General features: G+C 40.4%; 2 protein-coding genes across 13 annotated transcripts; one reads left to right on the forward strand and one right to left on the reverse strand.

The window, feature by feature from the left end:
- The first annotated feature begins 25,640 nt into the window (after window positions 1-25,640).
- On the forward strand, window positions 25,641-77,964 carry UBE3A (ubiquitin protein ligase E3A). Of its 11 annotated transcripts, none has more exons than XM_059839456.1 (16): window positions 25,641-26,022; window positions 29,628-29,835; window positions 30,631-30,743; window positions 35,350-35,417; window positions 42,901-43,047; window positions 43,654-43,772; window positions 47,160-47,204; window positions 56,870-57,180; window positions 60,273-61,528; window positions 69,472-69,616; window positions 73,177-73,382; window positions 75,530-75,694; window positions 76,072-76,227; window positions 76,322-76,395; window positions 76,865-77,008; window positions 77,227-77,964. In XM_059839456.1, the coding sequence occupies exons 6-16, from the start codon at window positions 43,753-43,755 to the stop codon at window positions 77,345-77,347; spliced, it is 2,643 nt and encodes an 880-aa protein (XP_059695439.1). In that variant the 5' UTR covers window positions 25,641-26,022; window positions 29,628-29,835; window positions 30,631-30,743; window positions 35,350-35,417; window positions 42,901-43,047; window positions 43,654-43,752; the 3' UTR covers window positions 77,348-77,964. The 11 variants fall into 11 exon arrangements, with proteins under 11 accessions (XP_059695439.1, XP_059695437.1, XP_059695436.1 ...); XM_059839454.1 differs by having other exon boundaries at window positions 30,644-30,743; XM_059839453.1 differs by having other exon boundaries at window positions 29,746-29,835.
- Window positions 77,965-86,648: 8,684 nt separating this feature from the next.
- CNGA3 (cyclic nucleotide gated channel subunit alpha 3) lies at window positions 86,649-115,994 on the reverse strand. 2 transcript variants are annotated; one of them, XM_059839462.1, is made up of 9 exons: window positions 115,879-115,994; window positions 107,686-107,817; window positions 103,957-104,073; window positions 102,353-102,532; window positions 100,730-100,783; window positions 96,950-97,069; window positions 94,784-94,891; window positions 93,768-93,874; window positions 86,649-90,559 (listed from the first exon to the last, which is right to left on the reverse strand). In XM_059839462.1, exons 2-9 carry the CDS (start codon window positions 107,784-107,786, stop codon window positions 89,154-89,156), a joined length of 2,193 nt encoding a protein of 730 aa, XP_059695445.1. In that variant the 5' UTR covers window positions 107,787-107,817; window positions 115,879-115,994; the 3' UTR covers window positions 86,649-89,153. The 2 variants fall into 2 exon arrangements, with proteins under 2 accessions (XP_059695445.1, XP_059695444.1); XM_059839461.1 differs by lacking the exons at window positions 96,950-97,069; window positions 100,730-100,783.
- Window positions 115,995-132,059: the final 16,065 nt, after the last annotated feature.

Raw genomic sequence — 132,059 nt, forward strand, 5'->3', positions numbered from 1 at the left:
CAGGGCACAATTCATCTCCCAGCAGTCACCCACTGGTTTGTCTGGACAGGGCTGTGCCCTGACACTGAGGACAAAAGGCAGAACTCAGCTCTCCCCTGAGTGTGGCAAACTCCTGTTCTCCCAAAATTAGGTTGACCGTGTTCAGAGTGCTTGGCAGGAAGGGTCTTTGGTGTATGCTGTTCTCTTCATGGTGCCCAGTATCTGCAGCTGGTAATCAGTACTCAAAACCCATGGCAGCAGCCAGGATAACCCAGCCAAGCAGTGTGGGAAACCACAGAGCAGTACTCAAACACCTGCCCTACCCTCATGAACCACAGATGTAGCTCAAACGCCCAGTTAATGGTCACAACCTGCAGAGTGCCCTGATCCAATTCCTGCCAGGGAGCCTCAGACACACTTTTTGACTTTATAAAATATACAAATCAAAAGCTGTCAGAAAGGCAGGGCTGCCTCTGGACCATTGGCCAGAAGTCTGAGCTTGTGAGCTGGTGGGAAACTAAGCAGATTTCCTCTGGAACTATGCTTTCCATCAGTTTAATAGTCCAGGAATTTCAAGCACTTGGCATTGCTAAAGTATATATCAAAAATAGCCAGGCATTGCCTATACCTCTCCACAGAACTGTATGTTCCAGTGGAGAGAGGGCTCCAGAAGGGAATGCAACAAGAAAGGAAATAATCTGACATCTCTGAGGGAAGAAAAATAGATTTGAATTTGAAGGTCCAGGGAGGTAAGGGAAGCAGAACAGAAAGTTTTCCAGATAACCTGAACTGACCACCTTAAATTGTTCAGACAAAGTGCTGTGACACTGCTCTAGATGTAAAATCTGCCAGCCTGTTCCTGTATCAGTACAGTGAAGGAGGCTCAGAGGGAACAGCTTGAGCCACCAGCAAAGAAAAGGTTGAACGTGCTACTTGTGAAAAGCACCAGGACTGACAGCTCCAAAAGTGAAAGGGCTTTACCTCTCTTTTCCACTACCTGGCACTGGTAACACTGGGAGATATGTTGCACAGCCCACCCACCCTCATAAATAAAGAGAACTCTGTGGGACCCATATATTATGAAAAGTCTGGAACCAAATAGCACTGAGGGTGAGAAAAAGATCTGAGAAAAAAACAATTCCTGCTGGTCTTTGAAGTTGCTCATTCCAACACGTGAGAATAATGAAGCTGGACACAAATTTTCCAAAACTGTTACATTCATCCCAAGCCTTTCAAAAGCCAAACTACTCTTAAACATCACCCTAGAAAATGTTATTCATGTTGACCCAAAAGAATGCCCCAAAAGTCAAACCAAACACCTATCTAGCTAAAGGGAAGCACATGGACCAATGCCATCTGTTGTCCAGTTACTCCAAGCTCCTCCATCAGTATTTTCATCTAAAAAGCCCAAATGTGATGTTTTCCTTCTCCCACTCTTCAATCTTATGTATGATATCAGCCAACAATACACATACATGTTAGTTTTAAAATAATGTGGTGTGTACCCATCCCAATATGATGCCACTATAACTGACACTGAATCATTTTTCTACAAACAGGTAAGCACAGGAAGAAGCAAAGGCTCAAATAGTCCTTGGTATCCCATGACTTTTAAAAGTCCTAAAGTCTGAGTCACTACTACATTATGGCTTACCAGAGGAGTAAAACTCGAATGTCCAAGAGATGTCTGCTTTACCTGACACACTCTTAAAGTATCTAGCATCATAGAACTTCAGCTAGAGACTGAAAAAAGCTATTGTTTAAATAGTGTTTAAAGGTTTTGTCTGGTCTCAAGAATTAACTCCAGAAGTAAGAATCAAGGTCTGCATCTTTTGTTAAAAGCTGGCAAGTTGTGAGCACCAGACAAAACCAGCTCCTGGCTAAGGCAGAGCAGAGCAATATCCTCATGGCCTCAGAGGGCAAATGAATGCTGGCACAAATTCTGTGCTGGAGGAATGTGGTTTTACAATGTAGAAAATAGAGCTGCTCCAACAAGAGGTGGTTATTTAATTATAGCACTTTAAAAGAGATGCTTTATCTTTAATAAACAAAGCATGTGCATGCAATTACATAATTTAAAATATCAACTACCTGTGCAGTGCAAAAATATTGCTCTCAATTGCTTTTTTCAAACACAACTCAGCTCCATGCATGTGGTTTGTCTGCTCTCCAGTGCATGAAACTACTCCCTGAAAACAAGATAAATATGCACAGGAGACAGGATCAAATTGCCTCCGGTCTTTCAGAGCAAAAGCTCCCAACAAGCTGTATTGTAACCAGCTGATATATGTACATAAATATACTGGCATCTCTCCAACACTGCTCCTGTGAAGTGTATGGACCTGGAAGTCATTGTATCAGAAGACCCTAAGTCTAAAGGGATTACTTTGGTTTTAAAACCTCCCATAATTTATTTACCACATTAAAACCCCACAGGTATTTGAAAAATTTAGCATCTAAAGTCAGGTAGATTTTTTCTTTTCCACAACTCAAAATCTTCTCTCTTTTGTCTCTTCAGCAAGGCACAGTGTGTGTTATGCTCTCTTGGATCTACACGTGCCTGAAACGTACACGTATTTTGACCAGACATCCCTCACTTCAAAGTATGACCAATAGTCCATTTATCTCCTGTACTATTTTTGCATTTTCTCCCCTTCCCTACTATAAAACAACAGACTGATTGACAAACAGACTTTTCCCTGGGAAATCAGATTAGAAAATATTCACCAACTCTGTGCAGTTTAAAACTCCAAAGTAACCTTGGAGATACCATGCAAAATTTCCTGAGTATCTCACAGCTGGGGCCAATCATAGCCCAAAATTAGGGAAAAGAACAGAAAATAGCAAGCTAAGAGCTGTCTTGGACACCCAAAGGGAAACACCAACTAGACACAGGCTGCCGAATCCTTATCCCAAAAGGTATTTGAACCACTCAGTCTGATCAGTGTTCCCAGCCATGATTTTCCTGCTGGAGTTATGCTTATAACCCAGGGCAGCCTTTCCCCATGAAAAAACATGTTTAGCAAATATACAATTAGCTACATGTTTAAAACATGTTTAGCTAATATACAATTGATTTTGTTTTGAGTCTCTGTCTTATTTGCACAACACAAAGGATGAAATCTATGAAATCTTCATCAGAAGAAGGGCTCAAAACTTGGCACAGCCCCAAAGTTTGCACTGCAATCCACAGGCAGAGGTAGACTGACTTCACTCACCTCCCTCTCTTCCTTCCTCCCTCACCTGGGAGCACAACAGAGGCAGAATTTATCCCATGTTAATCTGCTGGTTCTCACCAAAAGAATCAGCAGGCACGAGGATTTTGAATTAAGCAAATGAAGCAGAACACAGACTTGAAAACAAAGAAATGCCCTGACTGCTCATGGGTACAAGAGGGTACTTGGGTAAGTCAACTCTTGCCCTTTCACAGCTCTTTTTTTTTTCCTGTGAGAAATGATGTGGCAGATGTTGGGGAGACCCAGAAACTGGAGTGACTTGGTTTGCAGGAATGTCTACTCTGAGGATCCCCTGGGGCTTGCAGAGGGGTGGGAGCCTGATTAGCTCAGAAGACTCTCCATGCTGTACCTAATCCTGAAGTAGCTCCAGGCAATCCTGGGATATTATGGGCAGGTACAAACAAACCTGGTCTTGTTCTACAGGCCAGAGTGCTGGGACAGGAAGGACAGGAGCATGGTGTGGATGGCAGCTGGCTCAGTCATGCCAGATCACTGCATTAACCCAGCGTTGAACCCGAGCTCTGCTCCAAAAATACTTGGCTTTGCTCAGTACTAACACAGGTTTACAGCTTTCCAGAGCTAAGCCTGTAAATCCATATGGGGGGGACACTTCGTAGATTGACAAACTCAGCTCTCTGGCAGTTTGGGAATCCTTTTGCTGTCTTCTGTCTCACACTGCAGGTGCCTAGAAACTGAAACATGTTTTGCATAATGCCTCAATTGTGAAGGTAGCCCCAGAAAATTATCGGCTGAGCAACAACAGTACAGCACAACCAAGATCTCACTGGAGTGTTTGCAGGGAACAGAGGTTTTAAGGCAAGTCCAAAAGAGCAGCTGAGCTGTTTTCATCCTGTTACTGCTCAGCTGTGGGGCTGCTGAGCATTTTCTATAACATTATCTGAGCAGGGGCCAGGATATCCAGCAAGATTAATAATAGCTTGTTTCTTGGCTTTTCTGAGCCCCGGCTCAATGAAATAAATTGGAATAGATTGAACAGAGTTGGCTAAGTGCCCAACACAAGCCTCGTCACCACTTGGGGAAGAGTAACAGGCTTCAGTATGAGAGGCTACAGGTTTTTGCTGCCAAGGGTTTTTTATTATATCTCTTCTGATTTACAGGGTCAGGCTTGGGAGGTGCCTTACTCTGCAGCTCCATCTCTTGGCAAACATCAGGTACAAAACAGACTGCACAGGCTCTGCGTACTTCAGGCAGAGATGCATGATAAGTACTTTTCAATGCAAAATACTCCTCATTTCCTTAGCAATAATGGAGGGACATAACTCTCACCTAAAACAGAAGAGGCAATTCTCTCATGTACTTCCTTCAGTGTTTGTTATGTTGCCCTGGAAACAGTCCCCAAGTCAGAAAATGGCAATTGAGAAAGAAGAAACAGGCATTTCTGGGCAGGTTTTTTAGATTATTTTTTAAAATACGTAATTGCATTTTTTGAACCATTACTATTATACAGTAATGAGAAAATATTTATCAATTCCCAAGTAAGCATTTTTATTTTAAAAGAAAGTTTGTCATCTTCTTTTCTGACCCGCCAATATGCCTCTCTGATAGCTGATGTAATCATGAAGTGTCCAGCTACACTGTTCTCCTTGTCTGTAGGTCAGTATGTCTCAGGGAGAAAAACAAAAAGCCCACAAATTTGCCATTAATTATTACTCTTTGCTGTCCCATGGCCTTCTGCAGCCTGTTTGACTGATGAGCTGATGGGCACCTGTGCTTCTGAGTGAACTTGAGTGATTTATCCTAGTTGATGAAGTGGTTTTGCCCTAAGTACAGAATAGACAAGCCAAGCTTTTTTAGACCTGCTAATAAACCATAGTAATGCCTTGTTCTGGCCTGGATTAAAAGTATTTTAAATATGTACAATACTAAATGTAGAAGATTACTCACGTTATCTTGTTATAAACTCTGGCTCTGAGTATGGAGAGGAATAAAATGTGGATAAAAAACACTCTTGGACAGCCAAGCGCAAAAGATTTTTTGCTGAGAAAGTTTAAAAATGAGCAAAGAAATGGGAGAGTAAAGATGGTAGAAAGAAAAAAAGAATTAAGTAAATCAAAGAGGAACTTGGGTGAGATACCAGTAAAGCAAGATGCCATCACAGATGAATGCAGCATTTTCAAACAGAAGATGGGGCTTTTTGAGAGCAAGAATATAAACTACATCTTCTGGCTTCTAAATTTAACTGTGAAGAGTAAGAAAAGCACTTGGGTGTCACTGGCATTTTGTCAGAGATGTCTCATAGTGCTAAAAAGAGGAACAGTTAGGAAGGGAAAAGAATGGAACAGAGAAGAAATACTGAAAATACTTTTTATTACCCAAACTGAGCACATCATGATAAGTACTGGACTACTTGAAAATGACAAAAGAGACATGAAATTAGTTTAGAAATGAAAATGAAAACAATTAGAGGCACGAAAAACTTCTAGATGAATAATAAAATCAAACCTGTTCACATCAGAGAAGGAAAAAGATAAAGGTGTTCAAAATTAATATATGGTGCCAAAGAAAGTGGGTTCTGCTCATCATTTCCCATTATAAAGGAGCAGAAGGGCATCTGCTGAAAATGAAAGACAAAGGATGAAGAAAAATCCTTTCCCACAGCAACTGTCTGATGCTATTCCTCTCCACCAGAGACAACTGAGACCAGGAGTTAATTTTTACAGATTAAAAAGGAATGAACATTTTCATGGGGGAAAAAAAAAAAAAAGAATATGTCAAGTGTTAAAAGTTAAAATGTGATTTGATTTTAATGGAGGCTATCTTCCAGTGTAGGCTGCAGGACATAAAGTGATCTTTGAGGGTGGGCAAGAGCAAACTTTTTCCTCTCCAAGGAAAGTCTATTTAACTATCATGCTCTAGAATTTCTCAGACCTTCCACTGACAAACCTGGCACTTTCCACTGTCCCAGAGAGGATGCTGGAACAGATGCAGCAGTGGCTGATTATGGAGCAAGAGGTCCTGTTCTACTGTACCAGCAAACAGGAAAAATCTGGAAGAGACTAAATGCGGCCACAGGGAGACAAAAAGAGACAGAGCTTGCAGGAGTGCAAAAATTAAAACCAGACCCACAGTTCAGCTCAGTTCCCAAACATCCAGACTTTGAGAGAATAATGCTCCCACTTAGAAACCAGCAGAGGAAAACAGAGACAAGCTCTGGGCAAAATGATCTTCAGGAGTGTCTTGGTTTAGGGCAAATTGGGAGCAAACATCTGAATGGGGTTCCCCTAGAAAGAAAACTTAAGCTGTCATTTTCTTCATTGGTTTGGGAGATATAAACATTTTTTGAGAGAAATGGACAAAACTGTTTATTTAACAAGCAAAGTACTCACAAACAGAAAAAAAAACCCTAATAACATTAAATAATGGAAATTTTTCTTGTTCTGAAGAGACAGTAAATTCAGAGAGAGAATCCTTTTCATGGGCTGTAGCTTGGCTCACTCAATTTTTTGGGGCTCAGGTCTTTCTTTCCAGGGTTTGGGTTGGGTGCCCCTGCCGCAGTGCAGCCCAGGGGGCCCCCAGACCATCATCCTGGTGCTCCCAGACTGAACAATAGCTGAACAGTTCCAAAAACCTTCTGGCCTCAGCTAACTAGAAAAAAAAAAAAACTGACTAAGAGCAAAGGAGAGCTCTCTCCCACTGTCTGTGCTGCAGACACCACAGTCTGTGAGAAGGAAAGCAGGGGAGCCAAATGCAGTTTCTGCAAACAACCTGCGCGCTTCTTCTCCCCGCTTGCTCCCGGAACCACTCTTAAAGGTGCAGAACTTAACATCCAGCATAAACAGAACACACAATTTGGGATACAAGCATGATAAAGTCACCCTGGGACAAGGAGAGATTCATTAACTGACATAAGCTGCTGTGTCAAGTGAAGACTGGAGAGGGTGTCTATGCTCTAGAGAGGAACAAAGATACCCTGTGTTTTGCTAACTGGTCTTACTTTGACCCCTGGCACTCACACATACTAACTCATACTCAATTAATTGACAGCTTTCCTGTGGTTTTGCTATCGTTGAAGCACACTGTAAGAACAGATACATTAATTTCATTTTTTTTCTTAGTGACTTGGCTAAAACTAAATGTTTTTTGGGTTTTTCTAAAGATATGAAATAGAGAAATAGGACCAATTTTGGCATAGCTGCCGTATTCCACTTCTTTCAGGTCTGTGTTAAAATTTTCAGTAAGGCCCACTGTGCTGCTCTCAGGCATTACATGAACAAACAGGGATGTTTCACCACTTTTGGAGATTCCAGCCAGAAGTCACTCTCTCTCTGCTGCCTGTTCAGGAACTCAGGGTGGACCAAACAGCTAACCTACAAACAAAGATTTGTGAGCAGAAAGAGATGGTGTAACACATACACAATACTCAGCATTTAAGAAATGACCACCCTCTTCCTTGTTTCAGCATGTTTTCAGAGATGTTCTGTCTCTTCACGAGCAGCAGAGGTTCTGAAATGCAACTGCTACTACTTTGTGTATGTGGATGGCTGTTTCAAGCATCAGTTCCACTCCATGGTTTTTATTGTTGTGCTATTTTTACTTCACTTCTCTCACGTGATCTTCTAATGCAGCATCCTCCCCAGGTAGCACGGTGAATTATGCAGCCACCCTGCTTGAAGAGGTGAACATAACATAAGCTTATACACAACTCATGGGTAGCATTTTCCAAAAGTCCAGATGAAAAGATTCCCTTGACAACTCTATTCATGCATTATTCGTGTTTCTTTTTGCTTAGTGACTTGAAATTCCATGACATATAAAATCAGTTATTTGCAAGTAGTATTCCTTTCCCTTAAAGAAGGGAATAGAACATTACTTGCTAGAAGTTCTTTCTACTATAAAGGACAGGCTGATTTTTTTGAGGGTCATGCACTCGCTCTGAGATTTTCCCCATTTCTGCACAAGAGTTCATCCTCCATTCTCAGCCAGAGGGGAGAGCCAGGCAGAGCAGCAGGGAAAACAAGACAAGAACAGGCTGGGAAAATTCAGACGCCTCTTTCCTCCAGTCCCTAGACACACACTGACAGAAAGAAATATGACTGAGAACACCATCCATCTGATCTGCTCTTTGATTTTTAATTTTTGTATAGAGGGACTGTTCCACTACACAGATAATGATCAGAAAGATGATGAGGTTTTGCCATAATCAATATAAGCTTTGAACCAGTACTTAGAATGGTTAGCATTTTAATACAGACAGAAATATTTTGCTCTCCAGCATCAGGCCAGAATATTAACCAGTAGAAATACTTATTCACAGACATTTCACAATCAGGTTCTCAGTCTGCATAAGACTTCTCGAGTCAGAGATAGGTACAAGGATTTCAGTGGGGGGGAAAAAAAAAGTAAAGCCAAAAGACTTTAAGCAGCTTAGAATGTATAAAACTTTTTGAACAGATGAGGAACATCAATGAGACAGAAAAGACAACCTTGTCTTCACAATCATCTACACCTCAAACTCCTCTGAAGACAACAGCAGGGTAAAGTATAAACAGAAAACCAAAAAACTTAGAAAGTCTGACATCTTCAGTCTCTTCACTGGCATCAGGTGCTCTCATATCACCTGGTTCTGCACCCCTCTCCCTGTAAACTGATAATGTGCTTTCCTAGGTTTACTGAAGTCCAGTTGAGATGGGCAGCTTGAGCTAAAAACTTAACCCAGTGAAGACCAAAGTGATTGTGGCAGAGAATGAGCATGTGTATGAAACCTGAAACAAAAAGCAGAGGAAAGATTCCTTCTGCTGCTGCTCATCCTCAGGTTTGCCCTGCAGGCACTGCACCCAAAGACTTGGACCTGGCCTTGGATGTACAGATCACATAGTGCAGGGAGTGGGGGTGGGGGGGGAAGGGAAGAACTTCCCTTCCTACTCAAGTCTTTACAAGTAGCAATAACTTCAGCTGGACAACTTTGCATCTGTGTCAATTAATGCAGCTCAGCAGTTAGGGAACTGTGCACCCTGTGAACCAACACTTGAGTGAAACCCCTCTCATCTGAAGAAAAGTAAAATTTACTTTGTCAAGCCAACTCAATTTGAATTTTCTAAAATAGAAAAATAGGCCAGCTAAGCCAGAATGTAAATTTACAGAGTGATTTGGAGAAATTAAAAGCTTCTTTTGACAATCAGAAGGAAAATAAGAAGAGGGAAAATTATAATGTACCAAGGAAAACAGAATGTGAGCCATCCATGCTAATGCAGAATTTTTACTCATGTGTTTTCCAGGAGTGTCCTCAAAGATATTGAAATTTAGCCTCTACACCCCAGACTGGCAGCAAGAATGACAACAATAATAATAAATCCCCATATTTCAAAATCAAGAGAAAAACTAGGTCTTTCAAGTTTTATTCACTGTCTTAATAACTTGTACTTATTAAAACTGATAGAAATATCAGAGAGATCACAGTGAGATTCAGTGAATTTTTGAAGATCAGAAACCAGTCAAGTCCTGTGTCATGAAAAAGTTTGACAGAAATTTAAAAAATGTTCTTGCTTTTTTTTCAGTGTTAGTTGCTATCAATTCCACTTCTGAATCCAAACAAGCATGTGTGCACACATTCATGCATGGATATACAACTGACAACTTTTTCATAATGCTTTCCTTCCTCCCACCAAAAAAAAAAAAAAAAAAAAAAAAAAAAAGAGGTTGTATTGTTTTACCAAGGCAAAATATTAGTAAACTCTGAATTGGTTCATTCTTGGTAAAGTGAAAATCATGAAAATCCTGTGGGGCCTCACTTGCTCCTTCACCTTGCTGCCCTTTTCAGACCCACTGTAGCAAGCCAGCCCCCAGCAAAAGTTCAGAGCCTTATGACATCCCTGAACCAGGCAAAATCATCAGCCCTGTGGCTTTGAATGAGTGGGGCAGCCAGGGGAGATGGAGGGAACAGAGGAAAAAACTGCTGTATCACTGTGGAACACTTGGCACCCCATTGCATGAAATGAGACAGCAAAGTCAGCTACAGTCAAGCCTAATCCTCACTGGCAAGGGGGAGAGAAGCAAAGGGACAGATGAGGAGGAAACAGCAGGGATTTCCCCTTAGCAACAGTGATATTTGAAAGCACACAGATATGAAGTATTTTTGGGCTGCCTGGACACTTAGCAGGAGCTGGGGATTATGTGTGTGCAGGAGTTCACAAGAGGCTTCAAGAGCTTTGGGAAGATCCTAAACTGAGTGTAAAATGCCTAAATCTCTGGTCTGCTGTGAGAGGGAATCTGCAGTGGTTTATTTTAGCTGAAATGGCTAAACAGCTTCCTGGGACCTCTGCTTACCACAGTGACCATCACTGTGGCAATGTTCAAGGCACCTGCTGTCTTCACCTCCTGCTTCTCTCCAAAAAGGGCACTTTTATTGACAACGCTCGTGATTATTTTCCCTGTGAAGCTCAATGCAAGGGTACCTAAATAATCTTTTGTGAGCCTCTCAGCTCAAAAGAAATACAAATGATAGCAAAATACCCCCATTTAAGCTATCAGAAAGGCTTCTATCATTTCTATCTGTACTTTCTAGGGGTTCAAGGCACATTGGAGCAAATGTCTGTGATTGATAGGAGAGCCCAGCTCCGAAGTCTGTCAGCAAGCAGAACTGACAGACTCTAACAGAAGAACCTAGAGCAGCGACCCTAAAACATCCACATATCACCTATTACACTGCATAGATGTCTGCCACCAGCAGGAACTCAGCCCAGATTTGTTAAATAACTCCCTACTGATAAGGATTGCATCAGCTCTCCAGATACAGCTTAATCATGCCAGTGATTTTTTGCTGTCCTTGAAATTCTAAAATACACAGTGAAAGTGTTTTCCTTTTTTTTTTTTTTAAGCATTATTAAAAATCAGATTGCCCCATACGTTTTATATTTTCAGTTCATTTTCTGGGATAGAGAATACCTTTGGGTAAAGTCTTTGTTTCCTTAAACTTAACTCAGCTGTGCTGCCCATACAGATGAACAATTTTCAGAAGTAAGGTACAGATAAGTCCAGCAGTAAGTACAGACCTCTGTGGATTCTATGGAATCTGAGGATTCTTTGCCATGTGGATGGGTCTTGCGTTGCATCATTTTTCAGTTTCAGTATTTTGTCCTCAGTTTATGCACTATTTCCCCATTTCTCCTCCTTGAACCATCTCAAAATTGGGGTTAGGCAGCAGCTACACTGGAAAACTGCTCAGACCATCCCTGCACACCTTGCTGCAAATAATCTCCTCCGTTGAAAAATCTCTCCCCATTGTGGGGGCAGCTTCCCTCTAGCACCAGTTCATGCAACGGGATTTTGTGAAAAGGGTCAGAGTATCCTTTGCTCTTCCTCACAAAATCCTAGCCTGATCATGCCACTGTGCATCAAAAAAAAGAGCAGGGTCAAAAGAGTACCCACCTCATGCTGTCCTCCAGGCTGAGAGAGAAGGCAGCCCTGTGTGTGGAGCGTGCTGGTCAGACAGAGTGAAGAAGGCAGGGGCGGATCAGGCAGGGCCGCCAAGGGCTTCAGCCATGTCCAGCTGCCTCCCTTTAATATTACCTCTTGCTGCCTCAGAGGGCATGGGAAAAGCAAACCCCAAGAGGAGCTGGCAATAACAAGGCTGTCCAAAAGGGCACCTTGGAGGAATGGGGCAGTCTCCACCTCGGGCCCCTGCCCACCTCCCATGCCCTCTCCCACTACCCTTTGACCCCCACATCCTCCCCAGTCCTGCCAAAGGATCGTTTTACACATCTTGCTTCTACATGAGCGGCCTTTCTGATGTCCACAGCCCCTCTGGCCTCAGAAAAGACTCCTCAAAGTGACTGATAGTGTTCTGAAATCCTTGATCTGCTCCCTTGAGCCTGGAGCTGCACTTCCATGACTCCAGGACACTTCAGACTGAGCAGTGGCTGAAACTGAATAGCAACATTCCATCCAAGCACCATGTAAAAGACACCTGAATTCAGACCTGGAGTGGATGGGGATCATCAGTCTGCAGAGTTTGGGCGAGGCAGGGGACAGATGAGAACCAGCAGCTGGGAAGGAAAAAGAAAAGATGATCAAGAGGACAAAATAGGGAACACGGGTTTTGACGCTGTCAAGACAATGAGGAAAATAACATTCAGAGGAGTGGAACTGGAAAACTGGGACTGGCTGAGTAGTGAAAACATGAAAGGGCAAAGCATGGGCTGATGTTAGTAGAAAGACAGATGCACAAATAAAACATGGTACAAGAAGAATAGAAGGCTGGGGAGAACCAGGGATACAGAGAAAGGCGACCATGTGGCATCAGAAGAGAGAAAGGGGTACAAAGCAGCATGCAAAGAAAAAGTAGAAAGATTAAAGGAAAAGCTTTGGGAAGTGAGAGGCATTGAGTGTCTCTTTTTTTAAATTTTCTGTCCAGAAATGCCTATGAAAATTTCTGACAAAGCATCCCAGATCTCCCAAAAGCCCCCAGGCAACCCACAAAGGGCAGCTTGTAGCTGCTCTCTACCACCTTCTTCATTGCATACCTACCACAGGGCAATTGTTCCACAGGGAAATTGACATTTTTGTCCTGGCTGTTAGTGTGTGCACACAAATCAATAGTATGATCAATCCACATGTTTTCTTTGCTTTTTAGATACCCAGGCTTACAATCGTGTTTCCATCTGCTGCAGCACACAGCATCCTGTAACTCCTGTTCAGAGACTCTGCATTAGGAGACATAATCTGCCAAGGACTCTGCTCCACTGTCTGACTTCACTTTGTTTTAGGAGAAGGAGATTTCAAATGAAATATTTGGAGCCAGTGACACACAAATGTGTTCCTGTGAAATTCAAGCACATGGAAGGAAAATATTTTGATTTTATTCTTCTGGAAGAAAAAAAAAATCATCACATTTCCCAGAGTAGTTTCTAGCTAAAAACAAAACTCATCAAAGGACAACTTAATTTTCTTGAAATGGCACTTTTCCTCTGTAAATGAATAAACTTACTTCATTTTTTTACCTCAAGCTTTCTGTTGTTAATCTGTAAAGTACAGTAATGCTACCCCCTCAACATTTTGAGATGTTATGAAAATAAAGCCATGGGAAACACTCAGTTGCTATAGCAATTAGCATCACAGGAAAAGGCCAATAAGGAAACAAAGGACTTTGTCTCCAGAACAGGGTTTAAATCACACATGAACTGTGTGTTAACCATAAAATCCACATAAAACAATGAGGAGAAAATAAAAAATACTGAGGCAAAAAGCCTGCAAGAATAAATATAACATGCATTGGCATAATTAAAGGCTCTATGGCTCACGCATATACCTCCTTTCTGACATTTCCTGAGAGATTTTTAAGTGACTTGGCAACCAGAAGAATGTTTTTATTAGTTAATGGTTTGCGTGTCAAATTCTATTTATTTTGCTTTAAATGAGTAATTTAGTCTCTTGCCTGGATACTTGAAGAAAGTATGAAATTTTAAGTTCTTTTTCCATTACAGTAGGTACCTCATAAATATATCTAAACCGTACTATATACATATATTTTAAAAACACTTAGGATAAAGCCTTTCAATTTTTGTTCCAACCTTTGTTCACAATCTATTTCTTTTGCTCTGAAATGCTTTCTTTTTGCCACTTTTTTGTTCCACTCTATCTTCAATAAAGAAGAAATGCTTCCTAATTACAAGACATGATGGGTCTTGCTACGTTTCCAAACCGTCTTATGCTTGGGTGCTTAAGAGCATTTGGCTTTGTGCTTTGCATCTAACCAACAGCGTACCCAGGTGAGCTTCTATTGGGCAGGGACTTAATCCCTGTCATGTTTAATCACTACATTAAAAGATTTAAAGACTAATGTTAAAGGCCATTCAGTTTGGCCCCATAGACCTACAGGATGCAGTTGGGAAAAAACACTTGGTTTATCCTGACAAAACCTGTTATAAATCTTTGAGAACAAAAGCCAAGAGAGCTGAGGAGGAAACTCCTTTTCTGTGACACCCCCTCGGTGTGTCTCAGACATCCACCTAGACACCCTGGGACTTCCTGCAAGTTTCACACATGAGGTGTTACTTGCACCTTTTACTTAAATAGCTGCACTAAAAGGTTAGCTTTGGCCCACTTCTGTTCTGCATAACACCAATGAGAAAGTTATTAGGTCAGTACCAAAAAATTCCATCCCTAGTCAGTGCAAAACTCTGCAGAGAGGATGACTCATCTGTTACCCAGTACAGAAAATGTGAGGGGGCCATTTTGCACTCCCTCAGGAATCTGAGCCCCAAATGTAAAATCCCCTGCTTGGATCCCATATTGTTGCAATACAATTGCTAGCAGCAGTAGTCAGGGATGTTTCTTCCTGTCCAGTTGGCTGAGGTATTAGAAGCCCCTCTTGGAGGTGTGGACATTGCTACAATTCCCCAAATGCTGTTACTCTGTGCTTAACTCAGATCTTGGCAGCTGCACACCCAGGTTTGTCCCCTGGGGCCACACAACTCCAATGCTCAATAAACTCCACTGGCTTCCAAATCCAGTTCTCTGGTCCAAATCCAGTATAAGGCACTTTCAGCCTAGTAATTTGTCAGCTTGAAGACCCTGATGCTTACACATCAACAGAGGCTGTCCAAACCTCTCACATTATTTTCCCAAGTGGGTAAAAAATAGTATTGTGATAGCAGTACATACAGTACCTTTATAATTGCTTTATCTGCAGATAAAATTTAGTTCTTCATAGACAGCCCTACAGCAATCACCACCATTTTCAGCTACCAGAACCTGGCACCAATGTCCAGGGAACAACTCTCTTTCAATAATCAACTTCCGTCAGCACCCACAGAGCAAAGACATCCCTCCCTGATGCTTTCCCTGCTGCCCTTTTATCTATGCTGCCTTGACTGAAAACATTTTCACAGTCACAAAGCTAACAATATCACACATCTTTTCAAACACCAAGTCAACCCCAAATGGTGGAAAAAAAAAAAAAAGAAATTGTAAAACAGCAGACTAGATAGTGATAACCACTGATGTAGAATCTACATGATATAAGAGTCTTATCAGTCAGGTGATTCCTTATAAATATTAATTTAGATTGACAATGTCTCTATATAAACAACCAGCAATTTATTCCAGTTATCCCCATTTCACTTTAACAGTATATGGATTCATTCAGACTCTTTGTTTAAAAAGACAATTTAAAATAAGCATCAGGATAAAAATAAAAATTTTCTTTCCCATAGATGTATGAAATCCCAATACAGGTATGTTCTAATACTCCAAAGAAGCCTTTTCAAATGTTAGCCTTTATCATACATTTTCCTTCTTTTTTCCTGCATCAGTGTCCCCCCCCATCTCCCCCAGATACATAAATACAAACAGAAAAACTAGGGAAAACAAAAAACTTTCTAGACCAACCACTGCCAGCAAAAGACATTTGAATATGAGACAAGTAATTATCTCTGTACACAAGGGAATTATTTGCTCAAGTAGGGCAGGAAAGACTTTGTTTAATGTAAATGTAATACAAAAGACCTTGCAGTTCAAAACTTCATCATTCATATGACTTACATGCAGTCTGTAATATAAACACCATGAAAAGAGGTCTTCTCTTGAGCTAGATTTATATTTATTTATTTATAATTTAAGGGAGTGGAAACTGAAATATGAGCACAAAGGTATTGTTAATGGGTGTCAGTCTGGGAGGTGGCCTCTCCAGTTCTTACTCCAGTTCTTTACCATAAATGTGTGTTTGTGCAAGGAAGATAAGGCACACATGCCCTCTGTGTCTCTGCTGACATCTCATGATGTCCTCCGTAGGACAGCATGACAGGTCTTTTCTTCTTCTAAGGTGTCGTGGTTTAACCCCAGCCAGCAGCCAAACTCTACACAGCTACTTCTCACTCCCCCACCAGCAGGACTGGGGAGAGAATCAGAAGTGTAAAAGCCAGAAACCTCACAGGCTGAGATAAAGACAGTTTAATAGGGAAAGCAAAAGCCATGCATGAAAGAAAAACAAAAGGAGAAATTCGTTCACTGCTTCCCACAGGCAGGCAGGTGTTCAGCCATCTCCAGGACAGCAGGGGTCCATCATGCACAATGGTGACTTGGGAAGGCATATGCCATCAATCCAAATGTCTTTCTGTTCCTCCTTCTTCCCTCCACTTTACATACAGGGAAGGACGTTGTATGGTGTGGAATATACCTTTGGTCAGTTTGGGTCACAGCTATGTCTTTCCTAAATTTTCCATGGACTCACAGTCTTCACACCAGCCTGGCAGTAGGAAAAGCAGAAAAGACCTTGGCTCTGTGTAAGCTCTGCTCACCAATAACAAAAACATCTCTATGTTAATAACTCTGGGTTTAGCACAAATTGAAAATGTAGCCCAATATCAGCCACTGTGAAGAAAAGTAACTATACCCCAGATAAAACCAGTATATAAGGAAAGTTCAACATGAAGCAGAAAGCCATTGTTCCTTATGTGTCCCATATTTGATGTATCCCATGTATTATATTGTATTATAATGTCTCCCATTTGATCACAATAAAACTGTGGATCAGAACTTCACTTAGTGTTAAACTTCAGAGATCATGTCTAACATTGAGTGGTTTTACACTAATTTTTATATTATTTTCATCTATTTTTCGTCCACAGATTTGGCTTAATTTTTCTGAAAGATAATAAAAATAAAAAAGGAAAAAAGAGAAAGATTACTTAGACATGATAGATAGTTATATCTTAATTAGTTATGAAGCATATGACATGCTGCATGAAAATACTATTTCCAGCATTACAAGCATTATAGTATTAGAAATAACTCAACAACTTTAATTCCAGTTCATAAATTATTCCTAAATATAACTCTTAGCTGAGGACCCTACAAACAAGCTTTTGAAAAATCTTTTTGAAAGATTTGACAGGGAAATCAAGCTGCAGTATCCACTCTTAGGGAAAGACTTTCTCATGCAAATCTTGCTTTTGAGTTCAGTAGGAGTATTTTTATGGATAAGGAAAAAAAAAATAGTGGGGTGCTACTTACTACATTTAGGGGCTCATTAGTTTAGTTTAAGACTGAAGAGCTTAACAGTATTTGTAAGCATGGAATTAACCAAAATTGGAAACTGAAGGATATTCCTTCTGGAATGTAACCTGCAAGTCTTAGTAACATAAGTTCAGTGTGGGTATTTTAATAAAAGAAAACCTTCCCATCCTACACAATGCATCTTGCCACATTTCCATTTATTCCAAGGGACAGATTCTTCAGCAATTTTCAATTCTTCACTCCAAGCTGGAGAGGGTAATCTGTGCTTTGAAGGAAAATTTTGCATTCCAACACAGGAATTGTGACTGAGTTTCAAAGATGCAATTCTAAGTACTTTGGGTCCAACAGCAAACCAGTTGAAAATTAACTTTTCATTTTCACCTCCTTTATCGTCAGTACCGGTTAGAAGCCCTAAATAATAGCCAAACTTCCAGTCTTGTTCATGCAGCAAATGAAAGGAGCTGCAAACCAGTAGACCATGCTGTGACATCCACTGTTACAGAACATACTATGCCTTTAAGTCTACAATGACATCAATTTTGATCAATTTAGAAACATGAGATTATATAAATTTTCAATATTCTCTCTGGAATGGTGAGGGATACTTCTTAAATCAGATGTTACTTGTGAAGAATCATAGAAGCACTCCCCCATTGTTCCCTTCTGCAAAGTGGTGTCAGTTCAGCCTTTCAGGGCACAGAAGCACATCTGCTCTGTGGCTTTTAAAAATATTTCTTTCCGCAATTGCAAGGCTGTCAAGGAACTTTTAGGCTTACAAAGGAAAACATGACAAGAAGTCACAATTAACATTCATTGTATCTGTTTGAATCTGATTCCCTTGTGCATAAAAAGCTCTATATTTCTTCTTCAATGTCTCCAAACAAAGTGATGTAGCTAGTTTTAAGTACCTACAATAAATGACTATGGAAGGTTAGGAAAGAACTAGTACTAAAAAGCTTATCAGATCTTTAGCAACACAATAATTTACTCACAAGCTTGGTATTTCCCATGTAAATAAAATAAAATCAGCATTTCACAGTTTACATAGATTAAAAACCAGCCTAAAAAATCAGCGCCAAAAACTGTAACATACCTTTCTGAGAGACCAGAGAATAAGGATCCTGTTTTAAAAGATATTTATTTTTAGTTCAAATGAGTCCCACATCCAGACAGCTCCAGTCATCATTTTTGAAAGAGAAAAGCAGTGGGAGCAAGGATCTCTGAAGCACCTTGGTAAAACTCCAAGGTCTATGTCCATTCCAAGGGCAAAACATTTCAGTGCTTATTCAGGGAAAAACTCACACATATTTCAAGCCAATTTTCCTCTGTCACATAGGATTTCACCTTCTCCGTGAAAATAGCTGTAATTCTTTAGCATGCCAGACAGAAAGTTTTATTTTCTAATCTTACAAAATTCAAAATTAAGAAAGCAAAACTAAAAGCAAAAGAACAAATGCAAACAAGACCCATTACCACAGATCTATGTTTCAGCAGTAGTTGGATCAATATGAATGGGATAAAAGTTCAATGCTCTGCCAGATCAAACATTTACTGAATGCTTTTGCTGGGTACAAAATAGCCTGGGTGATCTCTTCTGCAATATGGGTATTACCAGTCTAGAATAAGTTCCAGTTCTGGGGTTAAGACACGTGACAGGGTCACATGCCAAGTTCACATGGGTCAGATTCAGCCTCCAACACACTCTAGTGGGGCCCCAAGCATAAAACTTTATCTGTATGATGTCTCTCAATCCTACACTTCTGTGGAGAGCTCAGCACTGGGGATAGTGGTTGCCTCAGGACACAAACTACACTGCTTTTAAGCTCTGGGTTCAAACACAGTTCATACCCTCTTTGACAATAAATTAACATTTTCATCCTCTTCTCTCCAGCTACATTCTTCAATGATCAATGCCTCCTAGATCCTTGTTCTTCTTCTTCCTCCTCCTCTGATGTTCCTTGGAAGTAAGACAGGCAGCAAGACACAAAGTACAGGAATTAAACTTCCACCTGATACTAAACGCACTGTGACAAGCCACATGAAGCAGCTTCAGTTCTCCATCTTCTTCCCCATTACTCTTTTTTCTGAAAGGGGCAGTCAGCCAAGCATCTGATGTTTATACACAGCTGAAGAAATGCTGTGAGTTGTACATTCTACCTTTAGAGTAAGGTCATACTGCAGGGTACAGGAGGTTGAACTTGGTGTGTGGCTGTAGCTGGTGTGATCTGCAGTGGCAACATCTACAGTAAAATGAGTACTGCTGCTGAAGAAAGGAGGGGAGATAGGCTTGTCTTCTAACATCCTCTTGCACCTAAGACAAGAGATGTTAGAGCTGTGGCTGATTCTTCTCAAGCTAAATAAGGTTTCATCTTCATGCAGATATCCCTTGTGAATGCCCTTTTCAAGTTAAAATCTCCCCAGACAACAGTAATAGTAAAGCTGCTTATAAAATACTGGGTGGAGAAAGCTGACTATTGATGCTAATCACCTGAGCCTTCAGCTTTTCAATTATATCATGATGACCTTTTAAAAATCATTTATAGACTGGAAAAAATATGACGAGCTGGTTGAACCTGATTCCACCAAGGTGCCACTGCAGTACTAATAACCAAACCATACTCAGTATTCAAGGAATGAGCTGTTTAAATAGGAAAGTAATAATGACATTAAAATTCCAAAGAAGAAAAAAAAAAGTCATAAGTTGAATTTGTCACTGTGTAGGATAATTCAAGGACAAAGTAAGCTTCTGGGTTGACACAAGTTCTCTTGGAAAAAGAGAGTATTTTGTCTCAAAAGCAACATTACAACTAGGCACTACTTGGTCCCTTTTTTAGAAAAACATGTATTTGCACTGGAATTGCTTGTCAAATTTTTGTATTTTTTTTTAGCCATGGCAGGTTTATAAATGCAGCTGCCTGCATCCTTCCAAGCATTATTAAGGACGTCACATTAATTGCACAAAGCCATTTTGCTCTGCTCAGCAAATCAGACTTCTATATATATCTTGGGGGAAAAAAAAGTAGGCAGGTGGTCAGAAAAACAGCTGTCAGTCAGGCTCCTCTTCTACAACCAAAACAATGGCTAGCCTAAACCTGCACAGCTATGTAATGTAAGGCAGCTTCAGCTGTGTTGAGTGCTGCAAAACATACCAAGGTGTCCCCACAAAATCTCTGAGTAAATAAAAGCGTTGCTCCTAAGCATCTTTCACAGCTACAACTTCTCAAGACTTCTTTCTGAAAACAGATATGTCAGGAACCAGGGCCAGGCTGTGAATGCAGAAAAATATGTAATACAGCACAGCAGCAAGTTTAAAGGCAAAAAACCCACCAAAAACCACAGAATGGTCAAAAAAGGAGCATTTCCAGTTCATGTGTGCAGGTGACCAATGGAAATTTGATGAAAACCTGCAGCAAACCACAAAGCTCTCACCCCCTGAGAAAGAACTGAAATTGCCTGTATTCTGCCCCATCTACAAGAAGACTGGGGAACCCAAGTGCCAGGCTTGCAGAAAGATGATAAATTGGACTTGGAGAAAAAGAGGTGCATGTGAGCTGCTTCTCCTTGCACCCTATTTCCTTCTAGAGGCCACTGGGCTGGGCAAAGCATTCAGGGAAATAAGACTCTCCCTGACAAGCTTTTTTCAGCAAATGGATTGTGAAACCTCCCTCAGCTTACAGGGAGGAACTGAAACAACCTCACTCGATTGAGATAAGTCTTCAGAAACGGGAGCCACTTCAAGATGACATGAACCTTCACATCACAGCTTAACCAAATCATCTATTTGTGTGGAGAAAAGGGAGAACAAGTATGCTTTTCAGGACTCAGAAGTATGCATAGCCCTTCAGAAATGCCTGCATAAAGGGGATTTCTTGAATCTTCCAGTTGCCCAGACTAAGCCCCAACTCAAAACTTCAGTATTTCACTCCATCACTGACGACCTTTTCCCATCCCTTATCTTTTTATCTGCAAAAGGATGCTGAAGCATTTGGCTTGACTCACAAGGTCTCTGTACGCTTCAGTGCACCCCTGTCTCCCAAGGGGTTTCACTTACAGAGCTACACTATCTAATTTTCACTTACATAACTGTTTGAAATGAATGCCAAAAAAAGTATTATCAAACCATTTATATTGGGGGTTTCAAATTAAATGAGAACAGAACACACATAGCATTCTGTGTGTATTTACAAAGACAGGAAACTCTTTGCTACAAAGTTCTGAAGTGAGATATCAACATTACTGAAATTAATATGCAGCAGACTTGGTTCACAATGGCATTTCTCCAGCATCAGAAGTAAATTGTGGATGAGGCTTGGGATTCTATTTTTAAAGCCTTTTTCCTCCTGCTGGGAACCACTGCCTATTCCATACAACTTGTCTATGCGACAAGTTATATTTGTTCCCTTCAGCAGTTAAAAAAACCTGTTTGTTTCCAAATATTCAGAGGTTAAAACTAGATTTTCTGCAGGACTTGGGCTCTATGAACAAGTTATTAGCCATAATAGTTGATTTTTACTTTTACTTTTTTACCAAGCTTTAATAATGTAATTACTTCAAGAATGTAATCGAAGCATCTCACCAGAGTCTGCTCTGTGAAGGGATCACTGCAAAAGGCAGTCAAACCATTTTTTCTCTTCAGCTGTAGTCCATACCCAGGCCCTAGAGTTGCAGGGATTAGCAAGGAAGCAGGGAAGGAGTGGTGGCCTTTCCACTGGGAGTTCCAGTCACATTTCTACAAATTCAAAGCCTGCTCAGCTGGGCAGATCCAGTTGCTTTCCAGCAGCTGGCTATACCAATGTAAAGTAGCTGAAAGCACTCATGGCAGCAAAAGCATTCCTGTACCCTAGTATCTCATAACTTCAGAATATGTAACACACTTAAACGAGGAAGGAAAGTACAATCATTCCCACTGTAACACAAGCAACGTAGGTACATCAATGGCCACAATTAGTCTACTGCCAGTCGCACTATCTCAAAGTAAAAAAAGAAGCCCCAAACACATGCTACAAAACCTAAAAGTGGTATAGTATTTCCCCCAAAATGGCAATTTGTCCCTGGCGGAATCAAAATTAAATTCGTCATGCAGCTTGGTCATCTGTGCAACACTGCTATACTGCAGTTAGTTTGGGGTATATTCCTTAATTTATCATTCTTCACCTGTTCACTGCCAGTGCGATTTGTCACACATCTCAAAACAGAAGGTGAGTCTTTGCACACCTGCATCCTTTTCAGAAGTCTCCTTCCCCTACCTCTGCATCTAGCCAGTGCAATAAATAACCACCAGCATCCACAGCAGCTTGTTCCATCCTGTACATTTCCTCCATCCAATATCATCTGCCCCTTCCTCATAACTGCATTGGTTTCTTCAGAAGAAAACGTGTGACACATCTACACTATATTACCTCAGAGCAGAGATGGGTTGTGAACTGCTCATTTCTAATATGGGACAAGATCTCAGGACTGCAATCCATGGAAAAAATTTATGGTCTCCAATGGCCAAAAAACCCAAACAAGTGTCAGCTACTATTTGGAAACACTGAGGGTTTAAGAACACCATCATCGTATAAATCAGTTGTGTCCTATCTTGGACACTGGTCTTTTCTGCTATAAGGAAACAAAGAGATGACCCAAGGTCCTGATAAAAGTTATGGAGACAGCTCCCATGCAATGATCGACTGCCATAAATTCCAGGAAGGTCGTCAGGACTATCACCTCAGTATGCAGGGATAAAATTGTGAAGGCCAGAGTTAAACTGGAGTTGAAACAGGTGAGGGATTTAAAGGACATCTAAGAGCATCTGTAGGTACATCAGCAGCAAAAAGAGGACTAAGGAAATTGTGGCACTTCTCCTAAATGGGACAAAGCACCAGTGGCAAGGTAGACAGAAAAGAGTTCATCAGTGCTATCACTGCTGGCATGGTGTAGTCTTGAAGCTCCCAGATCCTTATGGAGAGCAGCAAAGCTTCTTGGATGAGGAGCATGTAGTTAGAGACTGCTTAGGTTAAGTGGGTAAAGTGGACATATGTAAGCTCATGGGATCAGATGGCAAGTGATAACACAAACAGAGCTGGCCAATGTCACTGTGAGGCCACCTCCTGCCATCTCTCAATAATGACAGTGTCTGTAAGAGGTCCCCAAGGGCTGCAGGTAAGGAGATCTGAGGCACAGAGATCAAGGAAGATACAGCTGAGCAGCTTCACCTGAAAGTCTGGGAGATTATTTCCAGACACAGTAAGATCAAGAACTTCCAGACTGGGAACAGCCAGCATAGATATACCAAAAGCATATAATGCCTGACCAGCCTGAGCTGAGTAGAGACGGTTCTGTAGGTAAGAAGAAAGAAGAAGTTTACTTGGACTCAGCTTGTGACATGCTGCCCCATAGCATCCTTACAGTTAAGCAGGAAGTAAGGACTGGACATGTGGGCTCTGCAACTGAGCAAGGGAAAAGTAGCAAGACAGTGCATTTTCCAGATGCAGTTTTTTCAATATTACTGCTTCTAAGGTAACAGGAAAGATCATGGCACAATAAACTTTGGCCTGAATCTGAAATTTTAATACATGAAAGTTGGCAGGTTTTGCTACTATGTGGGAGAGAGACTCCAGATGCAGAAGGCTGTGTTCATGCCAGTGATTATTTTTAGATGATTACCAATGCCCATCTGAACACAGCAATCTACCCTGCTTTCAGACCACACTGAAGTATAAGAATGCTTCATTCAGTCTTAATATTTCACTGATACACCTGCCCACCATGTCCTCTCCAAGCACCAGGACCCTGTGCACTGGTTTGTAATAATGCCATTTGAGTCCGCTGGTCTTACCAGCTATTACCCTGCAACAAACACAATAAATCTTGCCAAATTGTGCCCAAGAAGACATGTTCTCCTAAACACCTATTTCCTAGAACCTTTCCTAGTATCATATTTTTGAGAATTTGTGTTTATGGTTTTAACAGCTTATTCTAACATTTAAGAACTATTCATATTTCTAGTCTATGCTTTTCAAAACAAAACAAAACAGCATAATCTCTACCTGGATAGAAGCACCTCTATTTAATTGACTTTTTTAAGGGATAATGTAGAAAAGAGTCTGATCTATTTTCCTTTTTTTTTACTACTTACTCCTTCCCCCCTTTATGCTTGTAGCACCACATATTTAAAGTTTAAAAAAGTTAACGTCCAAAAAAAGTAAAATTTTGCATGCATTGCCCAGTTTTAAAATTATTTAATCAAACTGCTTTTAAGCATTCACCTGCCAAAACACAACTTTTACTCCTGCTTTTAACATCACACAAAAAGTGTACTTGCGACGCATAGGCCTGGGTGTAGATAGGGGAAGGAACAGAACGACCGAAGAGGACAGGGAAAAATGATGCACGGGGCAGAGGGGAGAGCCAGGCGTCAGGCAGGTCTGCTCAGGACCAGAGGGTGTGTTGCCCATCCTTCGGGCTGCATCCCTGACCCTCCCAGTCCCACCAACCAGCTCCGCCCTCTGTGCCCCCCACGGTGCTAGGTTTGAATAACACCAGGCATTTGATGACCTAAATTTACACCGTGCTGGCTCTCTGCCCAGCGCGGCAGGCAGGGACAGCAAGGCTGTCCCCACGCTTTGCCACCTATGGGTCACCCAGCTCTCGGTCTCCCCCTCCTCTCCTCCCCTGCCTGGGAGGGGCCAGACACGGCAGGGCTGGCCAGGCCTGGCACTGTGTGGCACTGCGTGTCCTCTCAGGCCTTGGCTGCCTCATGGCTCCAGCCTAGGCTCCCCTCCAGAGGTCACCCACCGGCCACTCCCCTTCCACTGCTCCCTTCTGCCAGCCGGCCACGGCTCTCTGCCCAGATTAAACCCGATAAACCCTGGGCGGGCTGCCATGGGGCCTGCCGGACAGGCTGGACTCCGGTGGGGCTCGGTGGGGACCTGCCGAGGGACTCAGAGCTGGCGACGGCCACTCTCCTTGCCCACAGCAGCGATGGCACCTTGCTGTACCACCAGTCCCTGGACTGCCCGCCGGCCTCCCTGGCCACCTGTGTGTGTCTGTGCGTGGGTCAGTGCGTGTGGACCCGCGTGTATATATTTGCAGATGCTTATGTACGCGTATATGTACGCGCGTGTGTGTGTGCATATGCGTACGTATCTGCATATGTGCGTGTACGACCGCACCCGACAGGCACTCCTTCTTCCCTCACACCGCCCCACCCTGCGCGAGCGCACGCGCAGCCCCGAGCCCCGCCGCGCCCCGCCCCGCCCCGCGCGCCCGCCTGGCCGGCGGCCCCACCCCGCGGCCCCGCGCTGCCCTCTTCCAACATGGCGGCCCCCGCCTCGCGCGCGCGGGCGCGCAGGCGCTGCCGCGGCTCCGCTCTTCCGCCGGGCGCCGCCGCGAGTGCACACGGCCGGAAGGCGCGGCCCGGCAGCTCTCTATGGTTGCCCGCGGCGGGTAGCGCGCCGCCGCCGCCTCGCCTCGCCCCCGCCCGCGCTGCACGCCGGGACACGGCCGGTCCGGCCTCCTTCTCTCCCTCCCTCCTTCCCGCGCGCCCCCCCGCGCGCCCCGAGCCTGCGCCGCGCCGACATCCGCGTTGTCCCAAGATGGAGGTGCGGGGCTCGCGCTGAGCGCGGCCCGGCCGACACAGGAGCAGGAGGAGGAGACGCGCCCGCCCGGCCCGGCCCGTCGGCCCGCCTCGCCTTCCCCGCCCCGCCAGGCCGCGGCTCCGGCCGCACCGGCAGCAGCAGCGGCGTCGCCTCCTTCTCGCCCGCGGCCCGGCCCAGAGTGCGGCGCGGCCCCCGCATGAGCCCGGGCGGCAGTGGCGGCGGGAGCGCCCGGGAGCAGCAGCCAAGGTGGCCAGGTCGGTGTGAGCGCTGCGCAGGGCCGGGAGCGGGGATGGCGCCCGGCTCACGCTGGACCTGAAGGGGAGGGAGGCGGCCCTGCCAGCTCCCCTGCGCCGTGGAGGGGAAGGCGGCAGCCCCGGGGGTCCTCTCCTTCCGCGCCTTGAGACGCATGGGTGCGGGGCCGCCCCGGGAATGCCGGCCGGGTGGGTGGCTCCGAGCTTCTCCCGCCCCCTCGGGAGACCTGGCTCGCTGGGCGACCTTGGGTGAACCCAGCCTGCCCCTGCCTCAGTTTCCCGGTTCGGTGACTACTCTTCGGGGCTGCTGTGGGCGTGGGACGGCTCGTTGCTGTCGGCGCGGCCGGCTGGAATGGGAAGTACTGCGAGGGTCTCTTAACTAGTGGCCAAGGCCTGCTTGACAAAGTGGGTCTGATCACTTTGCTCGTGTTTGCTCTTCTGTCCAGTCTGAAGAGTTTGATCTGAACCTGTGAGCAGGATGCCTTGTTGATGCATGTGATCTGTCGCTCCTGACTGCAGGATTTTCTGGGCTTCAGTTTTTAAGCATACCTACAGTATTTCTGTAAGGATGGTTGTAAATCAGATGTCTAAGCTGATGTTTTGTGGTCATTCAGCAGTTACTACTGCTTAAGAAACAAAACATGTTTCGCAATTCTCCTTTAAGTGACAAGAACCTGTAATTTATAGACTTGTAGTTATTCCTTTTTTTTTTCTGCAGTTAATGGAAATACTTATTTATATTTTCTTCTCTCTAATGTGTTGGTCTAATTCTGGGACTAAGGTTGTGTTTTACACATCACTTCAGGGATGGTCCCTCTGTATGTGTGTAAACTTACCTGCTTCAGTAAGAATCTGCAAACCTGAAGCCCTGTAAGAAATCAGCTTCTCAGAGTGGTTTTACCATGCTTCTTGCATTTCTAGCAGAAAGTTTCTCAGTGGAAAATTGTACCCGATTTTAGCTTTGAATTCTTAACAAAGTAGGACCTGCTTGATTGTATTGTCAATTTATCTTCTTTCTCTTTTTCTTCCTTTTTTTTTTGACTAGCTGACTGGTTTGAAAGGGAGAGGTCTAAAAGATAAGATTAAGTTCCTAATTCATGCAAATAGCATCCAGTTAGAGAGATTACCTGCTAAGGAAGAAGCCACGCTCTGAGTTGTACTGTGTTGTTAGACACTTACTGTGGGGGGAGAGGAAAATGTTGGAGATGGAGAGAGGTGTACTACTTGATAAGAATGAAAATTGTTGGAAAATGGGCTTACAGTTCTCACAAACTGCTTAGTTTAGATGTAGGCTCTGAATAGCTGTGCCCTTTCATTGTGAAAATAGTTGAAGGTACTTTTTAGGAATTTGAAAATATGGCAAAACTCAGTTTAATTGAGTGTGTTGAATTGAAAGTATGAAATGTGTATCACTAAATTGATATGAATGTGCGGAGAAAACTATCACACGTGTTTGTCTTTTAAAACAGGTGCAGTTTGTAGTGCAGTATCATTCTGTCAACTCAGTAAAGAGAAGTAGTGAAAGAAAGCCTAGTCCACTAGTTACATTTACAGAGCTGATACTTTTAATTGAAATATTTCTGTACAATGTTACAGATGCTTCATGTCTCTTTTACCAATACCTTCCATTCCACTCTAAGTGTTTGCTATATAATGTAGCATCTTTCCTGCTGGAATTAAGAAGTTGGTTTTTTTTTTATTTATCAGAGGTGTTTGTTATTTCTCTTCGTTGGAGTGTCCTGAGCATCTCCCAAGAATATAAGAACAAAAGCACCAAGCTAGATACCAAAATAAGTATTTGATTTGTTCGGGTTTATTTCAGTGTATGATTCTGTGACTTGGTAAAAAAAGTCAGGCTTGAACAGCAGTGTGTTCTAAAGCCTAAATTTCTCAGTCCAAGTCCTCTTCAGAGCTCTAAAGTTTTGGGGGTTTGATCCTTTTTTTTAAATAACAAACAAGACTTCTGGTGTTTTCCTTTATTTTTTAATTGCTGCTGCTGTTTAAAAACATGGGAACGATGATTCTTTTTGTGAATGGAATTGAAAACTGTGTGTATATGTTGAATACATATAGGGATGTTCTCAGCCTGTTGGAGTCCCTGTTAGAGTGTCTGGAAATTGTCCCCAGTTGTTTTAATCAACTTGAGAAAATAAACTGGTTCTTTTTCATATAATTTAACTTCTCTTTTGAAAGTATAAAATGTCATGTGTACTACCAGGACCCAGCAAGACAGTATAAAATCGTATTTGTTTCACTATGATTATGTCCTTTGTTGATATATTTTTCACTAGTTCTCAGAATTCACAGGTTCTGCTTAACCAGAGTTGAGTTTTAAGTTAGAAACATGTTTAATTGAAAACACGTTCAAACATATAGCATTTTCAATAAACAGTAATTAGCATCGTACATGATATGAAACTTACCATGGAATAAATTCAGTTTTTATGCTTTTGTAAATATGCATCATCCTAATTTTTGCTGTGCAGGAATGATTTCCATTCCCCCCCCCCCCCCATTGCTTTTAGTTTTAGTTCACTTAGTGAATGTCCAGAGAGAATTCATCTTCTTTTAAATGCAGGAAATGTCTTTCTCCCTCCTCACACCAGTGTTCTCATACACCTGAAGATGAAAGCCACTAATTTTTAAAAATAGAACATGCAATTGAGGGAAAAAGGGATATAATTCATAAAGTTTCTAGGCATGGATCTCATTTCCAGCATCAATCTTCCTATCTGGTAGTATGGGCCAAGTCTTCACTCTAATTAATGAATTTATATTGACTTTTAAACAAAGGAGGTGTGTTTTACAAGTTTTCTGAAATATCCAGTGTATTTAAGGTAGCTGCAAATTTTTTAGAGAAGCAGTGTTAAAAGGTTTTCTGTCACTAATCAAATTCTGATTTGTACCTGGAAGGAGGGGAATAATACATTTGCTATCAGGGTCTGTAATGAAAAAAATCTAGAGTATGTTGTTTACTTTCAAAAAAAAAAAGTACCTCCTCCCAGAAGTTCTGTAAGCTATGCTATATATCTGGTTCCCAGAGACAACAGCAGTGAGCAAATCTCATGTTAGAAGTGAATTTTGTCACCTTAAATATTTTGACCTTAACATTTACTGCTGTAACTTCTTGTATTAGGTGGCGGTGCCTTATGGCCTCATAAAGTTGTGTTGCCCATGAATTAAAGTTTGAAAAAAAGCTGGTTCATAGGAATAGTAATGTGTGTAACATATCTGGTTGGTTAGCAGAAAGTCAGCAAATACAGTCTAAAGGTAACATTTTGCAATGAAGCAACACTTCAGTAACTACAGCAGCTGGTGACACATTTCTTCAGGAAAATAACCTCATAGGAAGAATATGAAAATCAAATAATGTTGAGATTCAGGATTCAGGTTTGGCAATGTAACATTGACTAAATAGCATTTTAAATTGCTATTTTTGAATAGCTGCACCTTCCTGTGGTTAGGAGGGATAGAGTTTATTGACAAAATAACTTGCTGGGTGCAAAATTACATTATGAATTAAATATTATCATAGTTCTGTCTAACAAATACTCTTATGAATGAGTCTCTTAAAGGAAGCATTAACTACTTCTTACTTACTTTAATAGGTTGAGCCTGCTTCCCTGTATAATGCAAACTGCTGAATGGAGGAAGGGGGTGGAAGTCAGTCTTTACCGATACTCTTTCCGTTACCGTCCTGCATGGTTCTTTACCCATGTTTTACAGAGTGGTGAAGAATTAGGAGAAGCTGCAGTTGTTCTGCTGAGTGGAGCTAAATGGGTGGCTTCCTTCTGGACCCTCACTTCACTGTCTTAGGTAAGAGGGGTGATCTGCCTCTTTTGAAGCTACTTGCATTTCCTTAGGACAGAAGTATATATGGGTTTTTTTAGAGAAACTTCTAGTTAGCGAAGCAGAGCTTTGAATTCTGGGGTTTTTTTTTTTATCTGGTGGCTTGAAAAGGGCATTCACAGTATGTAGCTTTTCCAGTACTTTTCATTGAAAAGCATTGCTGTTTGCATCCATTCAAATAACTTTAAAAACATGCTCTGTGTACTAACATAACTTGCTTCTGAGAATCACGTTTATCTTATGTAGTATGACAGAAGTGGGACTGTCACTCAGAGGTGGATTACAGTGGTGGTGGACATAGGACAACTTTAACTCGTTTACCACTGACTGCTTGATATGGAGCGCATTACTTTTTTTTTCCCACAGACTTGGAATAGTTTGGGTTGGAAGGGACCTTTAAATGTCATCTAGTCCAAATTCCTCTGCAATAAACAGGGACTTTTTCAAATAGATCAGGTTGCTCAGAGCCCTGTCCAGCTTAACTGTGTATATTTCCAGGGATGGAGCATCTCCTGTCCCTGGGCAATCTGTTCCAGTGTTTTACCACCCTCATTGTAAAAAATTACTTTCTGATATCATCTTAATCTACTCTCTTGTAGTTAAAAGCCATTACCTCTTATCCTGTCGTAGCAGGCCCTTGTAAAAAGTTTGTCTGTTCTGTTTGTCCTCCTCTGTGCAAGTTCCTCTTCAGTACTAAACAAAAGCAAATGGGTCTCTCCAGATCCTTCTCTTCTCCAGGCTGAACAATGCTAACTCTTTCAGCTTTTCTTCATAGGAGAGCTGCTCCAGCCCTCTGATCATTTTTGTGGCCCTCCTCTGGACTTGTCCATTGCTGTCATGTGCTGAGGACTCCAGACCTGGACGCAGCACTGCAGGTGGGATCTCAGAGGAGTAGAAGGGCAGACTGGTCTCCCTTGGCCTTCTGGCCTTGCTGCTCTTGATGTAGCCAAGGATACAATATGGACTGCAGGGATACATTCTGGACACATTGCTGGGACAAGGCTGGCCTTCCAACAGCCAGGATCTCCAAGTTCTTCTGTAATTACTTCTGCTGCCAATTCCCTCATCCCTGGCCTGTATTGATATCAGGTGTTGCCAGCCCAGGTTCAGGACTTTGAACTTGGACTCTTTGGGTGAGGTTCTCATAAGCCCGCTTTTCAGTGTTGTCTAGGTCCCTCTGGATGGCATTCCATTCCTCAGCCATATCAGCCACACCACACAGATTAGTATTGTTTGCAGGTTTCCTGAGGGTACATTAGGTTCCACTATCTGTCATTGATGAACTGGTCTCAGTATGGATCCCTGAGGGACACCTCTTGTCATTGATGTCCATCTAAACATTAAGCCGTTGAGCGCTTCCCTCTGTATGCAACCATCCAACCAATTCCTCATCCACCAAAGAGTCCATCTATTATCTCTCCAATTTAGGATGAAGGGTGTTGTGGGGGACCGTATCAGAGGCCTCAGAAGTCCAAATAGATGACATGAGTAGCTGTTCCCTTGTCCAATGATGCAGTCACTCTGTCACAGGAGTCCATTAGGTTGGTCCAGCCAGACTTGCCCTTGGTGAAGCCATGCTGGCTGTCTCAAATCTCCCTGTCCTCCATGTGCCTTCATGTTCCTTCCTTGTGTGACAGAATGTCAAAGCTGTGACCTAAAAACTAAAGACAAAATTTAAGTATCAAATACTGAAGGGTGGTTTGAAACCAAAAGGAAATTTGATCTTGGTGGCCTCTGGATCAGTAGGATCACAAGCAGAAAATTACAGAACCTCTGTTTGGGTTTGGTGGCTGTTGCATAATGGTCTAGCAATGATTAGTCCACATTGTTTGCATTTCTTTCTGGTGTTTGAGGACTGTGACAGGACTTCTGACTGAACTGGAGTTTTAGGTGTGAAGCTAGTTCATCTCTCCATAGAGAGGACCATGGTTTTTGCTTCCTTTAGCAGACTGCTTTTAGGACTTTTTAATACTTCCTTGATAATCATTACACCTAAGAAATCAATAAAATGAGGAGATCTGGATGACAGACACCCTCTCCCTTACCCTTAGGAGCCTTAGGCACAAGAGTGGTCTTTCTTGTGTTGCCAAGCTTGCACGGCACTGAGAGATGTCAGGCTTGTCCAGGCAGCCAGGCTCTGGCACTCCTTGTGTACTCCTGCTCTGGTATGCTCCCTGGAACCCAGGCTGGAGCAGCTGCAGTTCAGCAGGCTTGGGCTGTTAGCAGGTGGTGGAATGGCTCTTAAAGGAACTCAACTTCTCAAATGGGGCGCAGGTCAACATACTTCAAGAATGGCTATCATAGTTGTAGAAGAGTTTTGCTTTTGGTTTATGGTTAGTTGTATGTTTGAGCTAACTAATAGTTATAATATTTTTATTTTAAAATGTGGTATTTGCCTTTTTCTTAAAAGGAATCAAAAACTTCTGCAAAGCTAGATAATACTGAAGAGGTCTGCCACTACCTCAGAATTTCTGTTTCCAATACAATCTTTCATTTTTCTTATTTGTGTGGCTATACTCAGATAATGATTGCTTATTTTTTCATAGTGAAATCTCATGTCCAAAGTCTTGGTGATGAATGTTGTGTTTTACTATGTGTGTACACCCAGGTTTATTTTTAGGAAGTCCAAGGTATACTAGTGTACACTGGCTGAGTAGCAACACCTTGTGTTTCAGCTGGTGTAGCAAAAATTACTTATTGTAGCCAATAGAAATATGTAAGTAAGAGTCCACACAACCTGCAGATCCCATCAGATTTCAAGGACAAGGGAGCTCCTGAGAGAGTGTAACACTTCTGTGAAACTCTGGTATTTCTTTCTTGCAAAGATTGAGCCCTTTCCATAGTAAGGTTGTGAAAAATACTCCATTTGCATTATTCCTACAACCTGAATATCTAACTGAAAGAAGGATGTAAACATAAAACATAATTTAAGCACCTGATAGAGGTGATTTCTTTCTATTTTTTATCGGGCCAGACATGAGAATTGCAAAATATTTTTTGTATTTTTTTAATAAGTTCTCAAATATTTTGTAATCCTGTATGCAACATTGTGGTTAATTCAGTGCTTTACTGTCTGTGTTAATATAATTCAGTGTTCCTTGAAGTCTCCTTATTGAAAATGTATGACATAGTTGTAAACAAGCAGCTTTTTTGGCTCTGGTCACATGATCGATTGAGGGGTTTTTTGGTTGTTTTTTTGGTTTGTTTTTTTTTTTTTAATGTGTAGTGGAAGCAATAAGGTTGGCCAAGCTTTAAGTCATATTGTCATTTGCATTTTTTTAGGTAGATGTGGCTTAGTGCTAATTAAGTACACTGAGGGTGAATGTTGAAGTACATCTGACTTCATGAAATAATTTTCATTCCTTTTAGATAGGCATTACAGAGCTTTATTTCCTTTTGTGTTGTCATGTAGCCTTTGAGTGAATGTAGACTTTAGACTTAGTAGTCTGCTGAACTCTGTTCTGCCTTAGTGTTAGCTGCTGGGGAGAAACTGAAGGAAAAAAACTGGAAGTCCAGGAACTTCAGTTTTGTGTTGTTGGGTTTGCTCTTCTGTTGCTGTGTATTATTATGCAAATTACCTGTCTACATCTCCATTGTGGTCTTGTTTCCTCTATCAGTTGTACAGTCCTATCCTACTCCATAGCTTCAGTTCTTTTGGGAACCTTTCTTTTTTTTTTTTTTTTTTTTTTTTTTTTTGTCTCTGTTGCCGGGCAATAATCTTAAGAACCCTGGTAGATGTATTTGCAATACTTTTTCAAGCTGTACTTGGTGCTTTCCTCCTACTCTGTGAATACTGAAAATTTGTGATTCTGTATCTTAGAGGAGAATGAGAGAATTTTATACCGATGACACTCTCTGTGTCTGTAGAGGAACAAATGTGTACATTGAATCTGGAAGTCCTGCGACACAAGGTGTGAAAATATTGGTTGCGTTTGTCAGAATACTTCTGAGTTTGTCTAATGGCACCACAGTGAATGAAGCATTATTCTTTGGTAGAATATAAGGTATTTTGGATTTCTGCTGTGGATATGCAGTGGAAATGCTACTTGCAAATAGGAAAATTATCAGTTATTGTCTCATGTTGTTTAGATGAATTTTTCTTCTGTTTTTTTCTGAATGGTGGCAAAGTTTTATTGACACAGTTGCGTATCATTAACACAGTAATCCTAACTGTACAGAAAGCTACATAATTAGTAGAATTGCTTGTTGAAATAGCAATAGTCCTTTTCCACAAAACTTGTAGGCTGCTGTATATAACCAATTTTTTTAAAATACAAAAGTGTGCTCACATTGTTAGTGCTTGGAGCTTTAGTGGCAAAACTGGTCCAGCATCATCACTCCACTACAGTTCCCTGATAAAGAATTTGGCCCCTGACACCAAATGATTTCTCGCTGGTTTGACATCTTCTAAAATAAAACTGAATGTAATTAAGGTAACCAGATTGAGGTTTCCTATGTGGGAACCCTGATCTATATTGGAGATCAGCCTAAATCAGCTGCATTGGATTTGTTTGTTCTTAATGGAGTTTTAAGCCAAGAAATTATGTATTAATCTTCACAGTGCTGAAAACATGATATTCTGTGCCAAATTATTAACTTTTTTGGAAAGTAATTAGTAGATTTCATAGAATCAGGGAATGGTTTGGGTTGGTAGGGAACCTTAAAGAAAAAATCTAACTACAAGCCTTGTCCATGGGCAGGGACACCTTTCACTAGACCAGTTCACTGAGAGCCCCATCCAGCTTGGTTTTTAACACCTTCAGTGATGGGGAATCCACAACCCCTATCTTTCTTTAGTTATATGCATATGTGTCTGTTTCTGTCACCTTTTTCCTTGAGGCTGGTTGTGCCTTTAGGTGTTTGTTGAAAATATTTCAAGTATGTTTTAGTCCCTTGTTAATTATGACTTCTCTGAAAATGAATACATACAAAAGCACTGAACTCCAGCAGTCTTACGCACCCAGAACAAAGATTTGGTTCTATGACTTCTCCTGAGTGGTTTGTTGGTTTTTTTTTCTTATTATAAATTCCAGTTCTTAAAGAAAAGAAAAACAAAAAGGACAAAATAAGGGGTGGAAAGGAGAAAGGAAATTGATATTTGTAATGAACTGGATGAATGGAATTGTAAAACTATTGCATTACTACAGGGGAAAGAATAGGAAGTACTGTGTGTATGAACTTCATGCTTTTGTAGCTTAACTAACGTAATAATTATTTTCTGTTGTGCTTTTCTGTGAGAGGTATGATTTAGTTTTATATGGTTTAGTTTTAGGTAGTCCTGTGAGGAGTGGGGAGTTTGGTATGGTGGTCCTTGTAGGTCCCTTCTGACTAGATATATTCTATGATTCTGTGTTTCCTTTAGTTGCAGATTTGTGACTAGTCAGATAGGCACTTTTGAATGTATTGTCTTGAAGTTGTATGTAGCTTCAGAATAGTATGAAGCATAATGCAAGAACTGAATTGTAATATTTTGCGTTATAGGTACAAGAACTGTAGAAGTCCATTTTAGAATTTGAAAGAACAAGATTCTGCAGCTCTGGAAAGATATGGTATGTTTATGTTTCCACTTACATTTTTTGTATGCTAATAATTGTTGTGGCAAATAATTATACTTTTCTTCACTGAAATTTAAAAAAAGATTGAAAATTAATTGAGGAAGAAGCACACAATAAATTTTCCCTTTTTAACTATGATATTTATTACTTAATCATAATTCTCTAGAAAGCTGACTTATTTGATTTTTCTTGGGAAAATAAATACTGATGATATAACATTGGTGAATTCCCTTTTGACTTAACAAGCTCATCATCATGCTGCTACCATCCATTAATTTCTCCATGGATTGGATAAGAGCTGGTGTGTTTCTGAAAGCTGTATGTTTTTGGTTTTTTTTCGCTACTGAGCATATTTACAGTGAGGCTATGACTTGAAAAATAAGTTTAGAACTTGCAGAAAATTTTTGTAATCATCAGTGTAAGTCAAGTTTACAAATAGGAATGCTGGGAACTACATAAATACAATCTTTTTTAGCAGTGTTAACATAAACCCATGGTACACCATATCTCTTTTTTGTCTAGGCTCTTACATGTCCAGTCAGCTTAAAAGTATGTACGTGTATTGTGGCAGGACTGGGACTTGAACTTGCAGTTGTTTTAATTGCCATTCCTAAGTTAATTTTGGTGTAGTTCTCTAGTAATACGTGGTATTACTGCACTACTTTGTAGTGTCTTTTCAAGTTCTGTAGTTCTGCAACTTGGTACATTGAGAATTTTTGAAACTTTTAGCACCACTACGTTGAGAAAAACGACAATTAAGTTAATTTTTCTGCCATATTAAATGGGTCTGTTACTGCATATACAAGATTGTATGTAGTTATTTCAGTAACAGCTCCTAAGCCATGTGTGTACTTTTAACCACTTCAATTGCAGGGAAGCTGATTTGAGTTTTCTATGCCATGGGTTTATGTCTGGATTTTTTTTTTCAAGATAATTACCTTAGAAATAAAATTTAGAAATCTCAAATTTGCAGAACAGTTGTTTGATGTCTTTTTAAGTTCTGTTTTGTAGGAAGCGATAGACAGGCTCTAATAAAACTGTTAATTCTAAGCTGAAACTTTGGCTGTAGTATGTACTAATTAAAAATTGTAAGTCTCTCAAAAAGCTACAATGTTACATTGTCACAATCCTGATGTTCCTGAGAGAATTGTATAGATTGGTCCTTTACTCTAGCAGGCATCTGGCAGGTAGTGTATATTCATTTTTGCACCCACAGCACCACTGGGACCACCCACCTGCTTCTTGCTCTCCAGTGTCAATACCGGTTCTGTGTATGATGGCTCTTCTTCAAACCTAAGCCATTATTTCTTTATTGCCATTATGCCTGCTGGCTACTTTTCTTCTGGATGTTTAACTGCTTGCCACTGTATGTATGCATAGAGTCTTTGTAGTGGTATGTGCTTCATATTGAAGAATTCCCCTCTAATCCCCCACACATTGTGAGTTATAAATACTAATGGAACATCAGAAAAGCTGAATGTCGTACTACAGAATTGCATGGTTGCTTGGTTTTAATATCAATTGTATTTAAACAAACTGAAGAACTTGCAGCATTTAAACAAATGCTGAAGAACTTGGTGAACAGAAAGATGCTTTACATGGAAGGCAGCATGAAAGATGGGTGGCTAAAGAAATAAAAATAAGAGAATAAGCAAAAGGACAGACAGAATAAAGGTTTAAGTAGTAAAGCTGAAGTGGAGCTGTAAAACTTACCTGACTGCAAAATAAGTTGACGTGATGAGTAGTCAATAAAAGAGTTAGTGAATGACATTTAAATAGGTGATTGGATTTCACCTGCTGGTGTAGAAAGGACTTTTTGTTCATGGCTGTGTATCATTTTGGAGGGAGCCTGAAGTGACAGGTATAATGTAACTGAAATAGAAACAAATGGTTCTGCTGCAAAAAACAAAAAAAATCAGAGGTGTGTATGTAGTGGAAGAAAAAAAATTAGCTGTGATCTAAGTGTAAAACACGGAAGCTAAGGATAATTTTGGATCTTTCCTGTTTTTACAAAGCTGACCAAAATATGTATATGATCTCACTGAAATATTAAACCAAAACCAGATATTGAAGGCAAGATCTAGAGTCCAAAGTTGCAGGAGCAGCTGTAGAAAATGGGAATAACATGCAGGCGTCTAGCTTTTGGCCTGAGGGGAGGGAATGGAGCAAACATTAGATATTTTTCTTTTACTCTGTGATTTATAGATATCATAGTTTAACCCCAGCTGGCAACTAAACACCAAACAGCTACTCTCTCACCTACCCACACAGTGGGATGTGGAAGAGAATTGGAGGAGTAAAAGTGAGAAAACTCGTGGGTTGAGATAAAGATAATTTAATAGGTAAAGGAAAAGCTGTGCATGAAGCAATGCGAAATAAGGAATTCATTCACCTCTTTGCTTGGACAGGCACATGTTCTGTCCTCTCCAGAAAAGCAAGGCTCCATCCTATGTAACAGTGACTTGTGAAGACAAATGCCATAACTCCGAACATTCCCCCTTTTTCCTTCTTCCCCCAGCTTTATACACTGAGCATGATGCCTTATAATATGGAATGTCTCTATGGTCAGCTGGGGTCAGCTGTCCCAGCTGTGAACCCTCCTCACTCCCTGGGCACCCCAGCCTCCTACCTGGTGGGGTGAGGAGCAGAAAAGGCCTTGACTCTATGAAAGCTGTAACACAAACAGCAATAACAAAAACATCCCTGTGTTTACACAGATCCAAAACACAGCCCCACACTAGCTACTATGAAGAAAATTAACTCTATTCCAGCCAAAACCAATACAGTGGGGAGTATTGACATCAAGGCAAAGTAAGTGTACAGATATTATAGGATGGAGCTTTTATGTAAATCTATGTTTGATCTCTTTGTATTGAGATACACAAAATTTTACCTTTATGAAATTCAGTAACTTGTGATTGTACCGAAATGTAAATTCCAGAGTAACACTAACTTTAATTTGAAGATAGTAACAAATTCAGATTCCCATCCCAAATAATTTATTCAAGTGTTAATTGTTCTCATGTTTGTGTTCCTGCTCTTATTGAATTTGTGGCCTTCAGTTTCTATTAATGGGGATTTTATATGCATTCTTTCAGTTTGAAGATCTTTATGTATTCTTTTTGTGCTATGAGAAGACTTAGTTTCTTCCAGAATCTATATTGATAGGCTTGATTAACTTTGAACTCTTTTCATTGTCTAATCACAAGGCATTTTCTTCTATCTTCATGATGTCTTTGTGGCTCTTTTCTACTACTTCTGGAACACTTTTGAAGAATATTGAATAATTGGAGAACTGGGTTTAAGTTCGGAAGATGTGTGAAGTACGTTGTGCCAGGGACCCTTCATGAGCAATATCTGTCATTCTTTCTGTAATACTTGTGAGCATGTGTACATTTGTACATCAGTTGTGACTGCTTTAGTCACTTTAGGTTGGCATTTTCCAGGATAGAACCCAATTCTTTTGGTTTTCTAACTCATGTGATTTTGTATTTGTTGTTACTAGTTGAATTGCTTGGTTTACCAGGCAGTGGGGGGAAAAAAATCATATAGAGGCCTTATTAGTATTTGGTTAGAACTTTTTTTTAGCCCCATTAGGATTTATATGATCAGGTTGTATTAGTGGCTGTTTTATTTTACTGTAGAATCAGTAATAATTTTGCCTGCTAATTAGATGATGAAAACTTCTCTTTTTATGTTTTGTTCATTGGAAGCAGCATGCAGGGAAGAAAAGTAATTTGTACTTCCAACTTTATGAAGAAATATAGGCTCAAACATGCTTATTACATTACCTTTTTTATTTTTTTCTTCTGCATATGACAGTTAAGATTGAATTTAGGGGTTTGGTGAATATTGTCCAGGTCATTTGACTCAACCTCAAGTTATAAAAGGCCCACTCTCCTATTAGGTGTCAGTTTCTTACGGTATAGATGATGGTTTCGTTGCGGTACTCAAAGTCATTCTGGAAATATATAAGATTCATTCTTGGAGCATTCATAGGGACTCTTCAGAAGACCTTCAAAAGCTGTCTTTAGTGCTATATTCTTGAGAGAGATGGTTATATTTAATTAAGCAATTAAAATTCTGGTACTGAAAGGTAAGGTAGATCGTGGTACTTCATTGTATGGTGGATTACCCCTATATTTATCATAGATGAAAAAGAGAATATTAAATTTCGATCAAAGATTACTTGGGTAGATAAAATTCCTTTGTAAAGGAAGCTTAAATTCTTACAAGTGCCACTCTTTCGATAAGTCAATCAGAAGTTATAGTTTAAATATAGAAAGTGTTCATCCTCTAGGTGATCTTCCTAGGCCTCAGAAACTGTGTGTCAACTGCCAGATTGCATTGCTCTCACAGAAGGTGACCATCAAATAGTAGGATAGTAGCAGATTTAGGGAAACCATGTAGGTAACAATGTTCAAATAAGTGATTCCAACCTGGAAGTTACTTGCCTTTTTTTTTGGTTGCTGAAAAATAAGTATTTATAATCTCCAGGGTGTGGCTTTAGGTTCTGTATGTTGAAGTTGGGGACCTCTTCTTGCCTTATGCTTGTAGACTTTCAAGGTTTAAGGAAATGTGCTGAGACCTTTCATCACACTTGCTTTCAGCCCCTTTTGATGATTCTGAACTTGCTTTCTGACATCTTGTTCTTTCACTCATTGTTTAACTCCTTGAGTCGATAGGGACATTCTTTTAAGAGAATATTCACCTGCGCCATCTTGGAGAAATAGATGTTGCTCCAAATCACTGTGTAAAAATTATTTATCCTGTTCTTTTTTGAAAAGGACTTGTTCAAGTCTCAAATTTCTTCAGATACGTGGTTTGAAGACATGTCTTCATGTCTTGCTAACTGTAATAGGTGTAGTTGCAGCCCTAGTTGATTCTACTTCTAGTAAATAGTCACTTGGCAGACACGGATGTGCCAATCCCAAAGCGCCTGGCAGTCATCTTGGGTTTTTTGGGCATACTCCATAGGCACAAACTTCCTTTCATATCTTCATCTGCTCAGTGTGTCTGTAAAAGCCTAAGCTGTAAGCCATGCTGATCATAGCAGTTAGGACCAGAGAAATTTGTTTGAATAATGTGAATAAATATCTGCTCTGGGGCTGTTGTTCCTATCTTTTATAAGGTAAGTTACAAACAGAGGAGGTTTTTTGTAGAGAAAATTCCTGTGACAGAAAAGCCGTTGATTTAGACCAATTCACAATTCGTAATACCATTTTCCAGGATCTTAGTGTATTCATCAGTGTGGTTTTCCTTTCCTAATCAAGTAGTGTCTTTTGACTCTCTTAACCAGGTTGGAGGTTTTTGTTCCTTGTTTGTATCAAGCAGTCAAAATGTCCTTTGAAATATATTCAGAATAAATCTTTGATGGCAGTATCCTTCACCACTCGCTTTGTGTTCCAATGTGCTGGTCTCTTTGCCCGCAGACACTACTCTGCTGATGCATGAATGAGTAAGGTTTTAGAAAAAGTAATTCTTTCATCTGTGCTAGAGAATCCTTGCCAATCATATTCTGTCCCACAGGAGTGACAGCAAGGATAGGTGGAAAAGGTAGGATGAGAAGGAGATAAAAGAGAAAAATGAAGGTTTTTTGCTGAGAAGGAGCATGAGAATTTTAGACCACAGTACAGTATTTCTAGATTTAAGGTATTGTGCAACAAATCAGAAATGCTGGAACTACCTGACTCAAAGCTCTGACTGATGACAAATTCAGTTTGTAGGTCCAAGTTTCACAACAAAACTTAGGTGAGTTAACTTCAGCTCAGTGAGATTTGCAGCAGTTCAGACCCTGCCTCCCATCACAGAACTGGTGTTAGATACTATGTTTGGTGGTGTGGTAAATGAGACTGACAGAGTTGGATCTGGATCAGGCCTTGGCATAAGCTTGTCTTGACTATGGCTGTGGAGCTGCCAACTTAAAGTATATTTTTTAACATTCCAAAATCTAGTGATGTTTTAATCCAGCACCAGCACTTCATGTGCTCCTTCATTGTTGTCAGTTACATTCATGACTTTTCCCATATGAAACAGCCTCAGGAAAACTTTGTTTTAATAAGGTTGATGGCAGCGTGGTGTTCTAGCATACTTCCATTTGAATGGAAGACACTGTAACACATTTTTGTCAGTAGTCTGGGTGGTATAGGAACAAGTCTAGGTAGGGAGTCATTGGTCAGGCACACTCCAGAACCTGAGCTGATACTTCGAATAGTCAGAATGCAGGTTTCCCAACCAATGAGGCTTTAGAGATTATACCACTGTGCTCTGACCAGTATACTAAAAGTTACTTGGGCAAAGTGCTAGAAGCAGTTTTAGAATAGGTGTCTGTTTCCTCAAAACTAAGGATTACCTAAAAGTGGAAGTTTTCAGATCTTAATCAGAATGTCATAAGCACAGTAGTGTTTTACAGCTTCTTAGTTTTGCATCAGCATCTTGGGTTGTTGCCTTTTTGTACAGCTGATCATCACAAATGTTAAATGGAAAGTCTTTACCCTGTCCTGTAATGTTGACAGATGAGGAACCTTTCCAACTGACTTTTAATCATTGTTCTGGGTTCCTGGAATTAACTCAGTTAAACTTTGACAATTTACACCCATGAAACATAAGTACTCTGTTTTGTTTTGGAGATTTTTGGTCGCCTATTTCTTTTTTACTTTCCTTGTGTCAACTGCACTTGTGTTACAATGAGAACACTTAAATATTGCTGATGTTAAAATCCACAGATGGCACTTTACCTATCTCAATGAATGATAAAATTTATATGCATCATTTTGAAACTAAGACAAATATTGTTCTGGGCAGAGTTTGTGGCAGAATGGCAAATTGTAGTAGATTGGCAAAACTGGGCAGCTTTTCTGACAAACTTTAGAAAATCATGAGCCTTGCTGAGATCTTACTGTAATACTCATATAATACATTGGACTGAAGCACAAAAGAAGCTGCAGTAAAGAAATAAATTTTTTTTACTAAATATTTCAAGCTGTCTGATGTGCTCTCATAGTATTTGCACCAGATTGTTATGTCTGCAGGTGTTGCAGAGGGTTGTGGTTGTGTCATCAATAGCTTTGTGCACTTTCATTCTGTGTGGGGCTTTTGCTGCATGGCAACCTGCAAATGTGGGGTTTCATCTGGGTTACCACAGGAGTAAACTTCTCAGGATACTATACAGAGGTCTGTCTTCATAGCTACTGCTTTAAAGAGAAAGTAAGATGACTTTTTATTTACTAAATACAATATTAACATTGCAATTTTTATCAAAACTTTATATTAGCAGAAAGTGAATGCTGTTTGTCATCTGATTCTCCTTCAGAGACTTTTTCTTTTCTGGCTTTCTCCAGTGCACTTAGGAGCTTGTGGGGGAGAGAGAATGGGATGAATTGAGTGTTGAGGATTATGTTTGGAAATATTTTATCCATTAACTTTAGTTTAGAGTAGATAATAGCAGTAGGTAAGAGACTAACTGGTTCCTTTTCAGCCATGGAAGTAATCAGCTGGGGTGGTCCCAGGGCGCTCTGGGCACGAGTATTGCTGAGTGATCATTGGCTGCCACCTGCGTGACAAAGTAAAGGACCAACCCTTCAATTTATACCAGTGGAGCCAGATCACGGGAAACAATTGACAGGTAAAATATACTTTTGAAAATTTAAGGGAGAGGAGAAAGGACACATGATAAAAATGGAACAAAGAAGCTAAAAGATTTGCCATAGGTAGCAAAAGTTGCTCCTCTGAAACTTTTACATATCTATAGCTTACTTCTTTTTGGGGAGAGGCGTGCAACATAGTTCAGGTTACTTTGTTGCTCCCCTGGGAGCAGAGCCTTGCTTGCTAAGAAACAATGTTAACCAAGTTGTAGCAGCAACACATCTACCAGAATTTTATTGTAGTTAGAAATTACAGTTCATATTTATGCACACGCTTCCAGATCCTTGAATTCTTGTTGTCTTGACACTGGGTGTTTTGCACTGGTCCAAGAGATGGGTATGGCTTTTGGTTTTTTAGACTAAAAATAAGTTGCTGAATTTTCAAGTTTACCAGTTGATTGTACTGTAGCGAGTTACTCTAGAAGTTAAAATGCCATGCAAAAAATGAATGTAAGTAAGTCTTAATCTCACTGATAAAACAATGCTTAGCATCAACATTTTTCTTCTTATTATTATTTTTTTTATTTAGAGAATTGGCTGAAAATAATTTTTAAGAACTTTTAACTACATTATTTTTACCTGTTTAGAATTGTTAAGCTTATGCTTAGCCCAGCGTGATACAGGACTGGTGCAACAACTCAGTTTTGATCAGTGACTCAAAATTGTGATCACCCTGATGTCACCGAATGGCCACAGCTTGTAAAAGGTAAGCATGAAGCATATCAGATTGTTTCTCAGAAGTTTTTCTACTATAATATTTATTTTAAGGTATTTAATTTGTATGGCCTGAAGTTAGTTTTATAAATAATATTAAGTTACATTGTTTGTTTTAGATAAGTCAGCTGGCAAAGTTGACTTACACTCTTGCTGACAGTGATTTCAAAGCTCGCTTAGTTTGCCCTTGCCTGCTTTTAAAATACAAGCAAACGCTGTGGTGCTCCATGATATCCCTTTTAAGAACAATACTATCACTTAAAAGTCCCTGATAGTTTTTGCTGTCATACTGAATTTCTGTATAAACTGTTTAGCATACTTATCCAAGCACGTGTTCAGTTTTTGTTTTGAAGTATTTATCCGGATGGCTTGATGATGTTAAAGTGTGTGTAAGCTTGCATACCATTACTTTTCTCATCTAGAGAGGTACACTGGAAGTAAAAGGAGTGGCTTGTAGAATGGAGAAGTTGCTCCCTGTATTATTGGAAATGAGACACCATTTGAATTTGCGAGCTCATACTGCAGTATTCAGATTACTTGTTGTCTTGTGATTCAGTATCTACAATCTAATTGAAAGCTGAAATTTTTAAGAGCATTTGCTCTGAGATTTTCTCTGAACAGAACTCTTGTTTCAGATTTTAAGCATGATGAAAGGGCGTCTTGCCGTACTATATAGTTGTTTTTCAATACTGTTGCCCGCTCACAGGAAATAACAAGGTATCTTGTTTGTAAACAATTGGGTATTGCAAAATAAATAGCTTCTCAGCAAACAAGTACAATTCCTGTAATTAGATTGGTTTTCCACTTCATTTTACTGAGTATTGAAAGCTCATTTTATTAGGTGCTTATGTTGTCATTTGAAACCTTTTAAAATCGAGTTAATATGTCCATTCATAGTTCTGTAAATCATAGTTATAGTAGGCCTGTTCATGTTTTAGAAAACAATAACCTGAAAGAATTTTCACCCTGTGTTCTGCAGAACCACTTAGCTTAGAGGACTAAACCTTTTTTGACCCAGCTAGATGGTATTTTTTTCTTATATTGTTTATCTTATAGACACAACCTTATTTTTTTTAGTAACATGTACTGAACTGTATTTTTTCTTTACAGCCCTAATAATATTCTCACAAATAGTGAGGATAGGAAAAGATTTTGGATATTCTGCTAGCTGTTTTCATGTCTGTACTGCAGATCACCATGCTGCTTTTTCTACATGCAGAGTTTAGATGCCAGTCTGCTCTTTTTCTGTAATTCTTCACGATACTGTTTATTTTAAAGGCTGAAAGGCTTTAAGCATTCTTGATGTTTTTCTTTTAACACCACTATTTCCTTTATATTTTCATAGCAACTAAAAGCACTACTCTTTCCCAAAGCCTCAATGTGTTGTATGTCCCAATACTAGAATTAAGAGAGCAAAGCCGTAAATGTCCAGACATTTTGCTACCATTGTTTGAAGTCCTGGAAGTAGAGGAGCTAACCAGTATGAATATAAACATATGTCTACTATTCCAGCTTCTAACACTTAAATGCTTAGGTGAAGGAGTGGGGAAAAAAAATTGAGATTCTTTTCATTAAGCATTTAAAGGCTTGCTTTGGTCGCCAGAGTTAAAGGGAAATTCTTATTTGTTTTGCTGCTGAGCAGTATTTTTGTCAGCAACTGCCTTGTCAGTCCTGAATTTAGTGAATGAGGGAAACGTAATTTGGAGCTAATAAATAGTGGTTACATTTTGAGATTGGGCAGTTATGTTATTTTCCAGTTAAAGGGTATTTACATTTTAAGTATGAGTATAATGTTAGTGGGATAAGAAGTTCAGAATTCTGTCCCTAGGGTCCGTAAATTTTATAAGTTAGTGAAATACAAACAGATTTCCTGTGTTCTGCATCATCTGTCACCACACAGCATCCAGCTAACCTGGAAATTATAAGTTGTCTGTCAGAAATGCCTTCTAGGCACTGGGTCTGTTTAGTGGAATCCAAAAAGTTGTTAAGATCTGGTATTTCAGAAAAGGAACTAAAATTTTAGTAGAGCGTTTTTGATAGGAGAGACCATCCAGTAAAATAGCACAATGAAACAGGAAAAAATGAATGTATCAGGCTACATGTGGAGATAGCATTTCCAATAGCATTTAGAATTTTATAGATAGCAATATAATAAATAGAGAAATTTAGAAATTACATTCCTGTAAATACTGATTTTTTTTTTCCTGTAAAGCTGTGGGAAAGTCTGCTTAGCTGTCCTGACTGAAGTTTCCCAGCAGACTCTGGTGAAACCTAAAAAGTTAGTTCTGTTTGCAGATTTTAGCTCACTTCTGTTTTTAGAGAGCTGTCATAAAAGACATTTTTGTTCATCTAAGCTGCAGAGTTTTACTGTAATGGCTGTGCTTTGTTTCCACTCCTTGCACAGTATTTCCAGCATGGTAGTTCTGGTCAACTATACCAAAGGTTGTTCCCAAGCAAAGGTTCCATAAGGTCTGATTTCAAGGCATCCTAAGATGATGGGAATCAAAACTGCTGCATTTGTACTGCCTTGTCTTCTTGCTTGTCTGGCTACAAACTCACAGGCTAGGGAGAAGTTCTACCTCAAAGAGAGAAAAAAAATACTGCCTGAAAAAAAAAAATAACAGTAGAATCAGTGCTGTCTTAAGGAAGATGGGAATAAGGAGGAACTAAATAAGCATAATTTAGTCTACTTTAAGTTAGTATGGAGCTATACCCCTTGAATTCGTCTGTAAATTAAGTCAATGGGGTTGCCAAGCTAAACACAGGTGCTGCTTGTGCTAGGCAATAACACTTAATTCTGAATATTACTGTCTGATCTCTTGGCTGTATTGGAGAAAACAGAAATCTGAGATTAGCTCCATGAATTCAGGTGGAGAGATGTCAGGACCCAGGACGTCCCTCTGGCTGTCCTGACAGAGAGAATTAGGAGATTTGTTTTGATATCCTTTTGGACCCTGTTTCTGAGCTGCTACTTCTTAAGAGTCCAGCTCTGTAGAGGATTAGTTGGTTGCAGTTGATCACTGATAATCTTTGAGTACATACTTGGTTACAGAAGCGTTTATGAAGAATTAACCCAGACCTGGAGCACTATGCAGCCTGAATGAGGAAGTACTGCCAGCAGATCTCTCCCCTAGTGGCTCCTGTTGCGTAAGCGTGGGGAAAAAGTGCTCTCCTTCTTAGGGAAATATGGCTTAATTATACTATCATGTTTTGTGTGATAAACTGTATTCTAGAGTTTGATAAGTTAAATCTTCAAGTATCAAAAAGTTGATGCTTTTAGTGGCAATAATACACTCATCGCATTCCATCTTTCATACCTTCATATTGTAATGACTTAAAAGAACAAGCAGTGCTTAAGGTTTTCTATCTGGTTTTGCAGATCACCAGGAGAACCGCACTCTGAGAACATTGAAACTAGCCGAATGTAAGTAAATGAGTGGATGAGTTTGGTTTACCTTGATATGAATGTTCTGAGTATATATAACAGTCACTCTTGCATCTGCTTAATAAAAAGATGACAAAAGCTGAGTAGAACTGTGAAATTACCTTAGAAAATTTCTAATTAATATTTTGCAATTTTTAGCCTGTGTAGAAACTGATTTTTTTTTTGTTTTGTTTTGTTTTTGTTTGGAGGGTAAATGAGTTGGAGGGAAAGTTCAGAGGTTTAATTTAATGTGAACCAGTAGATGGTAGCATAATACAGTGTCAGAAATCTTACAGCCTATATTCAGACTTCACAGAAGGGATGTAATTTCTACCTGCCATTCACTAACATCTTGCATGGCTTTGAAGACACTTCAGTACTAAGGCACAATACCTGCTGGTATCTCTTGTGGCAGATGGATTGTTGAGCTAAGAAAAAGAAATTGTGACTTAATTTGGTGAATTTATATGCCAATTACTTCTAGAAACAGAAAACTAGCTGTCTTTCACTAAACAGTATTCACAGAACATCTTGCTGACAGGTCTGAACCTTTTTGTATGTCTTCATTAGGTTAGAAGCCAGGATGAACTAAAATCAAGATTGTGGTGGACTGAAACATTCATTTCAATTCAAAATTCAAAGGGGTTGCAGGAATTTAGAGGACTATTTAAAAACAAAAGGAGTATTTTGAGACTTTATTCTTCTGTGAGTTAGAAAACAAAATTCTTTTTTAGCTATTCAAACTGTTCTGTCATAGAACTCAAACAGGGAAACCACAAACTGGTCTTCTGGATAACAGCACAAGTTCCAAAATAATAGAGGGAATGTAGCCCAGTAGTTGGTGTGCTTTCTGAGGCTTCAAAGAATATGGGTTCATTTCTCTTCTGCCACGAACTTCTTCTCTGACCTTAAACTGTCTCCTTCATGCCTTCCCCCCAAGCAGTCTAGAATTGTACATGCCATGAGCTGGATGCCATTAGGATGTTTTGCAACCTAGTGACATAGTGTGAATTGCTCAAGAACTACTCTGCTGTAGCTGCCCAACTTAAGGAGGAGCAAAACTGCAGTGAGCCCCCCCTGTCCATTGGGCTGCATACCTAAAAAATGAGGAGGAGGGAAGAGTGAGGGCTTTTCTGCTGTGTTATTAACAATTCACTGCAGTGAAGCCTTTTCTTGCACTAGAAGAAGCAATTCTCCTGGTATGACAGATTTCTTTTCCCTGACTCATACCATCTGCTACAGAAGTGCTGTCCAGCTGCTTTCTTAGGAATGCAGTGAAGGTTGCAGGGACCCTGACCTGAAAGGTGACTCTGCCTGTTGGTGCGTGGACTCCGTGTGTTGCTGCGTTAGAGGTCGCAGGGCAAAAGCCCTGCCATGGTCTCTTATTCCTGCTCCAGTAGTGGCCCATGCTGCATTGTGGCTTATTGTTCCTGCAGCGAGTTGAGTTGTGTCCTTTAGTTTCCCTGGCCTATCCAAACAGAGGAAATAAGGCTGCAGGCTGGCTGTAGTCCACTCTGGATGTTACCAGTTGGATTACTGGTTTTTATGCATTTTAAGCAAAGATGTATCAGCAGCACTCACCTAGACTGATGTGAAACAAAGACTTAAACAACCTAGCATAAATTAGAAAGAAAAGGCAGTAAAGCTTTTTTCCTTTTAGAAGTTTGACAGTTCTTATGTGTATGTAAATTATCTTCCTTAAAACCAAACATAAAAAAAAATTTACAGTAGTAAGCTTTTCTGTTATAGCTGAATACTTTTTCTTTTTAATGTACACCACTGATCAGAGTGGCCTTGACGTCATAAATTTTAGCTGTCTAAAATAAATATTAGCCACTCAAGCTGAAGGAATTCACATATTTGACGAGTAGTTATACAATACATTTGCTAAACTAAATGTTTTTTGAACTGTATCACAATGTGATGTGTACTGCACCTGTTACAGAGAATGCAATCCTCCTGCATAGCTGCTCTTGCCACATAAGGTGGAATGGCAGGTTGAGTGGTAGAGTTGTGACCTGCAAGCCTGCTGTGTTGCTAAAATAGTTACTGTGTTATTTACATGCCTAAAATTCATTAGTAAATGCAGGGACTAAAACAAGTGGTTTTTTGTTTGCACAATGAATGGTTGGTTTTGCTCTGGTTGGCTAATGTAATTGCTTTACTTATTTCCATGTTTTGAATTGCAAAGCTTCATACCAAGAGCATAGTCATATATGTTTCACATGTTTGCATGAAAAGAAATTTAAAGAAAATATTCAGATTCTTACACAGCAAAATCTTCCATATCTAAGTCTTATTTATCCCAGGCTTTTCAAATTCTGGGTCTCCGTGTGATGAAAATCTTGGTGCTAGCTCAAATTTTACAAGTCTTTTATCTTAAAATTGTTAAGGTCAGTATTTTCTGACTGCTCCTGTCACACATCTCCATTGACTTTCCCCTTTGATTAGTATAACTTAAAACTTCTTTAGCACTAAATCACGTAATTTGATTGTTTAACAATAATTTCTTATGTGTTTTTACTCTTTGTTTTTTACCTTTTTTTATCAAGGCAAAGGTATGACTATCTTCATACGGCTTTCTGTGCATTCATCTTTCCTTCTCATATTGAGGATGGGATTCTTTGCAATTTTGAAACCCTTCTCTGTTTTTTAATATGACTGTAGAAAGTCAATTTTTCTGAGACAAGGTTGCGAGATAGATGCTGACTGTGTTCTTCGCTCCCTTTCTCTGTCTTCCTGCATTGCCAGGACAGACCTTCTGTTCTCAGGGTTGCCCTTTCTCAGGAAAAGCCATGCTTTTGTCACACATGATATTCCCAGAGGCACTCTGGATCTAGAATACACAGTGGGAAGGGAGGTCCCTTTCATTAAGCCAGTAGGTCCAGGCGGGGCTCAGAATCCACCCCTGCTATTGGGGTGCACCCCACTGGAAGGAACGGGGTTTGGAAAATGTGAGCTCCATGCACATGCACATTTGCCAGATCCACATTTGCTGTGATGCCAGAGGCTGAGGCAGGGAAAAGGTGTTACAGCACTGCTGGAACAAAGGGCTGGGCTCCAGCTGTGGGTGGACTGTTTGGCAGTTGGGTGTGCAGGGCTCTTCAAAAGGCTCTGTGTGGGCAGTGCTATTACTGGAAGCCTGTCTTTTCTAGCACTGCTCTTCTTATCTAACTAAATAGAATCAGGAAAATCATCATGCAAGGTTTGAAGCTGCAACTTGCACAAAGCAATATTTAACTTCACGAAGATGACCATTTCCAACACCTTCTTTAACAGTTTTTGGTATGCTGGTCATCTTCTTTCCAAAGTGTAGTATAACTGCTGCAGATGTGTCTCTTTATGCCTATGCAAACACATCTATTGAAAGTTGTTTTGCTGTTAGTACTAAAAAAACTGTTTCCTGGGTTTCTATGCATATTAATGTTTGGTTTTTTTTCTATTAAGAAAATTGCTTATGAACATTTTGGCACTTCTAAGTTCCTAACAGCCATTGTAAAACAGGCTGTTGTAGATTTCTGTTTAATAAAATTAGCCATCTTGGAGCAATCATAGAATCATCAAGACTGAAAAAGAACTTCAAGATCACAGAGTCCAACCCTTACCAATCACCACCTTATCAACCTGACCATCGCAGTACATTCCATGTCCAGTCGTTTCTTGAACAACTCCAGGAAGGAATGGTGACTCCACTACCTCTATGGGCTGCCCATTCCAAAGCTTGACAGCCCTTGCAGTGAAGAAATTTTTTCTGATGTCCAACCTGAACTTCCCCTGGTACAGCTTGAGGCTATTTTCCTCTTGTCCTGTCACTGGTTGCCTGAGAAAAGAGACCAACCCTCACCTGGCTACAGCCTCCTTTCAGGTGGTTGTCGAGAGTGATTAGGTCACTTTTCACCCTCCTTTTGTCCAGGCTAAACACTCCTAGCTCCCTCAGCTGGTGTTCCTAAGACTTGTGCTCCAGACTCTTCATTAGCTCCATTGCCCTATACTGGACACACTCCAGCACCTCAATGACCTCCTTGTAGTGAGTGGCCCAAAACTGGAGATGGGATTCAAGGTCTAAGAACAGGGAGATCACAGCCTCATCCTGCTGGCCACACTATTGCTGATACAGGCCAGGTCATCACTGGCCTTCTTGGCCACCTGGGAACACACTGGCTTATTTTCAGCTGCCGTGGACCAGCACCCCCAGGTACTTTTCCAATGGGCAGCTTTCCAGCCACTTTGCTCCAGCCTGTAGCACTGCACAGGGTGGTTGTAGCCCAGGTGGAGGACCTGACACTTCATCCTGTTAAACTTCATGCTATTGGCCTTGGCCCTGTCAGTCCATCCTGTCCAGATCCCTTCCTGCCCTCCAGCAGGTCAGCACTCCTGTCCAGTGTGAGATTTATTTGTAAAAATAATATAATAGTTATTGTATCCTAAGCAAAATCATTCAGAAGCGTGTTATTTCATGCTATTTCCAGACGAGTATGAAACATCTATGTGTATTTCTAAAATTTAGATAAACTTACAAGCAAAAATGATGCAATTATGCAGATGTTTTAAACTTCAGGCACATTTTGAATGTTACTGTAAACTTGAATGTAAATGCTTTGTATGTGAATTTTAAATTATTACACGCTTCAAATCTTTCAAAAATTCCTTTATGTTTAAACTTATGATTTTCTCTGTGGCAAGAGATTCCTTTACATGGTATTTCTTCTGTATTTAAGGTATTTGAGAAATGCAAGTTACATTTTGCTTCATAGGAACTTTTAACCAGTACACTCAATCCCTGTTTTTTACAGGTTTTAGACATTCAAAAATTACTACAGAAAATGCAGCCCAGTTCACCTTTGTCTTGGTCGTACATGTTTCTCGTGATACTCCGCAATTTTGGCACCATTTAAATTACAAATGCAAAGTACTTACTATCTGGCTTTTTATTAGCTAAAGAACATACGGAAAGCCTAAAAGCAATTCTTTTTTTCACTAACTACTACAAACTAATGACTGCTAATTTCATTTTAAACATAAAAGTGTGCTTGTGAAATTGTTGGACTTTAAGGAAGGAAGTCGGGTGTCTATTTTGGGTGCCTGTCCTCACTGAAGCATTGCTTGAGGAGGTTATACAAGGCCCACTGAGTGGGAAGTTATCTTTCAGTCATAAGAATATGTCTGTGAAATGTTTACAACTACAGCCACACCGGTGCAGTTTCATAGGTGGATGTGCAACAACGATGAGTATTTGGAAATGTGTATGCAAGTCAGTCACTACAGCCTGAGCTGCAGTAGTAACTGTGTGTGCTCATGGGCAGTAAACTAGGCCTTGGGTTTTCCAAGGGACCAGTTGCTCCTGACCAGATCCCTTTATAGGAACTTGAAGAGAGCTGCACTCTTCACGGGTGTAGCATGAGCTAAGAATAGAGAGTGGTTTTATGTTACTTTGCTTGATGAACCCATTTTAATGCCTCAGGCCAAGAACGTTCATTTTCAGCATACTAAATTAGCAGGGGAATGTAGAAAGAGATCAAGTTTTCACTCGTGGACAATAGAGAGACTATGCTACACAAGTTCTTTTGCTGAATAATGTTGAAATAGGAAATGTGGGCTTTTGGCAACGGACAGTGATACTAACATGTGAAGTATACCAGTGTGGTATACCAGGTATGGAATGTCTGAAGATCTCACACTGACTTACTCAGAGCTGCATTTTCTGTAAGTCCTTTCGTTTATGAACTTCAGTAAGGGTAGCTCTTGTGGAAGGATTGGTAAATTCTCTTCTACCTTCTGACGTCTGTATCCTCGCTGAAATTTATTTTATTTATATACCTAAATCATTTGTCTGAGGTAATGTGAAAAGTCTGTGGAGTAGCTGCCCAGGAGAGGAGGGGGAATCCTTTAAGTTTATGGGGACTTACAGAATTCTTACAAAAATACTCAAGGAGATGGCTGATGTTAGCACAAGGCCTCTCTCAAGGATTTTTAAATGATCTTGGTAATCTGGAGACATCTCAGTCAACTGGACACTGGCCAATGTTGGCCCAATATTCAAGAAGGGCAGGAAGATTGACCCTCCAAGCTACAGGACTGTCAGTCTGATGTCAGAGCTTGGTAAAATTATGGAGAATTATGCTGGGAGTTACTGAAAAACACCTAAAGGACACCAAAGACATCAGTCATAGCCAGTGTTGGTTCATGTCAAACCTAATTTCTTTTTATGACAAAGTAACCCATCTAGTTGAGCAAGGGAAGCCGGTTGATGTCATCTTTTTGGATTTCCATAAAGTGTTCAATACTGTCTCTCACACTACCCTTCTGGATAAATTGTCCAGAACGCAGCTGGATAAATACATCATGTGAGGGATGAGCAACTGGCTCACAGGTCAGGCACACAGGGTTTCAGTAAATGGGGTGACATCAAACTGGTGAGCTGTCACTAGTGGAGCTCCACAGGACTCCAGCCTTGCCCCTCCTCAACATCTTCATAAATGACTTGGACACAGGTCTTGAAGGTATACAGAGTAGGTTTGCCAGTGATACTAAATTGGGAGGTGCTGTTGACTCCTTGGAAGGCAGCCAGGTTGTGCAGAGAGACCTCATCAAATTAGAGGGTTGGGCAATCATCAACCACATGAAGTTCAACAAATACAAGTGCTCCTGGGACCTGCATCACAGAAAGGCCCCCTGGGCACACCGGTCCAGTGGCAAGTTGAACATGAGCCAGCAGTGCCCTGGCAGCCAGGATGGCCAGCCATGCCCTGGGGTGCATCAGGCACAGCATGGCCAGCTGGGCAAGGGAGGGGATTGTCCTACTCTGCTCTGCACTGGGGCAGCCTCACCTTGAATACTGTGTGGAGTTTTGGATATTGCAATATGAGAAAGATACAAAGCTGTTAGCATCTGAAGGAGGGCTACAGAGATGGCTTGAGGAGAAGCCATATGAGGAGTGGCTGAGTCCAGTTGGGCTGTTCAGCCTGGAGAGGGACACTGAGGGGGGACTTTATCATGTTCTACAGCGTCCTGATGAGGGGAAGCAGGGGGCAGACACTGGTCTCTTCTCTGTGGTGACAGGACCTGAGGGAATGGCATGAAACTGTGTCAGGGAAGGTTTGGGTTAGAAAAAGTTCTTCACTCAGAGGGTGGTTGGGCACTGCAACAGGCTCCCCAAGGACGTGGTCACAGTGCCAGGCCTAAGTTCAAGAAGTGTTAGGCACGTGGTGTGATTCTTGATGATGGTTCTGTGCAGGGCCAGAAGCTGAACACTGGTGATCCTTGTGGGTCACTTCCAACTAAGGATATTCTATGAAATTCTAATACTGCTGTATTCTAGTACTGTTGTACACCATATTGTTTGCTTCCATACTTGATTTAAAAAAGAAAAATTAAAAATACAACCTTCAGTCAGACCTTCTGTCTCTAATAGAGTTTCAGAGATCTTGAGTCAGTGAGTCATCAGCCACAAGTTAAAATAAAAGTGTTTGTACAAACAGACTTATTGTAGGCATGACAAAGTTTGAGAAGTAATCAGTAGCTAAAAACTAAAAGCAAAAAAATATTGAGTCCTTCAGAATTTAACTGTTAGAGACAAGTCTAAGCTTAGCTTTCTTTACTGGCATCTCAGACATGACCTGGTTAGAGTGAAGTGTTGTTTAACATGATAAAATATGTTGTTCATATATCAGTGTTTATACATTGCTATAACTTTATTCAAACTAGATGTGTGAGCTGGAAGGGTGTGCATGTTGGTAGCCACAGCTCAGGTGTAAAAATTCAGTTTTTCATATATAAATACCTAACCTGCTTGCAAATTATAATATTTCATACTCTAAATCTGGAGGTCTGGAATGATTGAAGTTCAGGAATGATGAAATCATGACATTTTGCATTCAGATACAGTTGTCTCTGAAATAATTGACTGTTCCAAGTTGTACTAAAGCACTGTTGCTTTGAGGGGATTTGGGCGGTTTTTCTTAAAGCCTCTATACTAATGGCTGAAGTATAAAAGACAAGATTTAAAAAACCCGCTTATTTTTAGATGTACATGGAGAGAGGCAGATTTTTGTAAGTTTAGATACAAAAATGTGAGACCAGAACATTTCCCTTAGATTAGAATATAGCTATTCCCTGTTACACAGTAATGGTTTTAATGATATTGCTCATGCTGCTTTTTCTTTCCACATCCATCTCAAAATGCCATGGAAACCTTTCTCCTCAGTTGTTTTTTTGTTTGTTTTCTTTTCCTTGGAATGTACTGGGGCGTTTGAAAGCTCAGGTAGGCATCAAAGTAATTGTTTTCCTTGTAAGATGCATTTTCTTCTGTGGGATTATGAGATCTTGAAGGGTGAAGAGAAAGAAGTGGAGGTCTGATTGCTGAGTAATCAGTAGTCACTCTCAGAACATTTTCCCTTTTGAAGTAACTGCATTGAAACTGCTATTTAACCAGTCATTATTAACAGCAAGGTGCAGCAAATGCTGAGTAGTGCCAGTGAGTCTGGCACTTCAGTTCAGAAGTACTTGTTCTATGCAGAATCTGTGCATACATCGACATCAGGAAAGGCAATTTTAAGTTAATATCACAATTTCTGGTGCTCAATCTTAGCAGTACTGTGTCATTGAAGTTCCAAAAAAGCCTGTATGTTAAACCTAGTCAGAATGTTTGAAATCTTTCATCGTTGGTAGTTTTCATTAATAACTTATTATTTTAAATGCAGTCAAGGTTTGGGGGTTTCTTTCTGAAACGTGGTCAAACCTGGTGCTCTTGGTGCTGCACGCAGCTGCTTCTGTCCTGGTTACCTGCAGCTTTCCAGTGATTACTATTTGCACGTTTCTGTAGAAGTCTGGGACCTTATTAATAAGGCAGTTACATTTTCTTTTGTGCATATATATATAGTACTGAGCACTAGACTTGTACAGAGATACAGCTGTGATTTTTTGGAATACATACTTGGCACCTATAATGGCAGAAGAAACAGAAGGATTTGACAGATAGCACTTTTTGGGGTGTTTCTTTTATTTTATTTAGGCAACCGTATAATTTATTTGGGCTGAGGAGAAATATATCCAGCCTTGAGCTCATCTGTAATTGTGTTTTTAGCATCAGTTTAATTAATCAAGGAATATTTTTTGTACAGATTTAAATAGACTAAATATGATAATTTAGTCATCTGGAGTCTTGTTAAAATGGGTAAAATAGTATAGTATTGATAGTATTGCTAAATAAATGTCTGAATTGTTTGTGTTTCATGCCTCTTTCATCTGTCAGTGGCAGCCATGCCTCAGTACTATATATTAGATTCAACACCTGTACAACTTTCAGTTTTGTTTCAGTTGAAGCCTTGTTTTGCATCTAAATTGCTCTGTTTTTAGCGACAGTTGAGATTGTTCAGAACTGTACAAGATTGTCTCCACTGTAGCACTGTCATGTAAAGCTGAAAACTGCATAAACAGGATTTATCTTTTACTTACATAGAACCCACAAATTAAATTGTGTGTTAAATATATTTGCATTTGTCAAGATGAGAATCCTGCATTTAAAAAAATCTTCTGATGTGTTCTCTCTGACAGAAATCTTGTGTTTCAGTGCCTGACTAATCTCTGCCTTGCTGATGCTATTGAATGAGCTTTGTATGTGAAAGCTCCACTAATCCTTGTACTTACTGTTTGAATGTTTGCTACAGGAAGCGAGCAGCTGCAAAGCATCTAATAGAGCGCTACTACCACCAGTTAACCGAGGGCTGTGGAAATGAAGCCTGCACGAATGAATTTTGTGCTTCCTGTCCAACTTTTCTCCGTATGGATAACAATGCAGCAGCCATTAAGGCCCTCGAGCTTTATAAGATTAATGCAAAACTCTGTGATCCTCATCCCTCCAAGAAAGGAACGAGCTCAGCTTACCTAGAAAACAATTCCAAAGGTGCCCATAACAATTCCTGCACTGACAGAAAAATGAACAAGAAGGAAATGCAAGGCCCAAGAGATGACTTTAAAGGTAAGATGTTTACAATTTTCATAAAATAAAACACATTTCATATGCACAAGTACAAGCCAACAGAATTCACTCTGGTGGTGTTCTGCTGACTTTAGTAAAATAGAGTATTAGACAATTGAGTATTTTACTATAGATTCAGAAAAATGGATGGATTAATGCTGAACACTGATTCCAAATCTGGATCTTGACCACATCTCTGTTAAAATAAACATGCATTTATTGTCTTACAAGAATAGTGATTTTTGCAAATATGGAAAAGTTTTAAGTGCTGTTGTATGACTCTTTTAGTTTTGCTAGTTTCGTTGTTATTCTGCAGTTAATTTATTATAAAAGTTATGCTTTAACTAATTTCAGATTCTATGTTGAGAAACCTAACAGATGAAATGAATGATACAGTAAGTGGTAGGCAATACATTCACCAAGCTAAAAAGTGTTTTAGGACAGTTATTTTTAGGCCAGTGTAGAATGAGGTACTATTCTGTGCATATGTTTTCTAACTTCTGTTTAACTTTTCAAACAATCTGTAATAGTAAATACATACTAATAGAATAATGTCAATTGTCACTTTAACCCATGATGCAAACATGTCCAGAAACCAGGCCAAATGGTTTTTAAAGCCATTAACCTTTGAGCAGACCACCTGTAAGTATTGTGGAAAAAGTGGTATAAACACAAGTCCTGATTCATCTATTTTAGCTAAAGAAGGTAAAATTGTTTACAGCAAAGATTTTAAAAACCCTACAGAATTAGCAGTAAAACACAGTACTGTGTTGCAAGCAACCCAAGATATCCCAGTACCAGTTTCTTCTTTATCTGATGCAAGGATAAATTTATACCCAAATTGCTTATGATCTGGATAAGCAGAGAGGCAAACACAAGGAAGGGGAAAGGGAAGGAAATGTAGCATTAGATGAGCAAGAGGCACATTAAGTCTTTTGTATTTTTTCTCTTGAATTTTTTTTTTTGTACTATTAATGGAGCTTTTCAGATACAGAATTTTCCTTATTCTGTCTAACCATCCCCTCTCCCCAAGGCAGGTACCTAAGAGTCTTCTGAATCTACTCCAACAGAGACAGTCTGTTGGCTACAGCAGTGACTCAGACTTCCTCTCTTGGAGCATCACAAGTATTGGCCTTTCTTTGTAGCTGTATACACAGAGGGCTTTTACAGTATTCTTAAAGTTCATCTGAGGCTTAGTTACCTTTGGAATTGGGTGATGTCTAAGGAATCAAGCACTCTGAAATTTTTTAAGGTCTGCTATAACAGTTACTGGAAAATCTGCAGCAAAGTTTAGTAAAGCTGAGGAAAAGGATGCGTAGCTTGCTTTTTTGCTTGACATAGGATTAAAAGTTCTAAATAAATTGGAAGAAATATGCTTCAGAAATAATTAAATTACTTTTCTAGAGTTCATTAAATACTAAAACCTTTAGAAGAGTGAATGAGGAAATTCCTGTTTAAGTATGGAAATCTGTAATTTATAATATTGTTGAATTGTCAATGTGTGCTGATAATTTTTATGCTATGAATAATGTCTGTGGTCCAGAGTCAATGAACTTGAGACTCTGCTCCTCATTTTGAGGAGCCATGTCATGGAATATCATCTGTATCAGCAGGTAAATTTGTCTTAGCACAAGAAAATGAAGACTTCTTTTAAGACAAGTTTTGCTTCCTGAGCATGCACTGCAGCAGATAAAAATAGATCTTGTGCTAAGCTAATTCTTTTAAAATGTTTTCAGTAGAGCTGTTTTTTTAACAGGACAGTTGTTAGTTTTGAGATTTGTCAATGTCCTCGGATTGGAAATCAGTCTAAGCTTAGGACATAAGCCTAACCTTTCCTGTGTTACATGTGCTCTGAGAGTGGCTTGGGGTTCTTTGAAAGTCATTAGGTTGTCTGTCTTTCCATCATCTAGTTTGTATTTTTAATTTTATGACTTCTTGGAATGAGTATCAGTGTACAACACCTTTATTAAACGTTTTTGTTAAAATGATGCACTTCTTTCTGCAGAGATAGGTAGTTCTAGCATGGTTTGTGAATACAATTTTGAGATGTTTTCTCTAGAGGTGCTATTAAACTGATTCTGTTTTAGTTCTAAATTATGTGTCAGTTCAGAAGAATCTGCTTAAACTAGAATATCTTTTCAGGGTCTGATCATGTTTACAGTAATTCTACTGTAAATCATATCCTGATGTGAAAGCATCTGTGGGTTCTGTTTGAGAAGTAACATAGAAAGCTATAAATAATGTTTTCTTTCTTTTTTCTAAAGAGAAAGGAAGATTTCAAATAACAAATGGACTCTTCGAATGACTTATTTTGTATCAGGAGTTTGGGGAGAGGGAGAACAGACAGGTATTTGGAGCAGCTGATGTGTGTAAACCATCTTGTTCCTCTGAATAACATGTTGATTAGTATACCCAAGCTGCTTATCTTAGTGAGGCCTAATGTACAAAGACATAATCTACATGCCACCCTGTATATGTAATTTAGAAGGCAGCATAAATTTCAGAGCATATATTGAGGGGTTTGGGAGGGTTTTCAGGCATCAGTTTAGTCTAAAAACAGTTGCAGAAAGCATTAAAAAGAGAAATAAGAAATCTTATATTCTCGTTAACATACAACAAAACAAGTGATTGAGTTTTTTGTTCAAGGTCTGCTTTAAAAAAAAGAGCTTGATACAGTCTAGTTTGTTTAGTTTAATGACTAACTATGCAGATTTACCAGAAGACTGTATTGTTGCAGCCTTATTCATTAACGCTTTTAAAGTTTAAATCTCTTACTGATTGCACTTGTTTAGACAATACAGTACTGTTAACTACCTAATGTAGCTAATTGGCTGCAAAACAGTTTCACTATTGTGCACATTCTCTGATTGACATCCATGAATAAAATATTTTACTAAGTCAGTGAATGAAGTAATGATTTTTCATGCTAATGAAATTATAAAGTATCTGTCTTGAATTTATTCAGCACTGACACTGTTTTTGCAGTTTTCGTGATGATATGACACACAGGTTTCTTAGGCAGGGCAAACCAGAAGTATATTATCTTTTTATATTTTTATATTAGTAAAACTAATATCTTTATCTTTTTATAGATGTGACCTTCCTAACAGAAGACAAGATATATGAAATTCTTGAACTATGTCGAGAAAAAGAGGATTATTCCCCTTTAATCCGGGTGATTGGGAGAGTGTTTTCTAGTGCTGAAGCACTGGTACAGAGTTTCCGAAAAACCAAGCAACACACCAAGGAGGAGCTCAAGTCTCTTCAAGGAAAGGATGAAGACAAAGATGAAGATGAAAAGGAAAAAGCTGCCTGTTCGGCTGCTGCTATGGAAGAGGATTCTGGTGCATCATCATCTTCATCATCAAGAATAGGTGATAGCACACAGGGAGATAATAACCTCCAAAAACTAGGCCCAGATGAAGTGTCTGTAGATATTGAAGCAGTCAGACGGGTCTATGATAGGTTACTTTCTAATGAAAAAATAGAAACTGCCTTTTTAAATGCACTTGTGTACTTGTCACCTAATGTGGAATGTGACTTGACTTACCATAATGTGTACTCTCGGGATCCTAACTATCTGAATTTGTTTATTATCGTTATGGAGAATGGCAATCTTCATAGCCCAGAATATCTGGAAATGGCTCTACCATTGTTTTGCAAAGCAATGAGCAAACTGCCCCTTGCAGCTCAAGCAAAACTGGTCAGATTGTGGTCTAAGTACAGAGCAGATCAAATTCGGAGAATGATGGAAACATTTCAGCAGCTTATTACTTACAAAGTCATAAGCAACGAGTTCAATAGTCGTAACCTAGTGAATGATGATGATGCTGTTGTTGCTGCTTCGAAGTGCTTGAAAATGGTTTACTATGCAAATGTAGTAGGAGGGGATGTGGATACAGATCATAACGAAGAAGAAGATGAAGAACCCATCCCAGAATCAAGTGAACTAACTCTTCAAGAGCTGTTGGGTGAGGAAAGAAGAAATAAAAAAGGTCCTCGAGTAGACCCACTGGAAACTGAACTTGGTGTTAAAACTATAGATTGCAGAAAACCACTTATCCCTTTTGAAGAATTTATTAATGAACCACTGAATGATGTTCTAGAAATGGACAAAGACTACACTTTCTTCAAAGTAGAAACAGAGAATAAATTCTCATTTATGACCTGTCCCTTCATATTGAATGCTGTTACCAAGAACCTGGGATTGTATTACGACAATAGGATCCGGATGTACAGTGAAAGACGCATAACTGTGCTCTACAGCTTAGTTCAGGGGCAGCAGCTCAACCCGTACTTGCGGCTGAAAGTGAGGCGTGATCACATCATCGATGACGCGCTTGTCCGGGTAAGTCCCGCAGCAACGTGCCCGTGGGTTTGTTGGCTCTGACTCTTGCAAACTACATGGGCTTGGAGCCACTGAAAAGGACTCTGTGTGAGTGCACATATACTAGATTTCCTCTAGAAGAATCTCAGATAGCTTTATTGTTTGAATTCTGAGCATGATGCTGAAGATTTCTATGTTCAGCAGAACTACTTCTGCTCAGAACTACTTCTGCAGATTTAGATGTTATAAAGTATCAAATGGCTCTTATTCCCCACTATCAGATCCTGCACAGATCTTGATGGTGAGAGTAACCAGCTTCTGGTTTTTTGTCCTCTGCACTGTCCTGAATGGTCTTCTGATGGTAGGGATTTTCAGATGGAAGTCAGAATTAAAACATTTTAGTTTTGTACTCTTCTTGTGGACTTAGAAATTTCTAGAAATAAAGCATTATTTTAATTTGGTGCAAATACTGATACAACTGAGAAAAGAAGACAGACCTGTTAATACCAAAGCAGTGCGAGAGCAACCTGTTTCTAAATCTGCTGACTTCTTTAATTAAAACTTAATCCCATTTTTTCATGCATTTTTAAAAGAGGGGACTCATACAGGATACAAACTATTTTACAGTAAATAGGTCCGTATAGGAACCTTAATAAGTTCTTAATTTCAGGACCCTTCCTTTTTTTTTTTTTTTTGTTAAAGCTGGTAATTTTCAAAAACTCATTTTCCTGCATTCTTCTATTAAAGCACAAGCTTTGCAATTTTTTTAATTTACCAATGGCTTTAAAAGTTGTTACTGAAGACCTAGAGAGGTGTTTAGAGAGGGTTTGGGCAAATTAACTCATTCTGCCTCTCAACCCAGCTGTTATTTGTACTTAAATTGGATGACTGTAATTGCCAGTGAAAGTCAATTTTGAGAACCCTAAATGACCTCCTACCTTGATTTTTTTTTGTATGCCTAGGAATTTCCAGCTGAGTTAGGTGCTTTATGGGAATTGCTGATATGATTTGTCAGGGAAAACATTTGTCTTCAGTACCAAAAGAAAAAATTAAATTGCAGTCCAGAAGTGGGTGCTGTCTGTAAACTCAACTTTATATTAGGCAAATAAATATAAAAATACTGTGTACCAGTTTTTTTTATTTAAGAATACTCTTTATAATTTGTCTGCCTATCAGACTTACAGTTGTGACCAGTTACATTTTGTCATATTACCGTAATAGAGTTGATTCCTTGAATGTTCAGCTTTGGACACATAAATACTCGAAAAAAGGGAGGGATAATTCTTTCTCTTTGGGAAATGAAGAGGTAAAAGCATAAAAGCTAGTTTTAGGATGTTCTTTTAATGTCAATTTCAGCAGAGCAAAAGCAAACCTTACTCTTTATCCAATAATAAGGAAAATCCTTAAATATGAGAAAAGGCATTCTTTTACATAGTACTTGTTGTAGAAGTTGAAATCTTTGAGGACAACAAAATATGTTTAGGTTAAAAAGCTTGTGGGCAACATCAAGTTGCAGCAGGGGCGTAGCAGTCACTGCTGTGCATATTCTTGGCCTGTAGGAAATTTAGGAAATTTAAATTAGGTTAAGCTCAAACATACTAATCTAAGTTATGATGCACTTGCAGCATCCCTTGCTCAGCCTAGCAGCCCGACTTACGTGCCTGGGCAGTTGCCATGGATCCTCCTATGGCTGTTAATTTAAGCTGTCAGAGAATGCTAAATTACGGTGACCTGGTTGTCAGAGCCACGAGGAAAGTAAGGATTTTATACTGTTTATTTGGGGACAGAAAATAAAGGGAAAAGATAAAATTGTTCTAAATTCAGGTAGTCTGAACTAAACTGTAGTGGTAGCCAAAAAGACCAAGTACAGCCCAGGCATTTCTCAGAAGTGGAAAATAGATTATATTCAGTAAAATGGAGATGAACACAGAGGTGCCATCCAGAGTGAAGGAAGAGAGTGTGTGCTGTTTCAAAGAGATGTTACAAAGTACCTGTTGTGTCATGATGTGGAAGTAGGGAAAATCTTATTGTATTGTATGAAGTGGGTACAGAATCCACCTTTTAACTACTGATGAGTTTTAACTGATGATACAAAGTATCATTGCTCAGTGAATATATTTTAAATATTCCCCCGGAAGTGTTAGTGAATGGAATGCTCTAATCATGCTGTTGGCCACAGTGTTCTATTCTCTTTCGTTTGTTTCTTCTCATTTTAATATCAGAAAAGATGCAGTAGAAATACATTTGGAAAGCTCAGAGTCTCTTCAAAGAAACTCAAAAGTCCCCTTAAGGGTAAAAACAATGATGGAGAGAACATAAAAGATGAAGGGAGAAGTTGAATGAGTAAAACTGTTTTTTACAACTGGTAGCCCCTAGTTTTATTATCGGGAATCAGGCTTAACATAAGCAAAATGGCATTTTGTTTTCCACACTGTGTACCTCAAGAGGGTGGGTGTCTTTGCCTGGGACCTGTAACTCTTTGTGAAAGAAAGATCCATCAAAAGCTAATGGACATTACGGGCATTTTGGTGTGAGCCACACACAAACCTCAGGAAATCTCTAAGCTGCAATTCTGCTGGTAGCTGGGAAGTTATTCTGGGGGAGGTGCTGCTCCACACTGTTGTCTTTTGTCAGAAAGTGCCTATCTGTTCAAGAATTGCATGCTGTTGTTACTGGGAGTCTTTGTAATTGGTTCAGAAGTGATTTTAGTAATTTCCACAATTACTTCCTAATTGTCTGAAATGGCTCTGGAGGACTCTCTTCAGTCTTATGTCCTAAGCCTTAAAACAGTTTGCTCTCTCTCTAATGGGAATCTAAGATGGGTACCATGAGCTTCTGTAGCAGTACTGACAGCATCAAATCTAAGTGAAAGCTGCACTGGATTACTTTGCATCAGGGATGGCTGCTGTTTTGGGTGTACAGTACTGAACTTAGGAAGAGTCTCACTGAAAAATACCAGAAAGATCTTTCAAAGATAATAGTATTCATTAGTGAAAGTTTGTTCTTATGTTTGTTCAGTGACAAAATGTTTCTGAACATGCTAATATACAGATAATTAATTATGAGTACCAACATATTTGCCCTCAAATTTCACATTTTTGAACTTCAGAGATTTGGATATTTACAGATTTTCCTCCTACCAATACTTAATATTTTAGTTTTTATAATTCAATATGTATGTATTCTCACTTCTTGGATTTCAGTAAGGCAAATATGAACACTGGTAAGTGATTTTTTTTTTGTTACTGTTAACAATGTAGGACTTTTTCCCTTTTACTAAGAATTTGAAGCAATACTTTTTAAATACCTTGAAGGTATTATCTTGTTTAAAGTTGCTTATTGAGAGAATCTTAGTTCCCTAAAACACATACATCTAAGGAAATATTTTATTTACAAATTCCTTGTTCAGTTTCTTTGCATATATGAAACTTGGCTCAGAAACTTATTTTTCCTTTTTTATTGGAAATTATTTAATGAAACATCTTTCTTTGTAGTATATACTTATTGTGTACTTACTTGTATGCATGTTAGTCTGAAAAGTCACCTGGGGACAAAGGTGGGATGTTAGAATTTTAAACACTTTAGTCCCCACTTTTTTTAAGGAAGTCTGGTATTTGGGACTTGGTAGCTCAGTTTGCAGTTCCTGAAGGTAGTTAGCATGCCTTTTACTGTCTAGCAGATTTAATAGGTAAGCTGCACTGCTGAGTCATGTGTGGTAGTAATGAAAGGAAATACCTCTTTAAATCCTCTCTTTTGCCTTTTCATTCCCCAAGAACTATTTCTTTCATCCCCTTCTTTGGAGTTTACTTTTCCCCCACCCCCTTGGCCCAGGTTAAATGTGGCATTCTTCTCAGGTAGCAGTAATTTAAAGGGTGTGAATTATGGCACACAACTTCTGCAAGTGAAAACGTGGTGGATTCCTTCAGCAGAATCAGGCTTGTACTTGGATTGCAAATTAGAAACTCACTCTGACAAATTCCACATGGAATGCAGACATCTACTGGGCAGCAACCCTTTCCTGCTTGTAAATGTCTCTGCTGAGTGCATTCATGACCAAAACTCTTCTGTGGCACCTGAACCCAGTAGGCAGATTGTCTCCTGTATTAGCAGCAAAGTACTTCAGGAGATTTGATGTTGTTTCAGACCACGTGTAAATTTGTGGGTTCAGGTGAAAATGTCAGTCCTGGTATGCATTGGTTGGGTGCAGAGCACGTGACTGTTGATGTGTGCAGCCTCCAAATGCATGAACTGTAAAAAAAAAACCAGCTGGAGCAAAGGCTGCTTCATCACTGTAACTTACTTTCCATGCCAGTTTTTTAGAAAAGTGTGTTAACCGATTTATGTCATGATGTGTCACTGGTACTTTCAAGGTTAAATTAGCTGTGTTCTGTCATTTTTCTGTCTAGTGTGGAAAGCATTCCTGTCTCCGCCTTAAAGAGAACCTTTATGTTATGATAAAACTTAAGGTGGTTTGTGATCATTTTTAACTGAATAGAAATTAGTTCAGTTGCTATCAATTTTAAGCAGGTTGCCAAACACTAGTGTTACATTAAGATTTGAAATATTGTCATATTTCGGTCATTCAGTGAACATTCCTGTCTTTCAGGAAAGCAGTGTTATTCTGTAAACAAAGTAAATCACACAATGTCTGAAGTTGTGGAAATCGTTGTTTTTCAGCAAACAAAATACAGATACTCTTTTTGATGTCATCTCTCAGCTTTCAGCATTTCAGTTCATACGTTCTTCTGCTGCTTTAGACATTTTTAGGAATTTTAGGAAGTCCCTGCTTTTTAGGAAGTCCTGGAAAACGTAATGATTATTTCAATGACATGGCCAGTCAAACTATCATGACAGAAAACAACTTCTAAAACTTCAGTAATTCATACAGATGGATTGTGTTTCCCTAGCAGCATCTGTGTTGACAATGTTGAGACAGCTGTGATTATTAAAAACAAACAAAGGCAGGCCCCAAAAAACCTAAGAACCAGACAGCAATAACTGAAGTTCATACTTTCCTCCTAAGGAAACACTGCTGCAGTTCTACTTAAATTCAGTGCCTCCTTACAGTTGTGTTTGCTGCTCTTGCCCACTGCATTTGATTTTTAGTGTGAAGCATCAGTGTTGACACAGATACTCAAAGGAGCAGCTAAACCCAGAACTTTGAGTTGAGCAGCTTAGCAGCATTTTCCTGCTTATAGAATCTACTTCAAGGAGCATCAGGCTTTGCTCAAAATACTGGATTTTTGATAATCCTTTTTCTGACTCCCTTGCAGACATCCAGTGCACTGTTCTAATCTGCCTAGCCAGTATTGCTCAACTATGACTGTTTCCTTCCTCTTTTTTTAGGCTTTTCTTTTTCAGCCAAAAAATAATTTTGAAATTTCTTTAACTGCTCTATATGTATAAGTACGAATTTATATAAATTTGAACCTTCCTTAGTGCATTTCCATGACACAATAGAATCTTCACGCTATAACATAGGGTTACTGTCCCAGAAGAAGTGCAGAGACAGCATATGCTTTCTCAGAACTCATGAAAATTCATAAATCATGCAATATATTAAATTACTGGTGGTAAAGACTACAAAGCCAACAAAGCCATGAGTGGGAAAAAAAAAAACCACAGCTTTATTGCTGTTGGTTGTAAGTGGAAGGGATCCAAATAAGAGAATTTCTGTCTGTCCAGCTTGAACATTTAAGCTGTATTTACAGTTTTAAATTAAATGCCAGTTCTGTTTTTCAACAGTTGCAGGTTTTACTTGGAACATGGATTAAGCTCTATTGTTGTCCTAGGAAAAGAATTTTTTATACAAATGGCTTAGGTGGTACATAACTAAGTGTTTCTGAAAATGTTATAGTTTGCTGATTGAAAAATAGATTAATCTCACTTACTGTCACTCTTGGGGTCTTCATAGCTTGCCTTTGTGGTTTTTTAACGGAGATTTATCTGCTATGAAGTTACACTCCCTCTCTTTCCAAATTTAGTTATCAGTATCAGGTAGTGGAATTTTTTCTCCACGTTTTCCTTTTGCATGGGGTGCCACAAAGTCTTCAAGCCCATTATGATAACCCCCCAAACTCTGTAGCATCCTGCCCTGCTGCGCTGCTTGGATCATGTCTGGCTGACTTGGCAGTTAGAAGGAGAAAATGTGTCTTGCTGGTGGTGTGACTTTGTGAGTCCATAGTGTCCTTGCTGCTACCTTCACCTTTTCTGTTCTGTTCCTTTTTTACTTTACACTTCTGTAGTAAAATTCTGGGCTGTGAAGAGCATTAACATGTGTGGATAAGGTAGGGGAGTGAAATAAAAAGTAAGGTTTGGCCTGTTAAGGACACCTGCTAGTAAGTACAATTTGTAGTAGCCCACATCAGAAGCAAATCTCACAGGTAATGTGATCTTGGCAGACGAGTATACATGTCCATCTGTGCCTTAATTTACTGCTGTTGAGTTTTCTTTGCCACATAGGTATGTTTAGGCTAATTGTGCTGCATATGTGTAACCAGTGTGGTTATGCTTTTAAGTAGCATATTTCTTATCAGCTGCAAAATATTCCTGCTTAACTTCTGATTTACTGGAAGGATACATTTTTGGTGTAAGCAAGTGAAGGACCTGGCAATGTGCACTCACAGCCTAGAAATCCAGCCATATCCTGGGCTGCATCAAAAGCAGCATGGCCAGCAGGTCAAGAGAGGTGACTGTTCCCTTCTACTCTATCCTTGTGAGACTCCCCTCTGGAGTGCTGCATCCAGCTCTGGGTCCCCAGCATAAGGAGGATGTGGACCTGTTGGTTTGAGTCCAGAGGAGGGATGCAAAAATGATCAGAGGGCTAGAGCATCTCTCCTATAAAGACAGGCTGGGAGAGTTGGGTTTGCTCAGCCAAAGAGAAGGCTCCTGGGAGACCATATAGAAACTTTCAGCACCTAAAGGGGGCTGCTGAGAACTTGAGAGGAAGTTTTTTACAAAGGCATGTAGTGATGGGACAATGGCAAATGACCTCATATGATAGAGGAGAGGTTTAGATTAGATATTCAGAAGAAATTCTTTGCTGTGTAAGTGGTGAGCACTGCAGCAGTTTGCCCAAGAAAGCTGGCAATGTCCCATCCCTGGAACTATTGAAAGCCATGCTAGATGGGCCTTTGAGCAAGCTGATTTTCTGGAATGTTTCCCAGCCCATGGCAGAAGGGTTTGGAACTAGATGATCTTTCCAGGTCCCTTCCAACCCAAACTATTTTGTGATTCTGTGGCCTCTAATGGCATTCAAATAGACTTGAAACCCTTGAAAAATGTCAGACTTTCTATTTGGTTTTAAATGAATTTTCACTTTCACAGCAGCAGTGCAGTCGATCTGTTTAAAGGCACTGAAGAAATAAGAGCAAGAGAGTTTTGAGACTTCATTAGGATCAAGAAGAGGGAATTGATTTGACTGTAATACTAGTGTCTTTTTTGTTCTTAGGTTTTTTCCCCCAGCTCTTTGTTTGAGAGATGCAAGTACTTATCAAAGCCTTGTTTTCTGTCTTCCCCTCTGAAAACACATCTGTGTAATCCCTTCACAAAGCTGTTTATTGTCAAACACGTAGATCATATTGCAGAATCTTCATTGTCAGATGAATTTAATTATCCCAGTAATACATCTTGTTTTCTTCCTTTTTCTGTGAATTGTTTGCAACACAATGATAACTTATTTTAAATAAGTGCTTAAAAGAATAGAAATAGAGAATGCTAACAGCCAGTGAGCTTTAATGGGCTGACAGATTAGTTCTGTGGCAAGTTTCTTGCTGTTTATCCCCAGATTGTAAAACATGTTTAGAGTAGTTTAGGGTTACTATTGATTTCTCTTATTTTACTGTTGTGATTTGTGCTCACTTTCTTCTTAAATTTGGAGAGTACTTTTGGTTTCATTATTTGTTACTAAACTATTGTAGTAAACAGATTTGCTAATGAAACATTTCTATCTCTTCACTCAATAGCTAGAGATGATTGCCATGGAAAATCCTGCAGACTTGAAGAAGCAATTGTATGTTGAATTTGAAGGAGAGCAAGGGGTAGATGAAGGAGGTGTTTCCAAAGAATTTTTTCAACTTGTTGTGGAAGAAATCTTCAATCCAGATATCGGTATGTGTTCTAATAATTTTCTGATTTAACAGATTTTTCTCACAAAATGTTGGCCTGGATGATCTTCTGAACTGGATTGTTCTATGTTTATGCTTTTTATATCTGCTGCTGCTTCTCTCTGAAGCTCTCCAGGTTCATTGATGGTCAGCAGAGTATTTGCCAGACATTGAGGCTCACTGTATTGCCAGCAGACATCCTCCTGGAGGAGAAATGATGGAAGGAGTAACTGTGTATAGTTAATGAAAACCATCATTACTTGTTTGGATACAGATCAGTAGTACAGGGTTTCTTTGCTGGGTTCCTTTGTTTGTTCTCTCGCTTTGCTTTGTAATTAGCTTCTAGAATTAGTAATCAGACCAAAGAGGAAGAGCTTCTGCAATAAAGCAAGAGTTGAACCATGGGAGTTTTTGAGTTACTTCCTCCACTTCCTCCAGCTTAATAAATCTGATAGTCTCAGTTCTGCAGATCCAAAGTGTCACAGCAGTGTCAAATTTGATTGTAGTTAAAGAACCAAGAGTAATTTGATATACTGGAGCCAAAATTTTACATTTGTGTTTCGGCAGTCATACTTCCATCATATTCTTTTTCCCCTTGCTCCCTGCACCAATCATTTATACAAGGACATGCTTCTTTTAGTGTGCAACTTGTCTGCTACACTGAAAAGATGAAAATGTTATAAAATTATAGTACTTCATGTTAAAATAGAAATGAGACCTGCCAGGTTCCTATACTAATTTTGCATTTTATGTAAAACATGATCTTACATTGTATTTCCTGTAATGGGTTCCATTAAAGAAGCCTAACAGCTCATGGCTGGTAATTTGGTTTCGCTGGACTATTTTAAAAGATAAAGCTGCTGTTCTTGGTTTTGTAGCTTAGAAAATTGATTAAAATACATAGATATCTATTTTGACTGGGTTAGAAAGGAGGTATCAGTATCAAGTACTGAATCAGTAGCAAAATTCTGAACCTTGGCACTTGCTCTTCACCATATGCAAGGCAGTTCTTATAACAAGTGGTACAGAATCATAGACAAGTCTTACTCTATCTGAAAAATATTAACTTAGAGATTTGTAATCTGAATTAGCTTACTTTGAAGTATGGCAAAATAAAGAACTTTCAGTACTTTGATGAAATTTTATTTTCAATGCAAAATAAATACATTTTCAACTTGAGTTTATCTAAACAGAAGTTGTGTGGGTGTATTGAAATACTCTTTTATTTAGTAGTGCTAAAGTGTGCTTAAGCTAAGATCCAAGTAGTGTATATATACTCCTTGCATTTAAAGGTAGGTGATATATCAAAATTGTACGCATGTGTTAAGTGTGACTTCTGTATTAAAAATGTAAAAAGGTATGCACATATTTTGTATTCATAGTAATTCTGGGGGAGGAAAAGCTTTTTAGTGGCTTTTGGCATAAATGTGTAAAAGCAGAAAATGTAGCTTGCATTCACTTTGTGTATGGATATATATATATATGTATATATATGCATTGCAGTATAGCTGTTCATGTATGCACCAGATACACCACGTATAACTTTTGTTGATTTATAAATGCCTTCTTTACCTGAGAAAACAGAGGAGATCCTTTAAGTGGAATTTAAAATGTCTGTCTTCAATAGGTATATTTGGAGAGATGTATATTGTTATTATAGTTTCTTTGACTTTTTGAGTATTTTGATATTAACCTACCTTAAAATTTTACTCAAAGGAGGCAAGAACTCAGAAAAATACTCGTAAAGATATTCCATGATAAAGGAATAAGTGATAACTTCATATAACTTAAAGGACAATTGGTTTTGCTTTCTTGCAGATTCCAGTTTCTTCTGGTGTTTCATTATGATTTTAATGTACTGTAGTCTTAATTTTGGTAAGGGATGTAAAATACTGTATTACACCTTAAAGTGTTTCCAGATGTGGATCTGAGTAAACTGTTGATGCTTCATTATTAGACATTTGCTGGAGTTGTTGGTTTTGACAGTTTAACTTTTCCATCATATTCCAAAAAGTTCAAATCATTGCTTTACATACCAGTAATCCTGAAGTTACTTCAGTCAGTTCAGAAAATGGCATACAGGATTCTAGATAATATTTGGCCTATATATGCCTGAGTTGGTCATCCATTTCTGTTTTGCAGTTGCCTTATCTGATGGGTTAGTCTGTTATTTGTGTGCTCCCCTAATGACTGACCCAGCCCATGTCACTTACTGAGATACATAATCCATTCTGAGGAATAGCCAGAGTCTTTGAATGAGCTTGCAGTTTATTGCCTTTCATGGAATGAGGAAAGAGTCTTTATCTCTTGGCTGAAGATAATATTTTCAGTCTTCAGAGTAATTTTGTGTTCATGTGGCTTTGTAATCAACTTGTACATCTGCATAGGTTGTAAACAAATATCTTTTAAGAGCTGACAAGATAAATCCTTGTGGCAAATGTAGTTGAAATTCTTCACGTGGATCTGACGGTGTGTTGAGAATAAGGACCCTGGGGCAGTTTTTCTTAGGCTCTGCTGGAAAATAGTGACAGCTGTACAAGCAACAGGTGATTTGGACTGTGCCTGTCCAGGGTGGTCTCTCTCTCACCCTAAGTCTATAGGGTTTGCATTTATTTTGTTTCAGTATCTAGTCAGGTAAGCAATGTATTTTATTGTGGACGTTGTTTATATATAAATAATATTTATGTAAATAATTTATAGCCTATGCACTCCAGTTTCATAAACAAGAGCTATCTCATGTCTTGCTACAGCCAAAAGGGTAAGGAACTCTGCCTGTGTCTTGTCTTCACATTTTCTCCCTGCAGCTTCTGGCATGTGCCAGTTCAACTGTTTGTTGAAGGCTTCAGTGCTCAGCTCATGAGCTGGGCAGGAAATTGGTCTCCTGAAATACTGAACTGAATGAGAGACGCAAAACCACTCTCTTTAGACAGTGACAAGCTGGTAAAATTGCAACCCTTTCTATGAGATCATGGTCCATTTTCCCCTCAAGATGTTTTTAATAGCTGCAGTAACAATGGTCCTTGAAACAAGCAAACAAATCTGTTGGGCATCTAACTCTAAAATCATGGGCGATGGTCAATCCCTGCTCCATCATCATAGATTCTAATTAAATAGTAGGGCTGCATCTAGTCCTGTTCCTTTGCTGGAACTGGCCTTTGAGGAAAGGCTGTCATTTCTTAATAATTAGAATCCTTTGGGATTGTTTCATCCACATGTTTTTGACTGTGTTCTTTTCTTGTACTGCTGTATTTATCAAAGTCAGAATCACTGTTATCAGTGTGCTGCTGGTTCCTCAGTAGAGGAGGGGATGAAAGCTTGTGTACATGCAGCTTCAGTGAGTGTTGCAGGATATTTTATCACAGGTCTCTTACACGCTTTTAGTGGTGATGTAACAGTGTTTTGAGCAGCTCCAGTTACCACAAGTAGTTTATCTTTGCCATTCAATTCAGTATAACGTTAAGTCAAATATTGCTTAAAGGCTAGTGCAAATGGGTTTATAATGGTATGTTTTATGTGCCATTCTTATTGAATTGTAACCATAATTGTTGGGGTTTTTTTTAACAGGGATGTTCACATATGATGAGTCTACAAAACTGTTTTGGTTTAATCCGTCCTCTTTTGAAACTGAGGGCCAGTTTACCCTGATTGGCATAGTACTGGGACTGGCTATTTACAACAACTGTATACTGGATGTACATTTCCCCATGGTTGTCTACAGGAAGCTAATGGGCAAAAAAGGAACTTTCCGTGATCTGGCAGACTCTCATCCTGTAAGTTTCTTATGTTCTTCAAGTTAAATAGTGCATTTTCCATGCAATAACTTAATCTATATTTCAATTAAACACAAGATCACTGTCAGAAGTGAAAGTGAAATAACTAGTGACTTGCATTACAAGTCTGTATTTGTTAAAATAAATTCATAAGCAAGAAAACTTGCTACATTTGGTTTGGAGGAGGCAAAATTGTAACATCAATGAATAGGGCTCAATATCAATAAAGCTTTATTTTTTTTGCTGTATAAACTCCCAAATGTTACTAAAAATTATTCAGCATAAACAAGCATGTCTCCTCCCAAAGAGACTTGTAAAATTTGGCTGTGTATAGCTACTTGTGTAAATAGTAAATTTCTACCCAAAAAAAGTGCAAGTAAGAATAAATATGCAAAGTTGTGATGTTCTTACTGGTTTTTGTCTAAAGCAAGAGACAAATGAGGCAGTTTATGAATATGCCTACAGTTAATGAATATCATATCAGAGGAGTGATCAGTGTCCATCTTTACACACCCATTCCCAGCCAGTGGCTGCACACAAGCACTGAGCTGTACATGTGCTTTATTAGATAGAGCACACAAGTGTGTGTGCAGGATGTCTTGACCCTGCTCCACCTGCAATCAGAGATCACCAGTGGCTTCCCCTCAGGTTGCTGGTAGGAGTTTTTAGCAAGCTTCATTTGGTTTTAAACAATGGGACACTTTCCTTTTATAAGCAGTTATACAAAGTCTTCATCTTTTCAAAAAAGATCAGTAAAATGATACTATCTAAAAAGAACTTGGCTTTCATGTTTGAAAATAAGTGTGTTTAATCAAAAAATATGTTACCTGGTCTGCTTTGGATGGCTACATACAATAACATGCCAGTTTTGACCAGTTTTTCTGTATAATGTTGAGAAATAGTGCCCTGAGTTTCCTCTAACTTTTATTACATACTCAGAACTTTTTGTGGCAAAAAAAAAGTGTATGTATGTCTATGGAACAGGACAGTCAGGGCATTTCCTAATTTTTCTCCCCTGTTCTTAGGTTTCTTCTCTAACACCTACGGTGATTTCTTTTAAAATAATCCTTTTTTAAGTCTTTCTATTCTCATATGACTTAAATTTTGGAGCTTCTGAAATCCAAAATGAAATTCACAGTAGTCAAGCCTCCCAGTGCTTTTTCTAATCCTGTAGAGCATGGAGAATAGGATGTTCACCAGCTCTCACCACTAATGGTCCCAGGTCCAGTGACTTTTCAGTGCAAGGTCCTTTTTAAAGGTCCTGTGGAAGAATCAAAAACACACAGTGAGAGGTTGAGGCTTACATATGAACTTGCATGTTTGAGTTAAAACATTGAGGGGAAGTTTATTTTTTCTACTTCACTATAAAAATACAGTTGCACACGGTTGTCACATCCACCTTCATTTTGTATTCTTTAGCCTCTATGCCTCTATTGCAGCCAGATAATTGTTCCTTTGCTGCATAGGCTTTGGTTTCCAAGAGAATCTTGGGCTTTTCCTAAGGTATAGCAGGAAGGAAAGCTGGTTGCTCCTTTGTATAGAGCAAACTTTTACAGGTAATTTCAGATTCCACTTGGTAAATTCTGATCAAACTTGTGATTTTTTATTTTTGGTTCATAAATGTCTTCTTAAAACTGCCCCATCTGTGTAGTTTTGGGATTACTTCCTAGTTGGTTTCAGTTTCAAATAAAAAGTGGAAGATAAAAGCCTGCTGTCTGAATTTTATCTGATATAAAATACTGGGGTTTCTTTGATTTTTAACTCATAAATGTTCCCCTTACTTGTGTAACATATTCTGGATGCCTAAAGTAAAAACATTCAAAAGACTTGAGATGTTATTAAAGGCTCTTAAACTGCAGGTTTGACCATTGCACTTTGGAAGATTGGTAGGTACCAAAAGGCTCTTTTAAGGAAGTCGCCAGTGATTATCATGTTTCTTTTTTACCTTAATATCTTCTGTTGTTTCTCTTTACAGATACTGAGCTTAATTAATAATTGTTTGGACTGCTGTGGGAGATTTTTAGGTGACTTTTGTCATAGAATATAACAACCCTTTTTTGAGGCGGGTGGTTTCATGTCTTCTTGTATTACTCAGTGGAATCTATCAAAGCTTATTTTTGACAGACATGTATTTCTTATTCTGTTAGGTTCTGTATCAGAGTTTGAGAGACTTACTGGAGTATGAAGGAAGTGTGGAAGATGATATGATGATAACGTTTCAAATATCTCACACGGATCTCTTTGGCAATCCAATGATGCATGATTTAAAGGAAAACGGTGATAAAATTCCTATTACAAATGAAAACAGAAAGGTACATTCAGCTTTTTAAACAGAATCTGGAGTTCTTTGATATACTGTATGTAGAGCTGTGTAGAACCCTACAAAGGTTTGGTTTCACTTATAATTTTTAAGTTTAAAAAGCTTTTAAAATTGCCATAGCACAGTGTGGTTGTAAACAGAAAAGGCTTCTATTAAAGAAAGCATTGATACATGGATACATAGCTTCTGGGTGGGATGTATGACCCCTATTTGAGACTTGTTATTTTGTGTTGCTGATTAAAAAATGAGCTCAGATAATTTGCATAGAATTACAGAATTATATGTATTTTGGGGTCTTGTATTTTTGGGAGGTACTTCAAGTGGCATGTGTTAAAACACTAAGGTTTTTTGGGGTGTATTTCCTTGCAGGAATTTGTCAATCTGTATGCTGACTATATACTCAATAAATCAGTAGAAAAGCAGTTCAAGGCCTTTCGGAGAGGATTCCACATGGTGACCAATGAATCTCCTTTGAAATATTTATTTAGACCAGAGGAAATTGAATTACTTATTTGCGGAAGTAGGGTAAGAATTTTAAATACACACTGGAGAGTGGAGCTTTTTTTTGATACTGAGTGTATAATTAGTGGTCATCTTTAAAAATATCATCTTCTTACAGAATTTAGATTTTCAAGCACTAGAAGAAACTACAGAATATGATGGTGGCTATACAAGAGACTCTCTTATTATTAGGTAATTTTTTCTAATTTTGTAAAGATAAAAAGCATTTCATCTGCTTGTTTCTTCATAATGATTTTAATACTGTAAGATTTAGTATTTTTGTAGTACTGGAGATGCAAATGTCTTATGTGTAATTTCACTTTTCTCAAGTATTGTCATTACAGAAGAGGAGATGGTATAAGCACTGTTGAATCAGTATAATTCCTTAGGAAACAGGAATAATAAAATAGCTGCAGGACACAGCCAAATTAATGTTTAAAGAGAGTTAAACTGTAGTGTTTAGTAATTTTTTTGATTTTTATTTCCAAATCTCATTTATTGGTAAATACATTCTGAGAGTTTTGTTTTATGAATGCAACTTGTAAACTTGATGTTGACTGATTAGAATTATTACACCTTCAAAGCTCAATTACTTTTGAAATTCTTATTTATACCAAAGAAAGTTTACAGTTTATTTACTTTTTAATTTCTTCTTTGATAGGGAATTCTGGGAAATAGTCCATTCATTTACAGATGAACAGAAAAGACTGTTCTTACAGTTTACAACAGGCACAGACAGAGCCCCTGTGGGAGGACTTGGAAAGTTAAAGATGATCATAGCCAAAAATGGCCCAGATACAGAGAGGTAAAAAAAAAAAAAAAAAAAAAATCTACATTTTGCTTGTTTTTTTATAAATGGAAGTGAATTATGTGCTTTTATATTATTAACCTATTTAAATCTGAAAGTTGAATCTATAAGAAAAGTTTATTTTCTTCAAATTCATTATTTTTCAACTTGTAAAATAGAGATGTATTTCTTTGGCATGTTCCAAGATCTGAATTCTTGTATTTTTTGTCCCACAGGTTACCTACATCTCACACATGCTTTAATGTACTTTTGCTTCCGGAGTACTCAAGCAAAGAAAAGCTTAAAGAAAGATTATTGAAGGCCATCACATATGCCAAAGGATTTGGCATGCTGTAATAAGTATAACAAAAGGGATTTAAAAATGATGGTGATGATGTCCCTGTCCAAAAAGGCCATAAGATAGTGAGCTACAGTAGTCACCTGTGTTTGTGCCTCCCTTCTTTACTGGGGACATTGGGCTGGAACAGCAGATTTCAGCTGCTTATATGAACAAAATCTTTATTTTTTCTTTTAGCGTGAAAGTGTTACATATTCTTTCACTTGTATGTACAGAGAGGTTTTCCTGAATATTTATTTTAAGGGTTAAATCACTTTTGCTTGTGTTTATTACTGCTTGAAGTTGAGCCTTTTTGAGTATTTACAAGAAAACAAACTGTACTCTCCCAAGGAAAATATTGCCATCATTTGTAGACCATGTAACCTTCAAGTATGTGCTATATTTTTGTCCCTGTATCTAATCAAATCAAGAACTGTACTTTTTGAAGAGTTTGCTTTTGAAACTTGAAGTCTTGAAAAACAGTGTGATGCAATTACTGCTGTTCTAGCCCCCAAAGAGTTTCTGTGCAAAATCTTAAGAATCAATAAAGATGGAAGGGAGAACTTGGAATGTTAAATTGCAGCCTTGAGAACTTTACTTTAGTCACAGCACAACAATTAAAATTCATTTCACTATATGTTGTCTTCACATGTCTTGTAATGAACTGTGGTTTTAATTAGGAAACATTTCTTAGCATATGAAAGGGTAGAAATTTTAGTTACTTTTTTTAAAAAAGAAGTTTACTGGGGAAAGTGCATTTTCAACTGAACAGCTTTAGAGTAGGGAGTGAAGTGTCTGGAAAAAAAGATAGGAAGTTTTTGCTATATTATAAACAAAGCATGTGGAAGTGCACTTAAAATGAAGTTCTATTCTTAATTGCCTATTATGTTGACATTTAAAATAGACAATCCAAAGTCTTCCCTACATGTTATGTCATCATTTATTTAATGAATCATTTTTCCTACCTATCAAGGCACATGATCAGTGTTGCACCATAGTCTAAAGGGATGGCTACTGTATTTTAATCTCATCTAACAATAAGCAAAATTGAACAATATTAAACGTGAGGCCTACTTCATGTTGTACACTTCCAACCATTAAATAAACTGTTAGAAAGTAAGTACTAAGGTTATGTTCATCTACTACATAAAGTATTCAGTAGGTTTTTAATTTAACTCTACAAATCATATCAGAAATAAATCCTTTACCTTTCTTAGTCTGTGTTTAATGTTAATTTCTCCTGTTGCAATATATGATGAAGGTATTCTGCATTTGTAAGTGCAGATGGAACTGGCATATCTCTTTTCCAATACAAGCTGCAGCGGGTGTGCAGAGCTGAGCTTGTGCCTTGACAATTGCTATAACTGGCTACTACCGATCCAACCCGTGACTGTGTGGAATTGGCATTGAAAGGCTTAGTTTTGAAATCATTGGAAAAAGAAAAGATGTCTTTCAGGACTATTTTAATAAATTCTTTCTAGTAATAGAAACAGACAACTGTTATGTAACTATGATGCTGAATAAAACAATGACCTTTTTTCACCATGGTTCAGTGAAAAAGAAAACAAGTTACTTTCTTACTTTGATAAATTAGATATTAAATGGTTTGATTAGACGTTGTTGTAGTACTGAATAATTTGAGGGTTGCAGGTACGGAAAGCTCTCCACAAGTGAACTGTAGTGATGTGGGGTCCAGCCATGTTCTCCTCTCAAATTCAAGCCAATGCCAGATGGCCCGGACACATGGGACTGAAACTTACTGGGGAGGGAAAGGTGCTGTCTTCTGGCCTGTGATCTCAGAGGTAGCCCTTAGGGCCTGCCCTCTTGTATGTCTACCTTGTTGTATGTCCCAGAGGAGGAAAACACAAGATACCCTACCTCACAGTGCAGAGTGGTTAACAACAGTGCCTGCTGAGTCCTTCGAGTTTGGAGCAACTCTTACTCATAGTGTGGGTGGTAAGAACATTTGCCAAGTGCCTTAAGGTTATTCACTGCAAGCATGAGCACATCATGATACTGCTGTGTGGTATGTACTGTGTTCACAGTCTGATGTGTTCAGCTCTATCCCTGTAACTCTTCTTACACTAATTTAGCTGTGGTTTGTGGTTGCACCCAGCTGACAGGTGTATGTGGTTCATGTTGGGAGTTTTTTTATATAGGTCTAAAAGCTGTGCAGACAGCATAACTGGATAGCAATACAAAATTCTCTTAATTGTTGACATTGTAAATATGCTCTTTCTGTTTTCCTTTAGCATTAAGATTAAAATAATACATAATGGTATTAGCCTTCAAAAGCATAAGTTGTTTTTCAAGGAATCATTTTCAGGTAAGATATAAGTACTTAATATTTGACTGATTTCTCATGTAAATATATACTGCCTCCCCCCAGATACCACTGTATTGGAACCTTATCTCCTTAGGTCTGGTGTAAGTGCACTAGTTGCTCAGCAGCACCAGCTGATAAGGTTTAAAATAAATAAATCTTGAAGTCTTATAGCTGCAGGCTGCATTCCTGTCCTACAGAAGTTTCAGCCAGTGTTCTGTTTGAAGGGCAAAATGTTATTTTAAGCTGGGCTTGATTTGAGGTTTTTTTTCCTGGCTCCTGGCACACCTGGAATGTCTTTCACAGTTTCTAGCAAAGTTTAGGTCTCCAAAACTTGGAGACTTAAGTGTACCTATGTGTCATGGAAATACCTCTCTTCAGTAAGACAGAAGATTCCTCTTCCAAGGCAATAGTCTGATGTCAGTGTGGTGGTGTTCTCTCCACAGGGTGCCTTCAATGTGTTGACAAGAAAATATTTCGGACATCTCAGCACTGCCTCATTTGACAAATGAAAAATACCTCTTCAAGTATCTCCTTCTGCATCCTAACAGACTGCCTGAATGTTTCCAACCTCAGTGCAAAGGGGCCATCAGGCTTCTGTGTATTGTACCATCACATGCTTCAAAAATATAGTAGTGCAAGAGAAGTAATGCCCTGAAAAGAGTCATCTTAATGTGGCACTGTTTCAGATTTAATTAGGAGTGAAGAAATGGTTTTGTTTAGTTCTGGAGGTATGTTAGCACATAATGCATAAACAGAGCATCACCTTTTGAAAGATCAAAGCTTTTGCTTCTTGCTAAAAAGATTTCGGGAACAGCTGTCAGCAGTGAGCATAGTTCAGTTAACTAAGGAATAGTGTTTTGTGAACTTCTCACTGGGCTTGTCTTGCATTTGGCAGGCAGCAGCCTGAGACAGGATGGTGGCAGCCAAAGGGACCACCTCCAACCCTGCATTCTGAGGAGAGCTGATGCTGAAAAGGGCCCAGGGCTCCAAGGATCTCCGTGTTAGTCAGTCCATGCCTCTCATCCAACAGTGGCTTCACTGCTGAAGCAGGAGCTTCCTGTCCCATCTGACGCCATACAGGTGTGATGGACCTAGTGGGCTCAGCCTCCAGGGAGCTGCAGTGTGAGCTGCCCACATGCCTGCTTGGGCTTCTGCTCTGTGAAGCAGGGAATTGGACACAGGTTTCCATGCTGCTGTATGTTTCCAGGACAAAGGTTTCCATGCTGATGTTCTGGAAGAGGACAATCCCCACATCATCAGCTTTAAGGTGTTTCCATCGTGTTGTTGTAGGCAGTTACCTCCAGGTAGATTTTTATTCTCACATGAGGATTAAGAATTTCCTGGTTGCCTCAAGAGTTTTTGTGTGAATATGAATTGGGTGGAATGTTTGAGCTATGCTTTATTTATTATGCAGAAAAACTCCATCATTTCAGCATGCAAGATGGAGCAGGAATTTCTTCCAAGTTAAGCTATTGAAAACCAAGCTTTTCCTAACAAGATCTGAGTTTATTATGCTTAGTCTGAGTCACAAGAGTTTGTGATTAGTTACAGTTCTTGTTCATAGCTGAAAGTTTAATTAAATTGTCATAAAATCTGTAAGACCAGTGGGGACTTAATAAAATTAATTTTTAAAAATTCAGATTTATACTGAATCATGGAAGGGATGCTGCTTTGGAAATAAGAGTTAATACTGGCATTAGTCTTTAGGTCATTTCTTACCCAGATGAATTCATTTGGAAAATCCATGCAATGTCAGTATTTTCTCTAGTGCTCCATCTGAAGATGTCTTCAGCTCTTGGTTCCTATTGTTCTTCATTAACCCCATTAAAAAGTGTATGGGAAGGTGATTTTAATTGTAGATATACAAGTATAGTTTTGTTCTGTTCTGCTGTATTTGTAGAATACATCAAGAGAGCAATTCTGATAAACAGCTGAAGTTTGCCTAGTGTGCTTTTGTTCATGGATGTCTTGCTCAGTATAGATCCTGTGTTGGGATTTCTGTGTGGGGAAATGTCACAGAGACAAAGACATTGGAGATGCAAGTGGAGGGTGGGAATCATTATTCTATTTTAGGACAATAAGATTGCATTAGGAACTCCTACATTATTTTGCCGGGTAGGTTTGTGCATAGTTTTGAGACCTAAAATTGAGACCAGAGCTGACTGTGAAAGTCAGACAGCCAATTGCTGGAGTTAGACTTCTGCCCTTTGAAGGACAGGCAGCACAGCTCAATGGCAAACAACTGCACATGCAGGGATCCTGCTGCTCCTGCAGCCTTGGCTCACAGCTTGGACTGACCAATGTCAAGTGAAGATAAAAACTGCAGAGATTTGTGGCTCAGCTGCTACATGCAAAGCTGACATGAAGCCTTTCTTAATATCACCAAAGGCTCTGGTGTATCTGCTGTGCCACTGGGGTCATGTACAAAGTCCTTTAAAACTGTCTTCCCACTGCAACCTTCTGCTTGCAGACCTGTGTAGGACAGCAGAGGGACTAACAGTGCTCAGGAGCAAGTGGCCATGAAATGGCAACTAGCTGAACTTCCCTGACCCAGGCTGAGCTGCCATACATCATGTGTTGCTGCCTTTGATTTAATATTTCCCTATTCAAGCACTCTGTGTTTGAGCAGCAAGGGATAAAGATCAGGTAAGCCAATATGTTACTATTGAAGGGGTTTTGTTTCCTAATATAACTGATTTTAATAAAAATTGGAAACTTGGCACAAGAATGTTTTATAGATGAAAGGATGTTTTCAAAAGAAAAATCTCCCTTGTGCCATGCACACTGATTTTTAATTTTTGTCATCTATGCACGGAGAATACAATGAATTTTGTAGCAAGGCACCTGAAATAAATGACATTTTGGTTTCTCCAATATGGGTATTTTCCTTTAAAAGCTCAACACAGATCTCTTTGTGAGCATTTGATAAGGGTTGCTCTTGCACTGGGTGAGAGCATTGCTGCTGTGCCAGGAGTTGTTCCAGACAACATCCTCAGGCCTTTCAGAAGCAATCTTGCTCCAGACCTGCAGTAGTTTGGACAAGAAGTTTTGTCATCCCAAACAGCTTTGATTTTGGAGGAGAGGATTTCTCATTGTTTAAGGCTTAGGAAATGTTTCCTGGGTTTGGGACCACCCCTGCCCTCTGTTGCCACCTTCAGAGGATAGATTAGTCCTTTCCTTTTTCTTTTGTGTTCTTGACTTCTCCAGAACAAGGGCTGGCCTGGAGCCAGTGCTTTTGGACACTATGTCCTGCTGCAGCCCTACAGTGACCCTTGGGGCAGTTGGTGGCAATGATTTGCCTGCTGCCTCCAAGCCAGTGCTGCAGGGCTGTGGGTGGTAAAAACAGGCTCTTCCAATTGGTCTCAGCACCTCCTGAGTTTGCTCTGAAATTTTCCCTTTGCCCTGCCCAACTGAGAGTGAAGCTGTGTAGGAGGACTGAACCCTGTATGGAGCAGGCAGCACTGCTGTGCTGCACAGCAGGTTTGCTCTCAGCACTGGCCGTGGCTGGGGAGGGGGAACATGCCCTTCTGGAGTCATTCCTGTCGCACATTGGTCTGGCTTGGGTCCCTTCTGGCCACCAAAGTGTAAATCAGTTTAGAAAACTCTACAGGGGCTCCCCTGTCTTTCTCTCTCTGGCTCCAGATTGCAGCATCACTTCTGTACCAACCTCCCTTCCCTGGTGACAGGAACCTGAGCAGCTTGGGGTGTCTCCCTTGCCCAGCACATCTGTCACCCCTGCTCCCGGGTGGCTGCGGTTTTGAACTGCCACCAGCTGCCCGGAGGTGCTGCATGGCTCTTTTCTTGCTCCTCTTCTTCCTCACCACACTTCCCCTTCTTGGGCTGCCAGTGCTCACAGCTGGTGCAGTCAGGTTATGGCAATGAAGCTGCCAGCCTTGAAGCCCTGAACTGAAAGTGTTCCTGCTTGGGACAGCTCCTTTGTCAATCTGCCTTGAGCCATGAGCCTTCCCTGTGCTGTCAGTGCTCAGGCTGAACCATGCACCAAGAAGCCTGGCTGTGGCTGACAGGCTAAATGAGCTGTGGAGGCAACCAGTGAGTTTGGAAAGGCATGAGGTGCTTTGCTAGAAAAGCTCTGCAGCTTTGTGCTGCTAGACATAAGCTTTTTTCCTGACCTTGATGCAAGTGTGGTCAGAGGCAGCTTTTATTGCTAGGAGATGAGGCATTGGGTTTTCAGTAGTGAGAACTTAAAATTCCCACCTCTGGATCATTACCTTCACTGATAGTACCCAAAGCTGCTGCTGTAAGAGAGGACTTCCTGTGCCAAGCATTGGACCTGTGAACAAGCACCCTGAGGACTTGCTTAAAACAGCCTAAATCTGAAAACAGTGGGAATCCCACTGCAGGAAGCTGGGTTAATTATCTGCATTATTCTGCAAGTGAAATATTTGTACTTTGAAGAGGAACTGGCAATTGGTTCTCCTAAAAAGAGCAGATCTTTACAGCACGGTTGGATTGATTCATCAGACCTGGTGGCAGGCTACACAAAAAAAAAAAAAAAGGTTTTGTGCTTCTCTCCTTCTCTGGAAAGGCAAGTAGTGCCCATGCTACTCACCTGAAGGGGCTGCTCGGGTGTAACCACCTGGAGATGGTTCCCCTTCCAGGGAAATGAGGGGATGTTACTGCTGGCTAGAAGAACACAAAGGTGTGAGGTTTTTTCCTTGTCAGAAAGCTAAAGAAATTACATATTAAAAAGCTGAGAAATTAATAGGTCTTTATCAAGCTGCCCATTGTTTTAAATACAGCCATGCTTTCCCTGATTTTCCACATTAGCGTTCTTCAGTTGCCCTCTTACAGAAAGGCTGGTACCAGGCACCACAAATGCTAAGGAAAGAAAATTGTAATAGCATCCATTAGTAAATTCCTTCCATATTTCTGCACTTCTGGTTTTAGTACTCTACCCCTGATTTACCTGTACAAATAAGAGAGGTCTCTGTTAGAGCTGGCTAGTGTCCTCAGCCTCTTGGGAAGACAGTCCATGGAAGCTGAGCCATTGGCACTGCAACCTGCACTCTCCTTGCAGTAGCCCAGGTGATCTCCCAGCTTCTGATGAAGGAAATCTGTGAGAACTGCTGCTGCTTCTGGAGTAAAGCTAATGTTTGTGTTCATCCTTAAATAACTGCTTAAAGAGTGCATGCCTTTCCTCCTCCCTTTGCTCCTAGGGCATGGAAGGGGGAGGATTGCCAACACAAAACAGCAGAACTGTATTTGCCGCAGTGAGGCTGCAAGAGCAGCTGGCAGCAGCAAGCCTCAGCCCTCGTGAGCTAGAAATGATTGCAAAATCTGAATTTCAGAAACAAAAGGCCTGACCATCTTCAGCCCTAGCGCTTGTTCCTCAGAGCTTGTGTGGTTTCCCCCATCAGGCACCCTTCTCATGCTCTGGGCTATGAATGGGATTGGGGAGGAGAGGGGAGTCCCAGATTGATGGCTTCCCTCAGGAAAGCTGCCACAACTGAAATCTTGTGCTTTAACTGCCTGTACAGTTGCCAGATCCATTTAGTGCATAATTAGTTTTGCTCAGGGATACATGAGATGTTTTTGCAAATGCTGAATTATGTAGACAAGGGTTTGATTCATTTTTTTTGTTCCAGGCTGGAAACATTAATAGAAGATCTGGGGGACCTTGAAGCCAAGTACAAATGCTGTCATCTTGCAAATCTTGAGGGTGAAGAGTAGCTCTCCTTTAGTCCACCTGTGTCACCTCACTGGACAGCCTGGCCTAGGTTTGGCCTGCAAATGTCTCTTCCTTGGTGCCAGCAGTAATAGACAAAAGTGTGTCTTCTAAAGCCACCAACACACGGACCAGCTCAGAGAAAGCACCAATGCTTTTGTGGGGGCAAGGACAATGAGCAGTTTGGTTTCTAATGTAAAGTAGAGCCCTTTTATTGTACATAAATATTTGGCAGGAATGAAACCCTAAAGCCAATGCCTTGGAGAAAAGAGTTTTAAAAGCACGATTGTACTTTCCCTGGGCTGTTTCTGAAGAAAGAACTGCACTGTAAAGAAAACCCCGATCCTTGGCTGTACAAATACATGAGCTGTTTTGCTGTTACTGCTGCTTCTGAAGTCCAGTTCATTGAATTTGCCAGGGCAGTTTTCTGCTGTAAAAACTGTAATGTAAAATAATAGGGGATGAGGGTAAAAGGATGAGGAAAGCCCTGAGAGAACTTCAGAGAAGAGCAAGGCTGAAATCATTTACTGTCAGGGTACGGGGTCCACAGCTTGAGGCCCTTTCCCTGGAAAAGCTGACTCCAAGCAGCAGCTGGAGCATGGTGTGCCACTCCACCACCTCTCCTCTCCTTTTGCATGTGGAGCAGATGTTCAGACCTCTCAGACTTTGCCCAGCTGGTGTCTCACTCAGCACAGGCAGTTTGGAGCAGCAGTGCCAGCCCATGGCTACCTGCTTAGGCCCATGTGAAGTGAGTGCTGTGACCACTAAACCTACGTCTAGATTCAAGCCTATGTTCAAATGCTCTGTAAGTGCTGCCCTGTGCCTTGCTTTCTCTCATGGCAGGGTTGAGGAACCAGCCCAGCCCAGTCTGTGCCAGGCAATTTTTGTAGGTGACCTGTGTGCGAGTAGCAGAAAGCTGCACACGCTTATTTCTGCTAGACAAGCCACTGTCCCTGCTGTGTCACCCTGCCTGGAGCTGGGAAGGGAAGACAGGAGATGGGGGGCAGCAGCCTGGCAGACTCTGTGCCCCATGGGACCTGGAACCCCTTGGGCAGTGGCATAATGGTCAGGCTCTTTTGCCTGTGTGGGACCTGCAAAAACAGGGATGGTGTCAAAACTGGGCCCAGGACCAAAGCTGTGTGCCAGCTGTCCTGTATTGAGGGGAGACACCATTCCCACACAGCTTTCTGTCACTTCAGATCTCTGTTCCAGCTAGCAATTTTCCAGGCCATGTAATGGTGACATGATCAACGTCTTTCTGAAACACTAAAATCTAGAGGGATATGGGTAAGAGAAAACACAGAGTTGCTTGAACATTACTCAAATATTTTAATGTACATGCTGTAGCCACATTAAAGAACAGGAAAAAACATCTTACAGAGATGAAAGATGCCAAAGGATGTGATTTCATCGTGCCAGAAGCTGTATGTTTCAAAGTGACTGAAGCCAACAGCATCAAAATGCTCTTTTTCTGGTGTATGAAAACCAGATCAAGAGGCACAGAAAGGGAAGAGCAAACATGTATTTAACTGATAGATTAGGCTGTTCTGATCCATCAGGTAAAGACAGAGTCCTGTGGTTTTAAGGGTTTTTTAACAGGTATAAATTTGGTATAAAGAGTACTTTAAACAGTTTTACTCATACATACCTAGTGGGCTGGAACAGCTGTGCTATGTTGGGTAGATAGGTATTTACAGAGAATGATGGAGAACATGTCAATATGCATGAAATCCCTACCACATACAATGGGTTTGAGTCACACACCAGTGAATGTCAGCCAAGGCGAGTGTGGTACCTGGCTCTGTCACAAGGTGGAAGTTTTAAGTTGAGCAGCCTGAGACAGCAGTCTGTGCTCACAGGCGTACCCTGCACGGAGCCCAGCTCCACCTCAGCCCTGCCTGCCTCTGGGTGGGACCAAGAGCACTACACCCCTGCCAAAACCAGCCTCTCAGAGCTCCCCCATTTCTCTCAAGCCCTTAAAGAAAATAAGGACAAGATTCAGCTGATGGACCAATACTCCTGAGTGCCACTGGCCACAAAGAGACATTGACTACTTCCCAAACTACTTATTACAATCAGTGGATATTTTGATACTAGAGGTTAAGCCCAATCTAGGGAAGATCTGTAAGCATAGCTGGCTTCTAGGCTAACACTAACAGGAGTTTAGACAAGGGCCATGTGTGGACATTACTACCCAGTTGTCCCTTGGCCAGTGTTGCTGGCAAAGCTCCATTCCTTAATCACTGACAGATTTGTCTCCCCCCTCACCAGGCTCAGAAGTGTCAATAGAAGGGAACAGCTGCTTGCCTGGAGACGAGGACTTTCTCTGAGCAGTTGTACTCAGTTTAGCAAAACTGTCTCTTTCCATTCCACTGTCACCCAGTTAAACCACCCTTTTCTCAGCGGGCTCCTCACCAATTTTCCAACAGGCCATTGATCCCAGATGCTGTCATAACTCAGGCCTGAGGACAACTAAAGTCAGAGCACTGCCCATAGTAATACCTGATGCCACTGGAGGATGCCATGCCATACATGCTCAACAGCCTCTGCTATTCCATACCTTCCAAAAGCCAGTGAGATACAGGAGGATGAAAGTAACATAGGGAAAGCTGCGTGACACCAAAATACCGTACAGCAAAAAATGAAATCTAGTATCTTCTGCATTCTCCCTAACTAATAACAACATAGTGTGACAACTACTTTGGAGAAAAGATGGCAGTAAACAGCAAAGGGAGATGGAGTAGACATCCTCAAGGAAGAAAACATAGGCCTAAGTGACCAGAATGACTTTGTACCACAGGGCTTATTATCCCTGCCTTGCAGAAAGCCTGTTGTGGGGGCAAGCTGCCTGGCAGGCAGTAACAGCCTGCCCTGCCAGCCCATGGGATTTCTCAGTAGCCTCCCTTGGGACTGCTCACTTGCCAGGGAGTTCACTCAGCACCCTACATAGGGGAGCTGCACACACCAGGGCTCTCTTTTCCCCTCCCAGGTTTGGTGAAACCGTATTACCCTTCCACCAGTGAGCTTTAGGGGGACTCCTTTCCAAGGGAGGATTTTACCAGTGCTGATGGAACTGGGCTAAAAAAAGCAGAAGAGAGAATCCCCCGCTCTCTCCCCTGGTGAAGCAGCTGCAGAGCAGCAAAGGCTGTCACAGACCCTGCCAGAAGGGACATGAATGAGCACTGCTACTCTGTCAGCATGGTCCTTTGTGCACAGCCCAGCTCATTAGAGAGAATCACACTAAAGCATTGAGCGCACGGCTGTTTCAGACACGTGCAGGGTGCACTGCAATGGCCAGGTACCTGACATTGCTTAGCTGTTGTCCAACTGTTTGCACAGACTGTGAAAGAAGAAAAATTTTGAGAAACCCAGACATCCATCCATGCATTTAATCAGCTACCAAAGTAGCAAGTTAGAGCAGGGTACCCTACAAACATTTTTTAAGCTCTTAAAAAGGAAAAATTTAATCTCTTCTACTTCAAGTACAATGCCTTCTTAACACACAATGTGCAGGAAGAGACAAAGTGTCAAGACCTACAGGTACCAAACACAACAGACATTCTGAGCATGAACTTGTAAGAAGCCCACTCTCAGTACAAAAAAGTACCAAGTGCTGGACCAAATCTCCCCCCAAGAAGAAGGTGACAGTGTTCTATTTACAAGAAAATACTGCTTCAGTTAAAAATGCTAAAAACCATTCTCTTGAGTTCATATAAAAATAATTATGTCTATGTATGCACACACATATTTACATACATTTATGGCTTTCAGTGCTTCAACTTTCTCCAATAAATGAGGAAATATAAATACTCCATTACTGCTTTTTCTCCTCAGGTTTTTCACCCTCTGCTTCTGCAATTGATAAGCTGCCACTACCATATTTTTTCACTCGGGTTTCTACTCTGGCAAGTCTCTGTTTCACCTTTTGTTGAGATGCAGTGTATTCTGCCATGAGCCTCGCAAACCTAGTCTGCAGCGTATCCAGAGCTACTTCGAGTCGTCCTATTTTTTCTTCCAAGTCTTTTGGGTCAGCTCCCGCTTTTGCTGCCTCCTCATCTATTAAATTGTCTTTCATAAGAATTTGACGTCCTTTCTCTTCCAGAGCCTTTTTGGCATCTGGATATTCTGTGAGGGCTTCCATTAAATCATCCTTAGACAAGCAGAACAAATCAGAATAACCAATACTCCTAATGTTGGCTGTCCTCCTGTTGCCAGATTTGCTACCTTTGATGTTTAGGATGCTGATTTCACCAAAGTAGCTGCCATCGCTTAGGACTACAAATTGGGTTATGCCATCATCTGCCACCACAGCCAATTTTCCCTCTTTAATAATGTACATTTCTCTTCCAATATCTCCTTTTTTGCAAATGTAGTCACCAGGACTGAAGACCGTAGGTTTCAGCTTCAGCACCAGCTCAATGAGAAGTCCAGCTTCACAATCCTGGAATATACGCACTTTCCTCAACGTGTCCAAATGGACGTTGATGGCAATTTCAGCCTTCAACTTGTCAGGCAGATTTTTGAGAACTTCCTTCTCATCTACTGTTTTCTTATTGGTCCAGAGGTAATCAAACCACTTAATAACCCTGGCTTCCAAATCCTTAGTCACCTTTCGGAATTGCATGTACTGTTTAATGGAATCCACTTTGGCCTGGAACTCTGCCCTGGAAGCATTCATGTTGGAAATCATGGAGCCGACGTTACCGACAATGGTGGCGAAGATGAGCACGCCCACCAGGAAGTCGATGACCACGAAGAGATACTCCTCGTCCTTCACCGGGGGCGGAGTCTCCCCGATGGTCGTCAGCGTGAGTGTCGACCAGTACAGACTGTAAATGTACTTCCTGGACAGGCGCGCGTACTCCGGGACGGACACGTTGGGATACACCCAGGTGTCGGTTCCGAACCCGATCACCTTCGATATCGCAAAGTATATGCAGGCGTTCCAGTGGATGATGATAAGAATGTATAACACCAGATTGCCAATACGGAACATGTTTGGATAATTTGTCCTGGTCTCGGTACGGTCAAAAAACTCAAAGAGCCGAGCGATCCTCAGCAAGCGGTTAAATCGGAGCTCGGGGTAGTTCAAACCAAGCTTGAAATATGCCAGGTCTGTTGGCACAAGAGACAGCACGTCCAGTTTGAACTGCACAGTTTTGGTATAATGTTCTCGTAATTTCTTCTCATCCTTAACTAGCAAGCCTTGTTCAAGGAAGCCTTCAGAGAATAAAAAGATTTTACGTTAGAGTAAAAATACCATCAACAGTAGTGAGTAACTTAACATTTCAGGCCTAAGAATGTTAAAATTTGTACTGTTATGCCTACAGATATTGAGGTCATTTAATTGCATATTTAAATATTTCAATCAAGTTTCAAAGCTGATATATAATGACGAAGAACAATGACTCTATTATCACCACAGTGCTCCCTCAGCCTTTCCACTCTCTCCTGCAACAGCTGTATCTTTTTCTTTAAAGTATCTCTGCCAAAAAAACAGGGATATTCAAATGTCTAATTTTTCATGAATCACTGGCATGAGTCATAACTAAAGTTAAGCAAGTGTTAAGCAATTGTGTATAAAATAGGAGTGGAATTTTTTAAAATAAAGACCAAGAATAAGTAGGTATAACAGATTGTTGGAAACTTTTTCCAAACAATATCGATATCCTTGAGATAAAGAAATGCATTTACCCCCCTCTCTAAGTCATGTTTTTCCTCTTGTGTCCGATGTTTTTCCTCTTGTGTCCGATGTTGATTTTCCTTGGTTTGAACTTTGTGTTTCTAGTGAGAGAGCTACTAAGGAGACTTTCACACATCAATATTTCCTCATTCCAAAGACTTTGAAAAGTATTAGATTTAAAAAATTTACAAACACATATAAACTGCAGTGGGAGACATTTACTGCAGACAGTACAGTCACAGCGCTCTTCTGTGCCTCTGAGGGCATTAAAAATGTTCCACAAGGAACAACCTATGCACGACAAAATACTTGCTGCAATTGCAATGGAGATATCCAACTGTCAGCCCATTGGGCCACTCAGGAGAAAAAGTCCACTGAGAAAACACCAAAACATTCCCAGTATATCCTGGATTATCACATCTTACTAACCCCTTAGCAATCTACAAGGCACCTAGAGCTTTCTCAGGGAAGCCTCTGCTGAGGAACACCAAGCTGCATTTCTTTGTGCCCTACACAGCAAGGTATTTCTGGGATGTGTGGTTCATCTGTAAATGCCACATCTAGTTGTGTGTATCTGGCTTTGGATCTGCAAACTGATGATGACTACAAACGGAAGTAGTTCCTGTGCCATGCATGTGCTGCCTCCCAGAACACAGCTGAAAAAGTTGGTCAAATATGCCCATTAGTTGTAAAATTAAACAGAAAAGCTGGGCAGACTGATCAATTTCTGATACACAGTTATGAAAAATAACTTTGAAAACACCTTCCTTCTGAAAGGAGATAAAATCTCTTGACTTTTTGTTCCCTTATGGAACTGAAGTCTTACAATAAAATCTTTTGAAATCATTAGAACACAGGGTATGCTAAACACAACCAGCTGCTGAGACATGAATCTTTCCTGTTTCACAGTGCACAGTCACCAAACAGGTAAAATGCAGTCCAACTGGCCCTGCAGCTAGACAGAAATGCACCATGGAGAAGCTGATGATCAGAGTAGTCGTGGGGCAACCTAGATCTCAGTTCCAAGGCAGACCTGCCCTCAGAAAGTCTCACTCTTCCCCAAAGGTTTCCAGGACCTCTGTCCCGAGGGCAGATGGACCTTGTGGACTCACACGAAAAGGCAGCAAGCAAAGGCAGAGCCAGGAGGAACTGTTAAGAGAGCTGACAAAGATTTTGCCACCTAAAAGAAGCAAATTCTTTCTTGGAGTGCCTGGAACTACAGCAGACACCTGCACTGAAGCATTTGGGAGACAGCTCCAGCAATTCTGCAGTTGCAAGCCAGGCCTGAAAATTCAAATTCCAGTCAGGCTTTAACAGCCATATAATCATTATCAGGACAGCTCATGGAAATTTATAACTTGCTTTGCCTAATTTCTGCTCTGTTCTTTCCCATTATATTAACAGATATAACTGCAGAAGGTAAATTAGTTGGCGCAGTTGACATTTTAACAACATAAAGAAGGTGAACACCCCTCCCCATCCTGCCCCAAAAAAAGCACTCTTGTGATTCTGGCTGGTACCTGAAACTGACTTTCCTGTTGAACAAGGTACTTGCTGAGTTTAAGAATTTGGCTTGCCATGGGTTGTGTGCTTCCCACATGACAGCATTTTTAGCCCATCTTGTAATTATGTTTACAACTTCTCACAGGCCATAATTAACATCAAGCTGTCAGCACAAAGTTAAATAAATAAATAGATAAAAATGGAAAAGATGTTAAAATTAAAGATATAAAATTACTCTCATTTTTAAATGATCAGTGTTGTTTTGGACCCTTTTAAGGGACATTTTGAAGCTATGCTTGTACCAGTGAAGAGAATGAGACAGCAGATGTTTTCTGGCCCAAGACCAGCTACCATGACAGCTTCTATTCACAGGTAAGTTCTTCTAGGTCCCTCCAAAAACACCACCATGAACAACACCCAACCTCTGCTGTCCTCCTAGCTGTCCCCAGACACTGGGTGCTCGATGGCATGGACCAAAGCACAAGCACCAAAGTGCATCAAGGACTATTCAGTAACCTGGTGACATGGATTACTGCATGTCATTGCTTAGGCCTATATTATGACCTTGCTCAGTTTAAAACAGATACCACTTTAAGGCTGGAATCTCAGTCTGCTGGATTACAGAAACAGGGACAAGAAGCTGAAGAGAAACACTTCACACACAGCATGGCACAGATCCTTTCCTCCAGAAAGGCAGGACCTAAGCAGAGGTTCCTGGGTTAACCCTATTCTATCACCAGGCAGTGGGAAACCCTGCCAGGACCTCGTAGAGCCTGCAGGAAGCACAGATGGTGGCAGATGGTGACAGAGGGGCCGCACTGCCTGTTCCAGGCACAGGACTGAAGGCTGAGACTGGTGCCAGGTCTTGCACTTGACCAACTCAATGACCACTTCTGACCTGGATGCTGCACAGCTGGGTTAAGAAAACAGCACTTGTGGGGTGCAGTTGGTTTCCTGCCCCAAGTTCCCTATTGTCCCTTCCCCACACAGCCTGTTGTAGTGGCTATGCACTCAGCATCTGGTACGCCTATTACTGACAGAACTGAATTTAGAGACAAGTGAAGAGCAAGTGTTGGAATGTATGGCCTTGAAAAATCCAAGCTGATCACACACTTCATCTTCCAAAAGCCTCTACTGTTGCACTCTGACAGGATATTACAGTGGTCATAACCCACAGGGGAACTTTTGTTTCCAGCCTTTAAACACATGCAGTATTAGAAAACAAATCCCTGAAAGGCTCACCTGTTCTGAACCTGACGAACATGTCAATGACATAGATAATATCAGAGAGATAATCCAGGAACAGCCACATTTTAACATGGTCCATCTGTAGCTCATCAAAGCAGGCTCTAAAGAAACAAGTATTAAAAAAAAAATAATAAAAAATAGACCAACTGCATAAGCAGAATACTTGCATTACATGTCCTAGCAGCATGTTAGTGCACATTTCTGTTCCCAAAATATTGCAGCATATCTCCATGTCCAGACCTCTGCACACTAGAGCCATGTCCAAACAGACACCAGGATCTTTCAGAATTCAGGTGTTCTGGACAGGAATAAAACTCAAACACATAAATGCCACACAAGTGCATTTAGGGAGGATTACGCCTATTCCTCCAATTAAAAGTGCATCAGATTTCACGGGATACATATCTCCATGAAGGTAATTCCCAAATAAAAGGTTTTCTTCTCAGTGGCAAGCCATCCTCATCTCTCCCTACCATCTTACACAGTGTAAGGAAACCGTATCTACAGCTCTCCATCACTTTGACTGAAACTGATTTCTACATTCTACCATGGAAAATAAATACTTGAGTTATATCTTCCTGCTCTTCGAGCATCCAAAAGATGCATTATATGAATTTAAGAGGCCCGACCACTCCCCCCATCCCTCCTTTCTGTTCTCTCCTGGGTGATGGGAAGCCCTCATCCCTGGCAGTGCCCTGGGATGCAGTGGCCAGGACACAGCTCAGCCGGCAGGTGGCACACAAAGGCCACACCAGCGCTCATGAGGACACTCACTGCAAGTGACATCCACCTGCTTTTAGAAAAAAAGGAAAAAAAAAAAAAAAAGGAGAAACACTGGCAATCTATTCAATCTATTCCCAGTGGTAGGCATATCATACATCCCTAAGGGGGTATGAACTGTAAACCTTCTAGGTAAGTCACTCAAAAGATACTGCAGGGAGATAAGAGGGTGATTTACATAGGAAACATAATGATTGAAATGTAAAATTGTTATTAACTTAAATCCATACCTGCACACTAGCATACACCAGTTATAGAACACGGGTGCTGCAATTACAGTCAGCCAGTTGTAGTACAGATTGCTTGAAGGATCTACCACAAAGACCTCCTTTTTCTGCCTGGAAAGCAAAACATGCAGATTTACACTGGAAATGTAAGCAAGCAACCTGCTGGATTTCCCTCTTCTTGAGGCTGCTCATTTCCCCGTGAACTCACAGCTGCCCGAGAAGAGAAAGTATCCATGCAGGCAATGCAGACGAGATACCAGGCATCCCATCTGACAAGCTCTACTTCTTTGTTTGACACAGCTTTGGAAAAAGGAAGTAAGAGTGGAAAGAAAAACCCAGACATTCATATCTCCCAGGCTGAAACCCACAGCCTTCTGTATTAAGCCCCACACTGAAAAAAACCCTTAACTGTTAAATGTTTCTTATTATCACTCAGATTCAAAAGTTACATTTCATGGCTAGAGAAAGAGCCTTCCTTTGCAGGCTAATTATTGATTTTAAGCAAATTCTATGGAATTTGACTGTATAAGCATGCATTTGAACAAGTAAAACATGTATGTATCCAAATACATGTCTGTACAAGTAAGAAACTCTGTGTCCATATGCACACACAGTGTGTGTGACTAGAGCTAAAACATGTCTTTGTCAACATTCACAGTCCTGGCTCCTTAGGCCTCACAACAAGGAAGTGATGCTACAGGAAGCATACAGGCCTGGAAAGTAAAGATTTGAAGAACAGCATGGCTAATAGCACAGGGTTAATGCTCAGAAGTGCCCACCTCCAGCATGAGAAAGGTTGATATGGAATAGAAAACAATTAGGCTTGTAATCAGAGGAAATATACACCAGTGGATTTGAGGTCCACAGCTGCAAAATTATTTCAACAGTAAAACTGTGATCTGGGGACTGTACAATAGTGTGCAGAATATGTGGCAATGCAATGCTTGAATATGTATTTGTGGGACTTTTCCTAATCTCCAAGAATGCAAATATATTAAAATATAATGATAATTTATTTCAAATCTGTGTGTATTTCTGGCATTGCCATTGCTGCCAGCATAACACCCAGGCAATGGGAGTAAAGGAAGAGGCTTTAATCTGAAATGTATTTACTACCTTCACTACTGGTTTTAAACCATTTCTTCTAGAAAATTGATCACCACCTCAAAACTGGTGACCATGAAATATGGTCATTATACACCAGATTATACTACCTTGTAGGCATTAAAACATTAATTTTCTTTGAGAAAATGTTTTAAAACACTCTTGGCTACTGCAAAGCTCACGCTTTCACTGCATAGTAATTAAAGACAAAAGAGAGTGTTTAAAACAAAGGCTTTGTAATTGGAAAAAAGAATTAAAAGCTTTGATTAATAAAGATCTTGGGATCAATCAGATTCCATTTGGAATGCCCTCATGTCTATATAGTGCCACCATATACATACATATAAACTTACAATATACTACTGTAACATACTACTTAACTGTGAAATGCACTCAAATGCATTCTCTTTTTATCTGCCATCATCATTACTTTTAATCACTGGTAACAGTAAATTGCAGTATATTTGGGCCAGCTTTAGGGAAACAAAGCAAGAACACGATCCATTTCTGTCAAAATCATTCAAATTATCTAATTTTGTTGCAGAAATACATCATCCCCTAACCAACAGAAGCAAATTTTAGTGATTGCTAGAAATGAACTGCACTGTATTAAGTAATTAAATAACTAGTCAGTGAAATAAGTAAACATATTAACAAACCTTTAATTTTCTACATGGTAAGATGAACCAGACTTTTGGTTCATCTGCTCTGAATCATTATGGAAATTCTGGAACAATGAAAAGTCTGCAGCTCTGGAAAGCAGGCTGCTGTCCTAAAGTGCTGTCATAATTGAAAAGTGATCTTCAGCTCAAAGTGAGCAGAGGTAGCTCAATTCCCTTTTACTGACGAAGGCAGCTGTTTCTAAAAGATCTAAACACGGGTCTTCAAGATACAACAACTTTGCTGAGCAGTTGAAAACTTCCCAAAGAGGAAAATATATTAAAGATTTGACAGGCTAAGAATCTGCAGTCTACAGAACAATTGTAAGCATTACAATGAAATGCTATACCATGTTTTGTAGTGTAGGAGACATGTTCCGATCACACATTCATTCTTTATACTTACTCTTCCTTTTTTTTATCATCTTTTTTGTCATCTTTTTTCTCCTCTTTCTTTTCCTCTTTTTTCTCCTCTTTCTTTTCCTCTTTTTTCTCCTCTTTAACCTCTTTCTTTTCTTCCTTTTTGCTGTACAACATAATGCAAGGCTTAGCAGTATTACCAATACTGAGCAGTTAAGGGAGAGGGTAGAGGTTTGGGAAACTATTCTAAACTCCAGACAGAATAGGACAAGGATCCAACTGGAAAAAAGGGTTCTCAGGCTGAGACCTCTCACCCTGACACCACCACACCATCACATCAGGTAACCAGCTGGCTGATTCTCTGCATTAGTCACCCACACCTTCTTGACCTTTTCAGACATCAGTGTACCAGGCTGATTTGAAGTAAATGCTTTCAGTTTGATTGACTCTTAAGAACCCAGGCACTTAAAAAGAAACCTATCAAATGATGACAGAATGTGAAATGGCTAAACAAACTGTCAGCATTCTTTGCACAGCTAAAACCTCAACATGACAGTCTGAAGCCTTCATAGTAATTATAAAAAATGAGGATGAATCTCCACTCACGGTTCTTTAAAACCAGCACAATTTTAATTAATCGCCTCTGGATCTGAATTGCCCCATTCTTAGGTTTGTCTGAACAGAAGAGTCTTGAAATATGTTAACTTAGACAGACAGGCCCACAAATACTTTTTAAACCTACAGGAAGTCAACATCTTTCTCAAGATGCTTTATCTTAAAGCTAGATTTACTACATGCCTTGGTCGAGAATCATGTAATGTGTTGTGAATAATGGTGCTCACTCGCACAAGTAGAAAATCCGAGATCTCCTTTTTTATTTGAAACATTTCTAGTCCTTGAAGAAGAAAATGTCCCCCTCAGACAGAAAAGCCTAAGAGTGTTCCTCACACTACAGTGTATGTGGATAACAAAACTCCCCACACATAATGTCTGGTGTAAATGAAAGCCATGGATTTGTGCTCCCTTGGGAGCTCTGTCTTCTCCTCTGAACTGCCAAGACTGGGTCTGAGTCTCCCTTTGCACTGGTGTCAAGAAAGGACAAATGAGTTTAATGACAGCAACACCCCACAGCAAGGACAGAGTATGTAACAGTGCTGCTCACAGGACTTGTGCTTTCCATGCACACCTGCTCATACTGCTCATGCAGAAAGGTCTGGGCTGTGAATGGCAGTCAGATCTAGCAAAGTGCTTGATACAAGGAGAAGGAAGTGCTTCAGTGGAGATGACAGCCACCAATTTTAAGACTGCAGCAGCTTTCACCAATCAGCAATGAGCACCTGTTCCAGTCCTTACACTTAGACATTTCCAGTGATGCATAATTAACAGTGTACTTTGGAAAAGCCAAGACTCATTTGCTAAAAAACACTGAGATCCCACACCCTGCCACATCCAGGGAAATACTACCAAGCTGACAAACACCACTGACACCTTCAAAATTACAAGGGAGCAGAACTGGAGGGGAAAAGAACCTTTGGCCTGACTGATCTTCTATTTCTACTTGCATCTCAAATCAAAGAAAGAGTTTTTCATTTACCAAAGCTGATTCCTACACAGCAGTGGGAACTGCTTCTCAAGCATTTCTCTGGACTGACTGTCCAGAACTTTACCTCTTCGTTTTCCAATCTGCCCCCAAAACTCCTTCCTGTTTAAAAAACGTGTCAGGACTTCACTTCAGATTGCCATGCATGGTGTCTGATCTAAAGGCAAATGCTCAGTTGCTGTTGTTAGCATTAATGTAGATCCTCAATACTTCAAATGCCTGTCATTCTTACCAGAAAGGAAGAACTAAAAGTAAGCAGAATTTTCAAAGGGAAGGGCTACCTGTACTTTTGTGGATCTTGTTATGCAGGGAAATGTAGGCTGAGATTGAGAATCAGCTAAAAAGTCTCAGTGGTGGTGAACTTTGGAGGGAGTATTTTGACAATTCCAACTCCCTCCTATGTTTGTGTTTTATTTTTTAAAAAGCGAAAAAAACTTTATTTCACAGAGCATCTAATGCCAACACTTATTTTTCCCTGGCCTGAGATCTCCTACAAACTCATCTGTCAACTACAGGTACCTTTAGTAGATGAGTTTCTTCCATTCATGTTGCCTCTGTTTATTTTTCTGTTGTGGTAACTCCCAATTTATTATATTCACATCTACTTGCAGTCTGACTGGAAGTAGTTCAGAGGAAAAGGTTGCCCATAATCAAAGTCTTGAAAGCACCATGTACAGTTCCCTCAGACATGGCACACTTAGGTCTTTAACATAACAAAAAGTCCACATTTATTCTTCTTTACCAGTAACACTGAGTAAACTGGAATGCAGTAACTAATAAAACAGTTTGTGTCTGTCCTCTTTAACCTCAACACAGCAGAATCCATGCTGTTTCTAAGCTGTGTGCAGCTTTAGACTTTAAAATCTACTTCATCAGCCCTTATAAAAACACTGTCATAGTCTTTGAATGACTCAAATATTTGCATTTCTCATCTGTCAAGTACTTTGCAAATCAAGTATGTTTCAGACTGTCAGGCAGGTAGACAGACAGGTCTTGTCTTCATTTAAAAATAATGAAACAGTGAAAGGATCAAAGTTTTGCCCAAGGTACCTGAGTCATTGTCAGAAACCAAGTAAGGCAGAGGTATTTCTGTCCTAACCAGTCCTTTGGGCTCCATCTAGCAGGCTCAGCTCCAAGCTTACAGCACTTCTTTTATATCAGTCTAAATAAAACCCTGCATATTTCTGTCACTGTTCACTGCACACAGATTTTCCTTTTGAATAAAAGTTACTCAAACTAAACCAGGAAGTTGTTTAGGAGCAGGAAGATCTCTCGTTCAGCTATGTGCACAAAGGTTTTGCACCTTCATTTAAAATATACAGTTTGAACTGGCCTATGATAGAATTATTTGGAGAAAAAAGAAACCAAGAGTTTTCTAGAAGTATTTCTGACACAATCAAAAGATGTACTGATTACTTTTAAATTTTTCATTTTCATCTGGAAAGCAATGAAAAGACCTACTATCATTATGCATGAGAACAGATCTGCTGCTGGATATTAAATAGCAGATATGTCTTCAGATTGCTGTGGTTTAAGACAAGCAAGAAACATTGATGTTGGGTGATTTTAAATTACAGGAGCTCTTCACATTGTTTAACAAATTTCTCTTTGGTGTAACACTGTGAAATAGCTTGTCAATTATATGAAATAAACTCAAAAGGACAGCTTCTGTCAGGCACTCTGTGGCAATACCAGCCTTATTATGGTGCCTGTCACTCCCTCTAAACAACAGTACCTGCTGAACTGAAACACACACTTTTAAAAGATGGACAAATAAATGGGGTTTGGTGCCCTTATCAGTTAACACTTCTTATTTGACAACCTGAAATTTTTGGGGCACTTGATTTGCAAAAAGGGACCAGAGTGTTAAAAGAGGAAAACCACTATTAGAAAATTTACACATGAATCTCATTTAAAAACTGAAAAATGAATGCATCAATTGGTAATGCAGTAAAATCAGCCAGCTGAACTAGAGAAGGTAGGGACTAAATGCTTAGTCAAATTCACTCCTTGAGAGGAAGGGGTAACTTCAGACAAAAAGAAGTTCACAGGGAGCACAAAGGATGCTTTTCATACTAAGAAAACAAGACCTTTCTCTATAATAAAACTATACACTTAGGAAAGGCTTAGAACTAAGGAGTTTATACTACAAATGTTACTAGGCTGGATAGGGAAAAAGAGAAGGTTCTGGTAGTAGAAAGGTCTTTGGAAGTTAACAGTACTTACTCTTCATTAGTGTTGTTGCTGAAGTTGACATTGAACCTGGCCAAGGGCCAGTGACTGCAAGCAAGTTAAATAAAACACATTAAAGAGTGTCAGTAAAGGCTGCTGGTGTTTCACGCACGTGTTTGCCGACACGACAGACGGACTCACGAGCTTCTCACATAGGCACTGATAAGATTAGCAAGATCAATTTTGACTTGTGATAAGCCCCTTTGCATAACTGCTTCAAGGCACCAGTTCCTTTCTGTCATGTGCTTGGCATACACAGTTGTGACCACATCTGATGTCTGAAGCCTGTTCTTAGGCGTATTAGTGCATGGCAAGATGCACCTCACTATTTTTAGCCCTGTACTCATTGGGCTACTATTTTAAACTTTCTTCAATCCTTTCAAGTCCTCTTCACAGATGCAGCGCCAAGACTTGTGGATAAGTAATGAGCATACCTACCCACTGCTGCAGAATTAAGCCTTCATGATCCAACAACTGAGAGTTACTGTCCACCAGCATAAAACTGAGAAGGCGAGGATGGGTGCCCTCAAATTAATTTCAAATAGCCTTATGCAGAGGTTTGTTGGCCTATGATCAGTGTTGCTCAACCTAATTACTTCCCATCTGCAGTTGCTACTGATCCAGACACCTGAGAAATCAGGCAACAGTCTGGCAAATTCAACAAAATGTGCTCTTGAGATGAATTTCTAAGAAGCAGATCAAGTGAAGATAATAAGGCTGTGCTGGACTACAACAAATCAAAGTAACCTTTGAATTGCACAGATATTCAAAGGTTTTTGCTTTAATCTGAATTGCTTGCTGAGATTTTTGAAACTAATTGCTTGCTTACCTACCAGTCTTTAATTATGCAAAAAAAAAAAAAGGAGTCTCTGCTTCAAAGCCTAATGCCAAACAGAAAGACAGCTTTTGTCTTGGGATTTCATTTTCCCATTTTAGCTGGAGTTAAATTTAAAACACTGTATTATACATTTATAGAGTAATAATAAGTTATCAAGTCAAAGAACTGTAAACACATAAAGGTTTCTCTTTCGTTTTACTGGAAAAAAATTAAGACTGAACCTGCCTTCCAGACCAAAGACCACATATGTGCCAATAAGTGAAGTCAGCACCCAAATGATTTTGTCATTTCTGCATCAGAAGCTTTCTGTAATGTTATCAGATGGACTTCTGAGTAGATATAACAAAGCAATTACACTTTTTGCACAACTGCTTCTTCAGAGTTTCCCAACACTTGCAGATAATGAACATTAAGATCCTGAAAAGCCAAAAGTAGAAAAAACTTAGATTCTTGAAACAGAAATTGCATTCTCCTCAGCAGAGAGCAGTTTAGCAACATCAAGTTGCATATGATAAAATTCCAGTTCTGAGAAATCACTCTGCCTGAAGCAGCATGATCAACGTCCTTTACTTCAAGATCTTGGTCATAGAGTGTTTGAGGAAGAAAATCTGTTGAAAGTGCAATACTGTAGTTATGTGAAGATTCCTGGGCAGCATTAGATACTCTGTTCATCTCCCTTGGTAAGCTCCTTACTCTCTTCTTAAAATACAATTTATATCCTAATTACCAAGAAAACATGGTAACCTCAGTCATCTTCAAGTACAAACATGTCTTCTTACCTGTTTGCTCCCCCAGGCCGCTCACGGGCACCCAGGAAGGAGCGGATGTTGCTTTGCCTGGTGGACACCTCCACGAGCTCTGGGCCCCGGATCCGTTCCAGGAAAGAATCAGGCCTTTGGTCCTCACGGTGCGAGTGTCTTGTGGCCCATGACCTTACGGATAAGACAAACCGTGACAGCCTGCATGGAACACGCACACAAAATGGACTGAACCAGACAGAAACATGAGGTGGCTTAAAACATACTCACAAACACCAGCCAGGATTTTTCTCCATATCTCCACCTGTGATGAAATTAAACTTGATGTCGTAGATCACCTTCTGCAGTGGATCAGGAAAATACCTCACACATCAGTTCTTATTCTACTGTATCCCCACTGCAGGAGAAACAGAATATTCATGCCGAGTGGGGGACTTTGCATCTCAAAGTGAGATAGCCAGTGAAGTCCACCAGATGCAGTCGTCTTAGATCCTTGAGAATTTCCATTCAAGAGTCTTGTTGTGTTACCCTAATATTTAAATTGCTAGGCATTCATGTTTACATTACATCACAAACTTCCCTGTATATTCACAGCATACATAACTGTAGCTACCCACACATATAATTCAATCTATCCTGAAAAAAGGATAAGCAAAGATTAAAAAGGAAGCTCTCAGTATGAATTTATATATTCATGTGCATTATGTTTACACAAAACACACACCTACAATCTTTTCTCATCTAAACTCAAATTCTTGCAGACTTTGTCATCTACATCTCATGGTGCCATTAACTGAAAACCAAGCAGGAAAATCCGAGTTTATTCTCCATTATCCAAAATGACGAAATGTGAACAATACTCTTTAAATGACCCTAGTTTTACAATATTTTTTTCTTTCCTCTTTGAAATACAATGTGCTTAAAGTGACTGTGGTCTGTGTTGTGTGGAACAATGGTATCTGAAGGCAGAATCCTGCAGTCTCAGACACAAAGCAGACACAGTAAAGTTTTGAAGCTCCACTTCAGGTTTATATTTAAGTCCAGTAATACAAACAACTTTAGACAATGGCTGGCTTCAATTTTACTGACTAGGGCTCCAAATCCACTATAAACATAACTGGATTCTAAAAACTGAAATTTAGGAATTCTTGCACTCAAAACACAAAGACCCCCTGTCTCCTCCCTTTCCAGAGCCATCTACCAAAAGGAGACAATCATGTTTTATTTGAAAGGAAACAAACACTGCGCCAGCTATCAGCCAGAACCAAACACTTACCCGTATATTTTACAGACTAGCCTCACTTCATGCATTCCCCAGCATTCAGTATTTTCAGGTACAGTTATGTAAAAATACTTTATTTTTTTAATATTTGAAAAATTTCTCTGGGCTTATTCAGCCTATCTCAGATTCTAAGACTTTTATTAGCAATACATAAGTGATGAATCAAGGACAAATGCAAATTCTGTTACTTCTTACAGACATTCTTCAGCTGGACTCCACCCATTTTCTTTGGAAAGCGATGGCTCTTTTTTCTTTACCTGCAAATTGTGACCAGTCTTTTCCAGCTAATTGAACTTAATACTTGAAATCCTATTAGTTAACATTCTATTAGTTAGTATGTTACCTTGCCATTGCTCCCCTGCCAGTGAAGGAGCTCGCCTGGGATTCAGGTACATGTCCTCCCTCCACAGAAATGACTCCCTGCAGTTCTGAAGACGCATCCTCGTGCAGTGAATGAGTTCTGCAAAAACAATTATTTTTTTTTTTTTAGGGAATACCACGCAGCCTTCACAGACTTCCCCCATCTGGTTCTCTCCACCACTGCATCAGGAAACACTCCAGCACATTGTCCTCTCCCTAGTAATACAGCATATATTTGATAACCATATTGCTAACCTGTGCAATTCTTCTCGAGCCATCCAATATGAACTGAAGTCAGTGGAGGCTCTGCCATACATTCCAGCAAGCTCAGAAGTGAAAGACAACTTATTAGCACTTAAAAAATTAGCATTTGAGGAAAAAAGATGAAATTTTAGCCTCATCTTTCAGAAAAAGAGTTTTAAAATTGACTTCACTGGAAGCTGGACTTTATGAGGGTTCACTCCAGATTTTTTTATAGCACTCCTTGGTTTTCTCTGTGTTTTTCAGTCTTTAGTATTCACTTTTACAAGACTTTTTTATGTCCATTAAGAATCACTTTCTTCCCCCTTTGTAATGCAAACAAGAATTCTCACATGGGTCTGTTAATCTGAATTGACAGGAAAACACTGACAAAAATGATACTTGCAGTATCTTCATAAGAGCTGGCAGCAGCATTGTGAATGCCCATAAAAGGATAATCAGCAGCTCAATTTTATGTGCATTCACAGCTGAGACACTAACAAACAAAGAATTAAAACTTTATTATTTTTATCCAAAGAACAATGCTAAACAGTCCCAGGATTCTCAGCTTGTTAACTGTTTTCTACTTCTCCTCCATTAACAAAACACCATTTAGCATTGAAAAACTTTTACTACCTAGTTTATGTTGCCAGTGCTGAGAATATTATGGTTGCCAAAGTTAGCATCCTTCTAAGGGACAATGAACAAACCCATGGAACAGGCATTCATCACAGATTATCAGATTCACAGAGCCCACACTCAGCCCAAGAACTCTCTTGAGCTGAATGCTGAGAGAATAGAACAATGTGTCCACCTTTTTTAGTATTTCCTGGAGAAACTGCCTACAGACGTGCTGGAGAAAGGATATAGGACTAGTCAGTGTTTTAGACTGCACTACCATGGCTGGTTTTAAGTATTTTATTCTCGTTTACTGAGTCATATACATTTTGTGTGATCTTAGCAATAAATTCTAATATTGGAACGCCAGTGCCTAAGAAGCATCTAAGTTCCCCTTATAGCCAATGGCCATCTCAGGGCTTGATTCATCTGCTTCAAAATAGAGTCTGGTACAATTTGTAACACCTCAGAATACTTTATTGGACTTCTCAGAGCACACAGCTCTCTCCTCACATCCACTAGTGCCAGCTAAATGCTTCAAATACTCTGTAGTATCTCAAATAGCATTAGATGCCTATTTCAGGCAACTAAATACCTCTCATAATCAAGAGAGCCAAAGGAGCCTGAAGAGTTTCTGAATTTGAGGGTAAGCTGGGCAGTTCCCTGGGTGCTGCTGACCATCAGAACTGACTACATCTCTGCTCAGGACAGCAGGAATGTAGGCACCTGCTCACATAAAGACACTGAAATCCAGATGTCTACAGCTGAATCCCACTTTCAACTTTAGATAGCCGACCTGTGTCTATAAGCTGATGTGCTGCCTCTCCTATTTGAGCTGTTTCTATACAGAGGCTGGGTTTTAAAAATGGAGATTAATTTGTTATTTCTGGGGTTTTTTTTTGATTTTTGTTTTAACAAAATGAACCAACTTTATAACGCTCTACAGAGTAAGAATACGGGTACATGAATCACCGCAGCATAAATGAGCACAGCATTTTAAAGATCAGGAGCAGCTTTCTGTAAATGGTTGCAGAAAATGCTTTTCTTGGTGACACCTCATTTCACAGCAGAAAAGTGCTTAAGCACATCCTTAGCATTAAGCATAAATTTAACACCCACTGACTTTATTAAGAACTAAGTAATGTGTTTAATTGCTCTGTTGAACTATAGCAAATAGGAACTGGAGGAGAGCAAAGGCAAAGAAGGAATGCTGCTACTCTAGCAAATGTGCTTTTTTTCCCAATATCTATAGTTGTGTATTTTGATGCAAGATAGAGAAAACCTAAAATCCTGGATGGTTTCTATCTTTCGGTACAGACATATTCTAAAGCAAATCTGAATTTAAAAAAAAAAAAAAAGGTATTATAAAGATATTGTATAAACTTAGCAGCACTCATTTCAAAAATCCAAAAATCTTAAATATGAGATCTCTTTTACAGAGCAAGACTATATCTTCTTACCCATCTATGAAGCCGTGCAATTAATGCTGATAATATTAAACTTTCCTTTAAAAAAATGCCTCTTCAAGACCATCACCATGATGATAAAGTGCAATTCATATTTCAGTCCCTCTATCTGTCAAAGTCATTGCCTCTGAAATTGCAGATGACCGCAGGGATTTAATTCTACGTTTAAACCTTTATAACCCCGCTCTCACATTGCAGACAGTAATTCCGTTCTGTGAGCTGCTAATCACTGACATCCACTACAAACAGGACATTAAAAAAAAGGAAAGGAAGAGACTCATTTCAATCTGTGTTTTCATTTTTTCTAACACATCAGTGTTAATGGAGAGAAAGGGATAGGGCTCTTAAATCTCTAAAAGGAGACCATGGGATAGTGCAACAACAGGAGGCAAGCGTTACTGCGCAGAACAAATCAGATCCATTTTCACAACTGTAGGTACATCTATGTGACAGCAGGTATCATGTAAGCAAAGCAAGAAGGAAAAAAGCACCAATTCAAGCAGAGTATCCATTGCAGGTGCTAGGGACATGCAATCCAAAAATCACCATAATGTAGGGAGTCCCATCAGCCCATCAGGATTTTGGGTGCTCTAGTCTGGGTGTGCATTTGAACAGCAAGAGACAGCCTGACAAAATCCACATAAACAAAGTGGTTGGCCATAACAAGCCAAAAGCAGAAAACTTTTTCCAGCCTTTAGAGATGCTATGGATCATCAGGCATCTTTCCACAGGCCCAGAAGGCTTTGTCCAGTCTAGAGGAATGACTGCTACTGTGCAATAGGTAAGTGCAAGCTCACTGGCACGGTTCAAACAGCCACTTTAAAACTATCAAAACTAGAGAAAGGTGAATTTAAAGAAACTATTACATTTCCTCTGTACAGTGGGACACTCTGAAAATCCAGCACAAAAATGCTGATACTCTTTATACACTACAAATTTTCCCTATCACATGAATAGGCAATTTGCAGAGGCTGCTTTAAGAAAAACAAACATTCCCAAGGCTTTTCACTGCATGGTGCTCAAAGGATTTTTTTCTTGACCAAATCCTACATACTCTATTGGAAGCACAGACCCTGTGTGCTGTCTGTGTGGTAACTTGAGAAAGAGGTTTCTCTTTAATGAGTCAGTGCAATTCCCACTGATGTGAAAATGGGCTTTTATCCTGAGGTAATACAGCTCCTGGTTCCAAAACTGCAAACCATGACAACCTCTCTGTGTCTGTCTCTTCTATACTTTGGAGAGATGTTGTCAAGGCTGTAAAGTGCACTGGGCCAACAATACCATGACACGATAGTCCCATAATTCTACCTTCCATTCCCAGAGCTACAGGAGTTCCACAAACTATGCAGCAATCTGTCCTCTTGACTGTGATGAAAGGAAAATATTACCTGATATAGCCATTTTCAATCCTTTCAATATCTTCATCAGCAGTTCTGACAGAGAGGCTGTGTACACCAGGGTAGGAGTGCTGGGTGTTGATTTTTGCCATTTTGCTTTACATATCAACATCTAAATGACAGCTGAAATGGGAAAAAAAATGATGGAAGGCTTCAGAAGGAATGTGCTCAGTACTCAAAAAGAGTTATTTATTAAAACAGAAGAACAGCAAAAAGCAATTTCAACCATCTGAAGGACAGTCAGTGATATTTACACACACACATGACACGTGCTTCTTGATTTATTTGCAGTAGACAGAAAAAAATGTGTTAGTAAAGATTCATCGTGACCAAAGAAAAAGGGTAACATGACACCATATTCTTTTAGTCTCTGGACTTTATGGACTCCCTGCACTACCATACCTATTATTCATAGTGAAATTGCATTTAAAATCTCATTAAAAGAAGGTTAGTGAGAAAGTCAACCAAAAAAGGTCAGGTAATACATGTGCTAGGACAACTTATTCCACTTTATATTGATTCCTCTGTGCTAATTTTATCTATTTTATGATGAAGATTTTTATTCCAAAAATCCATATTAACCAAGCAGATAATTAATGACATTTACACCTTAGTTTAATGCAGGCCATGCTATAATTCTGTATTATTAAAACTCTGCAGTAAACACACATTAGGGGGTTTTATTACAGCGCTTCAAAACAGTCTCTGTTAAGATATTTAGCAGCTCAACTCCCTCAAGTTTTAAAATATTTGTTGGAATTCCTTTCCAGATTTGATCTTCAATGCTTTTCCAAATTCATATCACATCTACTACTTACAAAATGAGTTTTAAGACCCAAGACAAGTGTCTTACAAATGAAGGACTGAAAGAATTTCAGTGACAGCTTTGCATTTTTCAAAAATAATGTTTAGAAACTCCATTCAGGAACCTTTTTTGTTTGAAATATGACTAGAATGAAATTCTCTCAGGATCAATCAATTCCCTCACACTAGGTCATGTCCATTTTTCACCTGTAATCCTCTGTCTCACTGACCACACAAGATCCACCTTCAACACTAAATGAAATACAGATCTTTCAGAAACCAACTTTGAGACTTGAAGCAAAAGTGAAGCAAAGCTCACTATCCATTATTAGAACATTATGCAACCACTTTCTTGAAAACAACATGCCTGACTTACCCCCCACTCAATTCCCAGACAATTAAAGAAAATAATATTCAACATTAAAAATTATTTAATATATTTTAAAGTGGATTTTTTTTTTCATCCAGAAATAATGAAATTACTCTAGAAACAGCCTTGGGCATCACTTAATATTCAAAAATTTTATTAGTACTCCCCATCACTAACTTTGCCTTAATTTAAATCAGTAAATGTCTGTGTCTCATCTTAAACTGAGCCTTGTTCATGTTGATTAACTGAAGTCTAACTGTGGGAAAAATTGGGCATTTTTATGACACACTGATACAAAAAAATTCAATTCTTTCAACCCACTCTTAGATTGGAATGTTCACTCAGAAGAATTAACTTCTAAAGTGCAGATAATTTATGTTAAAAACATAAATTAGAGTTTTAAAAGCTTGACAGTGGGAAGAATTATTCATAAGTAACAAAGCATTAACCTTTTTTCTAAAGTTGTCATTTCAGAGCAAATTTAGCACTGAGTGAAGCTCTTGACTAGTTCTGACACTTATCAGTTGCACTTATCAGTTCTGGTGATTCACAACCAGATTGATGTCTACCTACAGCAGTACTTAAAAACAAGGGTCACCTGGTGTATAAACCTGCTGGTTTACAACCTCCAACAAAGCAACTCTGTTAAAAAAATAAAACTGCTAAAACAATAAAAGCATGAGATAACGAAACCCTTCTTAAGTCTTGGGGTGATGTAGATAATTTGCTACCAACACCATGGATTCTCCCACTGAAAAGACACACTGCTTCTGAAACTGGAGATGAGTGAACAATGCCTTTCTATGTTTCAAATGCTGTAGGTGTGGCACATGGATGCATTTGTGCATCAGCTCCCAGAAGTTTGGTTAAAAAACATGAAGTACAGTATTTCTTTACACTTAAAACTGAAATGGCTGAAATTGGATACTACTAATCTGGAATTAAACACTTTTAATAGATATTGGAATTATATATTCCAAACCTTCCAAAAGGCTTGCGTATGCCAGTGAAGTACTGAATACAGGAAACCTTATTCAGACTTTCACTAAAGAAGAAAAAAAAGTAATCACATATGAAGCCAAACACTATATTGAATTAAAAAAACAGGAAGACAGAAAATCCAGGACTAAAGAGTCACTTTCACCACTGCAGAAGTTTATTAACAGTATTCCTCAGGGCTCTGGTGGAAAACCTGTTGTTAATGATGCTGATAGAAAGATGAAGTGGTGATACAGTAAGATCTCAGGATGGCAAAAAATTGTATAGGCAAGAGAAACAAAAGGACTGCAGAGAACCTCAGGATGGCCAACATCAACTACAACAATTTCTCAATTTGATAAGTGATGTGCAACACAGGCAAATACAATCCATGAATACAGGTGAGCAGCATGCAAACCACTGCCCTAGTCTAGGGAGATTGACATTTCAACATTGGATCCAAAATATGGCAAGTATTTAACTAAGGAGCAGCTTACAGGAGTCAGCCAGCAGGAAAGTCCTGAGGAATCAGGAGGCTCCACAAACACCTTCTGCAGGGCCACAGAGAGACAGCTCCAACTATCTGGGACCTGCAATCCCAAAACTGCCACTAAACACTGGTTCTCACAAGGCAGTTTTAAGAAGAGAGTAGAGCTCAGTTTCATATTTAAAACCAGGCAGAGTGGTGGGTTGGCCTTGGCTGGCTGCCAGATGCCCACACAGCTGCTATTGCACTTCCCCTCCTCAGCAGCCCAGTGGGAGAAAATAAGATGAGAAAGCTCATCATGGAGCAAGAGGAAAAAACAGGAAGAAAAAGGACATTGGAAGACCAATTGTCATCACAGGCAAAATGGGCTCAAACTGGGGAAAACTCAATTTAGCGCAAATTAAAAAGGAGTTGGATGGTGGGAAACAAAGATAAAACACTCTACCACACATTTTCCCCAGATTCAACTTTACATTCCCAACTCCTCCAGCTCCTCTACCCTACCCACCAGCACAGGGGCTGAGAAATGGGAGGCTGCAGTCAGTCCATAATGTTTCCTCCTTGCCACTCCTTCCTCCTCACACCGTGCCCTGACCCAGTGTGGGTCCTTGCTGCAGGCTGCAGTTCCTCACAAACTGCTCCAGGGTGGGTCCACTCCACAGGCGGCAGTCCTGAAGGATAAACCTGCTCCACGGTGGGTCCTCCATGGACCACAGTCCTTGCCAGGAGAACCTGTTCCTGCACAGGCTCCTCTTCACTGGCTGCTTCAGGAACGATTCCACCAAAGGGTCCTCCACAGTGGATGTCTGCTCCATCATGGAGCCCTCCAAGACTTACAGGGGAATCAAGCTCCAATGCCCACAACACCACCTCTGCTTCTTCTCCAATACTGCTTTCTGCAGAGATGGTTTTCACCCTTTCTTTTCCCCTCAGTCCCCTCACACTGCCTTTGTGGCATCCTACTCTTTCTTAAGTGCTTCTTCCCTCTTGGCCACAGGGGATGAGCTGGAGCTGGCTGGAGCCATTTGTGTCCAGCACAGGCAGCCCTGGCTGCTGCTCACATCAGCCCCATAGCCCCTGCCAGCCCCTGGCACTGCACCCACCCCACACTGGTACCTGCCTTTTATAAATAACAACTCCTACCTGGGAACTACATTCTCTGCTGAATATTTAATGCTAATAATTACACTGAGGGTAAAACTTGATTACCTAAAAGCTGACAAGTCTGGTAAATCCATGTTAGGCACTTAGAACAGGTATTTAGCTCACAAGTCATTTAACAAAAGAGTAGACAGACAGACACATTGTCCTCTGAGCCTCAGTCTAGTCACCCAGCAAAATAAAACTTGAATCCCTCCTAGCTTGTGAAAGATTGGCATCTTTACCAATGCCTTAAGGAGAGTTTTAACATGCTTTCTCTCCTAGTCTTTTCTTCCTTGCTACCCAATATACTTACCTGAAAGGGATTAATAATTCCACACTCAAGAATATTGCTTTTCAGTGCCTAAATCACTGAAACTACAGCTGAACAAGACAGATGTGTTATGCTACTAAAAATGTAACAAATTACATACATGTAATTATTACATACATGGTAGTACTCCCTATTTGAAATGTAAATGGTCAGGCTCTTTTATCTTCTTCCTTTTGGATTCAATAGCAACTGAGGTTTTGTGTAAAACTATTTTAAAGGCACTGTCTGGTATAAAAGAAGCATTTTTAACAAGACAGCCAGTTTGACAACAAGTATGAGTTGAAGTAACATATGAAAATTTTGCATTCATGTAAGTATTTCCTAATTTTGAAAATCAGGTTCTACTTGTCTCTTTAGGGCTACAACATTAAAGACCTAGAAGTAGAGCTATGAAGGTTGCAGTATCTAAATTTTAGGAGCTCTGCCATCCAGTGGATTTCCTGAAGTAGGAATGCAGAAATGCAGGTAAGCAGGAATATGGCACTAAGAAGGAAGCTACATATGTGAAATGACTGAAACCAAACTGGGATATGGAGAATAACTGGGCTTCTAATTCCAGGCCCAAAGGAGTGGCACCCAATTCACAGCCATAACTCCCCTCTTTCTGATGTCAATTCACCTATTTGCAGCAAATTGCATTGTGCTGAGCAGCTGCACCTCAAAAATGAGAAACCTTCTCAAGCCTGCTTCAAATTAAGCAAGAAAAAGCCAATTTTCCTCCTTCTTCAGAGCCTGCTGCCAGTAGCTTATGGGCTCCAAATAGCTTTCTCATGAGTTTTCAGTGCTTTAGAACACCAATGGCAGCAGCAGTATCTGTTTTCAGCACCCACTGCAATCTGGACACAGTCAAGGCCTCTGAGCAGCTTTGAGGCTGGGTTTCAGACAATTTTGCACCCTCTCAGCAGGAAAAAAAGCCCAGCACACAGTCACACAACTTAATATTACAAATTATAACAAATTTAGGAAGTTGATAGCTATCCACTAAGCCATCAAAGTGAGCTCTGCAGATTGTCAAATATCTGTGAAGGATCTTTGAATCACTGTAGTCTCCCTCTCAAGAGCACTGAGAGTGCATGTTTGGGCTACTCTAGCAGTTCCCTTTTGGGGCAGAATATGCCAACCCAATCTAACTTAATCCAAAATTGTTAACCAACCAAGAATTAATACACCTGATACAAAGTAAATGTAGTTGTTTATCAAGTAATAATGACAGATCGAGCTATTTATACCACCACTCAGTTTTCTTAATGCTTATTTGTTTAGAGTAAAAGGACTCCCGAAAGAAAATATGGCAAAATTCAAAAAAGAGCTTTTCAAGGTGAAATACGTATCACCACCACAAAGTAAAAGATGACTTTACATATGATTTTACAATGCATCCTATGTGTTCGTGTAGTTTTTAAAACACTGTTGTTCTTGAAGCTTTCAGCATTTTATTGCTGTAGAAGCAGTGATAAGCTTCATAGGATCACTAACATCATTTTAGTTAAGACACATTCCAAATCCTCATACAGCCTCTCAGGTTCAACCCTGATAAGTCTTTGGGATTTATTCTGGGATTTGACCTCCGCCTACATGATCCTTGTTATATCACTTGCTAATAGTTGTAGCTCAGCTGTGCATTATGTATCTTGTGTGTGTTCTGTGTGACAGGCTGCAGCTCCAATGATGCAACCACTAACGGCAACAAATGGATATCAAAGACTGGACACTGGAACTTCTAAATAACGACATGGTTTGAAGATAAAGCACAACCTTTTCTTCAAGGATTTGGAGGTTTGCAAATTCACCGGCACATTGGACTCTGGCACACTCATATGGAAATCAGCTCTGTATGAAGGCCATTAGATCAAACTCAGGCAGCTGAAAAAAACAATCAGCAGTACTAAATAACCCTCATGAATTCATTACAGTTTAAATCAACAATTCTTAAATTCTAGGGCCTCTTTTAAAAGCACACTTTTCAAAATTTATTACTCTCTGCTACATCATATTGCATTTTCTACAGTCTATGAGCACTGACATCTCCTGAGAATGCACATAATTTATATGCATAGCCCAGTAGCCTCAGGACCAACCAAGGATGTCAAATACTCTACCTTTCACAGGTACTTTAGATGTGCATGCACTTCATAAAGCATTGCATTATTCATGTATGTATAATTTATAGTTCTACAATGAAATGCACATGATTACCTTTGATCTATTTGATGCCTGAGTCTCTGGCACTTTTTAGTACCAAAATAATCATTCAAATAAACCGAATTATTGGGATGAAGTTTTCCTTCTGTAACTATGAACTATTAGCAATATAGTTCAATTTTCTAAGATTTACTAAAGTTTTCTGCAGACCATTTTCTGCAGACAAATTCTTTTTTAGACTGGAAACTTTTCAAGAGAAACTAGCTGTGGAAGTTGAATTTAATATTGTAAATTAAAACACAGAAAATTAAAAATTACAGCTGACTGGACAAGCAAGTCCCATCACGCTGTTTCTGCAGCCAGCACGGGTTAACACGGCACAGGTGTCCATGTTTCTATACAGCAAATAAGCTCTGTGCAAGGCTTCTGTAGCCACTGCCTAAAATTCACTGGTTCTGCCAATGTCTCCTGTCAGTGCATTCATATATCAAGGTAATTCTTAAGAGTGAACATAGCAGGGGCATGGATACAGCATGAACACAGCAGGCTTACAGTCCTGAATGTGTGCCTATAAAATAAATGTGTATGTTTGCAGGTGTGCACGTGCATATGTGTGACTGTTACCCATTTAAATTCACCCCCTGCCCATTTTATGCAAACCATTGGAGCCATCCCATTTGCCTGGGGAAGAGAAACACGAGGGGTAAATCGTGTCACGTTTCACAAACCCTAAGGAGGCATCCTACCGAAGAGGATTTAAGAGATGCTAATGAAAAGAGATGGCAACATTGGAGAAGGCTGCCGGACAACGTGCTGAACCGAAATGACTGAGCTTGGGTGCAAATTGGATGACAAAGGCTGGGATACACAGAAGGCAAAGCTGACACATGCTGATATGGAAGGATGAGGTATAATTTTTTAAAGCTGATGTGTTCTTCCCTCAAGTCATTCACTACTTGTTTACAATGATTACCCTTGCTGATTCAACATCCCGACAGTCCCATTTTCATTTGCAACATGTATTTTTCTAATCAGGTGGTTTTAGCATGCATACTCAAAGAAAACAACATGAAAAATACCAGAGGGAAAAAAACCAAAGACTGTGCTAACTGAATACACACAGTTAGGCTATTTCAAAATCTGTAACATCTGAAACTGCAGATGTAGTTTTACTCAGTTGTAAAAATGAAAATTACAGATTTTAAATACAACAATCCTTTAATTCTTTGCTTTGAATGCACCAACTACGAATATGGAAAACAAAATATAGTTAAAACAGGTAGATCAACAGGTACCAACATTTTACACTGAACATAATTTCTTCAGAGATCTAAAGTACTGTTCACGTCAATTTTCCTTATCTTCTTTAGACTTTTCCTCTTGGCAAGTGAGGGGATCTTGCATTACAGAAAGACACTTATTATTACCCTATCTTCTACATTCTTAGGCAGACTAGGGCCTGGATTACAGTACAGGACTTTTGCAAAAGATGTCATATTTCTAGAACCAAAGTAAATTTATGGGAAGCACCAGGAATCACCGGAAAATTATTCACTTTCACTTCTTGTAGTATTTGCTAGCATTTTTTTAATACAAGGTTTGATAGCCTCAGGCACCGGACATTGGAGAAGTGAAGAGAGACATGGATCAAGCTAGTAAAATTAAGTGTCAGTCAGCAGGAGTGGAATAAGTCCCCTCAGCCCCACTTCTGCTCAGATTTGTGCCCTGAATCCAATTTAATTGTAAGTACACAGATCTCTGCATCAATTAATCAAATTAACACTCATCTTTAAAATTAAATAAATAAACAAAGTTTACGTTTCCATTTCAAGCTTCTGAGCTAAGGCTTGGAATTGAAGTCTGTTGCAGGACACGATGCCGCTCTCACAGGCGTGACCGAAGGCTTCCTGCCTTCTGCTCCACACTCACCTGCCCACGCTCTCCTCCGCAGCATCCGAACTCTGGAGCTCCGTCGGTCCGTCCGTCGGTCCGCTTGCCTGGATGCGGGGCCCCGGGGCGCTCTCCGTGGCGCCGCTGCCCCTGGCCGGCCCGGACGCGCTCCGGCCGCGCCGGGAGCCGCGGCAGCGCAGCCGCCCGGCCCGGCGGGGGCGGCGGGGCAGGGCAGGGCCCGCCGAGCCGCCCCTCTGCGCGGCGCGGACGGATTACGGCCGCAGCCCCAGCGCCTAAGCCCGGCTCACCGGGAAAAGCCGCTCGAAGGGCTTTGCGATCCTGTTAAGTTCTCGGAGAGGATCAAGACGTCAAAGGGGCTCGGCGGCGCCCCGGCACATTTCGTGCCACGCCGAGGAAAGTTGGGAGCCCGGCGCGGGCAGGGCAGGGCAGGGCAGGGCCGGCCCTGGGCCGCCGGCGGAGCGAGGATCCGCAGCCCCGGGCGGCGAGGCGACGAGCGGCGGGGCCGTGAAGGGCGGCCGCGGGCGGCCACACGCCCCGCTGCCCGCGGCAGCCGCCGTGCCCCGGGCGGGGCGGAGCCGTGCCCGGAGAGCCCTCACCCCTCCTCGCCGGGGCGGGGGCCACGGCCCCAGCGCCCCTGGGCCGGGCAGGGTCCGGCTGCCGCCATCCGCCTCCTGCTGCGCTTCAGCCACCGCGGGCCGTTCTGCCGGGAGGGCCCGTGCGGAGCGGGGGGCTCGGCGGCGCTCCCGGCCGCGCTCGGCAGGAGAGCTCGGGGCCGGCAGGGAGAGCCGGCTCCCGCCGCCTTCCTCTCGCACACGCCGCCCGCGGCTCCTTCATCTGCCGCCGGCGGAGGGGCTGGAGGCAGCGGGGATGCTCAGGAGGCGGGTGGGGACGTGCCACTGACAGCTCGAAGCGCTTCCCTCTCGGCAGCCGTCGGGGAGTGTATTTCCCGGGGCTCTGGCTCCGCCGTCCCTGTGGGTCCTGCCCGAGGGGAACCGCGAGGGGACGGATGGAATCCCACAGCCGCTCCCAGCACTGCTGCTGGGGCCGACACCCTCTCCATCATGAGAGGCGCTTCTCCTCGCCGTACCGATGAATAGGTTTCTTCTTCAGCTCTCTGGCCCTCGCTCCCTGACCTCCTTGAGGGTGCTGACCCTCATTTTCCTGTGCTGAAGCTCCCTCAAGGCTTTTACATTCCCCCGAACTCCATCTGTTCAGTTCTGATTCTGCTTTTCACAGGATTCAGGAAAGTTGGAAACAAAGAGTGTGTATGATTCATAAAATGATTCTTCAGCTGGGAAATGTCAGCAGAAGCCATGTCATTCCTAACTGAAAGGCTGCTGCACTTTTCTGCATGTCAATTGAGCTACATTAAACACAACGGGACATTAGAAAAGCGTTCTGAGTGCTCGGCTTATTATCGTGCTTGTCAAGAAAGATGAACCGCATCACGCAAAAGGGACTGAGGAGAGGAAAAGGCCATGGCTAAAACTCAAAACCCCATCAGAATCTCGTGGTGTCTGTCTCCCGTAGCTGTCACACACCAGTCTTCAGAGTAAGAGAGTTGTTAAGAATTAGAATATAAACCCTAGGCAGAAAAACAGAAGGCAAAAAGCATTTGAAGAGCATCCTTTTTCATGTCCTTTCCTGCTGGGCTGACCCCTCTGGAGTTCTCCAGGCAGCATTTTGGAAGCACTGGGACCACAACTAACCAGCCAGGTGTGCACCGAGTGCCAGGCTACTGTCGTCCTTTCAAAGGCTCAAGCACTGGTTGCACTTTCCAGGTGTTCCATGTAGATATATGCCCCTTGCAGGTCCTGGCTTCCTCCTTAGACAAGGTCTGGTTGTACATCTTGCCCTTGTGTTCTGGTTGCTACGCAAAGGAAGCCTGTGAATGGAACACAAGAAAAAGCTGTGGAGTCTTCCAGAGGTCCCAGATATGGACAGTAAGGGGATCAGGCTGAATCAACAAAAATGAATGTCCACATCCAGAATGGCATCACTGTCCAAAGTCTGTTGTTGAATTCAGTGGTACTGCTGCAAGGAATTCTGGAGAAAAGACTGGGTTAAAGTTGTAATACGTCTTCACAGTACCTCTAAACCAGTTGCCTAGGAATTGAAGATGACAGGAATAAAAAATTCTGTTTTCCATTTTCTGAATTGTTAAGTATAAATCAGAGCATGCTTATTCAGGGAGCAAATATTGCTTCTTTCCAACATATTCATTATTTCCATTAAATTTTCTTTCCAAGTTTCATTCTTGCTTCATTTGTACAATCATCAAACCAGTCCCCTGAGAGCCATTAACAAGTATGTTCAACCTGCTGACAGCTGCAAGGTATCATCCATCAAAATTATTATGTTCATCAAGGCACTACTGATGATTTATCTCAGTTGCCTAAAGTTATTGGTCTTAGATAGACACCTCTTTAAAACACAACCATGAATTACCATGTCTAATTTCAACAAGGTATTTTTCAGTTTTATATGCAAACTAAAGATTAATCTTGTACCATGATGTATGCAATTAAGCAAAGCCTCCATTATAGTTTGTGACTGGAAGTTATAATTAATAAGAAAGGGAAAATCTGGAATTCCAGCACAGTTGGACTTCAGTGATCCTTGTGGGTCCCTTCCAGCTCAGGATATTTTATGATTCTATATAATGATAGAAAGGAGTGAAGAAGGCGTCCTTTCACTGCAGTAAACTGCAAGTTCTCAGTTGCTCTAAACTGATACAGGTCCCAGGTAATCAATGGAGTTGAGTTTATTTACAGTACCTGTCTGCACAGCTCCATTTTGAGGAGCTCTGACATTACTCTGATAGTTCTCTCAAAGCTGCTGTGCTCTGCAGTGAAGCGCTGCCAGGATGCATGACAAAAGAGTAAGGCTTAATAAAGAGGAATGTGTTATAAAGTCTCATTTCATTCAAATTGGGAAACGATAATTTCCTGTTTGCATTGTAGTTCTGCCCTGTTTCTTCTGATTGTTCCACTTCAGAGGAATTAAATGAACAAAGATCTGTGAAATAATTGGACTGAATTGCCAACCTTAGAAAAGCTCATTTGGTTTTGCTCCCAAGAGAAACACTGATTAGATCTGCCTTAGAAAGCCATTCTCATTTGAACAATGTGAGTTACGATTCCGAGAGGACCTGCAGGATTGGAGCTCCACTGAACAAAACTGTGAAGTCAACATGTGCAAATGCAAGACAAAAAGATTCAAAAGACAGAATAAATAGAAACAAAGAATAGAAGCATCCAAATGAGGCATGTGAAATCCACATCATAGGTATTTTCCCAGTTTTTGAGCAGCCTGATCCTGTGAAGAACTAACTACTGTAGAAAACTGAACATAGCCAAGCTGCTTTCATAAACTAGCCCCACCAGAGCCAAGGATGTCCTGATAAATAAAAGAAAATGGTCACAAATACCTATGTAGTGTTCTACACTGAAATCTCCATGGTGTCCTAAGTATAAGTGAACAAGCTCTATTTATTTTGCCTTACTCTGCACCACTGGGGTGAGGTGCAGTAAGGGGACAAGATAAGAGTCTGGTATTCTTTTTTAACCAAAATTAATGAGCTCTTACCTGGCTGGAGTAAAAATAAATGCTGAATTCAAGTAGCCACTGTGTTCCTTTGAAATGAATGAAAAGCATCCCCAAGGTTTTGGTGTAACAGGGTTGGGTCCTTGTTACATACACAAAAGCCTTAGCATCCACCTAAAACCAGTCATTTTTTCCAAGCAAAATCACAGTGCAAGCCCTTACAGGCTGAACTCTGCAAAGAATGAATGGTAGCCCTCTAACTTTGCTTTGGTGTTCCTGCCACAGCAAACGGAGGCATTGCACAAGAGCAGAGCAGGGCACGGACTGGAGAGGAGCCTTCCCGCCTGTTGTCCCAGCACTGCTCACTCAGCTGGGGCAGTTTTGTCACACAGCATTTCACAGGTGCCCCAGCCCTGTTCTCTGTCACAGGAGAGCCCCGAGAGATGGGGAGCACACGGTCACCTGTCAGCAGGGACACTGGCTCCTGGCCTAGGAGAGGTGTGGAAATTCCTGCTGACTGCAAGCCGAGCTGTGAGCTCCCTCACCATCCTGTGTGAGTCACACTGCCTGAAGACACCGGCTCTGTGAGCCAGCACTACAGAGGAGCAGGGAGCTGTGGAATTCTCCTGTGAATTTTCATGCTCCTCTATTTAAACAAACACATTTGCAAATGCAGCCTTGTTAGTGTTCCCCAGGTGGCTAGCTGCAGATAATAAGTATACACAATAGCACTTATTTTGTTATTATGGTTCTCAGGACAATCCTATCTCTTAATGAAAATAAAACTATCCTGCTGTCTCTTAGGGGAATTTCAGCAAAATGCCAGTCAGGCACAGACTGGGAGACAGCCCAGCTCCTGCAAACAGAATGAATTGACATTTCCATTTTTGTGAATTCCATTTCACATAATGGTGGTCCATTAGCAGCAAGCACAGGAAAGAGAGACACTTATGTGAAATATAAATTAGGACTTAAAAACCTTTCCCTTTGTGCTCTATGATGGCAGTCACTGCTGTTGCTGGGCTTTGCTAATGAGTCTGAGGAAAGCCAGCTGACAAGTCTGCAGCCAAATGTTGGTAATCACAGATTAAAGACATCTATTTCATGAACTCAGAAATGTCTTTACTTGGATCTAAGCCTGCACAGGCTCTGTGATGGACTGTTCTGAAGTACAGGAGACAAATGATGAGTGGTAGGTCTCTGACTGCACTGTCAGAGTGGTAGATCTCTGTAAGCACTGTGTCAAGTTGTAAACTTAGAACTACAGAAATCAAAGAATTAAAAAATGTGTATAGGAGGGCTTCTAGGAGCTGACAGCTCCAAGTATCCTTGTTCTGGCCCTCATTGTTCTGACCTTCATTTCAACAGCAGTTTGAGTAGTCAAATGCCTCTTAGCAGATAACAGTGATTTACCTCAACAACTGAGGAAGGAGGAGAATAAAAAATCCTATCCACTTCATTTTGGGGGTTGCAACTAGATGATCTGTAAGGTCCCTTTCAAACCAAACCATTCAATGATTTGCTTTTAGGCAACACCCTTTATTTCCATCTGCTGTATACAAGGCTCAAGGTGTAAGATATGTCTCACTAATACTCCTGTTACAGTAGTCATAAAAAGCAAGCATTTGAAAATGTGACAGAATGTTCAATATTTCAGTAGAGTGCTGAGTTCTGCTGAATCTTCATTTATCTGGCATTGTTAAATGTCTCTCTAGGGTTTCTGTGGACCAGAGATTACAGCAGGGCAGGAGCAGTCCAGCTCATACAAGTTAGATAAGGCAAAGGCGAAATGCTGAAATAAGAAATGCTTTTAAAGAACAAATATTACTGGCTGGGACAGGTGGGAACTGTTGTCTTATGAGGTGGAAACAACCACAGAAAACAAAGGCAAAGACTCAGGAAATCTTTGCCAATGGGAACATTCTGTATACAGGCTTTGCTTAAACAAACAAGCTGTCTGAGGGCTGGGGTCAGTGACTGCTGTGCTGCTCTGCTGATGTACCTGATCTGAGCAGGTTACTGGCTCTCCCTGTAATCCTGGCAGGAGAGGCAGGTTCCTCTTGGATGACTCTTGTCTCTTTTTAGGGGAGATGCCTTCTTTTGTAGAGTGCCAGGCTATCCATGCCTGTCCCCTTTTGGCTTACACACACACATGGCTACAGCATGATAGCTTACCATGGCCTGGCATAGCCCATCAGAGCTGACCAGAATGCAGATATTCCCCCAGAGAGTGAAATCATCTTGCTTCCAAGCCAGCTTGTACCAGTTCCATACCAACAGGAGTTTCATTTCAGCAAACTAATACACACTTGAAAGCGCTGTAACAGTGGTCAAAGACCTTCCATGCAGTAACTACCAGCAAAACCTAAGTTTCAAAGTTGATGCTGCCTGTGCATGAGGAATGAGGAGGACTTTTGAGGAGGAGCTGAGGGAGCTGGAGTTGTTTAGCCTGGAGAAGAGGAGGCTCGGGGGGCGCCTTATTGGTGTCTATAGACACTTGAGAGGATGGTGCAGCCAGGTAGGGGTTGTCCTCTTCTGCCAGGCAGCCAGTGACAGGACAAGAAAAAACAGCCTCAACAGCCTCAAGTTGTGCCTCTTTGCCTAAGCAGAGCTGTGGAATTGCCTTGGAGGGGGTGTTACAGCTATTTTTATGGGCCTCAAGGCAGGGGTACCAAGACGTCTTTGCCAATGTCTCTGTAGCACCTATGAACAGAATTCTGTTTCTTGTCAAATAATGTCATATTCAGAGGGACATCAAGGCAGTGTAATGCAGCTCTCCGGATTAGCAGCCTGCAAAGAGATTGCAGCTAATCTTCTGATGTCACTTGAAAGTCAAATGAGACATGGCAGCACAGCTGCCATTGGGAAAAGGGTTTTCCCAGAATGGTGTCTTCTTTTTAGCACAGAGGAAACTCAGGGAAAACTGAGTGGTTTTCCTGAGGGCTTGAGGCAGACCCCAGAGAGTTTTTGGGAAAAGCTTCAGAGGCTGGCAGTAAAACAGAATAATTTATGAGATTAACACTGCTAAAATCCTGAGTGGCTAATAAGACTTAACTAAGCTTGCACCTTCCCATGCACACAACAACAAATAGGGGCTGATTTGATGCTGGTAATGGTTAGAGGGGAAGGAATGTTTTCACAGAATATATTCATTAAGATTAGCTTCCCATTTCTTGCCTTACATATGAAGAATAGCCTGAAGGACGAGTTTCATGAGCTTAGCAAGCAGCATTCCTAAAGTTTATCCTTAAACCCTTTTCTTGCCAAGGGAGGTGGTGATTGTTAGAAAGCATGATGTGCTAGGTGTTTTGTACAGAAAAAAAGAGATTAAAACTGAGCTTCAGACACTTGTGTGGTGCTACTGAGAGACTGGCAAGGAGAGCTCTGCAGTTTCTTCTGCCCCTTCCATTGCCATGCAGCTGTCTTTTCTAGAGAAGAGCTAAGAGTCCTTTTGGCATTAGCACCATTCTTTGAGTGACAAATAATATTCTGGGGCTATTTCATTTACGTTGTCCTTACCCTCAAAGCAGGGACTGATCAGTATAGAAACAGCTGGTGACTGGCATGTGGCTGTAATTCAGAGCCAGATGTCTGGTTTGCATGGCAATTCTGAGTCAGATAACTCATTCACATGGACTCTAAAGACAGAAGAGGACTGTCTTCCCCAAAATCAAAACCTTGAAATGTGAGCAATCATCATTCACAACTTTCATAACTATGTCAAAAATACAGCATAAAAATGAGAGAAGTCAACTTCAGAAACTTCTGGTTGCTAAAGTAAAGCCCCAGCATTCAACAACATCAAATTGTGATCAGGCTGTTCTTGGCACTGCAGGACTCACAGTTATTTTCAAAAATAAATCATAAAGATGTATACTACATCCAAACTATTGAAAAGGGACATTGCAGCATGTTTCTTTTTCTGAAAGATGTAGGGAGGTCGGGTGACTAAGTCACTGCTGCACCCCTTTCAAAGAATGACAAAACTAAAATTAGGACAATACTCTAAAAATTGCTGTACCACACCAAAGACAGTAGTCACTTTAATTGTGGCTATGTTTTGTTTATGGATAATATGCAGGAGTGAACAGTAGAGGGTGTTAGCTTAAAGGAAAACTTGAATTAACTCTGTGGAATATGTCCTGTTTAATACAATTTGCAACAAGAAAAAAATCAGGTGCTGGGAAGTACCTTGTATCTTGGTGTAAATGGCAGTAGGGAACCTGTCTATGACCTCACTTCAAGAGAAAGTAAAGGGAAAAAAAAAGAGAAATGCAAACAAACTCCTTTTAAAATCATAGAATTTTACAATTATTTAGATTGGAAATTACTTCTAAGATCATTGAGTCCAGCTATTAATCTGGCACCACTAAACCATGTCCCCAAGTGTCCCATCTACACATCTTTTAAATACCTCCAGGGATGGTGACTTCACCATTACCTGGGCAGCCTGTTTCAGTGCTTGACAATCCATTCAGTGAAGAAGTTTTTCCTAATATCTAATCTGAACTGCTCCTGGCACAGTTTGAGGCCATTTCCTCTCATTCTGTCATTTGTTACCTGGCAGAAGAGACTGCCCCTTTGTTTTTATGTCATTCTTGACTAATTAGTAGACTTGAATGATTTTTCAATGTAGCTTGCAGATTGGATAATTATTCTTTTGATGACTTTCTGGATAGCAGCTCAGAAAATGTTTTCAAGTTGATTTGTTTTTTATAGCATGTCTCAGTATCACTACATTGGCCTTTGTCTTCTGCAGTTTCCTAATGTCAAAACAATTTCTTCCACTCTTCCCATAATTAGGCAGATATAAATGGTAATGGATATAAATGGACAAACCTAAGCCTCTCATTCAGTACTCACCAGAGGGAGTGACTTTACTGACAGGGCTCAGTGCTATTTTAGGTGCTGTGGATTATTTCCCCCAGCATCTAACAGCCAGAAAAAAATGAGTCTTTAATAAGTATTATGTCATATATGCCAGCCTGAACCAGATGTCTTGGACTCCCTTAAACATCTCAGACAGCTCTGGACTGATGCTTAAGCACCTGGACTTCATCCTGTTTGTTTCAATTCTGTGGGTCTGAAGAGAAAGAATATATAGAGAGATTTTAAAAATTCCTTAATTTATTTAGAGGGCCTCAGGAAACATATTTGTGGCTACAGCATTAGTGAGCATCACATGTGAAATCCTGAATCATGGGACTTTCCTCCCTTTCCATTCACTTAGATGCTAAATCTGTGTCCTGGACACACACCAAGTGCTTGCATTTAGATTTCAACTCTCAGATGAAAATTGTGTGGGCCTTACCACAAACTTGGCTACATTTATTTTTGTATATTTCAATGTACATTTTAGTTCATAAAACCCCATGAACATCATAAATGAGACACATTTTTAAAGTATTGTATTTTATTGTGTATATAATCAGGTAAGTATTATGGGGAATTAACTGAAGTCACATTGTGTCCAGAGTTCCTGTAACAAGAAGCCCTCACACTTATCTGGGACCACTGCTGGGAGGATCAAAAGGGCAGTGCCACTGAGCTCAGCATCACACAGCTTGTAAGAAGTCCAAAGCCCTTGTAGAAGTGTTCATAGTCTAATTTAAAAAAAAAACCAAAAAAACCAAAAAAAAAACCAAAAAAAAAAAAACCAAAAAAAAAACCCAGCAATAGATGTGCATGTAGATACAAGGTATAATAAAACTTTCTCGATTATTACCTACTTTGCCAGAGCCACTGCACAAATATTCTGAGCTCTGTCTTTGCTGGTTTCTGTGCAGGAGTGGCCTTGTCCTCTCAGCTTCCCCCTGACTTCTTTGAAGTTAAGTCTTTGCCACTGCAAAGCACCTGCAAACCATGTACACACGAGGTCACATTTATACAGGAACAAGGGTTTTAGTCACTGGTGGGAAGTGAGGAATTTTGTGTTCAGTGCTTTGGCATGCTGTGAACTTCAAGGCTTTTTCAGCCCAGTTGTAAGGGTAATGGTCAAAACTGGTCAGACTGGTCATTTGGTTGTATTGATCTCTTAAAGCAACACAAAGTGGGTAGGCTTGGAAAACAGAGAAAAAAAGGACCACAAGCTATTAGTCAGCTGCTAGTTTGTCACTAGGAAAGTTCCTCTTGGTGGATCAGACACCCTGCACAAAATGCTACACATTTATGAGAGAATTGCCACCAACCATGGAAAATGTTGGAGTTTTGCTGCTTTGTGCCAATTAAACAGCTCATCCCCTGAAGCTTTCCAGTGTAACCCATTTCTCTGTGGAATTAAAACCTGCAATCTCCTGCTGCTCTTACAGCCAGAATTAAGCTAAAAATTCCATAATGAGAAAGAAGAGGCAGAGAAAATTATTTTTTGTCCTTAGCACACAAAGGAAGTCTGTGTAGCTTCTGTGCTCGGGCTGAAAACACAGTGACAGAGTGTAGCTGCTCTCTGACCACAAGGGCTGGCAGAACTGAAGGGATCAGCAAGCACAGCATTGCTCATCCCAGCCAGAGCTAACGTGGCTGAATGCATTTGGCCATATATTTAATTAAGGGAACAAACAGGCCAACACTCAGCTGCCAGCCCTGCAGGCATACTCGCAATGTAATTGTCTGGAAACATATTGTTAAATTCACGTGCAAAAGATATTTAGGCACTCAATACAAGGCTGTTAGACTGAAGTGCTGCCTCTTGTTTGTTGAGGGAGGCTCTGAGTTTCCTTCATCTGTAAAGCAGCTGCATAAAATAAAGATTGATAGTAAATCCTGGCATGAATTTTCTTGTGAAAGAAATTTTCTCTGGTGCTATACCTCTTATAATTTATCCACAGGCAAATTACCTCATGTCGCCCTTTAAGATGTAAGTTAAAAAAATGGTCAGTAAATGCCAAAATATATTTCTGTTCAGGAAGAAAACAGCCAAGATAAATAATGAAAGGTGTAACACATATAGCACACCCTGCCTTGGTGTCTAGTCTGCCATCATTCTGTGAGCTATCTATTAAATCCAAGAGCATCTTGCTTTTTTATGGACAATTCAGATTCAGTACCCATGACTTCCTGTAACAGTAACCCCTACAAAATCTTGCTTAGTCCTTGTATTTGTATGCTTGTATTTATACCTTTTAATACTTTGCACACCTAGCAAGGGCAAAGCTCTTTCAGTTCAAGGTGACTTTCATGTTAGATCAATGAAAACAGAAGAGAATAAACAGGCAGCATCTGTGGTAAACGAATGCACTATGCATGAAAAGACTTTCAGAACAAAATCAGGCTCTGCAGACAGGTGGAGAAGGTTGAAAATATGAAATATAGTAGAAAGAAAATAAAAACCAATTCTGCTATATTTGCCATCTGTACTCACTGCATTGCCTGAATTTTCTCCCCTCACACATTTCTTGGTTAAAGACTTCAGTTTCCATTTCGTCTGTGAAAAGTGAGTAGATTCACAGCATGCTGTATTAGAAAGAGCATGGGGAGATGGTGATGTAAGGAGACCATCTCCCGCCAGGATCCCCAGTCATGTTCTCAGCACAGTCCCACACATCCCAGCCAGCAGGGAGAGCAGTGCTCTAAGGCCTGAAGAGCCAGAGGCTGCAGCAGCTGCAGCAGTGCCCGGAGTGCGGCGGGGCAGGGGCACCGGCTGTGCCTTCAGGCTGGGGCTAACAGGACACTCCAGGGAGGGTGGCATGCCAGTGATTTGTCTGAGGAGAATGGTGGGCTTGAAAAGTCATCATCCCCAAATATTTGTTACTTACTGCTGCCCTGGATTCTGTTTTCAAGCACAAGCACCCAAGCTCTACATTAACTCTGAGCCTACGAGCAGCTGTGTAGCACCAGTATTGTAGAGAGGGTCTCAAGCCACTGTAGGCTGCTTCTTGTCTGGGCTAGTCAATGCAGCATCAGTGCTGCAACAGCCACTGTCAGGTGGCTTCTGGTTGATTCAGGGGACTGACAGAGCTGTTTGCAAAAAAAAAATCTGCATACATACCATATAAAACAAAGGTGAGGTGTGCAGGGATCCCCATTCTCCTCATCACTGTCTGATGTAGCAAAAACTCAGCTTACAGTCACAAAACTGAGCTCTAGATCAGTGCATGCAGGTAGCTGTCACTACTTCAAGGCCTGTATCACAAATTTCCCAACATCCTCTTCTCAAAACCCACGAGCAACTAAAGATCATGTGGAAAAGAGGCAGAGAGGCAGCTGCTTGGATGCTGTAATGCTCAGCTCTCTCTTACCTGTCAGGGAAACTGTCTGGAGCAGGGAATGCCACTGGAGATAGACAATTACCTCTTCTAAACCTGCTAAGGACTGAGACATGGGGCAACTTTCACAGGTAGGGATGACACTGCCAGTGCTGACACCCCGACCTTAATAGCTTTTGGAGTGGAAGAACTGGGCAAAAAAAGCTGATGTTCAGTTTAGGCCACAGATGTGTTTGTATTTGTTTATTTCTGGCCTTTTCTTACAGCCCTGTAATTAGAAGACTGAGCTTACAATGTGTTGAAATCATCCCTCACACAGTTTTGCCCTCAGCATGTTTGCTGTTAAATTGGAACCTGAGGTGTGTCTGTGCAGAAGCAGCAAGGCTGCATCAGCAAACCTTCTCTCATAGCTTGGGCACAGACAGCACTTGCTTAATGCTATTGGCCTGGCTCCAGAGCCACTGTGGGGAGGTCTGGGATCACTAACTGCTCGGTTTTCAAGGGCACTCAGCACAAACCTGCATCCTTTTCTGCTGAGCACTCCCCTTTCCCAGGAGAAGCACCTCCCAGCTGGAGGAAAACCTCAGTTTTGATGCCAACACTCTCATTTTATCAACAGGAGAGGGTTACAGTTGGCCCTGGAGCACTCAGGGCCATGGGGATGTGTGATTAAGAGGAGCTATGTGCTCTCTCACAGCTGTATGGTTGCTGTATTTATGCAGCAGCCAAGCCCCAGGCAAGCAAGGAAACAGCCCGGGAAGAAATGGTCCATTGCATACCTGTGCAGAGTGAGTCAAAGTGTGTTATATGAACTTCCATGAAGCTTCCCTTTTTCTCAGAAGATAGGACATTGATCTGATTTCCCATTTTCACAACTGAGTAGGAGGTTACTGATGACTTTCTAAAGGAATTCAGTTTCTAACACTTTTCAGCTTCCTGCTGTTCTAACAGCTGGTACCAACAGGACATCTAACAGGTGTTCCTTTCATGCAGAGCTGAATGCCAGGGGCTGAGTCCCAGCCCCTGGGCCCAAGGCTTGATCCAGAATGATGAATACATATGCAGGTGAATATTCTTTTCTATTTGTTTGTTTGGGGGCTTTGGCTTAATTGTTTTTTCTGTGTAGGTTATGTTTCTTTAGCAAGTAGGAGAAGTGCCATCTTAGTAGCTGGGAAAGAATCAGAAAGAAGTAGTCTGAGCATAGTCTTGGCAACCCAAACCCCATCTCTGCCAACTTTGTGTGAGGCAGTAGGATGAAGCAGCAACCTGAGTTTTTGATGGTCTGCTTATGCTCCCTTGACAGAATCTGAAATTAGGCTTTCCTGGTCAGGCTCAGCTGTCCGATAAATCCAAAAAAATCTGGACATTTCATCTTGTTGGCAAACCATCCTAATACTACTTCTCTTTTTAAAAGAGACAGGGGACAGACACAAGCATATGAAAGCATAACCTCCCACACATCTGCACCAGGGTGTGGAACTCAGGAGAGAGCTCACTTTGTGCAAATGCACCAACAGGAATGTTTCAATGAAAAGAATAAATCATCCTAACAATTCCCAACCTTACTGCAAAGCAATGCAACAAAACATTTAACCAAACTCAGGCAGGAAAAAGTCTTGTGGCCACAGTAGGAGTAGGGAAAATAAATAAATGTTATCCCATGACAGGGATAACATTCTTGATGTCAGACTGCATATCCAGAATGGAACAGTGCAATGGATCCTTAATAACAAGGGAAAAGGAAACTCATCCATCACCTTCCATATTTCTACAATACATCAGATTTTAAAGGTAACTTGTTTAAATAACCAGCAATGATTGATGGCCACCCTTTATGCGGAAGAATTAGCCATTCAGACTACCTGTGCTGACAGTTTTGGTCCTGTGCTGGTTAACATTCCTGCTTGCATTTCTCACAAGTCTGTATTGCACCCAGAGTAATACTAAGTCTTTTCAGCCATTTTTTGAAACGGGATCCGAGTCTTTGTCATAATCCATCTGCACATACTTAACAGTATCTACATACAAAATTGGCCCACACTCCATTTTCTTCATGTCATTGGAATTGCACCTGCTCAGCCTCAACACACAGTAATCACAAGAGACACAGGTGAGATGATCATGTCAACGATTAATTTGATTGAGACACATCTTCCTCAAAAATGTGAGCAGGTAGATTCCAAAGTCTGTGTGACTGAAAGCCATTCTTGGAGATAAAACAGATATCTAAACTTTTAATTTAGATATCTTCTCTACCTTCAGGTATGGGGCTTTTCCATCCATTGGTGGTGCCATTTCCTTCACAAATGAAATGTTCAAATCTGCAGTAAAGTATTTCTTTCCAGATGTTCTGTCCTAAAATTTCATGAATGCTGTGCTATAGTGGTATCTCTTCCCTGTACAGAAAAGACCCTCAGTGACTGTCTGTAACCAGGGGCTCCATGTGAGTGCCAGCTCCATTCTCCAAGAGAAAACTCTAGGACATGATGAAGGAACAGAAGGTAATATGAGCTATGCAAACTGCAACCTCCAGGATAGACCATTTCAGTTTCTCCTGGGTTTGAGTCTTCCCTAAATCAGGCCAGGCAAAAATTTCCACACTTTTACTCACATCCCCAGTGAACTATCCTGGCTTCATGGTTATTTTGGCTGCACAAACTCTTTATTTTTCCTTTACTAAATAAAAATATCTCTTTTTTCTTTTTTTTCTTTTTTCCCCATCCACACTGTGATAAAAACAGGTATCAAACCCTCAAGGTTTTCCCAAAACTGATCTCCAGTGAATCCAGAGTTCTCCTGGGAAATATCTGCACAGCCACTGTGTAGGATTTTCCTGGCCAAGTGTACACCTGAACTAGCTACCTAGAGCAGGTAATTGAAAGATACCTAGAGGAAGCACTCAAGAGATATCTAACTACATCCTCAAAGGCTCTGCCTTCATTGACTATAGACTTTTTTTTTTAATATACTGTCTCTTAAATGATGGCACAAGGCTATTCTCATTTTTTTCTCTATTACTCTTTGTTTAATCATGCAGCAATATTTAATATTTGCTAATTTGCTCAGAATGTCATGTAGAATGTAATATTAATCTAAGAATATTCTTCATCTGATAAAAGCATTTAAAATAGAAGAATCAAACTGTAGAGGAGGTAATAAAGGATAATAGAAGACCTGAGATATTATTGCTACATCAAAGCAGAGCAATATCCTAGTAGTCAGACCCAGTTATAAATGCATCATGCATCTGGAACACGAAAAAGATCTGTGATCAAATTGGCTACCACAAAAGCTGGAATTCACCCAATATAAATGTACTACTGGGTTACAATGTATACATGTGTATATTTTAATTTTCCACCTATTTCTATTTGGTTAAATGCATGTTTTCAACACCACTTTACTTCAGATGTAAAGACAAATACACACATCTACATGGAAATTGCAGAATCAAGCTTGAGAATTTTTTTAATGTCCATTCACTTCTCTTCTGATATTGAAACTCTTCAACAGCACAGCTGACCCTCTGCTGCTGCTTCTCTTTCATACCTCCAAAGTAAGTCAGCATACTCATACATAATTTAATATTCATTCATAAGTTTATTTTTTCTTAGAGAACTGAAATTTCATTGTTAACAGGTGTTAAAACCTTTCTTATCTGCAGCTTCATCCATTCCTCCCATGCTCTTTCCTCCCACGGCCTTCCTGTGGCTTCCTTTGCTCTGTCCATGTGCCGAGGCTGTCCTGCCAATCCTCGCTGCTCCATGCTGACTCCAACAGCCCTGGGGATGCTGCTTTTACCTGGCTCTGGAGAATTTCCTACAGCTGGACTATGCAAGCATCAGGGAGACTTCAGTGGGGTGGAGAGTGAAGCTATCAACAACTGCAGAGTTTGTCACCTAAATGAACACCAGGATGATGAAATGGAGAGGAAAGATGCTAGGAGAGAAACAGGACTCTTTAGTGGGAGAGTATACTGACCCACCATGAGCTTGGATGTCACAGTTCAAACACCCCCTGAAATTTATCATGAAACAAAAAACTCAATGACTATGTTAACAGAGCAGTAGCTCTGCATAAAGATTTTTTGCTTTCTTCCTCACAAGTTTAAACCAGTCTGTTTTTCAGGTATTTTTAAGTATTCTCATTTTCTAAGTCTGTAGCTTGTAGCTATTGTGTTCACAGGCCAATCTTTGATCTTACTCTTACTCAGGAATCATCTTCCAGGAACTGCTAGGGATAGGGAATAGGCTACATGGACCTTTGTCTGACTCTTCTTTGAAGGGTCACTGAAAAGTCACTCTTTAGTCGTATCAAATGAGACCACAGACTACTAGGTACCCTCCTGGCACAAAATGATGACAATCATAATGAATGACAAAAAACCAGAAGCTGAAGGAAAAACAAAAGAGAATAAAATAGGAAGAAACAAAGAAAAAAAAGCATATACTC

Source organism: Haemorhous mexicanus, chromosome 2, assembly GCF_027477595.1.
Source record: "Haemorhous mexicanus isolate bHaeMex1 chromosome 2, bHaeMex1.pri, whole genome shotgun sequence".
Lineage (NCBI taxonomy): Eukaryota > Metazoa > Chordata > Aves > Passeriformes > Fringillidae > Haemorhous > Haemorhous mexicanus.

Bases quoted from the DNA above. Each gene is read 5' to 3' on its own strand.
- UBE3A (XM_059839456.1), top strand. From the start codon at position 43,753: ATGGCCACAGCTTGTAAAAG. The intron at 76,228-76,321 runs GTAAGAATTTTA...ATCTTCTTACAG, and splicing joins TACTTATTTGCGGAAGTAGG to AATTTAGATTTTCAAGCACT. The intron at 77,009-77,226 runs GTAAAAAAAAAA...TTTGTCCCACAG, and splicing joins AATGGCCCAGATACAGAGAG to GTTACCTACATCTCACACAT.
- CNGA3 (XM_059839462.1), bottom strand. From the start codon at position 107,786: ATGGCAAAAATCAACACCCAGCACTCCTACCCTGGTGTACACAGCCTC. The intron at 100,784-102,352 runs GTAAGAAGACAT...ACTTGCTTGCAG, and splicing joins CGGCCTGGGGGAGCAAACAG to TCACTGGCCCTTGGCCAGGT. The intron at 97,070-100,729 runs GTAAGTACTGTT...TATGTTGTACAG, and splicing joins AGCAACAACACTAATGAAGA to CAAAAAGGAAGAAAAGAAAG.